Genomic DNA, 144,179 nt, shown 5'->3' with positions numbered 1-144,179 from the left:
ACATATTTACTAGTATAATATCGGTATCTGAAGCGATTTTCACCAAAATTTGAAGTACTTGCTTCTGGCCTGAATTCAATCAGATGTGTCGAAATCCATTCAATTTGGACGAGTATTACACATATAGCGCACAATAAAATTGAAATTAGGACGAGAATATACATGGGAACAATATCTTAATCTGAACCGATATTTACTATCATTACCAAACTGGACTGAACTTTGTCAACTTGGTGCTAAAGCTCATTTGATTCGGACTGATATTACGCATTGGATGCACAATACTTATGAAATCGGACGGCACAGTGTATAGGGGAGCTATATTTAAATCTCAACCGATTATCACCTCTTTCAATAGAGTTCGACCTTGGGCTTAAAAATGATTTGTGGACATTTTCATCTCAATATATATACCTATACCTTGTTTACAAAGGAACAAGTTGCATAAATTGACTCAGAATGTAAGTCTATGAAGATCATAAAAAGGAACTATTGATCTGATTTGCCGAATGATGATTCAAAATGCTAACCGAAAGTGTGGTTCAAGATGGTCATTTGTAGTTTCTATAATTTTGTTAGCTTTAACTGAATAATTTTTAGCCCTATCCGAGGTGAAGGAGTGGGAAGATTTTGTTCATGTTTCTTTCCTTTGTAAATCTTTTCATGTGAAAAATGTCGCTAATATCGTCAAACTAACGAATATCGGAAAATACCATTATGTGGGAATATAGAAAAATATGGACCTTTATACACAATGTTTCTACCAGGGAAGATAGAATCTTTGGTTACCTCTAAATTCCGAATTTAAAACCAATCCCGAATTTGGCTATAATTATCAAAATACCGAATATCGGGAGGTATAGCTATATGGGGATTATCAGAAAACGGAGAACTATCTAGGCAATTATATGCTACAGCATTTGGAATCTTGTGCGAACATGAAAACCTAAATTTGAAACCCCTTCGTTGAAAACTATGCCTAAAATTTAGCAGTTCTCAAACCTGGAGATGCCTTCATATTAAGTCTATACCAAAACCTGTGCAAAATTGTAACCCTTTATCTCAGTTTGTGATTATTTCGAGGAGTTATGAGCGGAAAAGCAAAGTCAATGTACCCTCTGTAACATAAAAGAGGGTTAAAAATTATTTCATTTACTCATGGGCGAATCTTACTCCTTTGTTACCTCTTCTAAAGGTTAACCTCTTTCGCTCTCGATTTTCTATTTCTATTTTATGAAAACTTCGTACGATCTTCTTAAATCAAATCGAAATTTTAAACGTCTCCCATCTCCCATTAACTTTTAACAGCATAAATACTCATAAAAACTTACCGATTTTCAGGCATGGATATAAACTATAGAAAACCCGCTAGAAATACTTCATCATACAGAGAATTGAAAATATTTATTTTGTTGATATGATCATTTATACCAGCTTAAAATGAGCATTCCTAGAAAAACAAACATAAACACAAAGGATATATTTCCACTGGCAATAATCTTCAAGAAATTACCTCATTTGCCGCATGAAATTTATTTTCTTGCGCGACTCGGACAGATTTACAAATTGATCACCCATAAATTTAAATTTAGAGGTTTGTCTCATACCAAACTCGCTTGGGGGTTTGCGATTAAACAATGAATCCGGCATAATCTCCTCATCAGTTTTTGGTTTACAAGGATACGATTGATAGGGCGCCGGATAATCACGGCAATATGATGTGGTTAAAGGTAATGTTTCCGGTTCATGGAATCGCATCAAGTTGAAACGAAAGCTATTAAAGCAAGGGAGAACATGAGAATTTGAGTCCATATTTTACCCATACCTACTCATTCATTGGATATGACTGGAAATTCAATTGTTTTCGTCCGACAATTCTTGGTTTAGTCATATTTCGGCCTTCAGATTCTAACATTTCGTGGGCTGTGGTTTTAAACGATAGAGGCTTAGTCTCGGTATAGTACCAATCCCCATCTTTTCGACATTTGGCCATAATTTATAATATCGAGTTTATTGAATGAAAATGAAATACAAAAATTGATGTTTTTGACTATAAACGCTATTGAAACTTTTTGGAAATTTCAAACTTCGTTTTCTACTTCCCATTGAAGCCAAGGTATATTTACCACAATGTACATGCATAGTAAACTTTTTTCATAAGCCATTACATTACAAAATTAAAAAAAAAGATTAACAAGTAAGCAAAGGCTACAGTCGAGCGGGGCCGACCGTTGAATACCCTACAACACTATAATAAACGATACAGTTTATATAGGCGAGATACTCGAAAGAATTTCACAAGATATTGTGACAAATAATAAAAGAAAACCATCAGGTTTAGTTCTCTAATTTTCGAATAATAGCAACTTAAACTAATTTGCTCATTTCCAATTTATTGGTAGATGTTGCACGTAAATGGTCTTCCTAGATCCGGAACCAATATTTCACAAAGACCATTAATCTCTCAGAAGTGGCAAAAGATTAACATTTATTTTTTGTTTTTAGACTGAAACGCATCTATATGAAATACAGCCATTTGACTATATTCTTCAACTAAATCAGCGTTAACGAAATAGTCAGAAGTGCGTCTTTCCTGTATTTGTGAATTCTCCAAGTATTTTGTCTACAAAAGTTGGCAAACTATTTCGCACATTGAATATTTTTGGATGGCCATCCAAAACTGCTTGGCTTTTGCAATGTCCGGTAACCCCCATTCAAATGTGCCTGAGGATCGGACGATAATTACGACCTGCCGACAATTTTGCAGTTTTTTGGTCCATTTCAACCCCTAAATATATGACGATCATCTCCAAAAAGAGTAGGCTTCTATTCTGACCCTCATCTTATCCCCATGCAAAATTTCGTAAGGATCGGGCCATAAATGCGATCTGCATATGATATCCTGATATCCTAACTACTTAGTTTTCTTAGCTGTAGAAATATTACCAAATGTTTAATTCAAAATGAAAATATGCCAAAAATATGACAATATTGAAAAAATATGAGAAAATATTTTAAAATCAATATTTTCATCTTTAGAGAGATATTTTTATGCGATTTTTTAGACGTATTTTGTTTCTTGCTAAGAGGCCATTTTGAATTAATGAGAACTGTCGAAATCAGTTCAGCCGTTCTCGACATATAAGAGATCTTTCAAGCATATCTTCTTTGATAGACATATATATCGCAGATATTTTGCTATATATCCGATTTATTGAATGTTGACATCAATGTAAACATCAGAAGTAAACCTGTCATGGCTTTGTGATTTCGCCGGGATTTAAAATATTCGCGGTTTAATGAAAAATTTCGAAGTTTTTCAATACAAAAGATATGGTCTATTTTACCCGCTAAATATAATCCGATGACCTCCCAAACTGGTAGGCTTCTTCCCCGCCCTAAACTCTAGCTACATGCGAAATTCCGCGCCGATTGGTCTATAATTGCGACCTGTATAGCTACTGCAAAATCCGACATTTTTTCAGTATTTGGTCCATTTCAACCCCTAAACATTTGGCGATCATCTCCAAAAGAAATAGGGTTCTATTCTGACATTAACCCCACCTACATTTTAAATTTCGTGAAGATCGGCCCATAATTGCGACCTGTAGAGTGATTACAAATTAACATGGACAGACGGACAGACGGACGGACGGACATACATAGCTAGATCGACTCAGCTCGGCGAGCTAGGAAGATCCATATATACTTTCCTATATGGGAAACCAATATTTCGAGGTGTTACATAAATTCTGGCCCAATCAAACTTATAATACCCCCAACACATAGTGTTCTAGGGTATAATAATGTAGCAAATACCATCAAAAATATATGGAGGTGCCGTTATATCGGGGCCATACGAAGATCTGGACCTGCATAGACAATGTTAAGTCTGTCTGAAACAACTCCGGTGAATAATGTCGCTAAAATCATCAAAATACCGAATATTGGGAGGTACCGTTGTATGTGGACTAACGATATCGTGGACCTATATAGACATTTCTCTCCAAGTGGGTAAAGTGCTTACAAAGAACTTCTAGTATGGCTTTTAGACAATTCCATTGAAAAATGTAAAAAAATAATCAAAATACCGAATAAAGGGAGGTACCGTTGTATGGGGATATACGATATCGTGGACGATATCGAACTGGACCTGCCTACAGACAAAAGACTGAAAAGACCTATAAAGATAGGAAGCTAAAATTTTGCACTATGTATGGTGGAGGGTGTAAAAAGATACTAAAATTATTCATTGTTTTCCCACAGTTTTATGGGGTTCATTCCTAAACTTGGACTTACATATGTACAGTTCCCTGCAAGGATGTTTCCTATCACGGAAACACATATTCTCAATCCAAAAACAAAAAATAAAAAACTTAAATCTGTCGGTACAGTTATATGGGTCCATACCAAAATGGGGACCTATATATACCATTTTCAATACCAAAAATTCTGCTGTCCTGCTCATTTGAGTAAAATTTTATCAAACTATTTCATTTTATTCGGGTACTAAAGTGATTTCTACAGACGGACAGACAGACATATGGACTGACATGACTGAATCTGCATAGAATTTTAAGCTGAAAATATTTATGATCTTTGCAGGGTCTAATATTGTTATTTCGGGGTATTACAAATGGAATGATCATCTCATTATACCTTCCATACTATGATTTGGCTTCTACCTTATATTAATTGTACCATGTACTAAAATGTACTAAAAATTTCCAATTATACGAAAACATCGCCTGAAAGTAACATAGGCTATATAAATTTTAGAAATTCAACTTGGAAGTGGAGATATTGCATTAGAATTTATATATATATATATATATATATATATATATATATATATATAATATATATATATATATAATATATATATATATATATATATATATATATATATATATATATATATATATATATATATATATATATATATATATATATATATATATATATATATATATATTCGGCTGATGCCATGTATTTGATGTATCAAACACGCTGTAAATGTCCAATGTCAATGAAATTCAGAACGTGTGATTGAATTTGGTCTAACGATTTATCTGTCAAATTATATTGAAATCGGTTCAGATTTAGATATAGTTCCAATATGAACTTTCATTCAATGAAATTTAGAATGAGTATTTGGCACAAATGAGGGAATTTGGTACAAACATGTATTTATCAAATTACAGGGTTGCCCATATTCGACGGACCCTTGTTTTTTTTTCGGCCATTTCGATGACTCTATGGGCCCATTCCAATCGACGAGGCTTGTACGCAGGGAACAAATGCACATCAATGCGAACAATCCGTTGTAAAGTGGACCGAGCTATGCCCAACTGCTGAGAACGGCGTTTTTGGGATGTTCTTGGGGACCTCTCAACACTGGCTCGTACGGCAGCGATATTCTCGGCCGATCGCCTTGGTCGACTTTTATATGGCCTCTTCGGATTAAAAAGAGCCTTACCAGTCGAAAATTTTTCGTATAAACGCTTAATGGTGTTCTTAAAAGGCACACTTCTCAAATTTTTTAATGTTTTAAAAGCACGTTGAGTTTTCACAACTGACTTCTTCTGTTGAATGTAAATTTCAACTATTTCAGAGCGCTCGCGTGGCGTGTATTGGTTCATGGTAAAAATCTGCTTGGACTGACGCTTCAAACGCGGTATGTCATTAAGCGATGTGACATCTCTGTCAAAAGTTATGGCGTTGCCAGATGGGTCCGTCGAATGTGGGCAACCCTGTATATTTAAATCGGTTCAGATCGACCGATTTTACATATTTGACGATTTCATGTATGTTAGCACCAAATACGACATGTATGTCCTACTCCATAGAAATTCCGAATGTGTGGTGGAATTTCAATGAAATATGGATGGTGTTACGCAAATTTGGTATAAAAGTAAATTTTGTGAAACTATATTTAAATCGGTTCAACTTGGGATATGATCGTATTAAGAAGCATTGACCAACAACGCCTTTGCAACTGTATTAGGCTAACAGAAAAAAAGTACACAACAATTTAACTGAGGATACAATTATTACGGGGAAGTATGTTGCTAGCTCGAATTCACTAATTGCAATAAAAATGCCACTCAACTTCAAAAGATTGCAGTTTCCTGCAAGCTTCAGTACTTTTTATACAATTAAAGTATATATTCCCGAAACCGCCTTCATATACTATGACTTCACATAACAGCGACGCTTATCCCAAATTTCAGATTTCAAGCACTATCTTCTCACCCAATACCAAATTGTGAAGAAATTAGTACGATTTAGTTATTTTCGAACAATTATAGTACGTATTTGCAAAACCATCATCAGATCTCTACATTCGATACCAACTGAGACCTCAAAATCAAATATTGGGATTTCAGCTCCATACATTTACTCAATATAAAATTTAAAAACATTCCGTTCCATGCCTCAATCCTAGACAACAAGAGTTATCGGATTATGAAATTTCGCGGTTTCAGCTCTATTCCTCCACCAAATACCAAACTTAGCTACATTTTGTTTCTTTTTTTCGAACAACTTAGTACGCATTTCAAAACCCACCTCCCAATGTCAACCTCAGATACCAACAGTATTTTCATCAAATATCAGAATTTTATCTCTATTCTTTCACTGCAATACCAATTTTAGTACTATTTTGTACTTTTTGTACAAATATAGTATACATTTCCAAAACAACCTCCATATCTCAAGCCTAGATACGAACGGAGACATGAATATCAAATGTAGAGATTCCAGCTGTATCCCTTCACTTAATATCAAATTTAGTACCACATAGTTCTTTTCGTATAATTTTAGAACTCATTTCCAAACCATCTCCATATCATAACCACGGACACCGACAGTGACATCTATATCAAATTTCAGGACTTCAACTTTATTCCTTTACCCAATACCAAATTTTACTTAGTACTTTTCGTACAATTATGGTACATTATAGTGCTTATGTTCAGGCTACATATGAACTGTTCTCCCAATACCAAATTGTACCATATAGTACTACTAAGTACTTTTCCCGCACTTGTTGTACACATTTCCAAAACCAAAGTGTTTAGCTATATACGTTCACTTAATATCACACGGTACCATTTTAGACATTTTGTACCATTTTAGAACTTTTAGTAACCATAAAGTTTGTACCAAAATCCTTTGGTACATATATCCTGCACTCCATCAGTGATTCTCTTCACAAAATTTCAGAATTCTAGTTCATGCTCTTTGTCAATAAAAAGTATTAAATTTTTAGTATCCTTTTAGTTCAAATACGAAATTAACAAAGGCTTAACCGTATTTGATTAATTATACCCTACACCACAAGGTGGTCAGGGTATTATGTCTTTGTGCATTTGTTTGTAACAGGCAAAAGGAAACTAGATGGACCCATAGTTCCTTTTGATGATCTGCATAGAATCACATTCTGAGTCGATTTATGCATGTCCGTCCGTCCATATCATTTGTTTGGTCCAAGGACGAACCCTATTGAAATTGGAGATAATCGGTCAAAATTTCGATATAGCTCCCATATATATCTTCGTCCGATTTGCCTTTTATTGTGCACCAAACGTGTAATTTCAGCCTGAATTGTATGGAATTTTTCATATGCACCCAAATTAGGCCTGAAAATAAGTATGCCAAATTTGATCGAAATCGGTTCAGATATAGCTATAGCTCCCATATATGTTGTTCATCCGATTTGTAATTTTTGCCCTCCGCAGTCGTAATATGCACTCTGCAACACCAATATTTGGGGAAATTTATCAAATACATCTCAGAAATACATTTGCTAAATTTTATCGAGATCGGTTCAGATTTGGATATAGCTCCCATATATAACTTCGTCCGATTAACCTTGGAGTGTGCACCAAACGTCTAATATTTATAAATGATACGGAATTTGGCACGTACGACCGAATTGAGTGTAGAAGCTAGTATGTCAAATTTGGTGAAGATCGGTTCAGATATAGCTATAGCTTCCATATATAATGTTCATCCGATTTGTTATATTTGTTACCCACAACCATAATATGCACTCTGTAACAACGATATTCAGGGAAATATATCAAATACATCTCAGAAATATCTTTGCTAAACTTTATCGAGATCGGTTCAGATTTGGATATAGCTCCTATATATATCTTTTTCCGATTGCAGCAAATGGGCAATACAATTCCGAATTTAAAAGATACAAATGCATCGGCATATTTAGTCCATTGAACTTTAAATTAAAATTATAATCATAGCATGTGTGATTGAATACTCCCATAAAAACTTTTAATTGTTGTGCGGAGCTCTTCTTAATTAGCAAAGTGGTGAAGGGTATCATAAAGTCGGCCCGCCCTACTTTAAGACTTTATTTACTTGTTTTTATTCACAATGTGTATTGTGTTGCCTCTGGTACATTCGAAAATTATGAAAATATGTCTATGTGTTTACATAAAATACGAAACAGCACTAACTCCTTCTAAATTTTATCACATCCAAATTTTTCTTCTAACACAAGATCTGGTGAAATTTCTCATTAAATGTTAAAAAACGGCAATTCCACCCAAACTTGGTATATCTTAATATTTCACTCAACCAAACATTTTATGGGAATATGGAATTCGTCGGTCCACTCCTTTACGTTCCCTCCCTCACAAATTGTGATTAATAGTTATTTGAAAAAAATTTTTCAATATTACATAAAGTGCACTTTATCTGGTACCTCAAAATTTCAAAAAATGATTACTTAAGTCATATAAAGTGAAGGAAGTAGGCGATATATTACAAATCTGAAATATTTTAATATTTATATCAGGCTTAGGTCAGATACGAAATGTACAATAATGACCCGCTCCTTCAGAACTCCCAAAATTGTTAAAAATATAAATAAATATACGGGCTGATACTTTTTAAATAAATTGATTTAGTTTTGATAAAGAATTCAACAAGAAATCAATCGCTTACTTTGCTATATAACGATATCAAATGAGTTTCGGCATGTTAATTTCAGGGAGAATTGGTCAATATATTTTTATTCCCATAATACGGCACTTCTGATTTAAGTTATTTTGAAAGTCTTTCTTTATATTTTACAGTTTAATAATCTCCAATATTACATTAAAGAGCACCTAACTACATCACCAACCATGGTAAAATAAAAAGATAAAGTAGAACTACTAACTGATAACATTTTATTTCTGAGTTCGCTCGACTTCTGCCTCTTTTGCATATATATTAATTGTTTTGAAATATGAAAACAAAATATTCTCAAAATCAATAATTAGAAGAAAAGTGGCTGCGCAATGTGGCGCGTATTAAAGTTATTAACCAGTTTTGCCATATAATTAAAATATTAAAAATTTTAGATTATACTTTTGACATAAAATACCGGAATTTCATACATGATTCCTTTTTTTCAAATAAATAATAATAACAACAAGTAAAAAAGCAATAATTTCGGCCGGGCCAAACTTTGAATACCCTCCACCATTTGGAACGAATTAGAAAATTTTCAAAAAAAAATAAAATCCATTAAAAATTCTTTTAAAATCTCTAAAATACCTAATATAAGAAAGTGCCGAAATGTGGGGGATATACGATATTCTGGGCATAAAAAGAAAAATGTATGTCTGGGTGTAAAGTACTCACAACGAACTCCTTGTGTGGATTTTCAGATAATTCCATTGGAAAAAGTGGCTAAAATCATCAAAATACCGTATGTCGGGGGGTACCGTTATATGGGGGATATACGATATTGTAGACCTATATAGATAATTCTCTGCCGAGGTATAAATTACCCACAAGGAACTCCTTGTATGGATTTTCAGATAATTTCGTTGAAAAATGTGGCTAAAATTATCAAAATACCGAATATCGCGGAATTACCGTTATATAGGGGTATACGATATCGTGGACCTATAAAGACATTTCTCTCTCGGGGGGTAAAGATATCGTGAACCTATATAGCCCATCTTCGAACTTAACCTGCCTGCAGAAAAAAGAGAGATCTGTGCAAAATATTAGCTTCCTATCTTAATTCGTTTAGACTGTAGCGTGATTACAACAGACGGACAGACGGACGGACAGGGCTAAATCGTCTTAGAATTTTACGCTGATCAAGAATATATATAATTTGTTGGGTCTAAAATGATTATTTCGATGAGTTACAAACGGAATGACGAACTTAATACACACTCCATACTATGTATGGTGGAGGGTAACAAAATTTTTTGCATTTTTATACCCTCCACCATACATAGTATGGAGGGTATATTAAGTTCGTCATTTTGATGATTTTACCCACATTTTTCATCGGAATTGTCTGAAAATCCACACAAGGAGTTCCTTGTGGGTACTTTATACCTTGGCAGAGAATCATCTATATAGATCCACGATATCGTATAGCCCCCATATAACGGTACCCCCGATATTCGGTAGTTTGATGTTTTTAGCCACATTTTTCAACGGAATGGTCACAAGGGGTTCTTTGTACACAAGGGGTTCTTTGTGGGCACTTTACCCCCCGACAGAGAATTCTCTATATAGGTTAACGATAACGTATAGCTCCCATATAACGGTACCCTGCGATATTCGGTGTTTTGATGATTTTAGCCACATTTTCCAATGGAATTATCTGAAAATCCACACAAGGAGTTCCTTGTGAGTACTTTACACCCAGACATAGATTTGTCTTTATAGGTCCACAATATCGTATATCCCCCCATATATCGGCACCTTCCTATATTGGATATTTTAATGATTATACCCTACAACACTATGTGTTGGGGGTATTATAAGTTTGATTGGGCCAGAATTTATGTGACACCTCGAAATATTGATTTCCCATATAGGAAAGTATATATGGATCTTCCTAGCTCGCCGAGCTGAGTCGATCTAGCTATGTATGTCCGTCCGTCCGTCTGTCCGTCTGTCCATGTTAATTTGTAATCACTCTACAGGTCGCAATTATTGTCCGATCTTCACGAAATTAAGAATGTAGGTGGGGCTAGGGTCAGAATAGAACCCTATTGCTTTTGGAGATGATCGCCAAATGTTTAGGGGTTGAAATGGACCAAATACTGAAAAAATGTCGGATTTTGCAGTAGCTATACAGGTCGCAATTATAGACCAATCAACGCGGAATTTCGCATGTAGCTAATGTTTAGCGCGGGGAAGAAGCCTACCAATTTGGGTGGTCATCGGATAATATTTAGCGGGTAAAATAGACCATATCTTTTGTGTGAAAGATCTCTTATATGCCGAGAACGGCTGAACTGATTTCGACAGTTCTCATTAATTCAGAATGGCGTCTTGTCAGGAAAGAAAAAAAGTCTAAAAAAATCGCATAAAAATATCTCTCTAAAGATGAAAATATTGATTTTAAAATATTTTCTCATATTTTTTCAATATTGTCATATTTTTGGCATATTTTCATTTTGAATTAAACATTTGGTAATATTTCTACAGCTAAGAAAACTAAGTAGTTAGGATATCAGGATATCATATACAGATCGCATTTATGGCCCGATCCTTACGAAATTTTGCATGGGGATAAGATGAGGGTCAGAATAGAAGCCTACTCTTTTTGGAGATGATCGCCATATATTTAGGGGTTGAAATGGACCAAAAAACTGCAAAATTGTCGGCAGGTCGTAATTATCGCCCGATCCTCACGCACATTTGAATGGGGGTTACCGCACATTGCAAAAGCCAAGCAGTTTTGGGTGGCCATCCAAAAATATTTAATGTGTGAAATAGTTAGCCAACTTTTGTAGACAAAATACGAAAATGTCTATTCCAGAGACTTTTTGGAGAATTCACAAATACAGGAAAGACGCACTTCTGACTATTTCGTTGAAGAATATAGTCAAATGTCTGTATCTCATATAGATGCGTTTCAGTCAAAAACCAATAATAAATGTTACTCTTTTGCCACTTCTGAGAGATTATAGGTCGTTGGGAAATATTGGTTCCAGATCTAGGAAGACCATTTAAGTGCAACATCTACCAATAAATTGGAAATGAGCAAATCAGTTTAAGTTGTTATTTTTCGAAAATTAGAGAACGAAACCTGATGGTTTTCTTTAATTATTTGTCACAATATCTTGTGGAATTCTGTCGAGTACTTCGCCTATATAAACTGTGTGGTTTATTATAGTGTTGTAGGGTATTCAACGGTCGGCCAAGCTCGACTGTAGCCTTTGCTTACTTGTTTTAAAATAATTTTAATGGATTTTATTTTTTTGAAAATTTTCTAATCCGTTCCAAATGGTGGAGGGTATTCAAAATAAGGGTAATTTTGACAGGAAACGGGCATAGTCTTAAAGCTGTATTGCTGTGGTTTTTCGAAGCTGTCCTCCTTATTGTACGATGTTCACCAACAATCTTCCGACATAGGTTCTCCTGTTCATAAATTCCCACATAACATGCATTCACCTCATTCCATTTCTATGTGCAAATGGACCATCCAATTGCAGAAAATTTCACAGTAAAATCCTAGTTATGGGTCCATGTTCTGCAATATGTCCCGTAAAGTGTTGCTCATAATTTCCAATATTTTGAATCACATTTTCCTATTTCCTAATGGCTCAACAAATGAATAACGCCCGTATTCTAATTTCTAATAGCTAATTCCGGCATGTTTAAGAATTGACAAATTCATTTTCGTTTATCATAACTTACCATTTTCCCATAACAATTAATAAGAACTTCTTTTGTTTTGTACAAGTTGGTTTTTTTATTCAATTTATTCAAAAAAGATTATTTTTTAACATATTTGGAATAAATGTATTTTTTTTAGTTTTGTTTTTTATTTGCATTTTAGGGGTTTTCTTTAGGTTTAGATAAGCATTGAAAACGATGGAGACGTGAAAGTAATGAAGTCAAGACTGACCAATAACTAATCAGAGTTACATTTTACAATAGAAACTAAACAAATTAAATAATAATTAATTAAAACAAATTTATTAATATTTTCTTTGGTATTAGATTTAACTAAAATTTATTTTACAGAAGTTTGAAATCGATTTAAGGTTTGTTTGTAATGTTTAAAGACAATGTTATAGTTTAAACAAAATATCAATTGTTCCTATATATAATTTTTATTTGTTGTTTGGTTGATTTGCTTTTTTTGTTTTTGTTTTCTTTTTCTCTTGTTGTAGTAAAATTGTTGTATTTTGGTTTTATTAAATTTATTTGTTCGTGCCTAAGTTTTGTGTAATATTTATTTATTTATTTATTTTTTTTTTTTTTGTATTATTAAGTAATAATATTAATGTTTTTCTTTTTTGGTTTTCAAATTTGTTTCATAGCAATTTGTTTTTGTCTTCTCAATCATGTTTGGTTTTGCTTGGTTTTCGATCATATTTTGCAATGCTAGAAAATAATTGCATTTTTTTTGTTAAATATATGAAAATAGCATTTGTTTATTTTGTTTTTCTGGACAAAATTAATTGTAAAAAATGTTGTCTGTTGCTTTTTTTTTTTAATATTTTAGCAAAAATGTTATAAGAAATTGTTGTTGTTTTGTTAATTTGTGAAAAGAAAGATTTTCAAGGTTTATTTTATGTTGTTATTTAGCGGCAAAAAATACTTGTAGTATTTTTGCAATTTTGGTTTGTTTGTTATCAAAAAAATATATATGTGGAATATTTTATTATTTTTAATTTATTATAGTTTTATATATATATGTTTATAATTTTTATATTTTTGTTTCTGTATTAACATTATTTACTATATTTGAGGACATGTTTTTTTTTTGGGTTTTATAAGTTCATTTGGTTTTTGTATCAGTGATTTTCTTAAAGTTCTTTTGTTATAAATATTTAAACCTGCATATTTTATATTACGGATTTATGATAAGTGGTTTTTAGTTGTTTTTTTTTTAAGTTGATTTTTATATATTTTTTATTTTTATAATGCAAAATTATTTGTTGTCTAATTTTGTTTTCCTAATTTGTTTATTTTATTTTCAATATTTGTTCAGGTAACGCCAAGAGCAATGAATACACATTAATAATGTTCAAATGTTCCGATTTTGACAATTATTTATGAGGAACTCCTTGAGATGAAGGAAATTGAATATTGCGTATGAAATTCAAAATTTTGACAATTTAAAACCTCCGCGGCTCTTTGGTTCACAGATAAATACACTTCAAATTGAAAGAAATCAAAATATTCGAAGGTTTATAAAATGTATATGTCACTGCCATTGGGCTTACCATTATAAAATATTATTACAATTCATTTATAGTTTTCTATTAACTTAACTTAAAAAATATTTATACAACTTAAACAATAGAGACAATTTTCATGTGAAGCAAATATTTTTTTTTTACATTTTTTTTAAAGTCCTAGGTTGGTCTGATTTTTTTAAGCTGAAGTATACGAAAATTGCACAGGTTATCCCAAATATGTATGCAGATTATCTCATTATATATAGATACCTGTCAAATATTTGATGAAGATTTCATAGATAAAAGTTCTTCCCAAGGTCTAGGGCAAAACATTAAACCTTCGATTCAGGTTATATAAATATCAAGTAAGATTTTGTTTTAAATCCCTTTAGGCATTAATTCTAATGATTAAATGCCAATGTCTCGACAATTTGAATGAAAATTATGGCTTTAATTGCAGAAATTGTTCTCTTGAAAGAATTCTTAGAACAAATGTCAATATTGCAGCTAATCGCACCAGTATGAACATAGTATAATCAGCGATGGTAATATCCGACCATTCCAACCAAGTTCTGTTAGTCTGAGAGTTGGTTTAACTTGGAATGAGAGAGAGGGAGAAATGGCAGTTTTACACTAGGTCTCGTTGGACCAATTTCGTTTCAGGACATTTTTGAGTCGAGCTTAAGTGTCCGCTGGTCTGTCTGACTTGCTGGCAGAATAGAGAATCCGGGGTTACCCCCCCCCCCCCAAAACGGGTCAACATTTTGAATAGTCGTGAAGCTCGATTCCTTTCAAACTCGGTACATCTAAATATTTCTATCAACAAAAGATCTGTCGTGAAGATGGTGGATATCGACCGACTCCTTCTGGCACCTCCCCCACAATGGGTTGCAATTTTAAATAACGAAAATGATCATAAATTGCGGCTTGAATATCCAATTCTCTTCACACTTCACCCATCGTTATAATTACCAAAACGGGAATCTATACAGACAAATTTATACTACAAAGATTATTATGTGTTAAATACCAAATTTGAAACCATTTCGTGGGTAAATGTGACTGGGATTCTAAAAATAATATCGGTGGACGCCCTCGTATGTGCGATATAGTAAAGCGTGGACCTAGGTATGCAATGTTCTGCAACCGTAACTATAACTCATTATGAACTACAAATACAAATTTTTAGAAAAATCTGTGGACAATTTTGGCAAAAACAGTCAAATTGCCGATTATCGGGAGGTACGTGATATGAGGGCTATACGAATACTTAAACCCCTATGTACAATATTCCGCCATCAGAGCTGAAACCCATTACGATCTACAAATGCCAATTTTTGGACAAATCTGCAAAAAACCAGTAAAGAAAGTCTTAAAGTCGGGCGGGGCCGACTTTATGATACCCTACACCACTTTTCTAATTAAGTAGAGCTCCACATAACAATTAAAAGTTTTTATGGGAGAATTCAATCATACACGCTATGATTATAATTATAATTTAAAGTTCAAAAGTTGAATATGCAGAAGCAAGCACAAATAATTTGAAATCGGGTAAAGATATATATGGGAGCTATATCCAAATCTGAACCGATCTCGATAAAATTTGGTAAAGATATTTCTGAGCTGTATTTGATATATTTCCCTGAATATCGTTGTTACGGAGTGCATATTACGGCTGTGGGTAACAAATACAACAAATCGGATGAATAATATATATGGAAGCTATAGCTATATCTGAACCGATCTTCACCAAATTTAACATACTAGCTTCTAGACTCAATTCGGTCGTAAGTGCCAAATTTCATCCAATTTGGACAAATATTAGACGTTTGGTGCACAATAAAAGGTAAATCGGACGAAGTTATATAAGGGAGCTATATCCAAATATGAACCGATCTCGATAAAATTTAGCAAATGTATTTCTGAGCTGTTTTTGATATATTTCCCCAAATATTGTTGTTGCATAGTGCATATTACGGCGGCGGTGGACAAAAATAACAAATCGGATTTACAATATATATGGGAGCTATAGCTATATCTGAACCGATTTCGATCAAATTTGGCATACATATTTTCGGGCCTAATTTGGGTGTATATGCAAAATTCCATACAATTCGTGCTTATATTACACGTTTGGTGCACAATAAAAGGCAAATCGGACGAAGATATATATGGGAGCTATATCTAAATTTTGACCGATTATCTCCAATTTCAATAGGGTTCGTCCTTGAGCCAAACAAAAGATCTTTGCAAAATTTCATCTGGATCGGGCAATAAATGCGACCTGTACTTTGTTTACAAAAATACATGGACAGACGGACGGACGGACATGCATAAATCGACTCAGAATGTGATTCTATGCAGATCATCAAAAGGAACTATGGGTCTATCTCGTTTCCTTCTGCCTGTTACAAACAAATGCACAAAGACATAATACCCTGACCACCTTGTGGTGTAGGGTATAAATATAACAAGTCGGATGAACAATATTTATGGCAGCTATAGCTATATTCGAACCCAAAATTGACATACTTCTTTCTGGGCTTAATTTGGTCGTAAGTGCCTAATTCCATCCCTTTTGGTGTAATATTACACGTTTGGTACACAATAAAAGGCAAATCGGACGAAGATAAATATGGGAGCTATATCTTAATTTTGACCGATTATATTCATTTTCAGTAGGATTCGTCCTTTGTTCAAACAAATGACTTGTGCAAAATTTTATCTGAAACGGGCAATAAATGTACTTTGACCTGTACTTTGTTTGCAAAAAATTATGCACAGATAGACGGATGAACATGCATAAATTGATTTGATGATTTTTGCCTGTTACAAACAAATGCCTGAGCAACTGGTGGTGTAGGATATAAAAAATAAGACCATTTTTCGTACTTTTACAATTATTTAAATTATCTTTTTTTCAGCAGATATTTGTGGAATTTGTCCTTGTAAAATATATTCTCTTAGATGCATAAAGGTAAAGCATTCCCAAATATTTGTGTAAACAATATATTCTCGCAAAAGCATTAAAAACAAGTAAGCAAAGGCTACAGTCGAGCGGGGCCGACCGTTGAATACCCTACAACACTATAATAAACGATACAGTTTATATAGGCGAGATACTCGAAAGAATTCCACAAGATATTGTGACAAATTATAAAAGAAAACCATCAGGTTTCGTTCTCTAATTTTCGAATAATAGCAACTTAAACTAATTTGCTCATTTCCAATTTATTGGTAGATGTTGCACTTAAATGGTCTTCCTAGATCTGGAACCAATATTTCCCAAAGACCTATAATTTCTTAGAAGTGGCAAAAGATTAACATTTATTATTGGTTTTTGACTGAAACGCATCTATATGGGATACAGACATTTGACTATATTCGTTAACGAAATAGTCAGAAGTGCGTCTTTCCTGTATTTGTGAATTCTCCAAAAAGTCACTGGAATCGACATTTTCGTATTTCGTCTACAAAAGTTGGCAAAACTATTTCACACATTGAATATTTTTGGATGGCCATCCAAAACTGCTTGGTTTTTGCAATGTCCGGTAACCCCCTTTCAAATGTGCGTGATGATCGGGCGATAATTACGACCTGCCGACAATTTTGCAGTTTTTTGGTCCATTTCAACCCCTAAATATATGGCGATCATCTCCAAAAAGAGTAGGCTTCAATTCTGACCCTCATCTTATCCCCATGCAAAATTTCGTAAGGATCGGGCCATAAATGCGATCTGTATATGATATTCTGATGTCATAACTACTTAGTTTTGTTAGCTGTAGAAATATTACCAAATGTTTAATTCAAAATGAAAATATGCCAAAAATATGACAAAATTGAAAAAATATGAGAAAATTTTACAAAATCAATGTTTTCCTCTTTAGAGAGATATTTTTATGCGATTTTTTCAGACGTTTTTTCTTTCCTGCAAAGAGGCCATTCTGAATTAATAAGAACTGTCGAAATCAGTTCAGCCGTTCTCGACATATAAGAGATCTTTCAAGCATATCTTCTTTGATGGATATATATATCACACATATTTTGCTATATATCCGATTTGTTGGATGTTAACATCAATTTAAAGATCAGAAGTAACCTTGACATAGCTTTGTGATTTCGCCGGGATTTAAAATATTCGCGGTTTAATGAAAAATTTTGAATTTTTTCAACACAAAAGATATGGTTTATTTTACCCGCTAAATATTATCCGATGACCACCCAAATTGGTAGGCTTCTTCCCCGCCCTAAACTCTAGCTACATGCGGAATTCCGCGTCAATTGGTTTATAATTGCGACCTGTATAGCTACTGCAAAATCCGACATTTTTTCAGTATTTGGTCCATTTCAACCCCTAAACATTTGGCGATCATCTCTAAAAGAAATAGGGTTCTATTCTGACCCTATCCCCACCTGCATTCTAAATTTCGTGAAGATCGGGCCATAATTGCGACCTGTAGAGTGATTACAAATTAACATGGACAGACGGACAGACGGACAGACGGACAGACGGACGGACGGACATACATAGCTAGATCGACTCAGCTCGGCGAGCTAGGATGATCCATATATACTTTCCTATATGGGAAACCAATATTTCGTGGTGTTACATAATTTTTGGCCCAATCAAACTTATAATACCCCCAACACATAGTGTTGTAGGGTATAATAAATAATCATACATTAATCACACGACATTTAAATATAAATTCACATTTTTGGGACACCATGTGCATTAAAATTTTCCAAATTATATATGAATATGCCTTTTATAGTTTTACATATTACTCAACATATTTTTATTTTTAAATAACATTTTGAATTGTAGTAATCGGTGAAAGCAAAACATATCTATATATATAAAAGGAAGTTGTGTTAGTTACTACGCTTATAACTTAAGAACCGCTGGACAGATTTTAACGATTCAAACAAATTCGGAATTGTCTCTTTTCCGAAAAGGATAATATCCAAAAAAAATCGCGTAAAAATGTGATATATTAACATTTTCATTTTGACTTTTGAATTGTACAATAGTAATGTTTTATTTTGCATGATTTTTTTCAATTTTGACTTACTTTTTTCTAATGTACATTTGTAGTGTTTTTTATATTTTATTTTTGAATTCGAATATTAGTACCAATTTATTTAATTGACTTGATTTCTTGAGAGCTAAAATTGATGGCGGGTTACATGGAAGTGTAGTACCGAATTATGCGGTGGCGAAACGGAATAGAGGATATCGAAATAAATAAACGCGGTCACACCAAAGTTAAAAGATAATTACTTTTTCAAAATCGCTAAAAACTCACGAAAAAAAGATATCATTGCACAAATTCTGAAATCGGGGAAAAATCGAAAAAAAAAATTTCAATGAAATCGAATTTTAAAATAATAGTACATTCTATTGACAAACTTTGTAAGGATCTTTAAACATTTGCTGTAAAAAATCAGGTAACAAGTTGAAGATTTTTACAATTTGTTATTCTTCTTTTGTCAATTTTTTTCAATTTGTATTATCATATTGAATTCAGTTGATTTTTTTTGAACAAAATAAAGAATAATTTTTCACTATATACAATTTTTCACCAAAATAAGTGCGAAATAGGATGTAAACTGACATCTACCTTTCAACTCCAGGGCCTATATCGTGGTTCAGCTGGAAGATGCGGACACATTTAAATAATCAAAAATGACCGAAAAAGCCAAATGGGCCTCATCTCAAAGCGTGAACATACCTTTTTTATGTGACAATAATCCGTCCAATGAGAGATCAAAATGCAAAATTCTTTGGGAGTACAATCAGGAAAATACCAAATATAAAAGGTGCAAAATAGTAGAGCGAATGGGACTTTTATTAAGAAAAGGATTTCTATCCTCCCAGAAATTCTTCCCAAACATTCAAGATACCTTAAATCGCTTTTGCAGGTCATGATATAGATCATAACTCACGGATAAGGGTACAACCCGATTTTATATATATATAACCATCGTATGATTCAAGCTATTTTTGGGGTCTTAGTCCCTTTTTATTTTTTGGCCCTTATTAGGCATCTTTGTGTCTAAGGGGGTACAGAACCTCTTCGCATAAAATTTGAAATTTTCAGAGTAGGGCCCATATTGGTCTTGAACACATTCATCAATTGATTTGGCTAAACAAATTTGTTATGCTACCCTGGGGAAGGGAATCATCATACAGATAATTGTCACATAGGAATTATTTAAGTAAATTCTCCACATTGGAGTATCCCCAATTCCACTTTCACACCTAATGTGTGGTCAGAAAGGAAAATTTTGTATTCTATTGAATTTGCAACTCCCAAGAGAATATTGGTTGGGAACGTAGATTTGGAATGTACATCTATATGAAATAAATTGTGGGAACATGAACAAATTACAAATATAAGAAAGTAGTACGGGACCGAATATTTGTTGAATCGACATTGAATACTTTGATACTATGATGAAAAATATGGACTTTATGGGGTCTCCAATTTACAATTTAAATGGAAAATAAAAAAATTCCCATCTTACGGTAATGGGTGTGAAATACCTATAATTTTGAGTTGGCCTCTATTTTCCATATTGGATTATAAGGGGTAGAAGAAAGTTTTCAAATTAGGTCGATGTTTCGGAGTAGTGCCTATATAAATGTACCTCCTGATTTTACCATATTTCAAAGGATTTGGCTAAAAATGTGTATTCGGGGGGTAAAAATCTTACACAAAAATGTCAACATATTCACAAATTTTAGAATTTTCTCCATGCAATAGTATCCCCTCAAGTCCACCTTTTGGCGGACAAACAGACCGACATGGTTAGGGGGAATTATGAGGACTCTAATGCACAATCCAAGGTGCTAATGGGGTTAAAAAAGTAATTTACTTTGCCTATGCTTAAATCATTCAGCCCTCAATTATGAGGTGTACAAAATACAGTAAATTCCAAATTGCTTCTCATTTGACTGTAAAATTTTGCTACGATTTTTACCATACTAAAAATTAATTTGATCCCTTACATGGGGATAAGATTCATATACACTTTTTAATAGATTTGTATAGCACATCCACACATTTGAAGCACACGGTTTAAATATTGAAGTCCACGGCTTATAAATGGGTACAGATATTTTAAAACACTTTTAATCTACCAGTACGTGAACACTTATATCAGTCATATCTGTGAATAATTATGCTTTTAAAAATATGCATAATAAAAAAAAGTACGGGCCGGCAACGCGGACCGGGCCAGCTAGTATTTCATAAATAAATAATTATAAATAAATTATTTTAATTTTTATAATCATATAGGTATTTTGTAATAAACATGAACAGTTGTTTTTTGTTTTTAGAGGTGGAGATAATAGTAAATCCAATTTGAGTGTTTGATCACTTTGAATCCAGCGCACTTTTTTTTAAAAAACATATATCTATGCCGAGAGCCATTTGTGGGTCTAGCAATTGGTTAGTACTGAACGGCGATTGGAATTGTAAAAGACTGCTTGCCAGGATAGAATCAGATCAATTCAAAATCAAGAATTAATTCTTAAGTTTCGGTAATTTTTTGAAGATGTTTTTGGATGTAGGAAGTTTTTTTTTTTTTTTTTTTTTTTTGAGAACATTTCTATGTTGTTAATTCGCAGTAAAATTTGAGTTTAATGAAATGAGCTGGAAGTGTGATGTGTATTTTTTTTTTTTTTGAAATCCACTTTTGGGGAAAAGCAACCAATTCATATGTGTATTTGCAAGTTGTTGTGGGGGTGTTCATTTAAATTTAAATGTAAAATATGAAAAACAAAACACACGATGTTCAGCGAGAGAACAACTGTCAAAGATAAAACAGATCAATCGTGACTTCGGCCAGCGGCATGTGGTAACAGTGTTGAATTTTCGGGATTCGTGCAAACAAAAAATAACAACAGTGTTGTATTTTGAGCCCTTACTCCGAAACCAGCATTTCGAACCATGTTCTAAAAATTATTCACAACAAAATCAGTAAGGAAAGGTCAAAAGTCGAGCGGGGTCGACTATATGATACCCTACACCCCTATGCGTATTTAGTAGAAATCCCGTGATAAAAAAGTTGTATTGGGATGAGATTTGAGATATATATGGTAGTTATAACCTAATATAATCCGATCTCGATTAAATTTGGCAGAGGTATTGTTGAGTTCCATAAGTTATCTGGTTCCAAACATAATTGTTGTGGAGTGCATATTACGAGTGTGAAGGACTTTAACAGCTAATCGGATGAATCATATATATGGGAGCTATAGCTATATCTGAACCGGTTTTCACCAAATTTGAAATACTTGTTTCTGGGCTGAATTCCGTCAGAATTGCCAAAATTCAAACCATATTGGCTGATATAAACTATTTGGCACACAATAAACCTGAAAGATATATATGAGAGCTATATCCAAATTTGAGGCGATATCGATAAAATTTGACAGAGATATTTTTGAGCTCCATAATTTTGCTGGTAAATATTATTCTTAGGAGTGTATATTACGCATGTATGGAACATAAAACCCCAAATCGGATGAAACATACATACAGGAGCTATGTACTTGCTTTTAGACTGAATTCGGTCGGATGTGCTAAAATTCAGGAAATTTGGACAGACATTGGCCAGTTGGTACACAATTAACCCGAAATGGGTTGAAGATATATATGGGAGCTGTATCTTAATTTGAACCGATTGTCAGTATTTTTCATAGGCTTCGTCCTTGAACTAAATCTCAATCGGATAATAAAAGCGACCTGTATTTTGTTCACAAAAATATATGGACGGACTGACATGCATAAATAGAAAGTGATTCTATGCTTCCTTTTCCATGTTATAAACAAATGCACAAAGACATAATACCCTTACCACTATTTAGTGTGGGGTATAAAAAACGCTTAGCCAGGCGTATCAACATTTTAAGATTTTTTTTTTTTTGTATTTTAAAAACTTTAAATGAAATCCACAACAACTTGCAGAGGAAATTTTGGGCTTTAGAACACTAAAGACAAAAAATAAGAAATTTATTAAATCTAAATTCTACTAATGTAAGAATTAAAATTAAACGATTATCTGCTACGAACGAAGTGATAATGAGTTGTACAATAAAGGGAAATATTAAAGAGATTTCATGAAATTAATATAGATATTTTTAATATAATATCATATTTTTAATTTTATATTTATATACAATAAATTATGTTACTAGAAGAGAATTCAAGTGTTGTAGAGTTTCTTTCTGAATTGGCTTAAAATTACAATTTTATTTTTTTATATATATTTTTTTAATAAATTGAAAATTTGTATTAAACAAAATATTTTACTTTAGTTCTATTTTTGTTAGTTGTAGTTATTTTTTGTTTTTTAATTTAATATATATTTTTTTATTATATATGACTATTATTAAATTATTAAAGCTGACACTTATCCAGTACACAATTGTTTGCTATATTTTGAGTTACGTTTATTTTAAGTTTTCTTTTTTAATTTATTTTTTACAAATTTGACATTTAACATAAGAACTGCTAAACTGTCATTGGTTGTTGTTGTTAAATTAAAAAAAGTTGTTGTTACTTCACATTATTTTATACAAAAAATTTAAAGTATAATTTCTGTTCATTAAGTTCATTTGTTCTTTGTTTTTTTATATATATATATATTTAGCTAAAATTTAAGACACATTAGGCTTCTTAGCGTTTTTTTTTTTAAATGTTTGTATTTCCTTTTTCAATTAACGTCGTTCAACGTTATTGGAAAAAAACCAAATATTTGCAGCATTCGTTAAAAACTTCTTTTTTTAAATATTTTATGTATTGTAATAAAATTTTACAAAAAAAAAATTTACCCAAAACAGAAACCGAAATATTTTTGTTGTTGTTGTATTTTTTGTTTAAATTTTATAGTGAGATATTTGTTTTCGGTTATAAGTTTTTATTTGAAAATTTTACTATTTCATATGTGATAGTTTCAAAATCTAGTAACGAAAATCAAAATTAGTAGAAGGCCTAAATAAAATTAAACTTTTTGGCACTTTACAAAAATGCGGTTTGATTTGAGATTGAAAACAAATATATTTTTAAGTATTTTTTTTCTCTCTATATATAGTAGAAACGTAACAAATGTTTATGATTTGTATTAATGATTGTTTTCACAAATTTTTTATGATATTGATGAGACCATTTTTCAAAGTAGCCTTTTTCAGTGTAGCATCGTGAGAGAAACATAGAGAGGCGCAAAGAATAATTGAGAGAAAAATTGGAAGCCAAAAAAATGATTTTGGCGATCTATCGTAAGTTCAATAATGGATTTTGGAACAAAAACTTGTGGTCTGAACAGTCATGACACCAGATTGAAACCAGTATGAAAAGGTCAAAAGTCGGACGGGCCTCTTATATGATACCCCACACTTCTATGCTTATTTAGCAGAGCTCTCGTAACAAATAAAGTTTATTTTGGGAAATTATGTGAAGTAGATCATACCTACTATAAACCTTATTCTAATGCGAATACTTTTTCAACAAATTTTACAAAGGCCTTTTGTACCTCTAATACCAAATAACTTTGACATATAACTTCGATAATGATTAATTTAAAACATTTGTTGCAGCAATAGATTTGATCGGTTGAATATGAAGAAATTCATCCAATTTGGACTGATATTACATAAAAATCGGATATATCGGATTTCGAAGCTATATGAAAATCTAAACCGATCTCTATAAAATTTGACAGAGGTATTTTCGAGATAGGGACATTAATACAAAATCGGGTGAGCATATATATTGGAGCTATAGCTATATCAGAACCGATTTTGGGCTGATATTAGCCATTTGGTGCACAATAAACCTGAAATCGCATAAAGGTATACATGTTTAGGACCTATATCCAAATCTGAATCAATCTTCATAAAATTCGGCAGAGGCATTTCTGGGCTTTATTTAATATCTGGTACCAAATATCATTCTTCTGGAGTGCATATTATACATGTGAGTGACTTTATCACCAAATCGGATGAAACATATATATGGGCGCTATAACTAGTGCCAAAATCTACTCAATGTGGGCTGATATTAACCATTTGGTGCACAATATCGGATAAAGTTTAATATGGGAGCTCTATCCAAATCTGAGCCGATCTTGATAAAAGAGGATATTCTAGGCTGTATCTGATATCTGTTACCAAATATCATTCTTGTGGAGCCCATATTACGATTGTGATGGACTTAAACACCAAATCGAATGAAACAAATATATGGGAGCTATAGTTATATCTGAACCGATTTTCACAAAATTTGATGTGCTTGCTTCTAGACTAAATTCGGTCGGATGTGCAAAAGTTCAGGTCAGTTGAACTGATATCATTTGGTCCACAATTAATTCGAAATCGGTTGAAGATATATATGGAAGCTATTTTAAATTTGAACCGATTCTCACCAATTTCAATGCGGTTCGTCCTTAGGCCAAACAAATGACTTGTGCAAAATGTTCTCTTGATCTGGAAATAAATGCGATCTGTACTTTGTTTTCAAAAATACATGGTCAGACGGGCGGGCTGACATGCATAAATCGACTCAGAATGTGATTCTATGCAGATCATCAAATAGAACTATGGGTCTAACTCGATTCCTTTTCTATGTTACAAAGAAATGCATAAAGACATAATATCCTGACCACAGTGTGGTGTAGGGTATAAAGAGCAAAATATCGAAATTTCGACCAATTCGAAATATTAATTTTTTAGAGTCTAGGATATGTCCGATTAAATAGCAATCATTGGTAACCCTATTCCATACCTATTGATAGTGCCATCGATTGCGTTGACGTTCTTGATTAAGGCTCATAATCAAAAATAATAATACTCATAAATTGAAGGTAATTTATCTACATCACATCTACATCTTCCGCATATGAAATACTCTAGAGAACTTTGTGATATTGTTTTTCAAATAGGAGTACTTTCGCGAGTACCACTTTCTCACACATGGAGAGAGTGAACTTCTTGTAAAACTCGTACTCTTTCAACATTCCCGCTCGCTAGTACTTTTCACGAGCAATTCTGAGCTCTGTAATTCTCGAATTACAAATGATTTAATTCGAATAACAAATGGACTGAATGGCCGGGTTAGTCTTAAGCAGTGACGGAATAGTGTCGCATTTTGTTGTGTTGTTACACTCTTCTTAAATTGTTGTTAATTTAAATGTGAGCGTGGAGAGAGTTACTCATTGAAGGCACAAGTGCATGCTTTTGGCTGGCTCTGGTCTGGAAAATAAGAAACTTCGTCTGGCATTAGCTCATAGCTATGTGGGGAAAAATTATTCATTCCGGAAATATATTTTATTTAAGGAAGAGAGCAAATTTACAGCAATCATAAGTGGAACTATACGAAGTGGCGCCCAACATGGTGGTGGGTATATAATGGTTTTGTGCGGCAACTAGCATTGATGAATTGAATTTTGACAATGCTACTTTCCTCTTGTATAGTTTGCAGCTGTCATTGAGAAAAAATCTCAGAAACAAGCAAAGCATACTCGCTCTCCTTCGAGTGGCATAGAAGTATTGAGAATATTTGATTTCTGTTTTTTACTTGCAGCTGTACACCCACTCTAATTTGAATAGACTACTTTCTTTTGTATCGTTTGCAGCTGTCATTGGGAAAAACTCACCCACTCAAATTCGAGTGGAGTGTGAAATTCTCGATTTCAAGCGAACTATACTCCAACTCTTCGAGCGGCATAGAAAAATAGAGAATGCTTAATTTTTTAAGTCTTACTTGCCGGAGTACTACTCTCGAGTTTCACTCTCTATTCGAATTTGAGCGAGAACTTCGGAGCTCCGAATTATTAACTTTCCCATCTGTTCGATTATTCTCTCTCTCAGTATCTCTCTCTCCCTCTCTCTGTATCTCTCTCACATTTTCCTTTCACAAGAAGTTTTATTTAATTTCTTTCTCTTTCACATTGAAAGCAATCGAAAAGTTCGACAAAAAACAATAAAATTAACTGTATTCTTCTTGTTTTAAAATCACATGAAATCTCTTTAATATAAATAGGTGTTATCACTGCTCAATATGTCCTCTTCGTCTTCTTCGACAATAACCTTGTTGCGTATGGCATTCGTCAGATCATCCATGTTGGTGAAGGAAGATGTGGCATAATCGGTCTTTGTATTCTGAGTATCTGAGTCTTTATGGCGACCTCTGAGCATTTGATAATGTTGTTGTGATGGCTGTTGTTGTTGTTGTTGCTGTGATTTCATATGATGTGCGGACGACGACATATTGGAATTGTGTGGGGCGGAGGAGGAGTTGGAGTTGGAGGAGGAATGTACTTGATCATTGTTGGATGATGAATGATGCAAATGGAATATATCCGTTTTGTCTTGCATAGGCAATAGCGTTACCACATCTGAGGATGCACTGGGTGGCAGGTGTGATTGTGTCGGGGACAATGATGACAGTGTGGCGGGTGGCAGTTGTTGTTGTTGTTGTTGCTGAGATGATGATCTCTGTGATGGCAGGGGTGATTGTGGTGAGGTCGGTGATAGAATGGGATCGATATGAGAGAAACGTGCATGACTTAATTTAATACGTCTACCACTACTCATTTTACCACTACTACTACTGGTACTGCCCTGGTCGCAGGTTGTGGAGGAGGTAGTTATTATTGAGGAGGACAATAATCGTGATTTCGAGGATTGTTGTGATTGTTTCTGTGTCATGTGATGGTGTTCGTGATGCTGCGGATGTTGTTGTTGTTGTTGTAGTTGGTTTTGCTGATATTGGCGATCGATATTACTAGTACTATTTGTAGTTTCCTTGTGCTCTCTAACCCTTGACGCTGCGGCCCCGCTGGCCAGCATCGTCGCGCCTTTACTATCGATCTGATCCCACCCCTATATCCACGATTCCTACATGGCATTCAGCATTCTCCTACTACTCCCACCGCCTCGGTGCGGACTGTATTCATCGCGATCAACAATGGGTGCACCGCGTCTGGCCGTTGGCGCCGACGGTGGCAAATCTCGTGGATCGATAACACGACCCGATGCACCGCTCGCATAGCGGCCACTGCGCAACTCGTCGCGTTCAATGTGCAACAAATCACTGTCATCCATTAGACGGCTGCCGCGCGACAAGTGCGCATGGACACTGCCGCCCACCGCACCCCGATGTGGTGGATAATCGGCTGCATAGCTGCGCTCATCCAACAGCTCCTCATTGTTCAAATCGTAGTGCATAAGATCACGTTCACGTGCATGCAAACGTTCTCGTTCGCGCTCACGTTCATAGCGATCTCGTTCACGTTCTCTTTCCATGCGATCTCGTTCATAGCCACGATCATGATGCCCACCAGAGGCCGGACGACGTGGATGTGGATAGGAAGTACCTCCTGTAAATTATACAACAAAATTCCGATTAATATTCTCGAGAGAAATAGGATATCTATTGCAGGGGATTTTCAATAAAAACGTAACAATAATTTTTGGGGGGTTAATTTCAACTTTTTTTGTTTGCTTTGTTCTCAGGGTTGGGAGGTTTTAATTTAATTTCAAAATAGTAAAACTCAAGCATTCATAAAATGCAGTAGTAGTAGTAGTTGTTGTATTTATTATTATTTTTACGTACGTATTATTATTGGTTTTTCTTTTGTTATTGGAAAAAGAACACAACTCTTGTATTTAAAGAAAAACAAACACTTGTAAGTAAAAACCATTAATTAAACAAACAATTAAATATATAATTAACAAAAACGCAAACTCTAACAAACAAAACTAGATATTAACGGGTATTATTTCAGGTATTTTTTGGGGCGGGGGTAAATCTAACAATGTTTTTGGGGGACAATAACTCTTGTTTTGTTGGAGTGTTTTACAAGTCTATAGCTATGCGGAAAAAATAGATGTAAATTTTCAGCCAGCGATGGAAAATCTAAGAATAGAAGTATTTTTCCATCTCTGATGCCAAGTAGTTATAGCAGATTTGAAAGAGAGATATGAAGGAGGTGGATGTGAAATAAGCATTTGATTTATTTTTGCTCTAATCTTTTTGGTCTTCACAAGCTCGTCTATGAGTACAAATAAAATAATGTTGAATGGGAGAGTCAAAACAAATGGAATTGAGGGATGAGGAAAGTAATGGAAAGGATGAAATGTTTGCATATATATGTTGAATATTTTGAAGATAAATGTTACATAAATGGATAGTGCGTGTTTCTTGAATGTATGAATACGGTAGAGAATTATTATAAATTAAGTATCTTATTACATATTCCTAGCCCCGTTTATATCACATTTTATCGTATGGCAACGGGAAAGTGAACTCGATAGAAAAACCAATCCTGTAATGGGATTCTCGAACTCATTTTTTAGGTTACCGACAAAAATCGGTAACTTTGAAATCCAAAATTTTGATATAAAATAAGGTTGACAACATTGGTATCTATCGGTAGGTCTTAGCGACTACTTTCATTTCGTCGCTGACTTAACTTTTCGTTAATTACCGAAATTATAAGCATTTCAATTTTACCGACTTCTGTCGGTAACTCTAAAAATGAGTTAGAGAATTCCACTGCTGGTTTTTTAAAATTTTGATTTTAATTTTATTTAAAAAAAATCTAAATTTTCTGTTCTTCTTTCGAGTTCACTATCGTATTATCATAAAGAAACAACCCCTACGTTTATAATACCCTCCACCATACATAGTATGGAAGGTATATTGAGTTCGTCGTTTGTAACTCATCGAAATATCCTGATCAGCCTAAAATTCTAAGACAATTTAGCCCTCAAAAAAAGAATTAAGATAGCAAGCTACAATTTTGCACAGATCAGTCTTCTGTCTGCAAGTCAAGTTCGAAGATGGGCTATATCGGTACTCGATATCATATAGCCCCCATACAATGGTACCCCGATATTCCTTATTTTGATGATTGTAGCCAAATTGTTCAATGGAATTGTAGGAAATGTATTGTGTAAATAGGTTCACGATATCGTATGTTCCCCATACCACGGTTCCCCCCGATATTCGGTATTTTAATGATTTTACGAATATTGCAATTGTTTCGTATTTAGAGTTCGTAATAGATACTACACCTCCCGATATTAGGTATTTTGATTATTTTAGCGACATTATTCACCGGAATTGTTTCAAATATGGTATTTGAACTTCGTAATGGATATTACGGCCTATAACAGAAAATTGTCTGTGCATGCCCACGTCTTCGTATAGCACAAATATAACGATACCTCCCGATATTTGGTATTTTGATGATTTTCTGGACATTATTCACCGTAATTATTTTAAATTTGGTATTTGAAGTTCGTAAGAGATACTACAGCCTACGAAAGAAAATGGTCTCTACAGTTTAACGTCTTCGTATAGGCCAAATATAACGACACTTCCCTATAATCGGTATTTTGATGATTTTATAGACAGATTTTATAGACTTCAAATACTTAAACAGAATGACAGAGAAGCTGTATATGAAGGTCCACGTCTTTGTATACCTCACCTATAACGGTACCTCCCTTTTATTTATATTTTGATGATTTTAGCCAGGGTTGTTTCAGGTTTGAAGAATTTAAAGCTCGGAATCGGTACTACAGCCAAAAAATACTTATGTCCGCATATAACGTTTAAATAATATATTTCGACGAGATTTTTTTAAAGTTTTACAAGTTCTTTCCAAATTGTGGAGGGTATTAAAGTTTCTCTTTTTTACATGTTCATACAAGTTTTGGCATTTGAGTTCTTAGTAAGAAGAAACCAATCTTGCAAAAATTCGGCTCGTGTTTTTGGTTAAACCCTCATATTAGGGTGTCCCTTGATTTCAGCTGTTTCCGGGCTCTTGGCCACACTTTTCTGTGCCAGTTTGGCATCTTGGTTTCTAAGGGGGTAGAAAACGTCGAAGTCGCCTATATAAAGGTACTTTCTGATTTTACCTATTTCGCGGGTTTTGACTACATTTTCCAATCGATTTGGCTAAAAATATGTATTCAGTCTACTTTGGGGGTAGAGAAAAATATAACGGTTCCCCCCGGGTCCAAATTTGCTGGGAGTTGGGTAATAATAGCAAATCACTTTAAGTGCTTCGGTTTATCCATGGTAAGGTTTCTAAAAATCATTTCTGAAACTCGTACTAAAATGGTATAAAGAGTGGTAAAAGTTACTAAATTTGTATTGGGCGAACCTATAGCGCTAGTGGTGGATTTGGAAATGCCTAGTATATAGTGTACGAAAAGTACTAAATGGTACTAAATTTTTTTATATAATGTAGGAAAAGAATTAAAATTCCAAATATTTGTGTAGGCATCCCTATGGTACCGTTTAGGTAAGAAGATGGATTTGAAAATTCGTACTTAATAAAATGAAAACAACAAATTGTGCTAAATGTAGTATTTTTGTTGGAAATACTTAATAAAATTTAATAATATAATATTTTTGGAAACACTTAAAATTGTACGAAGCGTACTAAAGAGTTGTGTGATTGATTCATTCACTGACTTATTTATCAACGCCCCGATTGTGAAGCTAATATCTTGAAATTTTGTGCGAGGGTCAGCCTTTGGGCGTATTTGAGAGATAAGTCTGAATTTTTCAAAGTTCGTCTTTAAAGGGTACGAAAAATACAAAAACACTAGTGCTCTGATTTTTTTCGTGGGCTTGTATGTGATAACAAATGGCGTGGAAAGAAATCTTAGAAACTCGTACTTAATGTGTACGAAAAGTGCCGAAAAGAAAAGAAAGAAAAGTGCTTATTCAATGTAGCACCATTTTTTACAGTATACCCCCCCTTGTAATGGTATCTTCGATTTTTGGGTATTTTGGAGATTTTGGCCACAATATCCAAACAAATCAGCTTTGATTTGACATCCTGGTAAGGCAACTTATATTTTGGGTATTTTGAAGATCCTAAATTTCCACCCAATTTAAAATTAATTTGACATTTCAGGTTCTTGGAGGATAGATAATCTTCTATCCAAAAATATGCAATATAGGCGGCATAGGCCCCATATACATTTTAGAGATTTTGTGGATAACCGATTTGAAAATTAAAAAAGTTTTCACATCTTGGGGAGTATCAAAGGTTGATCTATTTACCGACTGTGCCGCAAATTTAGTTTTCCAAATATTAAAATTCTACTTGACCATTGCCCGTATTTTTCGATCCCATCACTTTAGAATTCATTGTTTAGTACCTTCCAGCACCTATTTGATTTTAACCCCGCATCAACCTAAATGAACCTCTGCCAGGCTGTCAACTCCTAAAAAATACATATTTTGAATATTGTGATATTTTTAAATTTAATAAGGAATTTTTTTAAGGAACGTCAAAGTTTAATTGTGGAGTTTAAAAATATAATTTTAGACGACTATCCAAGTTACATTTGGGGGCTTTTAAAGAATACATTTTTAAAGACTTCTGCAATTTTATTAGTTAATTTTTGAGGAAATCAACGTTTTTGAAGGACTACCTAAGCTTTATTCGTTTTATTAAAGCCTTATTCGTAGATTAAAAATTCAAGTTTATTCAAGTTTTATTATTGGAAATAAAAAAAAAAACATATTTTTTAGAGACTGTCCGAACTTCATTCGTAGGTCATTGTATTGAAAAATAATTTTTGAAAGCATAAAAAAATTGTTTAAAAATTACCAAAACTTAATTTTCGTTTATTTTTATGATATGGTGCTGTTTAGTATCGGAGAAGAGGTATTTAGAAGCGGTCTCCGAAGCAAATTTCAAATTTCTTTTTACTTTATATTTTTACAATTAGTAGAAATATCATTTAATACCAGGTTTTAAGAGGAATGACTAAAAAAGTATTGGCCATGCCATTTCACGGCAGGTCTTAGAATAAGCCAAAAATTTGGTCCTACCTTAAGTTTAAAAAAAATTAATTTTTAAAATTATTCATATATAGCTTGTATTTTTATTATTTAACTTTTATGAGAAACACAACACAAAAATATATAATTTATCTTCATTAATATGCAAACATTTTCTACAGCGGATGTTAGGGAAATTCGTTAGGGGATCAGCAAAAATATAAAAAAGAAAAACAAAATATTAAACCAAAAACAATAGTTGTAATTAAAGCCATTAACAAAAAAAAAACAAAAATAAAATAAAAAATAATTAGCAATAGGGAAATATAAAACTTATAAAAAATAAAAAAAAATCAACATCATTTTACCACAATGATATTTTTTGTTGTACTCACTAAAAAACCCAATACGCATACACACACATACAGATATGCATTCACATACATACACATATACAAAAGAGCCATTTTCGTATGTATGTGGTCAGATGATCAGATTATATTTGGCATTGTTTTTGACAACGATTTAGTTCAATGACGGGCGCAACGCAAAACATTTAGGTACGATTATTAAGTGGTAGTGGTAGCGAAGTAGAGAGAAGTTCATGAAGTAGTTGTGGTAGTAGTAGAAGTAGACGAACATAAAAAATTATCACAGGAAATTTGAAGTTTTGATAGTGAACATTTATGTTTTTTTTTTTTTGTAGTTTTCTTTTAAGGAACACATATTATTGATAAAAATTAATTTTTCTATATTTTTTTACATATAATTTCTTTTTAAATATTATTTTTTGTTTTGCTCTTTGACATTTAACATATATAACATAAAAAGAGTACACAACACAAAATTAATAGACAAAAAAAAAATGAAACAACAGATGCCACTTAAGAACGTACGATCCCGGGAGTAACTAAAAATACACAAAAATCAATAGAAAAAATACACAAAATATTAATAAAAAGAATTAGTAAAAATGATCGTTTTTTTTTAATTTTTTTTTTTTAACAGTCGGTATGGGCCGACTAAATATAACTCAACATCAATTTTGTATTCAATTACTATTGAGTATTGCATTTCAGAATGTAAAAAAATAATAAAAATCTCTACTCGCCATTTATCTTAGGGTCAGAAAAAATAGGTGGTTCTGACGGGCATGTCTCCAAAAATTTTATTCGTAGATTTTTTCAAAATATTTACCAATGGATATAATATCTTCATTAGAAAAATAAAAAAATTAAGACTTATCAGAGCTTCTTATATATCAAACTCTTACTCGTGGGCTTAAAAAAACAAATTGAAAGCCTATTTAAACTTTATTCGGCAATGCGAGCTTTATACGTGGTTTCAAAGAATAATTGTCAAGGATCAGAACTTAGAGCTTCATTCATAATTGCTATCCGTTATATTTCCAAGTTTTTATACCCTACACCACATAGTGGTAAGGGTATTATGTCTTTGTGCATTTGTTTGTAACATGGAGAAGGAAACGAGATAGACCCATAGTTACTTTTGAGAACCTTCATAGAATCACTTTCTGAGTCGATTTATGCATGTCCGTCCGTCTGTCCGTCCGTCCGTCCGTCCGTCTGTCCATGTATTCTTGTGAACAAAATGCAGGTCGCATTTATTATCCGATTGAGATGAAATTCTCCAAACAATATTTTTTTGGCCCAAGGACGAACCCTATTGAAATTGGTGAGAATCGGATCAAATTCAGATATAGCTCCCATATATATCTTCATCCGATTTCGGGTTAAATGTGCACCAAATATCCACTATCAGTCCAAATTACCTGAATTTTGGCACACCCAACTGAGTTCGGCCTAGAAGCAAGTATATCAAATTTGGAGAAAATCGGTTCAGATATAGCTATAGCTCCCATATATATCTTTCATCCGATTTGATCTTTAAGTTCCTCACATTCCTACTATGCACTCCACAACCGTGATATTTGGTACCAGGTATTAGATGGAGCACAGAAATAGCTGTTTTAAATTTTATTGAAATCGGTTCAGATTTGGATATAGCTCCCATATATATCTTCATCCGATTTCGGGTTAATTGACCACCAAATGACCAATATCAGCCCAAATGGCCCGAATTTTGGCACATGTGACCGAGATTAGCCTTAAAGCAAATACAACAAATTTGGAGAAAATCGGTTCAGAAACAGCTATAGCTCCCATATATATCTTCATCCGATTTCGGGTTAAATGTGCACCAAATGTCCACTATCAGTCCAAATTACCTGAATTTTGGCACACCCAACCGAGTTCGGCCTAGAAGCAAGTATATCAAATTTGGAGAAAATCGGTTCAGATATAGCTATAGCTCCCATATATATCTTTCATCCGATTTGGTGTTTAAGCCTCTCACATTCGTAATATGCACTCCACAAGAATGATATTTGGTACCAGATATAAGATGCAGCCCAGAAATAGATGTTTGTAATTTTATCGAAATCGGTTCAGATTTGGATATAGCTCCCATATATATCTTCATCCGATTTCGGGTTAATTGTGCACCAAATGGCCGATATAAGTCCAAATGGACTGAATTTTAGTACATCGGACCAAATTCAGACTAGAAGCAAGTATATCAAATTTAGTGAAAATCGGTTCAGATATAAATATAGCAACCATATATATGTTTCATCCGATTTAGAGTTTTAGTCCCATACATTCGTAATATTCACTCCACAACCGTGATATTTGGTACCAGGTATTAGATGGAGCACAGGAATAGCTGTTTTAAATTTTATCGAAATCGGTTCAGATTTGGATATAGCTCTCATATATCTTCATCCGATTTCGGGTTAAATGTGCACTAAATGGTCAATATCAGCCCAAATCACCAGTCTAGAAGAAGAAGAATACGTAAAATTTGGAGAAACCCGGTTCAGAGATAGCTATAGTTCGTAAAATGCACGATGGAATTAGATAGATTTTGATTTTGTACCAAATATCTCACAGAGCTCTGAAATGCCCTGTATAAACCTTTTTACGAGAGCTCTACTAAATATGCATAGTGGTGTAGGGTATCATATAGTCGGCCCCGCCCGACTTTTGAGCTTTCCTTACTGGTTTTATCTTAGATTTAAAATGGGAAATTATATTAACTTTAATTTGGCTATTATTATTCGTGGATATTTAAAGAACAGATTTTTAAAGACACTCCATTTGTAAGTTATTGAATTGAATTGAATAACTAGGGTTGCCCATATTCGACGGACCCATAACTCTTTGGGCCCATTCCAATCGACGAGGCTTGTCCGCAGGCAACATTTTTTGCGTCAATTGAATTTTGTACGGGAACAAATGCAAATCAATGCGAATAATCCGTTGTAAAGTGGACCGAGCCATGCCCAACTGCTGAGAACGGCGTTTTTGGGATGTTCTTGGGGACCTCTCAACACTGGCTCGTACGGCAGCGATATTCTCGGCCGATCGCCTTGGTCGACTTTTATATGGCCTCTTCGGATTAGAAAGAGCCTTACCAGTCGAAAAATGTTCGTATAAACGCTTAATGGTGTTCTTAGAAGGCGCACTTCTCACATTTTGTTAATGTTTTAAAAGCACATTGAGTTTTCACAATAGACTTCTTCTGTTGAATGTAAATTTCAGAGCGCTCGCATGTATTGGTTCATGGTAAAAATCTGCTTGGACTGACGCTTCAAACGAGGTATGTCATTAAGCGATATGACATCTCTGTCAAAAGTTATGGCGTTGCCAGATGGGTGCGTCGAATATGGGCAACCCTGTATTCGAATGCCTATAAAAGCTACGATTGTTCGGGAATTAAAAATACTTTTTGAGGAGCCAATTTAGCTTTATTTTTAATGAATAATTGGTTAAGGTCCATTCAATTATTTAATTGGAGATTACATATTTTTTTAAAAACAGTTTACAAACGACTTCCGAACTATATTAGTAAATTTTAAAAGATTACCTTAGCTTTATATTGTGGAGTTTGAAAGCATATTTTGTGAAGGACTATCTGAGGTTTACTCGTGGATTTTTTTATTTCATGCTTCATCGCTTTGTTGCGGATATTTTTTAAGCTTCATTCTTCGATGATTGATATTGAAAAAATCTTTTCTGAAAGACTTTTACAGTTTTATTGGTGGATTTTTAATAATTGAGAGACCAAACTTTAAGCTTTATTTTTGAATAAGTGACAACAATGGAATTTTATGGGAGCTTTTTGGGCAATACGAACTTTTTCGTCGATATTTAAAGACGATTTTTAAAGACTTCCAAGCCTCGTTCGTTGCTCGTTGTTGAAAGCCTATCCGAGCTTCCTAAGATGATTTTTAAATAATATGTTTGAAAGACTGTCAAGACTGAATTTTAATATAATTATCTGGACTTAATCTGTGGATATTAAAGTATAATTTATTATTTTGAATTTTTTTAAGAAATATTTGATTTTCTCCGTCAGTATTTTAAAGTAATTTTGGAAAGACTTTTTAAATTTTAAAAGTGAACTTTAAAGAAATTATCGTAGGTATTTGCAGAACATTTTGTAAAGAGTGTTCGAGCTTGTTTTGTAGATAATTGGATTCAATATTAATTTTTGGAAACCTTTCTCTCTTTACAAATGAGTAATTTTTAGAAAAATAAGAAAGCTCCTTTTGAAGCGTTATCCGAGTGTCTCTAACTCTAAAGCTCTAAACATTTTTCTTGGTATTTTAAAAATTATTTTTTATTGACTTTGCGAGATATATGAATTGTTTTTTGTAAGAATATATGAGCTTTGTTCATATTTGTGAAGCTTTTTGTATATTAAAGTTTAATTCGCTGACAAAGAAAAAAAGGATTGATAGTCTATTTGACCTTCATTTGGAGCTATAAATAATAAATTTTAAAAGACTTTTAAAAGACTTGGAAAATAAGTTTTTTAATAATTGTCCGTGCTAAATTCCGGAATTAAAGAAAGGGGGGTAGTTGAGTTTTATGATGAATAATTTTTGAAGGGATATTTATTTGCGATTTTCAGAAATGTTAATTTTTCCTGGATTTTTAAGTCAATATTTTAAATGTTTAAGGAAACATTGGGAAAGGACTGTATATACTAGTTATATAAGAAGATTGAAAAAGAATATTTTTGAAGGATTTCTGAGCTGTGGATTTTAAAATAATGTTTTTAATAATTGAGTATTGTTTGAAAGAATGTGTTAATTATTGATAGAAGTATGAAGGACAATCGTAGAATTTTTGCAAGTTATATAAAAGCTTTGTTTCTTAAAAAACCCCACATCCATGCTCGTGGATTAAAAACATTCAAAGCTATATCGAAGCTCTATTCCAAGGAGGCTACAAAATACATAATTGTGCATTTTTAGAAATATCTTTGAACAGTTGTTGAAAGCTCTATTCCTAAGCGACAAAAAAATCTATATTTATGTATTTTAAAACTATTATATTCTAAGAAAGTACCAAATCCATATTCGAAGAGATTTTCGAAAAGTATATCGAAGCTCGTGTTCTTTTCTTAAAGACCATTCTGGATTTGAAAAAAAAAATTAAAGCTATAAAAAGCACTATTCCACAATAATGGATTTTTAAAAATATTTTTTAAAATATATATCGAAGAATATTACAAAATATATTTTAAAAACAAATTTAAGCCTCATTGCTTAGATAACACCAAGTCCAAACTCATAGATTCTTAAATAACTATTTTAAACATATATTTGAATATTACATCTTATTTTTAATGGTTATTTGTATACCGTCTACATAAATTGATGTTGAGTAAAAAAAAGAAAACAAAATTCACACAAATATTGACGACAACTAAAATATACGTTTTTTTTCAAAATTAACAAAGAAAGCACAGATACCAAATGAAAAAAAAAAATCATTACATATACAAATTAAAATAGAAATGATCAGTTAGTTCCTCACACAAAATACGTCTATATGTTAATTTTTTTTTATTCTACGACAACATAATTGTCATCTTCATGATCGTGTTACAACTCTGTATTATAGTACGGTGTTAAGGACAGTCAATGTTAAGCAGGACATATTTTTGTAAGATCAAAAATCAAAAGATTATTTAAAATCAAAAATCATACTCATTTTGGGTAGTTGGGTGGATATGTTCGAAATGTTCTGCATCAAAATTTATACGACTGCATCACTTGGGTTTGTATTTTTGTTGAAAATTCAAATTATAAAAAAATACAGGGTTGTCTTTTGTTGTTTTTATTTTTGCAAATTACATTAATATAATAATATTGTTGATATTTGTTTTTTTTTTAATTTCGTTCGGATTTAGGAATTTTGAAAAAAGTTTTTTTTTGTTATTTAACTAAAAGTCGCAAATGTACCAGGATACGTAAAAGCTATAAAAACAAAGTTAAAAAAATAAATAAATTTAAAAATAATACAACAAAATCTTTAACAAAATTACTTGAAAGAAGAAACAAAAAAAAACTATTTATTTAAAGCATTTTTATTTTTTCATTATTTGGACTTATTAAAACATCTAAAATATGCACATAAATAATGAATATTTTTTTTCGTTTTTTATATTTTTTTGGGGGAAAGAAGGAAAACGGGTTTAACCAAACTTCAAGGGGGAATCTAGTTTAAAACTCTGATACAACAAAAAGCCTTTCTATTAATAATAATATACAATACTTTAGTACTTGATATAACTATATGTATGTATGTTTTTTTATTAATTATAAACACTTTGTTATCGATATATTCTATATAATAAATGTATAAGAAAATTTAATTAACAAAAATTAAAATTTAAATATTTGTCTGGTTTTGCAGTTCGATTGATTGGTTTAAATTACAAAATATATAAAAAATGAAAGCCAGTCTTATGTCAATACCTAAAACCCCCTTATTTAAACAGTTACACTGATGAAGCAGACTTGATGAAAAATATTTTTCATGCAAAGAGAAAAAAGACAACCAACTTACACTGTGAAAATCCAGTAGATTATGAAATTAGCGCTAAAAGTAAAACACACGTTCTTCGGCGTTTTGTAAGTTTTCATAGCAAAGTAATGTCAAAAGTCTAAATCTTGCCTAAACGCCAAGAATTAATACATATTAAAAACATATTTTCATAAGTAAGGTAAAATCGTAGGTTAGGAGAGTTTATCTCCAGAAAGCATCGTTTAAAAGAAAATAATAAAATAAGTATTTGCGTTTTTTGCCACTTATTTAAAACTTTTCCAATCTAACTCAATATCTCCCTTTATACTAAATTTTTTGGAGAAGAATTTTTCTATTTCAAACCTCTTGGTAATACTCTGAAAAAATTACCACCTTTCTCAATTTGCTGCAAATGTTCTTATAATTTCTCTGCCCAATAGCTAGTCAGGATCAAACCCATACATAAGCGTCTTTGTTTATTTTTAAATATATACAGAGGGACGACTATTGTTTAAGATACATTCCGATAAAGATACCACATTTTCTAATCGATTTGACTGAAAATTGATATTTTGGACGGGGAACCTTCCGACAGAAGATGTTCAACCAAAATATAATATAAAGGTCCCCATAAAAACTTATTTTTGAACCAGTAATGTCAAAAGTCGGTCCGGACGACTATATGTTACTCTACACCACTATGCATATATAGTAGAGCTCCCGTAACAAAAGAATTTATTTCAAGTAGATCATACCGCCTATCAAAATTTGGCTTTAGAGCAGTTATAATTTGGGAGGCATATCCAGTTCTGAATCGATTTTCATTTTAATATTCTATACCAAACATTGCTATAGAGTGCATGACATCAGTTCGAGAAGGATTATATTAAAAAATATAAATCGGAGCCGAGTTCCACAAAATTAAAACGAACGTCCAAAAATCACTCCATTTTGCCTAATATTAGCCATTATTTGCACAATAAACCTGAATCGGATTAAGCATTTATATGGGAGCTATATCCAAATCTGTGCCGACGTCATAACATTCGCAAAGGTATATCCCAGCTCTATATGATATCTTGTACCAAATATCATTGTTGTCGAATGCATATTACGAATGTGAGATACTTAAAGACCAAATCGGATGAAACATTTATATGCAGCTATATATGAACCGATTTTCTTTCCAAATTTGATGTACTTAATTCTAGACTGAGTTCGGTCGGATATACCAAAATTCTGGAGTTTTTGACAGATATTGGCCATTTGGTGTACAATTAACCCGAAATCGGTCGAAGATATATATGGGAGTTACATTCAAATCTGATCCGATCTTGATACATTTGGCAAAGGTATTTCCGGGCTTTATCTGGTACCAAATATCATTATTGTGGAACGCATATTAAGAACGTAAGGGCTTTAACTCCATATCGGATGAAATATATATATATGGGAGCTGTAGCTATATCTGAACCGATTTTCACCAAATTTAATGTACTTGCTTCTAGACTGAATTCGGTCGGATATGCCAAAATGCAGGTAATTTGAAGTGATATTGGCTATTTGGTGCGCAATCAACGCGAAATCGGTCGGAGATATTTATGGGAGCTATATCCAAATCTGAACCGACCTTGATTACATTTGATACACTTATATCATAGCTGTATCTGATATCTGGTACCAAATATCATTCTTGTGGAGTGCATATTAAGCACGTGAGGGACTTAGAACCCCAGATCTGAACCAATTTGACGTACTTTCTTCTAGACTGAATTCGGTCAGATATGTCAAAATTCAGGTCATATGGACTGATATTGGCCATTTAGTGCACAGTTATCCCGAAATCGGTTGAAGATATATGGGATCTATATCTAAACCTGATCAGATAATCACCAATATCAATAGGGTTCGTCCTTGGGCCAAACAAATATTGTTTGTAAATTTCATCTCAATCGGATACTAAATGCGACCTTTTTGTCCATTTTGATCACAAGAATTCATAGACGGACGGACTCATAAAGTGATTCTGTAAAGATCCTCAAAAGTAACTATGGGTTTATCTCGCTTCCTTCTCCTGCTACAAGTAAATGCGCAAAGACATAATACCCTTATTACTATGTGGTGTACGGTATAAAAACACTAGGATCGGAGTTATCTTCATCCTTACATGAAGGTTTATGAAAAAGTGGATTGATATGACCAATTTTCTGTTCCAACTTTTTACAGTTTTCACCTACAAATAGGGACTATCAAATCCAATTGGAATTTTCCACAACCCAGATTTGTAGAATATTTCGATGCTGTTTAAAACGAGCTTTTGATCTATTATTTTGAGGGTTAAATTTTCCCTTCAAATAAACGCCGTATTGTCATCGGTAATATTGCTAAAGACAGTATATACATAAAATTCACAGATTCCAATGCTGAATGCGAACATTTCAACAGATTTTGATTTACGTTATTTGCGATGTAAACTTTTAAAACGCCGAAACACATATCATTTTTAAACCCTCAGCCATATGGCTATAGGGGGCATATATCATGTGAGTAGGGCAAAACGTGCCTCATCGAAGTACCGTTATTAGACTCTAGGTCTCTTTGGACCAAATCCGTTTCTGGACATTTGGAGTGGATCTAGCAGCGTTTCTCCGTCCGTCCGTCTACCTGACGCGAACCTCCGCAAAGGTCACCAATCTTTGGAATTGGAATACTTGTGTCTCTAATAACTTGAAAAATAAGTCAGCGATTTTCTTCAAACTTTGTGTATCTTGATATTTCTGTCATTTAATGATTATTTTTGGCCACTCCCTCTAGTACAACAAAATGTCATATTGAGGGACGGGAGTACCCGATGTAGTCCAAACCTGATAATGAATGTATCAGAATTAAATGCGAAAATGAATAATAAGGGTCCACTTCTACGCTACCTTCCCAATATAGAGACAGCATTTAGAATAATCGTAACGAATGTGAAAATATATGCAAATGTGTAAGTGGCGGAAAAACCGGCTGATTCTATTTAACTTGTTTTAGGTTTACTTTAGTAGTCTGCTGTATTTTTCCTGTAATTATGGAAAAATTATTTTATTTATTATTATTATTATTATTTTTTTTTTTTTTTTTTTTTTTTTGAACAAAGTAATCTAAGAGACTGCCTGGACTACCAATACATTCAGAAAATATCACATTTTGGTGTGATTTATTAGCTGGTTCTTCCTCAAAAATTTTGCAAATTTTAACACAACAGTGATAGTAAGGGCTGTATAGAGATTACATCCAATTGTCCCCCAAATTTCGAGAGCTTGACTTGCATAACAAGTGGTTTCAACAAGACAGTGCCACATGCCACACAGCACGGATAACAATAGAGTTATTGTGAGGCGAATTCGGTGAACAATTAATTTCACGTTCGGAACTGGTCAACGGGCCACCTAGATCGTACGAATTATAGCCTTTACACTATTTTTTGTGAGGCTATGTAAAGCTAATGTCTATACATACGAGCCTCCTTCAATTGAGGCACTGAAAGACAACACTGAAGCAATTATTTATGTGATACCGGCTGAAATGCTGATAAGAGCATGTCGAGTTTGGACTATTCTGATAGATCATTTGCAGTGAAGTCGAGGTCAATATTTGTATGAAATATTCTTCAAACGTTAAATTATATGCATCATGTACTCTTTACCAAACCACAATGGCAATATCCAAAAAATAACATATCTTTATGTTTTACAAATGGATATTGGCCAGTAATATTCCGAAGGCACGATGTACATAAAATATAATGAGACTTCCAAATCAGGCTTTCATTTATTGTCATTTTCAATCGAAATACCAAAACAGACTTTTTTCTAATAAATAAAAATATTCACCAATTTTGTTTTAGTTTTGTTTTGCCAATTAAAAGCTTTATACAATCAGTATTTTAATTATTTTCATTTGATATGATTTCGTATTGGAATTTTGTAGGCAAAATTAAAAACTTAAATACTTTTCATTTGAATTTGTTTGAAAATAAAATTATTTATTATATATTTATTTATTTGTGATTAAAAGAAAGTAGAAAATGTAAGAAATTCAGTTATGTTATGTTGTTTACCTTGGTCCCAATCGAATTCTCTATCCCAATCTCTTTCTCGTTCTCTCTCCCATTCGCGGGCCCTTTCACGTTCCCATTCGAGATCGCGTTGTCGTTCGCGCGGTGTTCTACGTCCTTTTGTGAACTCATTATCCCAATAGTCGCGTTCATAATCTTCGTCTCGTTCGCGTTCGCGACTTGTCATATCTCGATCGCGACTACCCTCGCGTTCAATGGAGCCCATGCGGTACTCACGTTCATCTTCGCCCCCATCAACTAACGTAATTGCAGGCAAATAAAGTAACAACAAAAATTCGCAAATATTTCCATTGATTTTCGCATAAATTTTCCACAAACAAAACAAAGAAAAGAGAGAACGAGTAGGATTGTTTCGATTGTATTTGGTTGGTTTTATTTTTTTTTTTTGTTTATAGATATATATTTTTTTAATTAAAAAAATAAACAATAAAAAAGTAGAATAAACATAATTTACAAAAATTCGTTAAAAAGGTGTCAGTATATTTTGTAAATAAATTAGTTGAACTTAAAATTAATGGAAAATGTATTTGGTTTTTTTTCTTCTCATTTCTTGTGTGATTGAGCGAATGTGGGTGGTTTTGTTATCCTATATTTTTTTGGAATATTCAATGTTTTTTTTTTATAATGCCTAAACTTCTATTGTTAACATCTCATTATATAATGACTTTAATGGCATGAAGTCAGAAAAAAAAAATAAATAAAACATGTATGGAATGGGATCTTTTGTCACATAACTTACCTGGTGGCGTTGGACCCAAACGGGCCTGATCTGTGGTAGGTGAGGCTTCCTGAGGTATTGGTCTAGGTATGGATTGAGCCGATGTTATATCTGGATGTGTGGCTCTCCAATAGGTCTATAAAGGGAAATGCAAAATGTTGAGTTATGTTATTGAAATGGGTGATAATCGGATTAGATTAGAGATTATTATAACGCCAATGCACATGTCTTCAATTTTAAGCTCTACATTCATAATTCGCAGGATTTTGTCCTGTTAATCCTTTTTATACCCTCCACCATACATAGTATGGAGGGTATATTAAGTTCGTCATTCCGTTTGTAACTCATCGAAATAATCATTTTAGACCCAACAAAGTATAGATATATTCTTGATCAGCTTAAAATTGTAAGACGATTTAGCCCTGCCCGTCCTTCTGTCCGTCTGTTGTAATCACGCTACAGTCTAAACGAATTAAGATAGGAAGCTAAAATTTTGCACATATTTCTCTTTTGTCTGCAGGCAGGTCAAGTTCGAAGATGGGCTATATCGGTCCACGTCTTCGTATAGTCCCCATATAACGGTACCGCCCGATATTCGGTATTTTGATGATTTTAGCCACATTTTTCAACGGAATTGTATGAAATTCCACAAAAGGAGTCCCTTGTAGGTATTTTACTCCATCAAAAAGAATTGTCTATATAAGTCCACAATATCGTATATCCCCCATATAACGGCACTCCCCTATATTCGGTATTTTGATGTTTTTAGCCACTTTTTCCAATGGAATTATCTGGAAATCCACACAAGGAGTTCCTTGTGAGTACTTTACACCCAGACATAGATTTGTCTTTATAGGTCCACAATATCGTATATCCCCCCATATATCGGCACCTTCCTATATTAGATATTTTAAAAATTTTAAAATAATTGTTAATGGATTTTATTTTTTTTTTTAAATTTTCGAATTCTTTCCAAATGGTGGAGGGTATTCAAAGTTCGGCCCGGCCGAACTTACTGCTTTTTTAATTGTTTTGTGTTGCACTGTGTAATATAATAACAAATTCCAACAATTTTTATACACTTACCTCTAAATATTCAGCAATATGTTCACAGGCATCTTCTAATTGATTTTCATCTAGGATAACATCAAACATTTCCGGTGGACATTGGGCCAATTTCTCAGCGGCTACCATTTGTACGGAAAGATTTTTAGCCTGTGACTTTCCACGTGATTTGATTAAACGCTGTAAAACCTGCTTAGCCGAATGTTGAAGATGATGGTGGCGACGGCGATAACAACACCAACGACCACAACGTCGATGACGATGACGACGACGACCACGACGAGGAAATAAAGTAAAATATAGAAAAGTGAATTTTTAGCACAACTACTTTTCAAGCATACCACAAAGGGGTGGACCGGCTGTAGCGGTGGTGGTGGTGTTGGTGGTTGGTGGTCCAACACCGCCTGTGTAACCCTTACGTACTTACCTTACTACTACTAATTTTAAGATAAACTACGGTTGGTGCTAATGAAGTTTTTGCTAGTTGTGACGGATGATTGATTGTATCACAATCGAGTACTACTAATTGTAACGTCCGGGCCAATTCGAATATTCGTTCTATCTCCTCCTGTACTTTGCTCAAACAATCAGATCGGCTGCTGGATCGTTCCATTATCGCCCGTTTCGATGGATTGTTCATGATTGAACGTTTGGCCAGTGAAATATCGGCCATGACACGGGTGATGATGATCTTACCCTTGAACCGGTGCTTCAGGAAGTCAAATAAAGCTTTTTGCATCATATCGGTTACTTCGTAACCCTTTAAGCTTGGACCCACTAAGACTACGGGACGCATCGATGGCACGACATCGTAGGGCGAGGCGGTCTCCTGTTTCTTGAAGAATGGCTTGCGCTTCTCCTTGTTGGGCGGTGTGGCGAGGTTCCCCTTTTTGCCTGGACCCGAATCTGATTCATCACCTGATTGGTTAGTATCATCGAAATAGGCAAGAGAGAGAGAAAAAAACGGGGGGAGAAGAACGAAAAAAAGACGAAAGATGGTAACGGATGAGCGAGTTTATGGCAGCTACATGAAAACGATATCACGCATCGAATGATTTGACTATTCGATTCGAATAATATTTTGTTTGTTGTTTTTGTTTGCTAATTTGTTATTGTTGTTGGTTTGTTTGATGGATTGTTGGTTTGTTTTTTTTTTTTTTGTTTTTAGGTTAACTATCGTGAAGGGTGTTTTTGTTTTTGTTGCGGTGATTTGTTGAACTTGACTGACTGACTGATTGATTGTTGAATTGATACGAAAAAAAATAATGTTTTGTTTTTTTTTAAGATTTGCATCTAATTGAAATATTTCATTGTTCAATTTCGTTAATCGATATTAAATACGAAACGGAACTATTGTGATGCAAATTTTGGTCTTTTGTTGTTGTGATCAATGTACGTGAAGTGACGTGACGGGTGAGTGAGTGAGTGATATCTAAACGTTATTATGGACATAATTCAGTTAGTTTTGGATTGAAATGCAAAAAACCAAAATATAAACGAACAAAAAATAAAAATGTTTGGCAAACACGAATTGGGCGTACGATGAACATTTTTTGGAAATCTCTTCGAGGTTGCTTAGCCGAATTCAAAGTGAGAGAAAAATAAACCAAACCATTTTCTTGGCATGTATATATTTCGCTCGTACGAATAATTCGTGATCGTCCAAGGATTTCAGGGACTAGTGAATATGTAAACAAATGTGATATACAATTGAACACAGTTATAACGAGGTAATTAGTTGGTGAGTATGTTATCGAACCAATTTTAAATAACATCATTATAAACAGTTATCGTTATAAACATGTTCGAGTGTATTAGTCACGTTTTTTTCCAATTTAAAATAAATGCACTGACTTCTAACATGCAATGTATGTTAGGTGACAATTTCAAGTGGCAAAAGATTTTGATGTATGGCAAGTATAAATTTAATTTAATTGATTTAAATTTGATTTCGACCAATGTTGGTGAATACTCATTAAGTTAGTAAAAATCTAGAAATTAGATTCTATGGAGGGCATATTAACTTTGTCATTCCGTTTGTGACCCCTCTTAATATTCATAATAGACCCTTCAAAGTTTATATATATTTTGCATCAACGTAAAATTCTAAGACTATCTAGCTATGTCTGTCTGTCTGATGTAATTACGATATATTTCGAACGAATAGAAATAGAAAGCTAAAATTTTGCATACATGCATAGTTTACCAGTTGGCAGGTTAAGTTCGTAAATGGGACATGTCGGTGCACGTTTTCGTATAGCCCCATATAACGGTACCTCCCGATAGTCGCTATTTTCATGATTTTAAAAAATTATTTTGTATTTGAAGTTCGTAATGGGTACTACAGCCTATGATAAACATTTTTATATGCAGGTTCACGTCTTCGCATGGCCCCCATATAACAGTACCTCCCGATAGTCGGTATTTTGACGATTTCAGCAACATTATTCAACGAAATTGTTTCAAATTTCGTATTGGAAGATCTTAATGGGTACTACAACTTATGCCAAAAAAAATCGTATGCAGGTCCGCGTCTTCGCATAGCTTTGCTAACCCTAATATTTGTATCAATACAAGGCCATGGACAAAATCGGCCACTCCTTCTGGTACCTCCATTGCAAAAGGTTACAAATTTGAACAAATTAGAGTCCAAATGTTCTCAAATTTCGCTCATCCCAGATTTCTACTCTAGGTCACCATCTTTCTCACATGTAATTCGAAAATGTTAAATTCGTAACATTCCATATGTGTTTCGAGAATTCCATTTTAATTCCTTAAATTGAAATTCCAGAATTCAATTTGTAAATCGAAAAATTTTATGCCGTAACATTTTATTAGTGTTTCGAACATTTCATTTTAATTCGTAAAATTCCAATTGAAATACGAAATAATTAATTTATAGTTCGATTTTTTTTATTTTTTTTCGAATTAATCCATTTGAAATTCAAATTATTTTATTATTTCATTATCATTTTATTTGTAATTCAAAAAATTAAAAATATTTGTTTTTTTTTCAAATTTCAATAGAATAATTTGAATTATAATGAAAATGTTACGAATAACAAATGGAAATATCGAATTACGAATTGAAATACGAAAGGAATTCTCGAATTTCAAATAAAATTTTCCCAATTTCATCTGAAAAATGAGTAGCATGAAGGTTTACATTTTTAAATATCCATTTTTCAATTAACCAATTGAACCAATCATATATATATATATATATATATATATATATATATATATATATATATATATATATATATATATATATATATATATATATATATATATATATATATATATATATATATATATATATATGATTGGTTCAATTGGTTAATTTAAATTGGTTTGGTAAATCGGTCCATAAAAATATGTTTTCCAATAATCATTGGTATATGATCCTTGCAAAATATTCTTGTCCTCGAAGGAATACTCTTTACAATTCCACGATTATTGTAAATAAGTTCACGATTATTGGGTCATTATCCTTGAAAAAATATTAGTCTTTGGTAATATATTCCTAAAAATACACAAATATTGCTCCAATAGGCCCTGAAAAATATTATTTAAGAATCCGCGGTTGACGATCTACGAATACGTGAAAAAATTACTAGTAATTGTCCAATGGCAGCGGAAAAAATATCCATTAGTTCTTAAAAAAATATTCATTAAAAAATCCACTATTATTGATCCATTAATTATTGGAAAAATATTCATTAAAAATATTAAATTCTTGGTTCATTCTTCTTTAAAAAAAAATAATTTGTAAAGACATAAAATTATTGGTATCTTAGTAATTGAAAACATAATCTTTGAAAATTTACGATGATTTCTCTTAAGATCTTGAAAATTATTTCTTAAAAATCCACAATCAAAAAATTCTACGATTATTGGTCGGTTAATCCTTGGACAAATATTCTGTAATAATCTGCCAATCATCGGTCCTTAGAAAAATATTCTTTAAAAATCTGCGATTCAACGGTCTTTGAAAAAATATTCTTTAAAATTCCACGATTATCGATCGATCCTTGAACATAAATTCTTGAACACAAATTCTTTCATTTGTCCTTAAAAAATATTCTCTAAAAATCCACTATTATTGTTAAAATACGCTATTATAGCTATTTCTCTTTGAATAATTACCTTTATAATAAAAAATTCTTTAAACAATTAAGATTCGGCTAAATTTGTCCGTGAAAAATAATCTTTCAAAATCCCCCTTGATCCCTTAAAAATATTCTTTAAAAATCCAAAACGTTCGCTATTATTTGTCCTTGAAAAAAATATTCTTTAAATTTCGTGATTATTTGTTCCTTGTCCCTTGCAAAAATACCTAATGATTCACGGTTATTGGTCCTTTAAATAATATTCCTAAAAACCTACAATTATTTGTCAATTGACCCTTGAAAAATATTCCTTGTCGAATATTGTGGACTTTAATCATTGTTAACATTCACTATTATTATTCTCTTACAACGATTCTCTAAAAATTACGGCTATTGATCCATAGATCCTTGAAAATATAATATTTAAAAGTTTTGTGGTCCTTAAAAACTTATCATTTATAGAACAATAGTTTTTAGAGCATATATGCTCGGAAAATCCATCAGTCCTTGAACATTTTTCTTTATATGTCCATGATAATTGTACCAAAAAATTTTTAAACATTTATGATATTTGAGCCTTTAGATCTTGAAAAATATTCCTTAAAAAATCATAATCATCGGCACTTTGGTTCTTAAAAATTTTATTTTTAAAAATTCTCGAAAATTCTAACTTTTACCAATCCCTGAAGAAATATTTCAATAAAATTCAATTTTATTGGTTCTTAACTGTTTTAAAATTCAAGATAATTTTTCCTTTAGTTCCAATACATGTGTTTGACAAATACATCTATTTCTAAATTTGGGTGAAAATGAATGAAGACAACGACAATGCAAATTGTATCCTAATACGACTCTATAAGACATCTAATAGCCATCGATGTAAGCACTAAAGTGCAAGTCCATGGGTGGGTCCCAACGTTTTCCAATCTTTCCTTGAAGAACGCGAAACTTCAAACGCATTTGAAGTTTAGCCAAGGTGTCCAGTAGCCGATATTTTATTTGCAAGTTATCTACGGGACTCCCCTCTCCGAATGTTTGGCACTTCGTTTGGAATTTCATTTGGATGGTGGCCTTCCATGATCCTGAGTCCATTTGTGTGTGTTTATTTAAATTGGTAGTAGAAGATAGAGTATCACATTTAAGGGCAGAGCATATTATAGCTTATGTTAAGGTTAAGGATTTCTAGTCGCTGGGTCTCAAAAATTCATAAGAAATTCTACAATTATTTTTGGAGGGATTCGTTCGCTTTACTGCAATCAGCTTCCATCTTCTCCTTACTTACCAAGCTGTATATGATAATTTTAAACTTGCAATCAGATTTCGGAAGTCTTCAAGCCACAACAAGTAAGAGCACCTTCCACATCCAAGAAATCAGAGAGTGTCAATTGTTTATACTCCCAAGATCGTGGATGTATGATCGTTATGTCGTAAATAGAATCGTTGTTGATATTATCAATGGGGACCGAGTACGAGTATTTCACCTTGGGTATAAACTGCACTCTAACCTTTCATCAACGTCGAGGAAATCTTGTTCGGTCAATGGTGTAATAGTGTTCTCAGAGCTTTCAAGCTCTTAGACCATTATTACACTGTTATCAGCAATGTGTGTGTGAGCATTGTAATTTTATCAGTCCCGGAGAAGTTTTTATGGATATTGTTATTGATATATAAGACGCTAATACAAGCTGAATAGATACGTGATTCATGATTGCTTTTTAGCTTTCAATTAGATAATTGTTCTTCTCTAGCATTTACCAATAATATTTTCAGGGTTTCATTATATGGCAGATTTCAATTACTTTACTATCTAAGGACATGAGACAAAATATATTAAATCTGGTGAAAATCATAAGACTACATCAGGGAAATTCTGAAAAATGTTCGGTTCAAATAAAAAATAACCTAATCATAAAGAGCTCGTCTTTTAACATCATCTACCATACTAAGTAATCACCTTGGACCCTACAACGTATATGGGTCAGGGTAAATTCGATTCAGTCGATTTAGCGGTCTGTGGGTTATAATCACGCTATGTGTCAAACGAATGCTAAAAATTTATACAGAATTTCTGCTATATAAGTTTATGTTTTGGTATAGCACCCATATTACGATACCGCGCAAAGCCTTTGAGACATCAACAACTTTAGCATTTCCTACTCAAATCCCTTTCGTCTCTACATTATAAAGACTATGCTTGAATGATTTTACAATCCACTCATACATTGTCATGAATATGCTATCTATCTCATACATATACATTTTTGCTCTGTCTCATTTTGGACAACCCTAGCCAACAGGATGTTTGAAGACATACATTCTACAAGTTCCAAGTTAGAACTTTAAAAAAAAGTTATGTTTTTACATTCTCGATTCTTCTTTTCTTTATATTCTCAGCCTTATAGCTAGAGAGGATGTATTTCATTTGATATGCCCAAAAATGGCTGCTCGAAACCCAAGTTCATTTGGACTAAATCCGTTTCAGGGCATTTGAGTCGATCTAGCCACGTACGTTCATCTGTATGACCGGTTTAAAAGACCGTCAAATATATTTATATTTAACTTCATCGGCCTTTGAAAACAAACACTATAAGAATCCATTAACATAGGTCCATTGGTCCTTGAAATCTACTTTTCAAATGACGATGATTTTTGGTCGATTTATCCTTGAAACACATTCTTTAATAACTACCGGTCTTTGAAAAGTAGTCCTTAAAAATCTATGATATATAATTCTTGCTTATTCGGTTTTTTGAAAGTTCTTAAAAATCCGAGATCCCTTGGTCCCTGAAGACATGCGTCCTACACGTTCCAAGTTCTTTTGTTCAGTTTTTAAGTTTCTAAATTGCCTTATACCTATAGAGGATATATTTCATTTGATACGCCCAAAATTGCCTGCTCGGAACCCAAGTTCATTTGGACAAAATCCGTTAAAAGGAAATTTGAGTTGATCCAGCCACGTTCGTTCATCTGTCTTACCGGCTGGCGAGCACTCGAGGAAAGTATACGATTTGGTAAAAACTTAGAATATCGTCATATTTTTACCCAACTTTTATCATATTTGAAGGTGGAAAATATTTGTCCACCTCTACAAATTGACAAAACAAAAATGAAATGTAAGGTTCAGAAATAATCAGCATTGGGTCACTTCCTCAAATCGCTTCTCCCATAGAGGATGGGAATTTTAGCCAATAATATAAAAAATCAATCTACCATATCATATCTGTAAAAAGAAAATCGAAATAGATCCATGTTATACATATAATGAACCCGCCCGTTTTGAAGTTTTAAGCCCAATTTTCCTATGAGGTATTCGTTGGAATTGCCAACTTCGAAAGGGAAGTTGTACTGAGTTCTACCATGTTTAAGGTCGGTTTTTTTCGGAACTCAAAAAGTTTGCGGAAATATTAAAAAAATTTTTTTTTTTTTTTTTTTTTGAAAAAAATTTCCTTGCATAGAAAATAAATACCTAGATCCCTCAGGACTGTTTTTCGTACAGAAAAAAATTACTGAGGACCCTGTGGACTGTTTTTCGTATAGAAAAAAATCCGCAGGGCGGACCCTGATGACCGGTTTTCGTATAGGAAAATATTCCTCAGGGCGGACTCTGATGACCGGTTTTCGTATAGAAAAATATTCCTCTGGTCCCTGAGGACCCGTTTTCGTATAGAAAGATATTCCTCAGGGAGCAACCTGAGGACCGCAGAGAAAAATTTTGCTCAGGGAGGATCCTGAAGTCTGTTTTCGTATGGAAAAAATTTCTCACGGCGGTCCCTGATGACTTTTTTTCGTATAAAAAAATTCCTCAGTACCCTTTTTGCCACATTTTTCCACGAATTTGTCCAAAAATTAGCATTTTTAGTTCGTAATAGGCTCTTGCTCCAGTAGCGGATGATTTTATATATATGTTCACGTTTTCGTATAGTCTCCATATAACACCAGTAGGGTATTTATGATGGCACAGAATAGATTAAATAAATTACCTTTGCCACCTTTCTGACCTTTTAGAGGTTTGTCCTTGATAAAGCCTGGGTTGTCCCAGTTTATTGACCAGCTTCTGTATGTCTAAGCATATGTTTGTGTGTCCATCTAGATTTTATTGGCTTCACGTGTCGGCAATTGTTGGAGAATGTGAGGGTTGGCCTTGTTAGAGTTGAGATTAGGCTAGTTTTTAGTCGAGATTGGCCTATTTTTTAAGCCGAGTTGGTCCAGTTTATTGACCCGCTTCTGTATGTCTAAGCATATGTTTGTGTGTCCATCCAGACTTTATTGCTTACACGCGCCGTCATTTGTTGGTAAGTGTGAAGAAAAAAAAAAAAAAAAAAAAAAAAAAAAAAAAAAAAAAAAAAAAAAAAAAAAAAAAACTTTTTCGTTTTGGTCTGTAATGGTCTCCCTCTCTCTCTTGCCCCCACCCCTTCTCCCTATTCAGCACCGTCTTCCACTATCCCCCTTCTTTCTAATCAGTGCCGAATTCCACTGTCCCCCATCTCCCTATTCAGTGCCGCCTTCCAATGTCCCCCCTCCCCCCCCCCCCCCCTTCTTTGCACCGTCCTCCAACTCCCTATTCAGAATCGTTCTCCACTATCCCCCTCCCCCCACCCCCTCTTCCACATACTTTCCTATCTTCCCATTGCTTTATACCGGCCCCTCTACCATTGCATTGAAACAATCTCCCTGTTCCACAGAGCACTCTTCTTCATTAGACAATGATGCTCTTATCAGTACAAATTATTTTAGAATTGTGTGTCGATCTGTCGAGATGTAAGTCCGACCACTTACATGCTGTGACGAAATTGGTGATAGAAGTAAATTGTAACAGAAACATTGTTTTTATTTTGTTTTTCGTTTTGGTCATATTTCAGATGCATTATTGAATATTGACATGTTTTGTCAGCCTAGAAGTTGAAGGCATGCTTTGAATTTGTATGAATAATTATTTTTCAGATTAAAAAGTGGGCATAGAATTTAAGACAAACTTGTTTTAATTAGTCATCAATTTTTTCTTTCAAGATAACGAAAACTAGGAAAGAAAAAATGTATTTAGTTCTATAGACTATTTGACGCCCTATATGTTTAATAAATAATGTGTGTATGTCTGTGTGCGGGTATTGATTCTTTTGGTTATGTAATATTTTAATATGAGTATAGATTCATAAGATGTGTAGTTTGAAGTGTTGTCATAATTTAGATGCATTTCTAGGCGTATGTGTTTGTAATGGTGATATCGTTGTAAGAGTTGAGAAAGTCATCATGAAGTTTACAAACTTTCCCATAATAACATAATCTATTTTATGTTAGCAGACCCAGAAAATATCATTGATTATATAAGAATGCACTTTCATTATCAATTATATTTGGCTGAATGTTAAATATATAAAAGCAGAAAAAATTTGGAAAATGCATTCAGTTTCTAAAGAACTCTCAAAAATTAAAAAACAAAAATGGAAGGACAAAATTTAAAGTATGAAGGAGTGCATCCCATTCTCATGGAAGATGTGGAGGACGAAGCCGCGTTTTGCGAGCACGTTTCCTACATTCTACAGGACGATATTGCAGCAAGAAGGGAGGAAAATGATGACGTAGAGCTGAATTCTGATGACTGTTCAAGCGAAGACACCGAATCAACGACTTTATCGGACACCGAGGATGAAGTGGAGGCGATACGAAATAATCTTCCCGAGAATCCTGTTATAATTTCTGATGAATATTTAGGAGATGCTTTCGTGCCCCTATGCAATGCAATTGAAGAATGCATAGATAATAATTATTTACAGTTAGTTAAAATGGTAAAGAATTTAGAAAATAGCATAGAAAATAAAGAACTAAAAGATTTTTTTGTTAAATATCATAAAAAATAAAATTAAGCAATATTGAATCAAAAACAAACAAAAAACCTGTCTTCATTTTATATTGGGGTATAAATTAAGGGAGATGAGGGGGAGAGGGTAAACCTCTACTTTCTTGAATATAATTTCGTATAAATAGTGAAAAAATATGTGTTCAACAAATAGTATGAAAACAAACTTAACGTGAATATGTCCAATTCCAATTTAATAAATGTATTCAACTCCTTCAGCTTTAAAAAAATTATGAGGGTGAAGGAAATGAATGAGAACGAGGAGTATATAATCTGTGGAGCATACAGGACGCAAACTAAATATGGAGAAAGGATTGTTCTTAAATTAGATGATGCTATACTTTACTTGCCATCGAGGTTTCTATCGCTGGGAGAAGGAGATGTGAAAGAGTTGGGGAGTGGCATCTATTCCATAGTAAGATTACCATTGCGAGACGAAGATGAAAATACAGGCTACAAATTGGAATTAAGAAAAAATAAACCATTTTTCTATACACCCTACTAAACATTAATAAATGAATATTTAAAAAAGAAAATCAATTTTTGTGTGTGTTTTTTTTTTATGGGAAATTTTAGTCACTAAAAATTACATTTTTGTCTTGTCGGAGTATAAAATAGAGAACCAGTTGTGGAAAATCATTCAATCTAAAAGTTACAGCCGAAAGCAAACAATATGGACACAGAAAGACATACTGGTAACACTTTTGAAAAGGATGCTGAATGGAATGATCAAGAAATTGAAAGATATCTGATGATGAAGGCATCAGAACTGGAGAGATACTATGTTATGAATGTCTTAAAGGACGAGGAATCTCTTATGTATCAACCACCTATGGGAAGTGGAGCTAATGAAAAGGAATATTCGTATTTAACCGAAGGACAATCCTTGCGAGATTTAGATGAGAATGATCCATGGTTTTTGTGACTTAATATAATAAAATATAAATAGAAAACATATATTTTGAAAGAATTGTGGAATAAAGAATGAATATGTATATTCAATAAATATTTTTTTCTGATGTATTGGCTACTGATTGTCATTTTATATTTCGCAGTCTGTGATTAAAGCTATAGAAGGAAAGATGTGGGTTCATCTTAATAGAGAAATAGAACGTTTGAAAACGTTCAAAAGTTGGCCATTAAAATATCCAAATCCCAAAACAATGGCAGCAACAGGGCTTTTTTATACTGGAGTAGAAGACATAACTAGGTGTTATTTTTGCAAAGTGGACATCTATCGGTGGAAACACACTGACTGTCCAATTGAGGAGCATTTTCGTTTGTCATACAATTGTCCCTTGATGAGAAGATCTTTCACAAGAAATATCCCGATTGAGCCAAACATTTTAGATCTATTAATTCCTGAATTAGGTTCAGATGTTTGTGGCAGTACAACAGAAAAACCCCTTTCATCGATTTTCTTTATATTCTCTACATTCATTACATTTTATTCCATTAATAAAATTTTTAAAAAATAAACTTATATTTTTGTTTCATTAAATTTTATTATTTTATTTCGTCATATATTATGTCTAAATTCTTATTCCAATTTTGTTCTATAAATACAAATATTTTAAATACATTATTTATGGCGCATTTAAATCCAAATTCTGAATGTATAGAACAGTTAGTAAAATAATTTCGACATGTTCTTAGTTTAATTTTATCTTCTAAATTTACAATATTTGTATTAATATATTTCTCTAAAAATCTTTTTTTATCTCTTCCAACAACAAAAATATATTTGTATTCGTTTAATGGTGCAAGTACGCTCTCAACGTCGTTGTAGTCAACATCTCCATCCTTCCAATCTAATCCGTTTACATAGTTCTTGCAGTATACATTTGTTCTACATGCCTCGTCCGTAAGTTCTTTTATATTAAAAGGTGGACGAAACACAAAATGATTTGGAACTACAGAAATACCACACATAAACGCAAGCTCCTTCATAAATATACACTTGTGGTTTCCATGACAAAATTGGAAGTCCACAATAGCAATATCCGATCGATCAATTGAATGCATCTTGGTGGAAGTGTTAAATTGAACTAGTGAATTTTGCGGTTTGAATTTCATATTTATTGCTCTAATCCCATCAAGAATTTTAAACAGAGATGACCACAATTATATGTGTTGAACTGTTGATCCCTTTTATAATTATAAGTGATATTCGGCCCCAAGTAGTGTAATACTTCTAGGGGAGGTTGGAGATTTCCGAAACTATCATAATATTCAATTCTATTCTTATTCTTGTAATATGCAACCCAGTGCGTACCAGCCCCCCTCTCACTATCTAAATTTATTATTCCACATTCTTTTTTATATGGTATTTTAGGTAATGTATCACGCATATAAACACCTCTAAAATCTGGTATATATTTTTTTCCAAATGTATATATTTGTTTATCAGTAAGTGGGCCTTTAGGGAGTTGCTTTATTAGTTTTTTGAATTGTCGTTCATAAATATACCATAGCCTTTTTTGTATGGTTTTAAATATAGCCCTTTTCCCATTGCTATAGCTTCTATAGTTCTATTATGTCTGGTTTGTTCTTCCAATTGTTGTTTAGCTTTTTTGGCATTCATAACAGCATTAGCAATTGCTGAGCTACCCGACGCTAAAGCGCCCAAAGCTCCTAAACCTGTTAGAATGGGTATAAGGGGGAGAAATCCGCCTGTTTTTGGAAGCTTAATAACTCGAGGTATAACAACCTTTGATTTTCTTCCACGGAATGTTTTTTGAATCTCTTTTCTTGCTATCTTTATGGCGTCATCAATTTCGGTTGGTTTGCTACTTTTAAGTTTAATTGTTGCATTTTTGAGAGCATTATTAAAAATCTGTTGACCAGTAACATGTTTGGGTTTTTTATTTTTCAAACCCATGCCAAGCTTGGATTTTGCTTTCATTATATTAGTAACGAGATATGCATTAATTTTTTCCCCAATACTGCTATCTTTTGCTTTTACTCGTTCCCACGCTTTTTCAGCTAGTTTACGATCTGCAACGTGTCGTTGCTTAATATTTTCGTTTTGTGAATAAGCGATATCGTGTTCTTTACAAGCTGCATCCAAGGGATTAACACCTTTATCCCCTCTCTCCAATCTTTTTCTAAGCTTAGTTCCAGGGCCACAAAATTGATAGCCAGGTAGATGAAGTTCCACTGGTAAAGAATCGATTAATTTGTTTACAAGTCCTCTTCCTTTAACGTGCTTCTTTCGATTAACATTGATGTTGTTATAAACAATCATTTTATACTCACTGTAAACAAGAGAATAAGATAAATAAGCATTGCCAATAAAATCATTCATTAGTTGTGAAATGAGGTTAGTTGAACAACAAGCTAAACTTCCAGTTGGAAACGTGGATTTCATACAAAAGAAGTCCCCTAGACATAGCATTTTATTACCGAATAGTATACGATGTATAATAGTTGGCCCTTCGAATTGTGGAAAAACTAACGTAATGATAAGTTTGATCGAAAGCCCAAATGGACTTAAATTCGAAAATGTTTATATTTATTCCAAATCTCTGTATCAACCGAAATATGAATATCTCAAGAAACTTATTTCCTCTATCAAAGGTTTGCGGTTGTTTACATTCAGTAATAACGAGGATGTCGTGCAACCAGAAGAAGTAAGACATAACTCTGTAATGATATTCGATGATGTGGCTTGTGATAAACAAAATAATATTAAAATCTACTTCAGTATGGGTCGTCATAAGAATGTTGATTCATTTTATTTATGTCAAACATATACGCGGATTCCAAAACATTTATTGCGTGATAATGCAAATATGATTATATTGTTCAAGCAAGATAATTTAAATTTAAAACATATATACAATGATCACGTTGGAAGTGATATGAGTTTTGAGAAATTTAAAGAAATATGTCATGAATGTTGGAAGGAAAAATATGGATTTCTAACAATCAGCAAAGATGATGATATTAACTCTGGAAGATATAGAAAGGGGTTTCATATATTTATACAACCATAGATATATTTAAGTCACTTCTTTTGTAACTACTTCTATTAGTACAAACACAACCATGGAAGAAGAAATGTTGAAACGTCTTGTAAGATCCAGAAAGGCATTGAAAAGAAAATTACAAAGCATTAAAAGGGGGGAGGAAGATAAAACAAACGAATTGAAAAATACTTTCAAACCCATAACAGAGCCAATTCATAAACTATTAAAATTGTCGAATGAAAATGCCTCCAATTTCCTAGTACCTAAGAAAGGTGGTATTGAGTCATATAAGAATTCTTTTGCTATGAGTACACCGGTTAAGAAATTTAAACATGATATTAAGCCAGAACCGGAGACTGAGGATACACTTGCTAACAATTCAATAGATTATACATTCTATTCTGATGTTGATGATACCGTTAATCTTTCCCTTTTGAATAAAAATAAAAAATTGGATACAGTATATGGACCGCACAAAGATATTCATGGTGAATGGAGATTTGGGGATAAACCATTAAGAGTTGATGATCAGAAAATAATTGTTGGTAATCAACATTGGGCATTTACACCAGGACTATTTGAACTTCTCTTTTATCAAAACCCTAAAAATTATGATGCCTCAGAATTAGAAATATATAAAAAATTTTGCTAGACTCCAATGCTCATAAAGTAAATTATAGACATAATGAACGAATCAAATCCAACAGAGGATATAAATATAAACATATTATTAAACACTTGATGGAGGATACTCACAGTGGTAAAGGTCTAATGAGAGTACATCTAGATAAACCCAACTATATATACTGGGATGATCCCAATGAATTGATAGAACGATTAAAGCTGTTGCTGGCATCACAACAAGCCGGAAACAATAATCATACAAATGAGATTGTTTCTATTATTGAAGAACTAAGAGAGGGAAATATTATATATTAATCACCTGAATTACAAAATCAATGACAGTGGATAAGTTTGGTCATCATTATCATCTAAAATATACTTCAGCCACACTAAAGGGGAATGTTTCGAGAGTGCTGGGAATCAATATTGATGAAGATAAGAATCTGGACATACAAAATAAGAGAATTAAAAACCTGGCGCCCCCGGCGGGAGGATCAGATGCGGTCAACCAAGCATACGTACATACGCAAAACAAGAACCTACAAGAAATATTAAAGAAAAACATATTTCAAGAGTGTTCCGATATAAGAGAAGAAATATCGCGTTTGAAACACTCGCTTAACGACCTCTATGGTATTTTATCGAAAAACACATTTACTCACTCCACTGTAAAATATTACACTGAATAAAATGGAAAAACGGGGATTAGTGAATGAACTCCACACTCAGGCAAGAAAAAAATTTAAGAGGCGGAGGGTTATTATAAAGGGGATTGACGACCTATGGCAAGCTGATTTAGTTGAAATGGGCAACTATTCTAAAGCAAACAAGGGATACAAGTTTATGCTAACAGTTATAGATACCTTTTCAAAATATGCATGGGCTGAAGCGCTTAAAACTAAAAATGCCTTAGAAGTTTGTACAGCATTTGAAAAAATATTGAAAGCCGGACGAATTCCTAAGAATTTACAAACCGATGATGGGAAAGAATTTTTTAATAAAACATTTAAGGAACTCATGCATAAATATAGAATAAATCATTATTCCACATACAGTGTATTGAAAGCATCAATAGTTGAACGTTTCAATAGAACCCTAAAAGGAATGATGTGGAAAGAGTTTAGTTATAATGGAAATTATCATTGGATTAAACTCTATAAAGACTTGTTAAATAAATATAATAGAACACCTCATAGAACTATAAAAATGGCACCAATACAAGTTAATTCCTCAAATGAGAAGTCACTGCTTAAAACTGTTTATAATCATTTAAAAATATTTAGAAAATCGCAGCTGCATGTTGGTGATCATGTTCGCATCAGCAAATATAAACATCAGTTTGAAAAGGGTTACACACCGAACTGGACAACTGAAATATTTAAAATAAAAACCATAAGAATAACAAACCCTACAACATACTTGCTAGAAGATTTAGCAGGAAACCCAATACAAGGCTGTTTCTACAGAGAAGAACTTTTACCTACAAAACATCCGAATATATATTTAGTCGAGAAAATTCTAAAAACAAAGGGCACAAAAGTTTTTGTAAAATGGTTAGGATTTTCAAATCAACATAATTCATGGATAAATAAGAATGACGTATTGTAAAATATTTTCTTTTTTTTTTTTTTTTTTTTATTGGAAATAAAAAGTATAAAAATTCAAGTCCATATTGTTTTTTACTTACTACAAATTAGAATCTTGCAATGTCAAGAACATTTACTTTGACGGGGAGAAATTCAAGTTTATGCTCGAATTATTCACCACCTATATCATTAGGTGATGTTGAATATGAGTGTGCTTTAATTGATTTCCAATCATATAACTCAATTCCTAATGTGGATGATGATAATAATTTATTTCATATCGGGGATGATATTATAAAAATACCAATTGGATCCTATGAATTACAAGATATAGCAGACTTTTTGGAATCAGAGTACAGAGCTATTCATATAAACAAATCTATTGACATTAAAGCTAATAATAATACATTACAAGTAGAAATTACATCTTCTCATGATGCTATTTATTTCAACAAGGAAAAATCTATATCTAAGCTATTTGGTTTCACGGAAACAATTTTAGATCCGGGAAAGAAGCATATCTCAACCCTTCCTGTAAATATTATGAAGGTGAATGCTATACAAATACAATGTAATATTGTAACGGGGTCATTTATGAATAATTCACCTGCACATATTCTGCATGAATTTTCTCTAGATGTTCCACCAGGCTATAAAATAGATGAGAGGCCGTTGAACCTTATTTATTTGCCGGTGAACGTCAAGGAAATTACTCGTCTTGAAATAATAATACTAGATCAAGAAGGGCGATTAATAAACTTTCGAGGAGAAGAAATTACACTTAGAATTCATATAAGACCAAGACAAACATGATTATCTACAATAAATATAATAATAAACAATCCTCTAAAAACATTCAACATCAAGTTGTCAAACCGACAAGACCTTTTCTAACCAAAGAAAATAAAGAATTTTTAAAATTACTTAAATTAAAAGTAAAACCCAATGTCTGAAATACTTAATATAAATGATCGGCCTTTTTCCGATGAGAATATTGTAAAACGCGATTATCATAGCTATGTCCCATATATTCAATCTTTTAAAAATAATGATGAAATACGCATAAGCATACAAAATCAAGATCTTTACATATTACCGTCGGAAAGCTTTTTGTACATTGAAGGTTATTTGAGAAAAGCAAATGGGGAAATTTCCCCAAATTCAAGACTTAGGAATAATTGTGTGGGTTATATGTTTGATGAAATTCGATATGAACTAAATGGTGTTGAGATTGATCGCACACGCTATCTTGGCATGGCAACAAAAATTAAAAATTTGCTTTCCCTGAATGCATCAGAAAGTAATGTTATGAGTAATGCGGGATGGAATGTAGGTGCTGAGTTTACTACTAACTCTTTTAACTTTTGTGTACCATTAAATCGATTGCTTGGATTTGCGGAAAACTTCAACAAAGTAATTTGTAACAGCAAACATGATTTGATTCTCTTGCGGAGTGCTAATGACACAAATGTGTGTTATTCAACTGACTCAAAAGAAGATATTCGTCTAACAATCACAAACATTACGTGGAAAGTTCAACACATTCATTTGTCTGACTATAGAAAAATTAGTTTCTTGAAAACTATTAAAGATGGAAAGATGCTACCTATAGCATTTCGAAGTTGGGATTGCTATTTTAATCCAACATTTGTTGGTGGAAGGAAACATACATGGAATGTCAAATTGTCAACAAATCATGAGAGACCACGATATGTCGCTTTAGTATTCGAAAAGGACAACAAGTTTCTTCATTGTGATCTTCAAAACATTAAAGTTCATTTGAATTCGGAGACTTATCCCTATGATGATTTAAATCTAAAATTCTCTGAGAATCGTTATGCAATACTTTATGATATGTATAGCAAGTTTCAACAGACATATTATATGAGGGAACCACAACCGCTTCTAACCTATTCTAGTTTTAAAGACAATTCAGTTGCTGTTATTGACATAAGCAGTCAAAATGAAACAGTAAAAAATGGTCCAATTGATTTAAAGATCGAATTTGAAACAAATACACAAATTCCACAAAATACTTCATCGTATTGTCTTATTATTCACGATCGTATGGTGGAGTACATACCATTGACAGGCAATGTGCGAAAAGTTATGTAAGCCCATCCCTCCCCTCCAGGAAATAAAACACATTTTATTATATTTTAGTTGTAAGCATACAAAAATAAAAATGTATTGTTCTTTATTTAATAAAGTAAATAAAAAAAAAATACAAACGTATGTTTTAATTTAGCATATTAAAAATAGATTGTTCTTCTATTGGCGAAGGTAATTCTATGTTATGTATATCATTAATATTTAAATTCAAATCTAATAGTGGTATATGTGCTAAGTCTAATGAGTTTAATGCGCCAAAATTTGATAATATATTTTCTACATTCATGGGAGATGTATTCCCATTGTTACTAGCAAAGTCTAAAACCTCATCTATTGTACCTAAGTTTGAATTTTGTAATTCATTGAGGTCCAAATCTACATCCATTGGGATTGTTGAATGTAAATTGCTTAGATCTGTAAAGTCCTCGTTAATCCTGTAGTGTCCCCAAGCATACGTATGTATACCATCTTCCCTAATAAACCGTTTGTCATCTTGAAAACTGAGACAAACTTTGGTTATCCTATCTGTATATACATCATGTTTCCTTGATCTAAATGTGTACATGCTATTAAAATAATTTTGTTTATTATACAGACAATCTCTGTACGTATCAATTGTATATTTCTTTAATACACATTTTTTGACACCCTTAGATTTTTTTACTTCTTCGCTATCACTCACTTTAATGGCATACATTTTTGGTCGAAGACCGACAAACTCAATCATAGTTTTACCTGCGTTCTCATCTTTCATCATACCTATAACCTTTTTATTAAGAAGCGGTAGTTTATAAACGTTAGATGGAGAGAAATCAGATGTATCGAATCGTGCCTTTATGTCGTCTAGTGTTAGTTCTCGATAAAGGTCTCGACCAAAAAATGTTAATATAAACGAATCGGTATCCATATAGTTCAGTATGAAATCATTTCCAAACTTTACTTTTAAAAAGTCGTATAGGAAATCATACATCACCCATTTGGATATCTCTAAAACGCAGAATCCTAAATAAATGGGTTTATCATACTTTACTTTGACCTTATTCATTTCAATCGCCACCATATCTTCCGAAAATTGTGATAAACTATGGAAATTTGGTTTTGAAATAAAATCTCTAGCACCCAATCGTTTTCCATGTGACTCCCAATGAGTTCTAATCTGAACAATTTTCCTTTTGTCAACATTTTCCATTGTTTTTCCGTAAACTGAATTATTGAATAATTTGTATAAATCTTTTTCAAAAGCATTTGTAGCTTTGGCTCGAAGATTATTATTTTTCATAATATATTTTTCCAGCCAATTAGATTGAGTGAATGATAAACATCTATTTACTTTTTTAAGTATTAAGTTATGTTTCAAACACTGCTTTAAAACTCTATAATGAATGGTGTAAGACTTTTTGTCTGAAAAATCTGCAATTAGTTTTTTGGTCTTGGATCCCCCAATACATTTGTTTTCAGGGCAAAAGGGTAAATCATTATGTATATCATGAAGATTGGCTGGATATTCGATTTCTACATCGAAAATGAAACCAGTTGGAGAATCATCCGGAATTGATAATATTTTATTAATGTCATTAAACTTTTCCAGTTCTTCCTCTTCTACCCACTTAAAATCCTTTATTGGGAGATATTGAGTCATAGCCATTCCATACAAATTATTAACATCTAAGTAGTAAATATTAACGTCAGGTTTACTCTGATCATAATTTGACATACTAGGGTTATTGGCGACAGAGTGTCTAGTTGAACATTGAGTTAGCCCTCCTCTAATACCATTTTTACAAAAATTATACATATTAATGTCTGTAAAAAGCTCAAGTTCAACCCCAGTACAAAGCAGCATGGCATCCCAAGACAGTGAAGGAGCTGTTATATATTGGCATGGATCAAGTTTATGAACTCGTATGCATAGATCACGGAAATTTTCGAATATGTCAGCCAAAAGCAAAACATCTGTTTTTAGATACAATTCTAAATAATCTTTAAGAGTCTGACAATTAAAGTGGTTCCAAACACGCAATGCATGTTCATAGTCCTCTAATGAACACTCACTATCTGTCAACTTATTATGAAATTCTTCTCTGGAGGGCAATTGATTTTCTAATAATTTGTTGAAAGAAGATATATATTCATACGGAAAAACACCCTTTCTAGTCATGAGGTTAAAGTCGGCATCATTTGGAAATTGTGTTCTCACTGCCTTAAATTCAGAGGGCGGAAGATTTTTCGCTAAACTATCCAAACTTGCTGACATAAACCTAAAACTGTCTAAGAATCTTAATTCTAGGTTAGGTGCATTTTTCTCTCTTTTTTCAGAATGAATAGAATTGTCATCTAAAGTGCTTGCGAACTCTTTCGTTTTAACAAAATATGACATGGACACGTATTTTTCTTTATTTAGAGGAATAACGCTGATATCACCTCCAAATCTGACTAACTCTTTGATGAAAAGATGACAGTCGTATGATGAGAAATTATGAAAAAGAATTGGGACAAAACGGGCAACACGATATTCTAAATTGCAACTATTGTGTGCAGCCCCTCGATATTTACCTGTTAAATGGCAATGGTCTTTAACTCTATCATTTCCTAACTCTTTTTCACATATGTGACATAGTCTACTGCTATCAAAGTCCTCTAATTCTAAGGGTGTCAAACGATTCATTGGTCTAGTCTTCGTTAAATAATTATTATAAATATATTTAGAATCTTTAATAAGATTTTCTAAGAAGTCATTGGCTGCATTGGGACCACTAAAAGATTTGAACTTATTTAAATTATTATCTAAACTACAATGTATACTATAACTAAATGCACATGGTATATGTTTTTTTACCGTTACCGTTTTTTTTCCCGTTAATGGTACCCCAACTAACGTCCTCCAAAATACTTTCTGCATCAGCATATACAACAAAGGGCACTCTCTCCTTTTTATGAAAATTTTTAAATTTCAATGTGCTGTTGTCCTTTTCGGGTAAAATTGTCACAACACCTCCGCATTCCTTCTTGTGTCCTTCAAGGATTTTATGTGTGGTAAAATGTTGTAGGCATCCATCACAAATATGAGTTGCATTCATATGTTTTGTTAGCTGGTTTCTCAATAACCTTAAATGAAAAATAATAAATAAGTTAACCAAAACATGTTTTGTATTATCGTGCTTTTATATTACCGTGACATATCTAAAATATGTATGTAATGAAATTGTTCTCCATTATGTAATAACAACAAGTTGATATGATGATGCTTATTCTTTTTGGTAAGGTAGTAAGGACCAACAACTTCCCCATTTTCGTAGCCAAACACGTTAACACTGATGTTATTATTATTTTCTTCGAAAATTTTTATGCTTTTAAGTGGCAACGGGAATGTCAATCCTCTAAAATCCACAACTATCCCCGTTTGGAGATACAAGACTTCCTGTCTTATATCAATGTTGTAGGATGATGTATAGATTCGGCTTCCATTTGCTGGTTCACCGAGTGCGGACACCACACACCATTTAAAACAGAATTCATCATTATTTCTAATGTTCAAACAGGCTTTCTTTTTTGCTAATGAAAATGGTGTTTCAATATACTGGGAACCGCGTGTCAAACTGGCTTTATTAATGTTAACATCAATTTTAAGAATTTTCTGTAAAGCCCAGCCAGAATCTCTCTCCTGAAATTCTGACATATTGTTAAGAATATGGTCAGCATGGTTAAGGAAGACTTCATTTACATCATCCGCCAAAGTTAGCAAGGTCATCTTGGACATATGAGTAAACACTTTAGTGCTTACAGCAGCATCCTTTGATGTTGATGGACCATCTTGTTCATTTGTAGGCTTAATGTATTCTCCTTGAAGCTCAATATTGAACTTAATTGTTGTCTTTTTGTGTAAATTCGTATTTATTAGAGTAACAAGGCGTTCTTTCGCATCTATCAAAAGTTCGTTTGGCAGCAAAATGTTTTTAGAGTTTTCATACTCGTATGTAATAATATTATTATTGTATGCACTTTTCACGATTTTTATGTTGTCCTCTAGCAATTGACGAACAACGCGTCGATGTCCTTCGCTACGTGAATGTATAGCGATGTTTTGAACCGCTACATCACACTCCTTGCAGTAACTGCTCTCAATTTTATTTTTATTGTTGATTTGCTGCATTATAGCGTTGGGTAAAGATGTTGGCTGATTACTGAAATCAGGTGACGTAAAATAACTTGTTCTAGACATATGATCACCAGGAACATAACCATGATTTTTTTTGGTGAAATTTTAGCTGGTATGGGTTTTTAAAATATAATTTGCAAACATTACAATGATTTTTTGCGTGTCTCACATATTCACGTTTAATATAAAAAACCAATCCGCAAATATCACATGTATGTGGTGCCATTTTTATATAAAAAATTGTCTTTAAAAAATTGATGTTTTTGAATCAAATAGTTATTTAGAACTGAAATTTATTTTTTGCTTTCAGAGCGATATATTGTAAAAAAAAAAAAAAAATCATTGGTGCTCATGGATCTAAACGCATCACATTGCATGTCTTATGAATCTCTATTCATATTAAAACCTTACATAGCCAAAATCATCGTGTGTTGATATACACACACACACATACATACAATATTTATTAAACATATAGGGCGTCAAATAGTCTATAGAACTAAATACATTTTTTTCTTTCCTAGTTTTCAAAACTTTGAATTCAAAGAAAAAACTTATGACTAATTAAAACAAGTTTGTCCCATACAAATACTGACAAAACATGTCAATATTCAATAATGCGCCCAAACGAATAACAAAATAAAAACAATGTTTCTGTTACAATTTACTTCTATCACCAATTTCGTCACAGCATGTAAGTGGTCGGACTTACATCTCGACAGATCGACACACAATTCTAAAATAATTTGTACTGATAAGAGCATCATTGTCTAATGAAGAAGAGTGCTCTGTGGAACAGGGAGATTGTTTCAATGCTATGGAAGAGGGGCCGGTATAAAGCAATGGGAAGATAGGAAAGTATGTGGAAGAGGGGGTGGGGGGAGGGGGATAGTGGAGAACGATTCTGAATAGGGAGTTGGAGGACGGTGCAAAGAAGGGGGGGGGAGGGGGGACATTGGAAGGCGGCACTGAATAGGGAGATGGGGGACAGTGGAATTCGGCACTGATTAGAAAGAAGGGGGATAGTGGAAGACGGTGCTGAATAGGGAGAAGGGGTGGGGGCAAGAGAGAGAGGGAGACCATTACAGACCAAAACGAAAAAGTTTTTTTTTTTTTTTTTTTTTTTTTTTTTTTTTTTTTTTCTTCACACTTACCAACAAATGACGGCGCGTGTAAGCAATAAAGTCTGGATGGACACACAAACATATGCTTAGACATACAGAAGCGGGTCAATAAACTGGACCAACTCGGCTTAAAAAATAGGCCAATCTCGACTAAAAACTAGCCTAATCTCAACTCTAACAAGGCCAACCCTCACATTCTCCAACAATTGCCGGCACGTGGAGCCAATAAAATCTAGATGGACACACAAACATATGCTTAGACATACAGAAGCTGGTCAATAAACTGGGACAACCCAGGCTTTATCAAGGACAAACCTCTAAAAGGTCAGAAAGGTGGCAAAGGTAATTTATTTAATCTATTCTGTGCCATCATAAATACCCTACTAACACCACCCGATATTCCGTATTTTTGATGATTTTTGCCACATTTTCCACGGATTTGTCTAAATATTGGAAGGATTTGTCTAAAAAATTTGAAGTTCGTAATGGGTTCTAGATTCGATGGCGGAGCATAGTATATATGGGTCAACGTTTTGTTACAGGCCCCGATATTCGGTGTTTTGATGATTTTTGCCACATTTATTCACGGATTTGTCTAAAAATTTGCCTTTGTAGGTCATAATGGGTTCCAGTTTCGGTGGCGAAACATTGTATTGGACCTATACATACAATGTTTGGATTTGTCTAAAGAATGGTATTTGCAGTTCGTGATGAGTTCTAGCTCCGACGGCGGATTTTTGTATATATAGGTTCACGTTTTCGTATAGCTCTTATATAACGGTACCTCCCGATATTTGGTATTTTCATGATGCTAGTTACATTTACCCACGAAATTGTTTAAAATTTGATATTTAAGAAGATTTGGTAGATGACAATCTTTGAAGTATAAAATTGTCTATAGGGGTTTCCATTATGGCATGGGGCCCATATAAAAGCCTCACCCACTTTATGGTTTTTTGAAAAGTTTAACAGCATGGATCACAGATACTTTCATAAAAACGTTTTCTTTTCCCAATGGTGAAGTGTATTAAAAGTTCGGCCCGGCCGATTAAGGGTTAGATATAGTTCCCAAATTGTGACTACTCTAAAGTCATGATACGAATTCAAATAAGGTTCATAGTTAGTTTGATCTATATAACATAAATTCCCAATGTAAGCTTTTTTTGTTACCGGAGCTCTATTAAATACGCATAGCCGTGTGACTCCGACTTTTGATCTTCCCATACTGGTTTTCGTATAGAAAAAAGGTCTCTGAGAAATGTTTCGTAAAGAATGGAGAAAAAATCCCCAAGTCCCTGAGAATTGGTTTTCGCATAGAGAAAAATATTCAGGTCCCTGAATAGCATATTGTCTCTAAAAAAAATTCTCACTTCCCAGATGACTCTTTTACTACAGAAAGAGTCCTTCATATCTCGAAGAGTAATTTTGGTGTAAAAGTAATTTCTTAAGTTTCTGAGCACAAACCGATAACATTTCAGCATGACACTCCTTTTTCGAAATTCAAAACTTGCAACTCTAACAGACCCCACATAATATTCCAATGGAATGGACCAGAGGATATTTATAAGATGACACATTAAGTCCAACTAGTCCCTTCTTTTGCTGTAAAAACTCAACTTTTTAATAAAAAAAAAACAAAAATTATTGTCCATTGTGACATAAGTATTTATAAACAACATTGAAAAGTAAAATTTTAGAAACATATTTTCTATTTGGAAGTGGAAGTTAGAGCAAGCGAAGCCTTTGGCCTGAATCTGCCTACCGTTCCTGCCTACTTCATTAAATAGGACTTGTAATGGACTATAGGTTCATATTTCGAGTCCTTATTAAAAAAACATCGTTGTCTCTTTACGGTTTAGCTAATCCTTGTCTAACATTTTTGCATAGATTTGTGTCATTTTAAACCGACCTTTCATGGGTTTTACGATGAAGGTTTATTTTACGGTATAGTCATCAAAAACCGTACCACTAAATATTCGATATTTCGAGGGCTTTTTAAAAGAGTATTTCTATATAGAATATTTATAAATCACAAAATGTTTGAAATAAAACAAAAAATAAATAAATAAATAAATAAAACAGGTTCACTCGGTCGTATTTTTAATGTTAACATATCCTCATGGCTAACGTAAAAAACTAGATTCGTCCGTGTAAACCTTCCATAATAACGTTTATATTACAAAAGAAAAAAATTACAATTGTATTTTGGATTTTTTACTGTGAATATTGATACTATTTAAATATGATAATGACTCAAAATGCTTACTACGATAAAAAAGGATGTTTTTTTTTCTAATTTTGATTTTTGAAACGATGTTGAATATTTAAATATTTGCTGTAGATAAGTGTCGATATTTGCTAAATGTAATTGGGTTGGTGGGTGACTGAATTGAATATTAAGGTGGGTTCGGCCTATACGCAATTGAATTGAAATGAAAATAAAAAAAATAAAAACGACAAGCATTTCTTGTAAGGCAAAGAAAATGGAAAACATATGGGAAACTAAATGACTAACCATAATCAAAAGAAATGAGAAAAAAAACAAACAGAAGAATCTAGTTGACGACATAGTATAGTGAAAATTCATGACGTATCATGTCTAAGAGGCGAGAGAGATATATGGCTTTGGCGACGGTGAAATAAGGAGGGAGGGGGGCTTTTCAAATAAAAAACTTAAACTAAAATAAGTCTAAAGATAATAAATATTTTGGTAGATATTTCTTGTTTGCGTTGTGGTTGGAAATTGAGTGTTGAAAATTGAATTTAGCGGGATATTTTTAGATAATTTGTGTTTGATGGTTTCTTGTCTTGAGCCAAATTTAGCTAATCTAGATAACTGAGAGTAAATATTTTTTGGTTGGGTTGGTGGGTGGAGGGGAGAGAAGTTGTTTTTTTTAACGAAAACAAGACTTACAATTTTTGTGTGTTTTTATTTTGGTATTGGTTTGTTTTGTTTGTATTGCATATTGTGTTCAAAAGAAAATTTGTTATTAGAAATTAATAAAATTTTATTTGCAATTGGTACCAATATCTACTGAAAAAAACAGAGTTTCTTTTTGTCTTTGTTTTGTGGTGGAGGGGGGGAAATCATGAAATCATCAAAAAAGTAGACAAAAAACGTATATTTTACAAATAGAAAAATATAAGACGAACACAAACCTTTGGTTTTCTTTTTTCTTGGTGTTGTACTATAAGGATCTTTGGATTGTTGTTGTTGGTATTATTGTTGTATACGTTGTGGTTGTGGTGTTGTTATTGTTGTTGAAAATATGGTTTATAGTACAGTGGAGTGCATAAGAACATTTAACGATTTTCGTTTGGATATTTTTTTCATATTACCGTTTACGTAAAAACAACAGTAGAACGGTAAAAACGTGGTTCAAAATTAGTGCAAGAATCAAAGAACACAATTAAATAGAATTCATATTTTAAAGATCAAGAGAATAGTTCATTTCTATCTAAGACCAAAAAAACTAAGACTCTAGACAACTAAACTAAAATCGAAATTAGACGAGACTAAAACAAAAAGAAAATTTAACTAAAAATCAAACCGAAAATAAAATACCAACTAAAAATCGAGAGACTTTTGACTAATTTTTGGTACGGACAATAAATTGAACAGAAAATGTATTTTTAAACTCAGAAAACTAAACATGAAAAGCTCAACACAAAATCATGCACGATTAATAATTTTTGCTAGCCACAATTTCGATTTTTTAAATATTTTTTTTTTATAATTTGTGTATTATTGTTATTTTGTGTGTTGTAATGTTTTTTTTTTTTTCTATTTTTTTTTTTTTTAATTTTTTGTAGCATTTCTAATGTTTTTTTTTCAGTAAAAGGTGCGTGTGGGTGTGTGGTGTGGGACAGCACATAGGAGGACAACTATTTGGTTTCTGGTAAGTAATTTTGATGGCAGATGAATAAAAGAACTTAAAAACAAAATAATAAAAACTCAAAAAAATTTACACAAATATAATAAACCTTATTCCTTTGGAGAGATTTGAAAATTTTCCACAAAATTGATGTCCATTTTAAATGAAAGAAACGAGAAGAAAATGAAAATAGAATCCAATCCATGGTTGTTTGGTTGTCTTTTTTTTCCTCTACTGCGTTGAATAACTTAAAAAATATATAACCAATACTCTCTTTCATTTTGCATAACAAGATGGTTTTGATATTTCCTCCTCGTTTGATGGGTCATTTTTGCAAAAAAAAAAGGGGGCACCCAATGCTTATCAATATTCATTTGTTGTCTAGAAATTTTATATATTCAACATCTTTTTTAATTTTTTTTATAAATTTTTTGTTTATCTTTAAATAAATTCAGTTTACACACGCACTCACGCTCACATTCACTTTCTTGTTTTTTTTTTTTAACACACAAATGTTTCAATATATCTGTCTGTAGTTTTTTCCTATCAATTTTGAGTTTGCAAAATAATATTTAAATTAAAATCGCCAATGAATTGACCTAAACGCTGTGCAACATTTTTTTTTTAATTTATAAAATCTTTGGCAGATGTGAAAACATATAGGGAATGTAATTACAAAATACACAATTTGTTATACCGTTTGTAATACTTTAGACATTTTTGCCAGATACCCCACAAATCACAGATATTTTTTAATCAGACCTCCGGAAACTAGGCTCAAATTCGAGTAAAGAGTGAAACTCGCTCGAATTTGAGTGGGAGCTCTCCTGGCAGTAGACAAACACTCGCAAACTACATTTCTCGGTTTCCCCTGAATAAGGGCGAGTGTGCTTTGCTCATAATAGAGTGGGAGCAATATTCATTCGAAAACGAGCAAATTCTAATCTTGCCGAGCACTTATTTAGTTATACCCTACACCACATAGTGGTAAGGGTATTATGTCTTTGTGCATTTGTTTGTAACATGGAGAAGGAAGCGAGATAGACCCATAGTTACTTTTGAGAATCTCCATAATATCACTTTCTGAGTTGATTTATGCATGTCAGTCCATCTGTCCGTCCGTCTGTCCATGTATTCTTGTGAACAAAATTCGATCGATTGAGATGAAATTTTCCAAACAACATTAGTTTGGCCCAAGGACAAACGCTATTGAAATTGGATATAATCGGTAAAATAAGTATGCCAAATTTGATCGAAATCGGTTCAGATATAGCCATAGCTCCCATATATATTGTTCATCCGATTTTTATTTTTTGTCCTCCACAGGCGTAATATACATTCTGTGACAACAATAATTAGGGAAATATATCAAATGCAGCCCAGAAATACCTTTGCTAAATTTTACCGATATCGGTTAGATTTGGATATAGCTCCCATATATAACGTCGTCCAATTTACTTTGATGATTTAAGCCACATTTTTTCACGGATTTGTCTGAAAATTGGCATTTGTAGGTCATAACGCGTCCCTGTGCGTGTGGCAAAACATTGCATGTATAGGTCCACGTTTTGGTATAGCCCCCATATAAAGCTACCTCCTGATATTTGGTATTTTAATTTTTTTTTTTGCCACATTTTGTCACGGATTTGTCTAACAATTGGTATTGATTGGTCGTAATAGGTTCCAGCTCCGGTGGAGAAACATTGCATGTATAGGTCCACGTTTTGATATAGACCCCATATAACGGTACCTCCCAATATTCAGTATTATGATGATTTTTGACACATTTTTTCAAGAATTTCTCTGAAAATTGGTAGTTGTAGATCATAATGGGTTGCAGTTCGTGTAGCGAGTCATTGTAATTACAGGTCCACGTTTTGGTATAGCCCCCATATAACGGTACCTCCCGATATTCGGTAATCTGATGATTTTTGCCACATTTTTTCACGGATTTGTCTGAAAATTGGTATTTGTAGGTCATAATGGGTTCTAGCTCCTTTGGCGAAACATTGCATGTGTAGGTCCAAGATTTGGTATAGCCCCCATATAACGGTACCTCCCGATATTTGGCATTTTAATGGTTTTCACCACATTTCTTCTAATGTTTCCTTTACCCTAAGGTGGAGGGTATTAAAAGTTTGGCCCGGCCGAACTTAATGTTTTTTTACTTGTTCAAAGTTCCCGATTATACAAAAATCGTTCACCCTGTAATTACCAACCCTGGAATCCCCGATTGCCTCCGAGCCATCGTAAAATTCCTGATCATCAACAGATCAACTTCCTTTCTTCCCAAGGAAGGAAGAAATCTACTCTTCTTATTTTATAAGGTTTAGGAGGTACTTATTGAGACACAGGTTTCAGGATGATGAAAAGCATATAAGACACGGGAATGATAAAAAGAGTAGAATCTGCTCGATTTCGAGCAAATTTTACACCCTTTTTTTCGACCCTGGTTTCAGGTTGAGGAAATGCATATAAGACAGGGTATGATAAAAAGAATATAATCTGCTTTCGTGTGAATTTTATTCCCAGTTTTTCGAAGACATTGACAAATGGAGAATACTCGATGTCCTTTTTTTACTCACTGGAGTACTCACGCTCGCATTCGAGTAGGGGATGACTATTTTCATAGCTATGAAAGCTACATATATTCTAATATTTCTGCTTAAAATTCGGTCCAACTTGAAGATCGTGTATGTTACTTTACTCTCCCTGGTATCTCTCCCAAAAAGAAATAGTCGCCAATTTCCGCAAAACTCTCAACAGATATTTCTATCAATGCTAAAACTAGCATGAAGATGGAACGTTTTGCCACACTCCTTCCGCTACCTCCCCAACCAAACATTAATATTTTGAAAATAATGAGAGTAAAATGGCTGATTTTCTCCGGAAGTCCAGGGTGAATTTTCCTTCACTGTTCACAGGTTCAGTATAAAGTTCCTCCCGAATTTATGTTTATTGAAGACTCTAGACCAAGACCGGGCAAATGCAGGTCCACTTGCTTTCAGCGGGAATAAATTTCTTCACAAACGCGATCATAGAAAATGCTGTGAAACAAGTGTGTAATACATTTGGGAGAACATACACGTGCGACCCTCTGTCCTGCCTAGTTGTAGACATAAAAGGTCCAAGGTAACCCCTCTCCTTATTTTTATACCCACCACTCTAGTTTAGAGGATATATTACTATACCTGGGAGTATGTGTATTCTTTATTGGCGTATAATTTTATATCGTTCATCTGTCTATCGGTTTGTCTATCTGATCCATCTGTGGAAATCAGGTTGAAAACACTTTGGGTAGATCTATTTTAGAACCGTAGAATTTTTGGTTATGAAAATGGGTTCACATGTCCACATTTGATATAGCCCCGATATAACGTCCCGTTCGATTTAAGTTTGATTTATGTGTTCTTTTCATAGTTTTCAACGGAATTTGCTGTAAATTGGCATTTAGTGTTTCTAATATGGTCCCTTGAAAAGATTCCAGGATTCAAGAAAATTGAATTATGAGAGCGATTCAATTTTATTTTCATATTGAATACCAATATTTTAATTCTTCAGCATCTATATTTGGAGCTCTTGGCCTTGGCTCATTGTCTTGCCAAGTTTTAACTGATATTTAGAGCTTCTTCTTCCTTCTGATTTTGATTATTTCCCTTTAGTATTATTAAATCGTCATCCCCTTAGCAGACGGGTTACCATCTCTTATTTCCTTCATATCACTGTTATTACGGTTGGTTTACATAAATTCATTAAAAATTATGGACATTTCTGACATTCTATTCCGGCTAGACTTATTTAAAATTCTCTATTTCGTGATGACAGAAATATATTGAAAATCGATTTAAATTTTGAGAATGGACTCAAAAAGGAGTATTAAATAATTTTAATTACATTGGAAAATAAATAATTTTAAGGCATTAAATTTTGATCATAAAAAAATCCGATTCCTAATTAGACCTTATTTGAACTCTAAATAACACAATTTGTTGCATAAAATTTTATTCCCAAGACTGGCATCCGCCAAAGATTTTATATGATGCCGCACAGTATTTTTCAAAAACAAAAAAAAATGTAAATACTTTTCAAAATTACACCCCATTTTATACACGGTTATGTTGCTTTTTTTGTTGTTGTTACTGTTGTTTGGCAATAAAATTTCAAACATTTATAAGAGATAAAAAATTATAGACAAACTGAAAGATCAAATTTGAAATAACCTTTGTTTTCCTTTTTGATTAGAAAAATATTTAAAGTTAAATAAAACAAAATAAAAAAATAAAAAAAAAAAACCAACTCAAAAAGAAAATAAAAATTGAAAAAAACCAAAAAAAAAATCGAAATAAAAAGAAACCAAAAAGATAATCATCATGAACATGTGTGTCATACCAGGTGTAGGGGGTGTGCTACCTCGAGATGGCTCCGCACCTGCTTGACCGCCTAAGTTCCCACTCGATGAGCCTTTAGGACCACCATACAATCTACCAGTGGGTCGGTTTTGATTCTAAATATATTTTAGAAAAAAGTACAAAATTAATGTATTTCAAGTCAAACAAAGTTAATGGCACAGAGTGTACACCGGCAAATATGTATCTTCGATGAAACCGTTTCTTGTTGTGTAAAAAGTTAAAAAATGTGTGTTTATTTATGTAATTTTTTCCTGCTGAACTGATTGGTTATCTGTTTTCATATTTGAATTTTTGGCATATGTATATATTTCCAAATTTTTTTACTCGAAAAGTTTGCTGATAAATAAGAATATTTTTTGGGATTTGCTAGAACTATTAAAATTTCTATTGTAATAGATTTTTAGTGTTAAGATGAAAAACTATACTGTGTGAATAATTTTTATGTTGCCATCTATCTATCTATATTTATGTATTATATATTTATAGATGGCAACATAAAAATTATTCACACAGTATAGTTTTTCATCTTACCACTAAAAATCTATTACAATTCCAACAATAAATGTAACTTTCACTACTATGACAAATGTAATAAAAGAATTATATTATGCAATAAAACATCCAATTTCCATTACCAAATAATGAGTTTTGTAGTCATAATTTTTTCAAGAGTGTGTCACCTGAAAAGATTTATGTAGTCGCCAAGTCTATACATCGACAAATAATAAAAAAAAAGTATGAGTTTAATTTTTAGAATACACTTTTTGTCGATATTGATATTAAACTCGCAACCTGATAGTTTGAATATAACACAGTACACACTGTGCGTCTGTTGTGAACATCATGGTTAGATTAAATGCTAACATGTACATGAAAAACTCATCTTATTGTATTATTTTTTTTTTCTTCGACGCCAAGTCTTGAGCTCTCAACTTTAGGCTCTAAAGTCAGAATTGGAAGTGTAAACAACCTATCTTCTGAATTCCGAGAAGGTTTCAAATATGAGATGGTTCCTTCAAAAATTACAAGACGAAAGGTCTTCTTCCCTCGTTACTAATGCCTGAGTAACGTCGGCATATAGTATAAGCGTCTGATTACAAAACACAGGGTTGTGAGTTGTAGACTTGAAGAAAAATATTAATAAAACACAACGAGTTTTCAACAAACAATTTTTAAAATACTTGGGTGGAACTTCACCAGATTTATGTTTTTTTTATACTATCCACATACCCAGTATTGAAGATAAATTAAGTTCGTCATTCCGTTTGTAACTCATCGAAATAATAATTTTAGACCCAACAAAGCATATATATTCTCGATCAGCGTAAAATTCTACGACGATTTAGTCCTGTATGTCTTTCCGTCTTTTGTAATCACGCTAGTGTTAAAACTAACCATATATATATATATATATATATATATAATATATATATATATATATATATATATATATATATATATATATATATATATATATATATTTATATATATATATATATATATATATATGTATATATATATATATATAATATTTATTTCCAAATTTCGAAATTTCTTCTAAGTGGTGGAGGGTATTAAAAGTTTTTTTTATACCCTACACCACAAGGTGGTCAGGGTATTATGTCTTTGTGTATTTGTTCGATTTATGCATGTCCGTCTGTCCATGTATTTTTGTAAACAAAGTACAGGTCGCATTTATTGCCCGATCCAGATGAAATTTTGCACAAAGCCGATGGTCGCTCTCCGCTCGTACTAATCGACCGTGGCAGCAGAATAAATCTCGAATATTATCGTGAAAATATTCTGGAGGGTGTTTAAAAGCCTTGGGCGCGCAAACATTTTGGCCGCAGACCTTGGACATTTCAACAGGACTCAGCACCATCGCCCTCAGCACGCGCCACCCAATGCCCACCAAAATCTTCGGATACCAATCTGTTGGACTATTGTGTCTGGAGAATTTTGAAAAGCAATGTTGACACTAAAAAATACCAAAGTGTCGATCACCTCAAGCAAGCGTTTCGCCGGGAATGGGTCAAAATACAGCAGAGAAACATTCGGGCAGCATGTGACAGTTCCAAAGGGCGTTTGAAGGCCATCATTTGTGCCAAAGGTGACCAATTCGAACAAATCTAAACTTATTCTAAAATATGATGCTATTTCCGACATTTTTTGCTTCATTCAATAAAAATTTAAAAAAAAAAATTCAAAATTATGGTGTTTGACTTTGTTGCACCCTGTACATTCAGTAGATCCGCATTGGATAGCAGATAATCGGTAGATCTTCCCTGAATAAAAATCTTTCATTGGGGGTCCCTCGATAGAATATCATAAATTGGTTGTCTGTGGATAAGGCCGCATCAAGTCATAGATTAAAGACCCTTTAACAGGTCTGCTAGATATATAATGCAATAAAACTGTTTCGATTGATTTCTTTCAAAAAACCTTCAAGCTTTTAAAAGAGAAACAAAATTCGCCCAAAAATAGACTGTGTATATACAACATAAACATTTAAAAGGTATTCTCTGGAGAGAAAATAAAAAGTGTTGTCTCATAGAAAAAATATAACAAAAAGTCTTTTCAACAGGACAAAAACAAAACCCTTATGGACAAAGCCCTTAAGATAGAAGACTTCCATTAGTTGTTCTATAGATAGAGGGATAAGATAAGATAGAGAAATAAGATCTGTCTTCTCTAAATGAAATATGTACAAGATTAAAGGTAGAATATAATTGTATATGTAAATACAACATCTATAGACAACATCAAGAAGACCTTCAAGAATTATTCTAATGAAAATTATATTAATTAATGAACGTCATTTCAATAAAGAGACAACTATTAAAACACATTCTCATGATAGAATATATCAACAGATCATCTGTGGACAGAACAAAGACTATCGACAGATCTTTCCTGGGTTTTAAAAATCAAAGTGTCTTCTTTGGGTAGAAAAAACTCCCAAGGACTCTTCTGCATAGCAGACCATCAAAATGTTTTTTATAGAAGACAATTGATAGGTCTTTTTCTTCCTACAGCCCTTCTACGGATTGAAAATATTAAATAGGTAATCTATAAATAGGAGATCATCAGATAATGGTCAGGGATCCTACAGATAGAAAACCTAGAAAGGATCTTATATCAACGGAGGTTCTACTTTTGAAAGACCTTCTAAAAGTTTTCTACGGATAGAAGTGTTTCAATGGGTGGTTTCACAATTAAGTACATTCAACGGGTCTTTTATAAGAAGGCTTTTATTAAGATTATCTTGTATAAAATACCTGTAACAGACATTGTCTAGACTTGGATATAACATGTGCACTTTAAACCCTAACCCTTAAACCGTTATAAGTTTGATTGGGCCAAAAAATTATGAAACACCTCGAAATATTGGTTTCCCATATAGGAAAATATATATGGATCTTCTGACTTATAATATTAAAGTATGCATTTTGTAATATTTTTTCACTTTAGAACACAAGTTGGGGTTATTATATACATATTGCAATTATCGTCCGATCCACACGAAAATCATTAGGGTAGGGTTAGGCTCAGAAGGGCTAGGCCTATTTTTTTAAAGACGCCCACAATATATTTAAATATAGAATGTATCGTAGACCAGCAAATCATATAGATAAGTCTAAATTTGGAAATACAGAAGGAGATGGTCGCAAAATGTTTAGGGGTTTAAATGAACCAGAAACAGAAAAAAAAGCTTGATCACACAATTGAGGCCAATCGACCCGCCTGAGAAGAGAGTTAAGGACAGGGAAGAATTCTAGCATTTTGGATGACAATTGGATTATATTTAGCTGTAAATGCTCAAAATGCTAAGGGTAACATCTGGGCAGTGCTCCGTGACATAATTTCAAAAGCAAAATCTTCCAAAATAGACTTGGATATAAGGGAGCTTCTAACATATTGTAGTGTCGGCATGGTCGGCCGCACGACTATAGCCTTTGTTTACTTGTTTTATATTTGTATTGGGCCTTTACAAGGTCTTCCATGGATTGAGTTAAAATTAAAAAGATCCAAGGGAACGAATATATATATTTTTTTTTGCGCTGATAATTCCAAAATGTCTTCTATTGGTAGGAGACTATTTTCAAAGTTCTCAGTTGGATAGAAGAGCTTCGTGAGGTCTTCTCAGTTTATTATTTGTAATGGATAGACAAACTGTACAGTTTCCTCTTTTTATTGGCGAGCTTCACAAATTGCCCATAAATAGAAACTTTCAACTCATCATCCACGTAGAACAGACCCTCCAAAAGTCTTCAGTGCATAGAAGACCTTCAAATAGTCTGACAACAGGTATTCTATCAATAAATGACCTTCATCACGTCTGCACGGAAGACGTTCAATGGATCTTCTCTGGGTTGTAGAAGTTAATTAGGCTTCCTTTGTATAGAAGAACCTCAATTAGTTTTCTTTTCACAGAAGAGTATTAATGAGATATCTATGCTTAGAAGACCTTAGAAAAGTCTTCACTGAAGAGGAAATCGTTGAAATGTTCTTTGGTTAGGAAACTATCAAGAGTTTTGTTTTTCTTTTTTTGGATGGAGGAATTTCTAGATATAAATAGAAGACACTTCAGAGGTATAATACCAAGTGAAGACTTTAAATATGACTTAGATTTTTTTTGGATCTTCTATGGATCGAAAAATCGATCGACCTTTTAAAAGTCTTATATTGATAAAAGAAATTTTCAAAGGATATTCTTTAGATAAAGACCTCATTAGGTTCTAATAATGGAAGATATTCAATACATCATAATACATGACATTTTTCAGGTCATCTTGATGAAAGTTCCCTATACATTGAGGACCTGCAATTGATCTTCTATGCACAGAAAAAATTTAACATATCATTTGGAAGTAGACTACATCAAAAGGTATTCAGTACATGGATTTACTTTAACATTCCAATACATTTCAAATTTCAAGAGCTCTTTACATATAGAAGACCATAAATATAGTTGCCATAAATAGAAAACCTTCGAAGAAATCTATAAATATAGATCAGGAAAACTTTACTAGGTCTTCCTTGAACAGGACGCTGGACCTTAAACAGTTTTTTTATCCTTTTTGGACATTAGATATTGTTAATGCCCATACCAGAGGAGAAGGAAAAATATTACCATGAAATTAATTAGGTTAATTTTCCGAGTGCGACCAAACCTTCTCCCTCTGAGACCAATTTAGACCCACCCCAATGGATTTCAACGAGGACAACAATGTGGAGTTAAGCGACTTGTAGCTCTAAGGATCGTCTTCGAAAAGAACTCATTTCAATATTAAATATTTCTTATGTAATAAGATCCGCTTGATCACGTTTTTCTTTTTTGCCACATATACGAAACCCCACAAATGATCTTCCAATGGGTCTTTTTTATTGGTTCTAAATAATGTTGTATTTCAGTTTCTGTCATAATAAAACATATGTTTCGTCATTTGCGGAATTCTATACATGGGTTGTCAAGCCGTAACCCACGTTGGGCGCCACTTGTACAGAATCCCATAAATAACTGTGATCTGTTTTATTGGTTATATATTAAATCGTACTAAAACATGTGCTTCTTCATTTGTGGGTTATGTGTCCCCGTTGGGCGCCTCAGCTACTGAATCCTATTACTAATGCTAAATGGTTGGTTTAATTAGTTTTAAATTACGTCGTAATAAAACATATACTTTGTCATTTGCGGGATTGTCGCGTCACTCGTTGGGCTCTACACATACAGAATACCAAAAATTTGTTTGTTTTGATTTGTTTCCACGGGTCTAAATTATGTCGATGTTTCATCATTTGCGTTATTCAAACCATGTCCGACGTTGAGCGCCACTTGTACCATTACCATAAATGATATGGGATCTGTTTTATTGGTTATAAATTAAGACATATTAAAGCAAATGTTCCTTCATTTGTTGGATTCTGAGTTCCACGTTGGGCGCCACATGTACATAATACTAAAAATAACGAAGGATCTCTTTATTTTTGTTTTAAATAACGACGTATTAAAATATATCCTTCGTCATTTGTGCGACTCAGTATGTGGTGCTTCAAGCCGTGCATAACGTTGTGCGTCGAATGTACAGAATACCACAAAAGACATAGGGTTTGTTTTATTAGTTCTGAACTACGTCGTAATAAAGCAGATATTTCGTCATTTGCGGGATTCTGTGTCACACGTTCGACGCCACTTGAACAGAATCCCACTAATGACGATGGATATATTTTTATTGGTTCTTCTTTTGTGGGATTCTGTGTTCCACATTGGGCGCCACATTTACAGAATACCAATAATAACGAAGGGTTTGTTTAATTGATTCTAAATTACGGCGTAGTAAAATGGATTCTTCGTCTTTTGTGGGACTGAGTATGTGATCCTTCAAGCCGTGCCCCACGTTTGGCATCACATGTAGAAAGTCTCACAAATGGCGGAGATCTTTTTTTATAAGTTTTAAAGTACGTCGTAATAAAATAGATATTTCGTCTTTTGTTGGATTTTGTGTCCCACGTTGGGCGCCACATATTCCGGGGTCTGATACTTCATTATTTTTGAAACACAGGGCTTCAAGGGGTACCGCACGTTGGGCACCACTTGTGCAGAGTCCCATAAATGACAAGGGATCTGATTTATTGGTAATAAATTACGAAAAACTACATTCCATAAGAAGTCTTTAACATTGAGATGAGTTTTTGTAGATGACAACTCCTAGAGGTCCAAGTCTATTTACTCCACATCATTCCCCAGGGCGGTATCTATTGGTGTTGATCGCATAGTCTCGAAGCGGGAAGGTTTGATCGAACCTCGACACCAGAGCTTACAAATATGTAGGTACTTACAAATATGTTGTCATTCATTATTTTAGTTTGCATCTGGAACAATTAAAACTCTACATATCTCTGAAACTTAGCTCTAAACGAATATACCATAATCAAGTTCTGGCATGGCTAAAGCCACACACCATTTTAGATTTGTTGAAAAAATTAGAAAATCTTACAATACATATATTGTTTCTAATCAACTACGGGAATATATTTTTGTATATTGGGTATTTTTCAAGCGTAAAGTTAAAGCGTTTTAGGATAACTGAGGTAAGAGCTGGCGCACTAATTAAGTCTTGGTGACTTACTATCAAAAGCGTATTTGAAATCAACGTTCGGGTATTGCGATTATATTAGGGTCCAGTTCGCACGGAAACTTTTTCGAGTATTTATGCGTACAAAAGAAGCCATCATGCCATACAGCTGGTGAAACCATCACTTTCGTTGATCCCAAATGTTCGACGAACGAACTGTATTGCGAATCGGAGGGTTGTAGGTTGTTCCTTTTGTTGTGTGATGCTGTATATTCAATTTAGTATCTTTCCATATATCCAAAATATCCAATATATTATCGATGAAAAAAATATCAGTTCTGTAAATCCAGTGTTTAATCTCCAATAAACTACAGAACAGGTGTGTTAAGGATGACACAATTATTATTTTTTTTTTAAATTTCAATTTTAACCCAAGTAATGGATAGATTGATGTTGATTCTATTCATAAATCGATCAATACAATAAAATAAAAAAAAATATACTTCATATCATTCGTAGCCTTGGAAAACCTAACCTCACCAAAATACCAATTTTTAAAATCGATCGGTTTAAACCCTTACTACCATGAATACCAATACTAAAATTCGATTGGTTCAAAACATCAAGAACCTGACTATTACATGCTAAATTATTTATGATATGTGATTCCTACATTCCCTAATGTATTCTTCTTATATTCATCAGCAAACTTTTCGAGGATGGTGCCAAAAATTATTCAAACTTTCTTTTTTCCGTAGTTTAAAAACTTCGTTCACACCATTCAATTCAACAGGTCGAAATTTTGCAGGTAGGTTAGTTTCACCGAAGATACATCGGTTTATCGAATAAAAAAAATTGAGTGTGCAAGATGCGAATGCATTGCACACACACACACACCCAGTGTCATTAACCTACCTGCAAACGTATATGGTCTAGCTTAACGGGGCTGGGTATGAATCCCACATCACAGCCTTCTTTGACCAGGCGACCAATCCACCAGTTATGATCATATTTTTCTTTGATGTGTAGAAATTCCCTAACGTCAAAGGAAACAGCACCACCCTGTACGGGTGAATCGTCATCGATGCTGGCATCATAGGCAACATTTGTTCGCACAGCGAACGCAACAGGTTTACTCTAGATTTATCAGATACATAATAGTAATGGGATTGAGATAAGGATAAAGAGATTATGGAGAGGTTATCAAGCGTATTACAATGCCATACTAGCGACTAATGTTACAAAACATACTCTAGCTTTATCCAACTGGCTTTTGGCCTGACTTTCCTTAGCTCGCCGAAGCGATTCCTTTTCCTCGTCTAGCGACAGATCGGATGACGGTTGTGAGTAATTGGAGTCGGCAGAACCCTGAAAAGAAAAACACAGAGGGAGAATTTTAATTATGGTACATTTCTATTTTTATGGTGTAAAAATAGGTATACGATACATTAAATGTGATGAGGGGTAAATATCCGATATTTAGCTTCTATCAAAGAGTATTTGTATCATTTTAAAATTATTTGGTCAAAATTTAGGGACTAAGCCACTTAGAATATTATATAATGTTCAACATGTTCACCTATCGTTAGCGATAGTTGGCAGATAAGGTGTGACTTTTGGAAATTCGGTCAAAAAATACTAAAAACCATGGCTTTGGGTTAAATCTTCAAATTTAGGTCGGTCTTAATACGAGGCAGTGGAAAAGAAGACTAGTACTAAATAAATGTTTTTTTTTTTTTTTTGTTTTTAAGTTAAAACAAGTAAGCAAAAGGCTATAGTCGTGCGGGGCCGACCATGTGATACCCTACAACAATACAATAAGTTAGAAACCCCCTTATGTCCATTCCATCCATTTTGGAAGATTCCGCTTTTAGAATTATGTCATAGAGCACTGCCCAGATATTACGCTTTGCATTTTGACCAGGGACATTTGCCCAATATTTACGCACTCCGTCGTGCTGTTGGTTGTAGTGGTCCATTTTACAGCTTAATATAATCCAATGGTCATCCAAGATGCTAGAATTCTTCCCTGTCCTTAACTTTATTCGCAGGCGTGTTGATTGGCTTCAATTGTGTGATCAGGAATTTTTTTGTGTTCTTGGTTCATTTGAACCTCTAAATATTTTGCGATCATCTCCAAAAGCAAGTGGCCCCTCTGTGTTTCCAAATTTAGACTAATATATATGATTTGCTTGGCTATGATATTTGGCTATATTAGTTAACGAAATCAGCATATTTGTGTATTTCGGATATCATCTGTAAGTAATGTTGGTTTTTTTCACACAAAAGTAGTGGTCCATTCTACCCGCTCTCCTAAACTCTAAGTTCATGCGAGACTTCGTGTTCTTTAGTTTCTATTTGTATCTTTATAACGGCCGCAAAATCAGGGACATTTTTATTTGTTGGTCCATTTCAGCCACTAAATATATTGCCGACATCTTTGAAAACAATAGGCCTAGCCCTTCTGAGCTTAACCCTACCCTTGTGAGGATCGGACGATAATTTCAATCTGAATATAATAATCCCAACCTGTGTTGTAAACTGAAAACATATTACAAAATATACCCCTCAATATAATAAGTCGAATTAAAAAAATTGCATGCGATAAAAATATGAAAAAAATAAAAAATGTCATAAAATACTACCAAATCTATATTAACATCACAACTGGCATCTTTCTATGCGATTTTTTTAGAATTTATGCTTTTGTGCCAAGAGGGCATTCTGAATTGACAAAACTTGTCAAAATCGGTCCGGCCATTCTTGAGATATAAACATTCTAGCTAACATCCCCTTCCTTTATATATATTTCGCTATATATATCCGATATATTTACTATTAGCATCGGTACCGGTCAGAATTGACCTTTTCGTCTCTTTGCGATTTCGCCGGGATTCAAAATATTCGCGGTTTAATGGAAAATTTGATTTTTATTTAGCACAAATGTTGTGGCCTATTTCACCCACTAAATATTATCCGATGACCATCAAAATTGGAAGACTTCTGCCCAGCCCTAAACTCTAGCCCTATACTAACTTCCGTTTCGATTGGTCTATAATTGCGACCTGTAGAGCAGCTACAAAATCAAGAAATTTTTCAGTTTTTGGTCCATTTCAACCCCTAAATATTATGCGATCATCTCCAAAAGAAATAGGGTTCATTCTAAATTTCGTGAAGATCGGGCCATAATTGCGACCTGTAGAGTGATTACAAATTAACATGGACAGACGGAAGGATATACATAGATAGATAAACTCAGCTCGGCAAGATAGGAAGATCCATATATACTTTCCTATGTGGGAAACCAATATTTCGAGGTGTTACATAATTTTTGGCCCAATCAAACTTATAATACCCCCAACACATAGTGTGAATAAGGCAGCTAAAATCATCACAATACCGAATATCGGGAGGTACTGTTGTATGGGGGCTATACCAAAACGTGGACCAATACCAAGAGTCCTGCAGACATAATGTATATTTGAGTAAAATTTTATCAATCTACTTCATTTCGTTCGGAAGCTAGAGTGATTTCTACAGACGGGCAGACGGACTTTGCTAAATCGACATAGAATTTTATGCTGGCCAAGAATATATACACATTGTGAGGTCTAAAATGTATATTTCGAGGTGTTACAAACGGAATGACAAACTTCACATACCCATCATACTATGGTGAAGGGTATACAAGTGTAGTCCTTTTAATTGGAAAGTGTGACTAGAATTTAGATTTATCTATTTATCTATTTTGAGAGTTTTTTGCAGAAAGATGCGAATACGCCATTCAAATCACCCAAAATCGGCCAATAATGTTAAATAATGGATATTTATTGAAAATGTTTGCGACAAAAATTTTGGCGGAAACGTCGAAAATGGCGAATGTTATATATACCAAAATGGATATCGATACTTTTATTACCATTCGCCATTTTGAAGGATCTTGAAAATTTCCAAAAAAAAAAATCCATCGAAAAATACCTTTTGAATGAAAGCTGTTATATGAGGGCTATGCAAAGACGTGGACCTGCCCAAGTAATTTATGTCATAAGCTGTAATATCGATCCCGAACTAAAAATACGACATTTAAAACAATTCAGTTCACAAAAAAATGTCGCTAAAATCATCAGAATGCCGAGGGGAAATAATAAGGGTATCCTTGTGTGTATTTTAATTTATAGGGAGCCTATACGATATCGTGGTCCGATAGAGCCTATCTTTGAACTTAACCTGTCTACAGACAAAAGATTGTTACAACCGGCAGACGGGCAGGGCTAAATCGTCTTAGAATTCCACGCTGATCAAGAAAACATATATACTTTGTTAAGTCTAAAATTATTTTTTCCATGAGTTACAAGCGGAATGACGAACTTAATAACGCTCCACACTATGTATAATAGAGAATATAAAAATAGAAGAGGAGAGGTTTAGCCCTCATAATCTACTTTATTTTTGGCTTTTTATTTGCACGGAGTTATTCCAGTTTTTGCAGTCAATTATATACCAATTCGAAAAATTCCATTTTTTTAGAATTACAGCAATGATAAACTATTTTCCAAAAATTCTAATAAAAAATGTTCAATCACTGAAAGCATTTTAGAACATTTCAGTGGTCCTTTGATACATGTTTCATACACCCTATCATTTTCGAATTCTTCACAACATTGATGCACCCTTCGCCACATGTTAGAATTCTAGTTCTATTTCTTCGAATGTAATGCATTTTCTTACATTTTTACCAGAAAAATAAAACTAATAAAAACCCTAAATCCACTGATAATTTCTTTAGTTTTTTAATTGTTTTTTTTTTTTTTAATAGCTTACCAATGTATACCTCTCAACATCCCATTGTGCAGAAAACATTCCATAAACAATCACTCCATATTCTCATTGTAAACAATTTAAACAAAAATTAATAAAATCACTCGAAGTAAGAGCAACACAAAAAAAAAAAAATTGGCAAGTGACCAAATTGATTATTTCATTTGGAAATTAAAGTGAAATACGATTCGTTGAAGAATGCTGGTGGTGAATGGTTCATTACGATTTAAACACTTTTTTGTTTCCATAAACGAAAATTTTAATTGGCAAACAAATTAAATAAATATGTTGCCCCGTGTTGGAATGAGAAGTCTTTGTTTTGGTGAAAAGTACAGCTAAGGGTCAATTCAGAATAATTGCAGTGGATAGCTTGGAAATTCAAAAAAATTGCAGATTAATGAACTCAAAATAAAATGATTTTAGCTCGTACAAAAAGGAACTAAAAGCACTAAAAACCTGTACTACAATGTTCTAAAAGGCGTAGAAATATTTCATAGAATTTTGATATTTTATATATTTCAACAAATAAAGAAAAAAATCGGGCGGACGACTATATGATACCCTACACAACCATGCATATTTGTAGAGCTCTCGTAATGAAATAATTTATTTGAAGTCGATCATACCATCTATCTTTTGCCCTTTGACTTTAGAGCAGTTATAATTTGGTTTCAGAGGGAGGGGGGCATATCCAATGCTAAATCGATTCTCACCAAATTTGACGGAGCCATTTTTATCTTTTATCCCAAATAACATGGCTATACAGGGTGAGATGAAAAAACTGCAATCAACTTCAAACTGCTGCCACTTCTAAGCCACTCGTCCGACAGCTGTTAAAATTATTCCATTGACAGCTCATTATATTGTTTACAAGCGTACAAAAGCATTTTGGTGAGAATTATCCAGAAAACGAGTTATTCGTGATGGAGTTCAAGCGTGATAGTGTGATTTCTTAACATTTGGCTGGAAAACCGCAAGTGGCTATCGTCAGAGGACTCTAGCATTTAAATATCGGCAGAATTGGTTCGAAAAGTAAAGAAGAGACTTGATCGATAAATGGCCGAAAAATGGCTCATGAGCTAAACATATCGCAATATTCTATTCGACAAATATTGAAAAATGAGTTTAGGGTAAAGCCAATGAAATTTCAAAAAGTGCAAGAACTTACACCGCAATTGAAAGAAAATAGACTTAAAAGAGCTAAAGAGTTGCTTCGCTGGGCCGAAAGTGGTGAGCTGCCGAATTTGGTTTTCTTCGATGAAAAAACATTCGTTGTTCAGCAGTTTGTAAACAAACAAAATGATCGTGTTTGCTTGCCAAAGAGATCAACTGAAAATGTGCATCTTCGGTTACCCACCAGAACTCAAGCACCTGTCATGGTGATGGTGTGGGCCGCCATAACAGCCGATGGTCGGTCTTCGCTCGTATTAATCGACCGTGGCATTAGAATAAATGTCGAATAGTGTCGCGAAAAGATTCTGGAGGGTGTATTAAAGTCTGGGGCACGCAAACATTTTGGCCGCAGACCTTGGATATTGCAACAGGACTCAGCACGCGCCACCCAAGAATGGTTACAAAATGAGGGTCCTCGCTTCATTTCCAGCGCACAATGGCAACCAAAATCTCCGGATACGACCCGCTGGACTATTGTGTCTGGAGTATTTTGGAAAGCAAGATTGGCACTAAAAAATAACAAAGTGTCGATCACCTCAAACATTCGGGCAGCGTGTGACGGTTTCATTGACCATTGACCATTGAAGGCCATAATTTGGGCCAAAGGTGACCAGTTCAAACAAATCTAAACTTATTTTAAAATTTAATGATATTTCCTTCATTGAATTTTTGCTTTCATTCAATAAAATTTAAAAAAATGTATAAATTATGGCATTTGACTCTGCTGCATTTTTTTTATCTCACCCTGTATATGGAAGCTATATCTAAATATGAACCGATTCTCTTTCTTACCAATAGGGTTCATCCATTGGGCCAAACAAATATTGTTTGGAAAATTTCATCTCAATCGGATAATAAATGCGACCTGCATTTTCTTCACAAAAATATATAGACAAACAGGCGGACAGACTGACTGACATGCATAAAACGAGTCAGAAAGTGTTCTTATGAAGATCCTTTAAAGTAACTGTGGGTCTATCTCGCTTCTTTCTTCATGTTACAAACAAATGCACAAAGACATAATAACCTTACCACTATGAGGTGTAGGGTATAGAAAGGGTACTTAGCACGAAGTCGTTATTTAAGTACTCATTTAACGACTCTTAGTTGCCCGAAAATAAAAAATAATAAAAATAATAAACATATCTTGCCACATCTCCTTGTTAAAATAATGGGTTGGCAACCCGTTTTATAATTACTATTTTTGTTGGAATATCTACCCTCTTTCTCTCGATGAATGAATGAAGAAACTTGTACTTAATATACAATGCCAACTTATATATAATATGTCCATCCTATTTGCCAATTGTGCATATGAATGGAAACAAGTACAAACTATTTAAGTTGACCCGCTTTTCGAGTCGCTGATGATAATCCTTGCACAGCCGAGTAGACTATCCTTTATTTTAATTTCCCTCCATTTACTTGACATCACTACTTGCCATCTATATATATGTGTGTGTGTTAGGTTTGTCGCATGTTTTCATGAGTTTACTTTAAACGGCTGTTTAGCTTTAAAGAGCGTCTACTTGAGTAAAAACCCTAATAGCCATTACTTACGTATCCTACATTGGGTGCTGTTATATTTTTTCAATAGATTTTGGAGGGTGGTTGTTATGTTGATCTATGAGGGTATTATGGTAGTCGAAGGAATAACCAAACAAGTAAGCAAAGGCTATAGTCGTGTGGGGCCGACCATGTGATACCCTACAACACAACAATATATAAGAAGCTTTATCGCTTTTGAAATTATGTCAAGGAGGACTGCCCAGATATTACCCTTAGCATTTTGACCAGGGATATTTGCCCAATATTTACGCACTCAGTCGTGCTGTTGGTTGTAGTGGTCCATTTTACAGCTTAATATAATCCAATGGTCATCCAAGATGCTAGAATTCTTCCCTGTCCTTAACTTTATTCGCAGGCGTGTTGATTGGCTTCAATTGTGTGATCAGGAAATTTGTTATGTTTTTGGTTCCTTTGAACCTCTAAATATTTTGCGATCATCTCCAAAAGCAAGTGGCCCCTCTGTGTTTCCAAATTTAGACTAATATATATGATTTGCTTGGCTATGATATTTGGCTATAATCGTTAACGAAATCAGCATATTGGTGTATTTCGGATATCATCTGTAAGTTTTTTTCACACAAAAGTAGTGGTCCATTCTAGCCGCTCTCCTAAACTCTAAGTTCATGCGAGACTTCGTGTCCTTTAGTTTCTATTTGTACCTTTATAACGGCTGCAAAATCAGGGAAATTTTTAGTTGTTGGTCCATTTCAACCCCTAAATATATTGCGGACATCTTTGAAAACTATAGGCCTACCCTTCTGAGCTTAACCCTACCCTTGTGAAAATTTTCGTGAGGATCTGACGGTAATTTCAATCTCTATATAATAATCCCAACCTGAGTTGTAAGGTGAAAAAATATTACAAAATGTACACCTCAATATTATAAGTCAAATTGAAAAAATCGCATGCGATAAAAAATGTGAAAAAATAAAAATAAAAAAATGTCACAAAATACTACCAAATCTATATTAGCATCATTACTGGCATCTTTTTATGCGATTTTTTTAGATTTTATGCTTTTATGCCAAGAAGGCATTCTGAATTGACAAAATTTGTCAAAATCGGTCCGATCATTCTTGAGATATAAGCATTCTAGCTAACATCCCCTTCCTTTGTATAAACAAAATGTATATATTTCGCTATATATATCCGATATATTTACTATTAGTATCGGTACCGGTCAGAATTGGCCTTTTCGTCTATTTGAGATTTCGCCGGGATTAAAAATATTCGCGGTTTAATGGAAAATTTGACTTTTATTTAGCACAAATGTTGTGGCCTATTTCAACCACTAAATATTATCCGATGACCATCAAAATTGGAAGACTTCTGCCCAGCCCTAAGCTCTAGCCCTATACTAACTTCCGTTTCGATTGGTCTATAATTGCGACCTGTAGAGCATGTACAAAATCAAGAAATTTTTCAGTTTTTGGTCCATTTCAACCCCTATATATTATGCGATCATCTCCAAAAGAAATAGGGTTCTATTCTGACCCTATCCCCACCTTCATTCTAAATTTCGTGAAGATCGGGCCATAATTGCGACCTGTAGAGTGATTACAAATTAACATGGACAGACGGACGGATGGACATACATAGCTAGATCGACTCAGCTCGGCGAGATAGGAAGATCCATATATACCTTCCTATGTGGGAAATCAATATTTCGAGGTGTTACATAATTTTTGGCCCAATCAAACTTATAATACCCCCAACACATAGTGTTGTAGGGTATAATAAAATTATAAACGGATACAACATGTCGATTTAAAGTGAGCGTCCATCTACCTGTATAGGTTGATAAAAATTTACTCAAAATGGGCCATATAGGTCCACGTTTAGATATAGCCCCCGTATAGCTGTACCACCCGATTATCGGTACGAGAGGTACAATATTCACCTGAATTGTTTCAAATTTAGTATTTGAAGTTCGTAACGGGTACTACAGCCTTCGACATAAAATTATCTATGCAGGTCCAGGCGTTCGTATAGCCCCGATATATCGGTATCTCCCTATTTTCGGTATTATGATAATTTATCTACTTATTCACTGGAATTTTTCAAACTTCGTATTTGAATTGCCTACGCAGGTCCACGTCTTCGAGTAGACCCCATTGTAACGGTAACTTCCTTTATTTTTAAGATTTTAAAAGAGATTTTAACGGATTTTAGTTTTTTGAAAATTTCAAAATTCGTTCCAAATAGTGGAGGGTGTACAAATTTCTGCCCGTCTGAACCTGTTTTTTTTTTTTGAAAATTTGGGTTTTCGGTGGATAAGTTTCCTCTCAGGATAAAATATTCAATGCAGGTCCACTATCTGATATACATAGCTTCCATATACCCGCACCACTTGATTTTCAATATTTCTATATCCTCTACCACAAAATGGAAGTGGCATGTATTACATTTATCATCTCGTTTGCAAAATCCTGAAATATTCATCGAATACCTCATAAAGTATGTATATTTCTCATTTACTCAGACTTAGGATCAATATATAATTTTTTGAAAACAACGAATTTCACAATGTACTAAAAGAGTCTCTAAAATGATCCAATTTCTGGACTTCTTTATCAGAGTAGTAAAATAACTGACTGACTGATCGAGAATCAACGCCCAGGCGAAAGGTAAGAATTAAGAACCTTAAAATTATGCACGAGCGCCAATCTTGGTGCATACGCATATGATAACGGTGGGTTTTGGAAAATTCGTATTAAAAGGGTACGAAAAGTACTAAAATGTACTAGATATTCAATATTGTTATACCCTCCACTATACCCTCCATGTAAATTAAGTTTGTCATTCTGTTTGTAACATCACGAAATATACATTTTAGATCCCATAAAGTATATATATTCTTGATCAGCACAAAATTCTATGTCGATTTATCAATGTCCTTCCGTCTGTTCGTCTGTCCGTCTGTGGAAATCACTCTAGCTTCCGAACGAATTGAAGTAAGTTGATAAAAATTTACCCAAATGTGTATTATGTATGCAGGACTTTTTGTATTGAGAATGGGCTATGTAGGTCCACGTCTTCGCATAGCCCCCATATAACTAAACCCCCCGATATTCGGTATTTTGATGATTTTAGCGACATTATTTACCGGAATTGTTTCAAATTTGGTATTTGAAGTTCGTAATGGATACTACAGCCTCAGACAGAAAAAGAGCCATGTAGGTCCACGTCTTCGTATAGCCCCCATGTAACGGTACCCTCCGATATTAGGTATTTTGATGATTTTAGCCACATTATTTACCGGAATTGTTTCAAAATCGGTATTTGAAGCTCGTAAAGGATTGTCTACAGTCTAATCCAGAAAATGAGCCATGTGGGTTCTCGCCTTCGTATAGCCCAAATATAACGGTACCCCCGATATTCGGTATTTTGATGATTTCAGCCACATTATTTACCGGAATTGTTTCAAAATTGGTATTTGAAGTTCGAAATGGATACTACAGCCTCAGACAGGAAATGGGCCATGCAGATCCACGTCTTCGTATAGCCCACCATATAACGGTACCCCCGATATTCGGTATTTTGATGATTTTAGCGACATTATTTACCGGAATTGTTTCAAATGTGGTATTTGAAGTTCGTAATGGATACTACAGCATATGACAGGAGATTATCTGTGCAGATTCACATTATTAACCGGAATTGTTTCAAATTTGGTATTTGAAGTTCGTAATAGATACTACAGGTACCTCCCTATATACGGCTACATTCGGTATTTTTAAGATTTTAACAGAATTTTTAATGGATTTTATTTTTTTGAAAATTGCCAAATTTGTACCAAATGGTGGAGGGTATTCAAAGTTCGGCCAGGCCAAACTTACAACTTTTTTACTTGTGTACTGAAAAAACGGAATGAGCTACATTTCTGAAAAGAATGATAGTCAACGACGAAGTGCAGGATAGATAAATAAACGAAAAGTTCTAAAATAGCACTAAACTTTTAAACTAGTACCTTTGAGAATTATGTGAGCGGATGTAATGTATTATTTGATATAAGAAAATGATTTTGGAAAAGTGTGCGAAGTGTACTAAGCGGTACTAAATTTCAAACAGTTTGGTTTATGGTGAACGTATGAAGCTAAAATTTTAAAGAGAGACTTTTGAACAATTGTACCAAAAAAGTACTATATTTGGTACAATATAATCTTAAATGGAACTAAATATTGGTATTGAAGTGATGGAGCGAAAACCGTGAAAATTTCTATTGCGACAACTGTTGTTGTCTTAAATTGAAAAATAAACGGTTTTGCTAAAAAGTGCTAAAATTATACGAAAATTAATAAATGTTACTAAATTTGGTATTGACCAAATGGATTGATGTGAAATCTCTAAATTTGATTTATGGAGGTGGAACAGTGTTGGCATTTTTGTACAGATAACCGTAGTTATGTACTTGTTACAAAATAGTTTAGCTTTATCCCGTAACTGTTGATTTTATAAATGTGTACAATATTTTTACGAAAAGTAAGGGTGAAGGAATAGAGCGGAAATCCTAAAATTTGATATGGATTTCACTGTCGATGTCTGTGGTTGAGACAAGAGGTTGGTTTCGGATATGCGATTAATTGTACGTAATAGTTCTAAATGAAGCAATAGGGAAAATTACAAAGTTAAAATCCTGAAAATATTCAGGTCACTCTTGGATTCCAGAGTTTACATATGGAGACGATATGGACGTGGGTCCATTGTAAGCTTCATAATGAAAGATTTTGAAGCCTGTTTGGTGTAATATGTAAGCATCTTCCTTCGGAAAAAGGAAAAAAATAAAAAATGTATTATAAAACCTTGAAAGTCTGAAAAGAAATACATGTAAGTAAGTAGGCTTGATATAGGAGGGTGATTTTGGAAACGTGCACTAAGTATAAGAACTATACTAAAATTGTTTCAATTTTATTGGATAAGTGTATGGAGTTGGAATGGCTGTTACCATGGTACAATGAATTCAAGGTAGGGCAGAACTACCATATGATTTAAATTTTTTTATTTTTCTGGCTTAATATGTCAACTTCATTTGCTTATGTGTGTGTCTTCTTTTCAATAATAAAAAATTGTTCAGAAAATATTCAAATTCGGGTGTTTTCAAAATGCTTATTGCAACGAATGCATCTACAAAATCTACAGTTTTTGTCGCGAAATAAACCATAAGAGATATATAGAACATGATATTGAAAAGAAATTTTGACCATTCATTCAGTTTTCGCGGTTTTAAATTATTTATTCAAAATAAATGCAACAAGTTGTTTGCTTTTTTATTGTTTTGATAGTAATTCTGACATTACAAGCCAAACAGGTAGACCTCTATACTTGCAATTTTTTCAAAGTTGACCTACCTTCTCTTCATTGTACCATGGCTGTTACTGCTGGTCGGTAGAATTAAGATAAAAAGATGGGTTTGGAAATGAGTACGAAAAGTAAAAGAGAAGCACCTAATGGTACTAAATTTGGTATTCTGAAATTTAACATTAGGTCACTGCCTTTGTGTAGCGTTTTTGTTTGGAGGTTTTTTGGAAACACATACTAAAAAAGTGCAAAAAGTACTAAATGGTAGTAAAGTTGGTATTTGGGAAGGAATAAAAAAATGTTGTACAAGAAACAGTTTTTATGGTTTTAGGATGACATATGGAGATTTGGATTTATAAATATGTACTAGAAAGTACAAAATGGTACTGAATATGCATGAATGCATAAAGGTGGAATGTTAAAATTTAGTGGAGAAATATGTCTTTTTGGTACAATAAATGGACGAAAAGTACTAAAATGTAGCATAGAACTTGAATTATGAATTTTGAAAGATGACTGGATGACTGAATTCGATGCATTTAGATAACGAGTCAAACTTAGAAATACCTACATAATGTGTACGAAAAGTGTTAAATTGCACTAAATTTGATATAGTGGGTAGGAAAAGAGGTAGAATTGTTATTATTGATATAGGAATCACTGTGACTCAATGGTAGGGTAAGTGCGCCTAAGTTCGGCATGTCCCAGTAGTCGGCAGTTTTGAAATTCAAACTTATATAACTATTAATAGAATTGACCAAATAATGAAATAATTGCAATAAAACGTCAAAAGTATCCTCTGCTCTCTTTCTGTAAAAAAAAAAACAATGAGCTCCGATCATTCATTACGAGAGAATAATGGTTTTCGTCAGTGAATGTCTTCTAACGCGTGCCATGGTGCTTTTTTCTAAAGAAAAAATAGTGGTGGAGTCAACTTAATAATCCATGTAAGTATATTAAATTTAATACTTTTGGAATCAGAAATATCTTAAAATAGTTAATAACAGTCTAAAGATAATTTTATAACTTAAAAAATACAAATTAAGCATTTTTCTGTTATATTATTTAATGCCGACATTAGGAACAGAAAAAAAGAGATTTGCCAGTAGTCGGCGGGGGGGTGCCGATTAATAGAAAAATATCATTTTTGACCAATTTCACCAAAACTTGAGAAAAATATTAAAAAATAATCCAAAAACTACTGAAAGAAATAAATAGTTTTGAGTCGGTAGTTGCTTTTATTTGTGGTTTTTGGCCAATTTTTTTTTAAATCAGCTATTTGACGTTTTAGATCAGTTCACAAATTCCAAATATAAGAAAGGTACTTTTTTATTTAATCTCATTTTTATTTTAATTGAAAATCCATACGTTACTGAAGGTAACCATACTATTCTTCATTTTCTACCTATATTTGGTTTAGAATGATTATTAAATAAAACACTATTTAAAAATGAAATTAGTTAATTAAACTGTGAATTAGTAATATATCATTGTTTTATACTATTTGAAATAAAAAATATACAAAATAATATTTTTTACTGAAATAGCATATGCCGACTACTGGCAAATAGACATGCCGAGCATTGGAAAATGGTGCCGACTACTGGCAATAACCTACTATTTTAGTAAAATTGCAAATTTTGCCAATTTAATAAAAACAAATTCAAAATTTGGAATCTGAACAACTTTATTATTCTGCAATTGAAAGATTTCACTCAGAATCTTGAAAGATTGAAAAGTCGAAAATCCTAAAAGTGCCGACTACTGGTACACTTACCCTACTAAATTATAATATAAGTGTGGGAATAGAGTTGAACTTATGGGAACAGTGATATTTGGTACCAACTATCTCATACAGACCAGAAATAACTGCAAAATTTTATCGATATCGGTTCAGATTTGGATACAGCCTTCATATATATCTTCAGTCGATTTAACGGTTATTGCGCACCAATTATATAATATCAGCAATAATTTGATTGAATGCCTATGATATATGTCTATAGCTCCGATATATTTTTAATGTAATCTTTTTCGAGTCCTTGCCAAAATTAGCATAAGCGGAAGGACCATTTGAGATGTCAAGGCAAAAATTATATATCTTTTTATACCCTACACCACAAGGTGGTCAGGGTATTATGTCTTTGTGCATTTGTTTGTAACAGGCAAAAGGAAACGAGATAGACCCATAGTTCCTTTTGATGATCTGCATAGAATCACTTTCTGAATTGATTTATGTATGTCAGTCCATCTGTCCGTCCGTCCGTCTGTCCATGTATTCTTGTGAACAAAATGCAGGTCGCATTTATTATCCGATTGAGATGAAATTTTGCAAACAACATTTGTTTGGCCCAAGGACGAACCCTATTGAAATTGGAGATAATCGGTAAAAAGTTAGATATAGCTCCCATATATATCTTCGTCCGATTTGCCTTTTATTGTGCACCAAACGTGTAATATCAGACCGAATAGTATGGAATTTTGCAAATACAACCAATTTAGGCCTGAAAATAAGTATGCCAAATTTTATCGAAATCGGTTCAGATATAGCTGTAGCTCCCATATATATTGTTCATCCGATTTGTTATTTTTGTCCTTCGCAGTAACATGCACTCTGTAACAAAAATATTTGGGGAAATATATCAAATAAAGCTCAGAAATACATTTGCTAAATTTTATCGAGATCGGTTCAGATTTGGATATAGCTCCCACATATAACTCCGTCCGATTTACCTTTGATTGTGCACCAAACGTCTAATATTTGCCCAAATTGTATGAAATTTGACACTTACGACCTAATTGAGTCTAGAAGATAGTGTGTCAAATTTGGTGAAGATTGGTTCGGATATAGCTATAGCTCCCATATATATTGTTTATCCGATTTGTCATATTTGTTGCTCACAGCCGTAATATGCACTCCGTAACAACGATATACATGGAAATATATCAAATACAGCTCAAAAATATCTTTGCCAAATTTTATCGAGATCGGTTCCGTTTTGGATATAGCTCCGATTTACCTTTTATTGTGCACCAAACGTTTAATATCAGCCCGAATAGTATGGAATTTTGCACATACGACCTAATTGAGTCTAAAAGCTAGTATGCCAAATTTGATCGAAATCGGTTCAGATTTGGATAAAGGTCCTCTATATAACTTTGTCCGATTTATTGTGTACCAAACGTCAAATATTTGTCCAAATAGGATGGAATTTGGCACTTATGACCGAATTGAGTCTAGAAGCTAGTATATCAAATTTGGTGAAGATCGGTTCAGATATAGCTATAGGTCCCATATATATATATTTTTCATCCGAGTTGTTATATTTGTTACCTACAGCCGTAATATGCACTCCGTAACAACGATATTACTGGAAATATATAGCTCCCATATATATCTTTATCCGATTTCAAATTAATTGTGCACCAAATGGGCAATACAAGTCCGAATTTGAAAGATACAAATGCTTTAGCATATTTAGTCCTTTGAACTTTAAATTATAATTATAATCATAGCTTGCATGATTTAATTCTCCCATAAAAACTTTATGTTATGTGGAGCTCTACTATATTAGCAAAGTGGTGAAGGGTATCATAAAGTCGGCCGCGCCCGACTTTAAGACTTTCTTTACTGGTTTTAATATACTCCTTTTCGAGTCCTTGCCAAAATTAGAATAAGCGGATGGATCATTTGATATGGGAGGGCAAGTCAGAAATTTTATATATTTTTTACTTCATTAGATTAGAACGTTGGTTGACGAGGACATAGTCTCGAATCCCGCTTTCATTTGAAAATTTCGGCATATTTGGTAATTCTCCTTGGGGTTTGAAAATGCTATTGAAATGAGCTATATTTATGGAATCCATTCTTTTAGATACCTTAAATTAGAAGTCGTCGAAATATCTCAATGCCTTGATTTTTAAAAAAAGTATTATTTTTGTTATTTAATTTCCTATCCTCTTTCAAAAATCTCCACAAAAATTATATTTGCTATTTGCATTTCTCTATGCTAATCAAATCCTTTTAAGCGATTTTTTAATAAGTGAAAACATTGACTTTATATCCTGCAAATACAATTTGGGGGCATTCGCAATGCTTACCCTAATGAACATCATTACATATATTAGGAATGATCTCCTCTCAAGTATTTTGCTACTTTGTTGCAAATACTTGTATTCAGGAGATTGCATTGCAGGAAATTATTCCTTAGTACATATTGAGATTAAAATAAGAGTGTAATTTATTATCACTTTAAAGATGTACTGTATATCCTGGAAACGTAAAGAGCAACAAACAGTAGAGCAATGCCCAACTACCTCCTAGTGAGATACTTAACGTTCCCTTCCCCTATGGGCGTTGAAAGGATTGTCTGCACAGAGGTCGTACTCAGCTCATGTTGCCGTTGCCCATGGTTGGTGGTAGTGGCAACTGTTTGTCACAATAACATACAAACAATTTAAAAAATAAGCAAAAGAAATAAATAATCCAAAGGACGACCTGTTGACTTTTCTCATTTATTGTAAATTGAATACGAATGGAGAACGATAGACACAAACAAGGTCCGGACACTTGTAAATCCATATATGTCATCATCTTGTGTCACAATGGACAATGAACGGCGACGGAGGATACATAATACCCCGCCCCATTTGTCGTTGTGGTGTTGGTGGCAAGTTCTTTGTTCGCATTCATTCGCCTCAATGATTTGTTGTGTCGATTATAATTCATAAATATGTCCTTCTTTTGGGTGATCCTAGAATTGATTGCCTGGCATTGTTCCTATTTTAGAATTGCGTTAAGGATGACTTGACTTTGTGTACATGCCTGCAATGTGAATGTATGTGCAGCCACAAATCCAATAGATTGAGCCAATCATTCGTTTGTTCACATCAGGATGCTGTGCATTGACCTAAATCGCTGCAAGTTTATTTATGCATACATATATATCTCTCACTAAGTGGCATTTTAATGTTTGTCTTGAGAGGAGTCGTGGCGGCTGGGAGATGCACCAACCGCCATCGAAGATAATTGGGTGTTATTGTTATTGCATTAGATCTCGGGGATGACTTCAAATGGACTAAATTAGATTGAAAGCTTTTAAGCGAAATAGAAGATATTGTAGCTTAAATTGCAAAGCAAGACATTTAGTTTTCGTTTTTTAAACTATTACATTGCTACATTTATTGACTCCGGTATACCGATAACGCTGTGCGACACAAAAAAAAATATTGCAAGGAAAATAGAGTAGATTATGAAAGTATAGCCAAATATATGAGACACGTGTATCGGCATTCTGCAAGTTTTCATCGGCGAATAACCAAAATCGAACGGGGACATTTTGACCATTTTTATACCCTACATCACTATGTGTTGGGGGTATTATAAGTTTGATTGGGCCAGAATTTATGTAACACCTCGAAATATTGGTTTCCCATATAGGAAAGAATATATGGATCTTCCTAGCTCGCCGACCTGAGTCGATCTAGCTATGTATGTCCGTCCGTCCGTCTGTCCATGTTAATTTGTAATCACGCTACAGGTCGCAATTATGGCCCGATCCTTACGAAATTTTGCACGAAGGTGGGGTTAGGGTCAGAATAGAAGCCTTTTTTTTTGGAAAAGATCGCCAAATGTTTAGGGGTTGAAATGGACCAAATACTGAAAAAATGTCGGATTTTGCTGTAGCTATACAGGTCGCAATTATAGACCAATTGACGCGGAATTTCGCTTGTAGCTAGAGTTTAGGGCAGGGAAGAAGGCCACCAATTTGGGTCGTCATCGGATAATATTTAGCGGGTAAAATAGACCATATCTTTTGTGTTAAAAAAAATCAAAATTTTTCATTAAACCGCGAATATTTTAAATCCCGGCGAAATCACAAAGCCATGACAAGGTGACTTCTGATCTTTACATTGATGTTAACATCCAACAAATCGGATACATAGCAAAATATGTGCGATATATATGTCTATCAAAGAAGATATGCTTGAAAGATCTCTTATATGTCGAGAACGGCTGAACTGATTTCGACAGGAAAGAAAAAACGCCTAAAAAATCGCATAAAAATATCTATCTAAAGATGAAAATATTGATTTTGTAAAATTTTCTCATATTTTTTCAATTTTGTCATATTTTTGGCATAATTTCATTTTGAATTAAAAATTTGGTAATATTTCTACAGCTAACAAAACTAAGTAGTTTGGATATCAGGATATCATATACAGATCGCATTCATGGCCCGATTCTTACGAAATTTTGCATGGTGATAAGATGAGTGTCAGAATAGAAGCCTACTCTTTTTGGAGATGATCGCCATATATTTAGGGGTTGAAATGGACCAAAAAACTGCAAAATTATCAGCAGGTCGTAATTATCGCCCGATCCTTACGCACATTTGAATGGGGTTTACCGGACATTGCAAAAGCTAAGCAGTTTTGGATGGCCATCCAAAAATATTCCATGTGTGAAACAGTTTTCCAACTTTTGTAGACAAAATACCAAAATGTCCATTCCAGTGACTCTGGAGAATTCACAAATACAGGAAAGACGCACTTCTGACCATTTCGTTAACGCTGATTTCGTTAAGGAATATAGTCAAATGTCTGTATCTCACATAGATGTGTTTCAGTCAAAAACCAATAATAAATGTTAATATTTTGTCAATTCTGAGAGATTATAGGTCTTTGGGAAATATTGATTCCAGATCTAGGAAGACAATTTAATTACCAATAAATTGGAAATGAGCAAATTAGTTCAAGTTGCTATTATTTGAAAATTGGAGAACGAAACCTGATGGTTTTCTTTTATTAATTGTCACAATATCTTTTGGAATTCTTTCGAGTATCTCGCCTATATAAACTGTATCGTTTATTATAGTGTTGTAGGGTATTCAACGGTCGGCCCCGCTCAACTGTAGCCTTTGCTTACTTGTTTATATTATTGAAAATATTTAAGATTTTATATTCCATGGAATTCAGCCATTTTAGGCATTCAAAAATATTATTGGCAAATATGAGAAAGTATCAGATCAAAATATTGGACAAAATCGTTTGTCACAAGTCCCGGACTAGATATAGAGTTAATTTTACTACTAACGTTCGACTTATAAGACGAATAACCCTTGCAAATCAACGACATTTTGCATTACTATTAGCTTTTTACAAAATTAGGTTATTACTTAACCGATGAGGACACGTTCAAAGTTGAGCGGTGCCAACTATATGACACCCTACACCACTATGCGTAGAGAAGTGATCATACCAACTAGGAACCTTATTTGAATGCGTACCAAAGCTTTAGAGCAGTCACAATTTGGGAACTATAACCAACTCTGAATCGATTAACAACAAATTTGATGGAGGCGTTTGATAAGAGTCTTATTTAAAAATATTTATTGGAGTAGTAGATATACCAGAAATGTGAAAAAATGAGTTTGAAATAATTTATCCAATTTGGGCTAATATTACATGTATATATACATCGAAGGTATATAAAAATCTGAACTGATCTCAATAAAATTTGGTAGAGGTTCGATTTCCGGTATCAAATATCATTGTTGTGGAGTGCATATTACGCATGTGAGGCACCTTCACACTAAATCGGATGAAACATTAGGCAATTATTTCCGATCTGTTTATTCATATCTGGTACCAAAGAACATTGTTGTGGAGTGCATATTACGCATGTGCGGGACTCAAAACCACAAATTGATGAAACATATATGGGAGCTATATACAAATTTGATCCGATCTCAATAAAATTTGACAGGGGTATTTCTGGGCTGTATCTGATATCTGGAACCAAGTATACTTCTTGTAGAGTGCCTATTACGCATGTGAGGTGTTAAAGCAGTTCGCATAAAACATATATATGGGAGCTGTTGCTATATCTGAACCGATTTTCAGTAAATTTAATTTGCTTTAATACTGCCAAAATGTGGCACATATAAATTGCGGTATTAGACCCTAGGTATATATCCGCTTCTGGATATTTGAAGTCAATATAAGGGTGTTCGTCTGTCTCTCTGTCTGTCTGGCATACGTCTCGTAGAGAGTATCTAATTTGGTCTAAACTTGGTACATTGTAATACTATTTTCAAACTTAGATCGGGTTCGGAGATGGGCAATATCGTTCACACAGATCATTCGAATTTGCTCCAACTTTACAAATCCGAATATTTGCATCAGCGCTAGGTGAGATTCGAAAATGGACAATATCAGCCCACTTCATCAAGTACCTCCCCAAAAAGGGCCAACATTTTGAATAATTCTAACTCTTATAAAATGTGAAATTAGAGTCCGATCGTCTTCAAATTTCACACATCTCAATGTTTTTATAAACACAAGACCTGTTGTGGAGATCGGCCCACTCCTTCTGCTAGCGACACAATGGGTCAACATTTTGAATATCCATGAAACTCATGAATATCCAAAAAGCTCGGCACATCCAAATATTTTTGATAACACAATATCTAGTGTGAATGTGGGATATATCGAACCAATTCTTCTGGTACCTTCTGCACAAAAGGATCAAAATGTTGAATCCAAATGCAAATAAAATCCAAATGCATATATAATGCGAATTAAACATTTGATTCTATTCAAATTTCAAACATTCCTAATTTTTTCTAGAGCGAGGTTCCTGAGATAGATACTGACCCAGCCCTGTTGCTACCTTCCCTCAAGTTCTTATAACTTGCGAAACCTTTATGTGATTATTTTCATGTTTGATATATAGAGAGATATAAAAAAGGCAAAAAAAAAGTCCAACGCCATAATTTTTACAATTTTGTTTAAATTTTATTGAATGAAAGCAAAAAATTTCGAAAATAGCATCAAATATTAGAATAAGTTTAAGTTTTTTCGAATTGGTCACCTTTGGCTCGAAATATGGCCTTCAAACGGCCAATAAAACCGTCACACGCTGCCCGAATGTTGCTCTGCGGTATTTTGGCCCATTCCCGGCGAAGTGCTTGCTTGAGGTGATCGACACTTCGGTATTTTTTAGTGCCAACCTTGCTTTCCAAAATACTCCAGACACAATAGTCCAGCGGGTGGTATCCGGAGATTTTGGTGGCTATTGTGCGATGGAAATGAAGCGAGGAACCTCATTTTGCAACCATTCTTAGGTGGCGCGTGCTGGGTACGATGCTGCTGGGTCCTGTGGGAATGTCCAAGGTCAGTGGCCAAAATGTATTTTGTCGAAAATATTCAGCATTTATTCTGATGCCAGGGTCGATTAGTACGAACGGAGAGCGACCATCGGCTGTTATGTAAGTAAACACGATCATTTTAATTGTTTACAAACTGCTGGACAACAAATGTTTTCTCATCGGAGAAAACCAAATTCGGCAAAACCAAATTTGGCCACTTTCGGCCAAGCGAAGCTACTCTTTATCTTATTCGAGTCAACATATTTTCTTTCCATAGCGGTGTAAGTTCCTGCACTTTTTGGAATTTCAATGGTTTTACCCCTAGCTCATTTTTTAATATTTGCCGAATGGAATATTGCGATATGTTCAGTTCACGAGCCATTTTTCGGCCACTGCGACGTCGGTTTCCATTAAGCCGCTTCTTTAATTCTCTAACCATTTCTGCTAATGTTGCTGTTTTCTTCCGTCCACTTCCCTGACGTCGGGCTACGCTACCATTTCAACCTGTTATCTGTATGGTTCCTATGGATCCGTCGGTTTGAAGAAATGCTCCAAATGGCTGTGGAAAGAGTTATAAGCCAAAATGTGGAAAATCTGTTTTTTTATACGCTCCACATTGGAAAGGAGGGTATATTAACTTTGTCATTTCATTTTGCAACATCCTTAAATATTCGTCGTAGACCCCATAAAGTATATATATTCACAATCAGCATCAAATTCTAAATCGATTTAACGATGTCCGTCTGTCTGTCTGTCCGTCTGTCTGTCTGTCTGCTGAAATCACGATACAGCCCACATTATTTGACGTAGATCGCCAAAATTTAGCAGAGCAATTTGTATTGTGTCTAGGATGGTTGGTATTGAACATGAGATATATCGGTCCACGTTCTGGTATAGTCCCCATATAACGGTACCTCCCAATATTCGGTATTTTGATGATTTATGCCACATTTTTTCACGGATTTGTCTGAAAATTGGTATTTGTAGGTCATAATGGGTCCTAGTTCGTGTGGCGAAACATTGTATGTATAGGTCCACGTTTTGATATAGTTCCCATATAACGGTACCTTCCAATATTCGGTATTTTGATGATTTTTGACACATTTTTTCAAGAATTTCTCTGAAAATTGGTAGTTGTTGATCATAATGGGTCCTTGTTCGTTTGGCGAATCATTGCAATTATAGGTCTACATTTTGGTATAGCCCCCATATAACAGTACCTCCCAATATTCGGTAATTTGATGATTTTTGCCACATTTTGGTAAAAATGTGTATTTGTAGGTCATAATGGATCCTAGCTCCTTTAGCAAAACATTGCATGTGTAGGTCTACGATTTGGTATAGCCCCCATATAACGGTACCTCCCGATATTTGGCATTTTAATGGTTTTTTCTTCTAATGTTTTCTTTACCCTAAGGTGGAGGGTATTAAAAGTTTGGCCCGGCCGAACTTAATGTTTTTATTTACTTGGTATGGCAAAGTTAAAATCATCTCAATTTTATGGATGAGGTTATAAGGTTAATATACTTAAAAATCTGAAATTACGGTTTTGTCACTAGAACTATTCGTTACAAATTTTCAATTTTATAGATACAATTAACAAATACTCTCTACACGGCTCAGTACGCATTATATGGGTACCAGGGCATGAGGGAGTTAGAGGTAAACAGGCAGGGAATTAGCAACAATAAACTTCGACAATCCAGTGCCGCTTAATGCGTCTCGACTAATGTTGAAGTCATGGGCAAAAACAATGAGGGCATAGGGAAAACTACCAAAATCCTATGGAGCGACCCCAATTAAAGCAAAGAACCTATTATTACTAGGTAAGAAGGAGATTAGTGTGGTAACAGGCATCCTGGGCAGCTGGGCACCTGGGCACCTGGGCACCTGGGCCTTCACGCTCATCTTTACAAGTTAACAGCTGATAACAGCATATGAAGGGCATGCGGGATAGATGACGAATATTTTATCTGCCAATACCCAGCGTTTGCAAATATCAGATCCCAATTCATAGGGAACGACTCCATACCTGACCTTAATCAGATCATGGTAATTGATGTAAAACAGTTAAGGAAATTCATTAAGGCAACTGAATTTCAATCCCAGAGTAAATTCTAATAAAGTTTAAAAATGTTATCACCTAAGATTGTTGGGTTAACCATTACCCTTCCCTCTCTTTGTAACCATATCAAAACGGAATTATCAATGTCTAAAGTTGTTTTATATGAAACATCTTTAGACTTAACCCCACACGTAGTATACATTCGAAACTAAACACAATTTTATAGTTATTTTATTTATGTTCGATAATACATTTGTTTATGTTCAGCATATGTTAAATGTTCTGCTATTTTATATTTTTGTTTTGTTTGTTTATATCTTGTTGTACCAACCTGTGTAAATAGTTTATTGTATCCACTTTGATATGATGAATAACCAAGGCCAAATCGAGATTCTCGATGGCCGCCCGATACGGAAGGTACATCTGAAGATGATGCACGTTGCACCATGGGCCGATCAGCCCGATAATCTTCTTCGAATGAAGATATTTTGAAAGAATTTTCGTAGACAGTTTCAAAAAAGAAAAGAGCTGTGCGGGACCGGGCCGGGATCAATGTCACCACACAGAAACGGGAGTGCAACTTTGTTTGGTAATTTTGTTATGAGAGCGCCAAGTTGTTATTTTTTTTTAAGGAGAGAGGTGTGAGAGTGTTTCTGTTATTTAATAACTATTGTCAAATAGAACGAAAGTAGGAAATTTTGTTAGCTATTGCACTTTTCCTTAGGGAAACACAGGATTTACAAGCTTACACACAAACGCTTTGCACTCACACACACTCACACACATACAATGATTGAATCACGCAAAATATTCGGGACACACTCTTTTGCTTTCTGTTTTCTTTTTTGTTACAACACTACACAACATTAAGAGACCCACACACACACACTCATACACTCTCACACATGGAGGTATATTTTTAGGACTTATGTTGTTCTCACACTCAAAGGATATGCTTTGGAAAGGAACTTGAACACAGTAACAAAACAGAGAGTAAGAGATTTTTTACTTTTTTTTCAAAATGCCTTTGGAGTTGCGGATAAAACAGACACTTTTTGAAAAGCTATTAAAATTAAATAGATCCTTTGTTTATTTTCACTAAACTTTCAACTTTAAAGAAGGGTTATTTGGTTGTTGGTTTTTTAAATTTACACTGGTCCACACAATATTTGGCAGCTGTAGATATGAGCTTGTTTTTTTTTTTCGTTTTCTACAAAATTTTCTTGTAGGTGGTGATTTTATCTGCTACTTGTTATATTTATAACTAGGTTTTTTTTTCTATGAAATACTTTTTTTTTCTTTTTTATTTAAAACTTATATTAGCCTGCAGAATTGTATTTGCAGGACGTTTTGTGCGTGATTTTTTCCTTGTTCAGTTTTTTTTTTTGTTTCTTCTACTCGTTCTTTTTGCTGATTTTTTGTTGTATTTTCTTTGTACTTGGAACTTTATTTTTCATGGGAACTTTCTTTAACAATCTACTGCAAAACACTTGAACTATAGAACAAAAACAATTTTCACAAGTTTGAATTTTTTGCCTTTTTTCTAGTTTTTAATATAATTTTTTACTTTTGTTCATTATGCACTTGACTTGCCAAGGGTTACTCTGACAAGGACCTCAGTGTGAATGTAATTGAATGAAACACACACGTACGCACATACACACACACATATTAAAATATGTTCTAACACAGTGTTGCCGTTTTGCAGAAATGTTGGGTAAAGTGGACAATTCTTTCAACGCAATGTAATTTGGTCGTATGATTGTTGTGAAGGGTAATCAATACAGGAGAAAGTCAGAATTACTTCTTCATTTGTCGTTAAGTTTGAGAATTCAAAGTATTTCCGGCTAAAGTAATAGTAAAGATACTGGCATAAAAATATTGGGCTCCCACAAATATTGCAAACCACATTCAGTAACAGTTGGCAAAAATTGGCTGGTCCTAAAGAAATAAGTTTGGCGCACAGCAAATAGGATTAGATAAAACCAGTGAAGAAAGTCTTAAAGTCGGGCGGGGCCGACTTTATGATACCCTACACCACTTTGCTAATTTAGTAGAGCTGCGCATAACAATTAAAAGCTTTTATGGGAGAATTCAATCATACACGCTATGATTATAATTATAATTTAAAATTCAAAGGACTAAATATGCCGAAGCATTTGTATCTTTTAAATTCGGACTTGTATTTCCCCATTTTGTGCACAATTAACTTGAAATCGGATAAAAATATAAATGGGAGCTATATCCAAATCGGAACCGATCTCGATAAAATTTGGCAAAGATATTTCTGAGCTGTATTTGATATATTTCCCTGAATATCGTTGTTACGGAGGGCATATTACGGCTGTGGGTAACAAATATTAAAAATCGGATGAACAGTATATATGGGAGCTAGAACTATATCTGAACTGATCTTCACCAAATTTGACATACTAGCTTCTAGACTCAATTCGGTCGTAAGTGCCAAATTTCATCCCATTTGGGTAAATATTAGACGTTTGGCGCACAATCAAAGTTAAATCGGACGAAGTTATATATGGGAGCTATATCCAAATCTGAACCGATCTCGATAAAATTTAGCAAAAGTAATTCTGTATTTCTGAGCTGTATTTGATATATTTCCCCAAATATTGTTGTTACAGAGTGTATATTACGGCTGCGGAGGACAAAAATAACAAATCGGATAAACAATAAATATGGGAGCTATTGGTATATCTGAACCGATTTCGATCAAGCTTGGCATACTTATATTCAGGTCCAATCTGATCGTACATGCAAAATTCCATACTATTCGGGCTGATATTACACGTTTGGTGCACAATACAAGGCAAATCGGACGAAGATATATATGGGAGCTATATCTTAATTGTTACCAATTTCAATAGGGTTCGTCCTTGGGCCAAACAAATGATTTGTGCAAAATTTCATCTGGATAGGGCAATAAATGCGAACTGTACTTTGTTTACAAAAATACATGGACAGACGGACGGACGGTCATGCATAAATCGACTCAGCATGTGATTCTATGCAGATCATCAAAAGGAACTATGGGTCTATCTCGTTTCCTTTTGCCTGTTACAAGCAAATGCACAAAGACATAATACCCTGACCACGGTGTGGTGTAGGGTATAAAAACAGACATCGTGGGGGAGGTACGAGAAGAAGTGAACCGATAAATTCCATATTCACCTCAGATCTCAAGTTGAGAAAAATATGTAGATTTACAAAATTTGAAAATAATCACCGACTTGGCTCTCAATTTTTAAGCGATGAATACATTGAAAATGTTTTCCCCTTTGTGGGAGAGGTGCAAGAAGGGGTAGGCCGACATTTATCGTCTTCACACTAGGTTTTGCGTTGGTAAAAATATTGGGATTTGTAAAATTTGAAGAGAATCGGATGGCTATTTCGCATTTTATGCGAGATATTATTATTTAAATCTTTGACCCCTTGTGGGAGAGGTCCTAGAAGGAGTCGTCCGGCACACTCCTCTTCACACCAGATCTTTCGTTGATAGAAATATTGGAATGTTCTGAGTTGGAGAAGAATCGAATGCTCCTTTCACGTTTTATGAGCTTCAGGGGGATACCATAAGGAGTAGATCGACATATAACATATTCACACCAGATTAATAATATTGGGGACTGTGAAATTCGAGGAGAATCGGATGTTTATTTCGGATTCTGTGACAGTTACTATTACTCAAAATTTTGACCCTTTGTGGGGAGATACATGATAGATTGGACCGATATTGCCTATTTCCGTACCTGAGTTGGCAATGACACAAATATTGGGATTTGCAGAGTTTGCACAAAACTGAATGATACTTCCTGTTTCTATAAGTTAAATTATTTTCTTTGAACTTTTTGACCTTTTTGACCTGGGGGAGATAGCAGCAGGAGTAAATCGATATTGACCATCTCCGAACTCGATCCAGGCTTGACAATAATATCACAATGTGCTAAGTTTGAATCAAATCGGATACTCCCTTCAAGAGTTATTGTGCATAACAGCTAGCCGGACAAGCACTCGGACGGACGGACATCCTTAGATCGACTCCAGATGTCCAAAACAGTTTGGGTGAAAGGTCTAAAACCGTTATTTCGATGAGGCACTCTTTGGCCGCATCAATTGATATGTATGCTCTACAGCCATATGGCTGAGGGAACATACATGTGATCCTCCCCTACCAAGTCCTGTAACTATCTGTAGAGGCTACAAAAAACCTATATTAGAAACAAGTAAGCAAAGGCTACAGTCTAGCGGGGCCGACCGTTGAATACCCTACAACACTATAATAAACAATACAGTTTATATAGGCGAAATACTCGAAAGAGTTCCACAAGATATTGTGACAAATAATAAAAGAAAACCATTAGGTTTCGTTCTCTAATTTTCGAATAATAGCAACTTAAACTAATTTGCTCATTTCCAATTTATTGGTAGATGTTGTACTTAAATGGTCTTCCTAGATCTGGAACCAATATTTCCCAAAGACCTATAATCTCTCATAAGTGGCAAAAGATTAACATTTTTGACTGTAACGCATCTATATGAGATACAGACATTTGACTATATTCTTCAACGAAATCAGCGTTAACGACATAGTCAGAAGCGTGTCTTTCCTGTATTTGTAAATTCTCCAAAAAGTCACTGGAATGGACATTTTCGTATTTTGTCTACAAAAGTTGGCAAACTATTTCACACATTGAATATTTTTGGCTTTTTGCAATGTCCGGTAACCCCCATTCAAATGTGCGTGAGTATTGGGCGATAATTACGACTTGCTGACAATTTTGCAGTTTTTTGGTCCATTTCAACCCCTAAATAAATGGCGATCATCTCCAAAAAGAGTAGGCTTCTATTCTGACCCTCATCTTATCCCCATGCAAAATTTCGTAAGGATCGGGCCATAAATGCGATCTGTATATGATATCCTGATATCCAAACTACTTAGTTTTGTTAGCTGTAGAAATATTACCAAATGTTTAATTCAAAATGAAATTATGCCAAAAATATGACAAAATGGAAAAAATATGAGAAAATATTACAAAATCAATATTTTCATCTTTAGAGAGATATTTGTATGCGCTTTTCAGACGTTTTTCCTTTCCTGCCAAGAGGCCATTCTGAATTAATGAGAACTGTCGAAATCAGTTCAGCCGTTCTCGACATATATGAGATCTTTCAAGCATATCTTCTTTTATAGACATATATATCGCATATATTTGCTATATATTCGATTTTTTTGGATCTTAACATCAATGTAAAGATCAGAAGTAACCTTGTCATGGCTTTGTGATTTCGCCGGGATTTAAAATATTCGCGGTTTAATGAATAATTTTGAATTTTTTCAACAAAAAAGATATGGCCTATTTTACCCGCTAAATATTATCCGATGACCACCCAAATTGGTGGGCTTCTTCCCCGCCCAAAACTCTAGCTACATGCCAAATTCCGCGTCGATTGGTCTATAATTGCGACCTGTATAGCTACTGCAAAATCCGATATTTTTTCAGTATTTGGTCCATTTCAAACCCTAAACATTTGGCGATCATCTCCAAAAGAAATAGGGTTCTATTCTGACCCTAGCCCCACCTCCATTCTAAATTTCGTGAAGATCGGGCCATAATTGCGACCTATAGACTGATTACAAATTAACATGGACAGTCGGACAGACGGACGGACGGACATACATAGCTAGATCGACTCAGCTCGGCGAGATAGGAAGATCCATATATACTTTCCTATGTGGGAAATCAATATTTCGTGGTGTTACATAATTTTTGGCCCAATCAAACTTATAATACCCCCAACACATAGTGTTGTAGGGTATAAATAGGCGGAAATGGCACATTTTGAGCTTTGAAAGAAAAATCTTATCGGAGTGGGCGTGATATATGAATTAAAAAGGACCAGGCCCAGTTGATTGTATCCGGGATAGCTTTGCATACCATTTAATATTTTATATCGATTTGAGGTACTCAAAAACATACATATTTTTAATTATTTATGTAAAATACCACTAGACACAGTTAATCTTAAGATTATATTCGTTTTAAAATTGTATTTACGTTTGAAAAGTACCGTTTCATGATGCAAACCCCTAAACGAGCTTGGGTCGATGTCAAGCAAAATATTGCTAAAAAATGTAAAATCTAGAAAGGGCAACACTGGTTCTTATGCGAAAAACTTAACCTCAAAACCTTCATAACACATAAAAAAGGGAACACACGGACTATGAAGAAGAGGAAAAATTAAGGAATAAAATACGGAAGAGAATAGCAAAACGGAAGAAAAATTAACAAAAAGAAAATCCGACTGACAGCCATACAAATCTGGAACAAATTAGAGCATGTGATATACAATAGTCGTGACCCTTAATGTGTTATTAATTTGGATTCAACATTTTAACTTCTAATATTAACGCAATTTGTAATCGAAAAAAAAACATATTTTTATTTGGGGAACCAGCTCTCTCCCATCCCAACTTTTCCACCCAAAATTACGTTGTTTTCTCTCTCTCTCGTTTTTGGATTTCCTAATCATCTACCATGAACTCCCTATCACAAAACCTTACAAGGTTGCCATAAGGAAATCCAAATTGAATAAAAATATGATGGAGGTCCTTAGATTCACAGGCACACACACGCACACACATCCATCACTGAATTCCTTGGCAAATCAAATTCATATTTGGGTAACTAAAATATGTTTTAAGTTTTTCACACACACTTTTTGCACTTTTGATTTTCGATTATTTCACTCCTTTTTTTCTGTAATATTTTCTTTGTATAAAAAAACGATTTTGTTTTACACATTCACTACTTCATTCGTTTCGATTTCAACTTTTCTTTCTTATCTCTGTACTCGAACTGAAAAACTTTTTCATTCTTTTCTGTATTTGGGAAAAGTTCTATTAAAATATGTTGGTTGTTTCTTTCGTCCTCTCGTTAATACGCGCTCTCACTATTCCACTCACTCTCTCGTTCTCTTTGTTTCTACGCTCATTTATTTGTTCGGTTTTTCTTTTTCAACCGCCTCCAGAACTTCTCCGTTCGTTGGTTGTTCCAAAACGTTTGGATGTTGTTATCATTTCTCAGTACGAAAAATGTTTTGTTTAGTTTAATGGCGGGGAAAGCAGAGCATAGCCGACTGACACCATCAACATCACCACCATCTCCACCCAGCCAAACCCACCCACATTTTGTTTATGTGTAGCATTGCCACCCTATTTTGTTTTGAATGGTGATTGCCATGTGAAATGTTGTGTGGAGAGTTTTTGCTTGCGTCAGTGTGTGTGTGTGCCTACGCGCGAATGAGTGTTATTCCAATGCGTGATGACAGATGTTGCCATTACCAGTGTTTTGGGGTGACCAGATTCTATATGCTCTCATTGGTGGTTATCACTATTAATAGACAATCATTATCGACTACTAACTAATTTTTGATTTGACAAAAATTTTAAAATCAATCTTAATATAACAAATCATATTCAGCGTACTATTTAGACTCTACACCACAAGGTGGTCAGGGTATTATGTATGTGTGCATTTGTTTGTAACATGGAGAAGGAAGCGAGATAGACCCATAGTTACTTTTGAGGATCTCCATAGACTCACTTTCTGAGTTGATTTATGCATGTCAATCCGTCTGCCCGTCCGTCCGTCTGTCCATGTATTCTTGTGAACAAAATACAGGTAGCATTTATTATCCGAATAAGATGAAATTTTGCACAAATAGTTTTGTTTGGCCCAAAGACGAACCCTATTGAAATTGGAGATAATCGGTGAAAAATTTAGATATAGCTCCCATATATATCTTCGTCCGATTTGTCTTTTACTGTGCACCAAACTTGTAATATCAGTCCGAATAGTATGGAATTTTGCACATACAACCAAACTAGGCCTGAAAATAAGTATACCAAATCGGTTCAGATATAGCTATAGCTCCAATATATATTGTTCATCCGATTTGTTATTTTTGTCCACCGCAGCCGAAATATGCACTCTGTAACAACAATATTTGGGGAAATATATCAAATACAGCTCAGAAATACCTTCGCTAAATTTCGGATTTGTTCGGATATAACTTCGTCCGATTACATTTTATTTTGCACCAAACGTCTAATATTTGTCCAAATGGGATGAAATTTGGCACTTACGACCAAATTGAGTCTATAAACTAGTTTGTCAAATTTGGTGAAGATCGGTTCAGATATAACTATAGCTCCCATACATATTGTTCATCCGATTTGTTATATTTGTTACCCACAGCCGTAATATGCACTCCGTAACAACGATATTCAGGGAAATATATGAAATGCAGCTCAGAAATATCTTTGCCAAATTTTATCAGGATCGGTTCAGATTTGGATATAGCTCCCATATATATCAAATGGTCAATACAAGTTCGAATTTAAAAGATACAAATGCTTCGGCATATTTAGTCTTTTGAACTTTAAATTATAATTATAATCATAGCTTGTATGATAGAATTCTCCCATAAAAACTTTTAATTGTTATGCGGAGCTCTACTAAGTTAGCAAAGTGGTGTAGAGTATCATAAAGTCGGCCCAGCCCGACATTAAGACTTTCTTTACTGGTTTTAGTTTTTCATTGCTTTTGTATACCACACAAAGTATATGTATTCTTGGAAAATATAGGTACACGTTTTGGTATAGCCCACACATAACAATAGCAGTGCATTTAAGGTGTTTTGGTAGTAACTACTATTTTAAACCGAATTTTCTGTAAATTTACACTTTGTGTTCCCAGCATGTAAGCAACATTATTACATAGAACTGCATGTTTAGAACTCAGTTTTGGTATAGGACCCTTAAAATTATATTCCCAGATATTAGGCATTTTGATGATTCTAATGCAAATCTCGTATTTGGAGACAAAATTGACAAAAAAATGGAATATCTTCGGCTCTTACACCACATAATGGAAGGGTGTATTTAATTTTTTGTAACTCATCAGCGAAAATTTTTAGAGGTTTTGAAATTTTTTATACCCTCCACCATAGTATGGAGGGTATATTAAGTTTGTCATTCAATTTGTAACACGCCAAAATGTACATTTTAGACCCCACAAAGTATATATATTCTTCATCAGCATAAAATTGTATGTCGATTAAGCGATGTCCGTCCGTCTGTGGAAATCAATCTAGAAATGAAGTAGGCTGATAAAATTTTACTCAAATGTATATAATATCTGCAGGACTTTTGGTAGGTTGGGCTATGTAGGTCCACGTTTTGACCCACGATAGACCCCATACAATGGTACCTCCCTATTTTCGGTATTTTGGTGATTTAAGCGACATTATTTACCGGAAATGTTTCAAATTTGACAGTTGAAGTTCGTAATGGATGCTACAGCCTATGACAGAAAATTGTCCGTGCAGGTCCACGCCTTCGTGTAGCCCCCATATATCGACACCTCCCGATATTCGGTATTTTGACGATTGCAGCGACATTATTTACCGGAAATGTTTCAAATTTGACAGTTGAAATTCGTAATGGATGCTACAGCCTATGACAGAAATTTGTTCGTGCAGGTCACGCCTTCGTATAGCCTCCATATAACGGCTCCTCTCGATATTCGGTATTTTGGTAATTATATTTATTCAACGGAAATGTTTCAAATTTGGTATTTGGAGATCGTAATGGGTGCTACAGCCTATGATTGAAAATTGTCTGTGCAGGTCCACGTCTTTGTATAGCCCTCATACAATTGTACCTCCCTATTTTCAGTATTTTGGTAATTCAAGCGGCTTTATTCAAGGGAAATGTTTCAAATTTGGTATTTGAAGATCGTAATAGGTGCTACAGCCTATGACAGGAAATTGTCCGTGCAGGTTCCCGCCTTCGTACAGCCCCCATATAACGGCACCTCCCCATATTCGGTATTTTGATGATTTTAGCTACATTATTCACCGATGTTTTTTCAAGTTTCGCATTTGAATATTGTAATAGCTTATGACAAAAGTTACCTATGTAGGTCCAAGTCGTCGTATAGATCCTAATATAACAGCTACATTCGGCATTTTTAAGATTTTAACAGAAATTCGTTCCAAATGATGGAGGGTATTCAAAGTTCTCACAGCTTATTTACTTATTGTTTTTTAGAGAATCATACTTGGAAGATTTTATGTGAGGTGGCCAGACATTTATATGTGGCCATTTTCAATGATCCCTCTTGAAACTCTGAGCATTTGACATTTTATTAAAAAAAAAAAAAACTATATTTTTACATTGCCAAAAATAAGATGCCCTCTACCATAGCTAAAAAAATATAAATTTTAATTAATATTTTCAAATCTTTCTTTTTGAAGTTTACCGAGGAACTACAACAGACCCTCATCGAATTTTTCTGTTCAAAACTATTTCAACGCCTCCATAAGCAAACCATAAAAACTAACAGTGACCCCAATATCAAATTTCAGCTCAGTTCTTTCACCCGATGTCAAATTTAGCAATATTTAGTGCGCATATCCCAAAAACTTTCTATCTCTCTCACTCTCTAAGACACCAAAAGTGATCCTACACCCCCTTCCAAAATCTAGTTCAACAACAATTATAGTACGCATTTCTAAGCCCACCTCCAAACATCCGATACACACAGTTATCTAAATATCACACATAAATAAAGACCACATTTGGTACCACTTAGTAATTTTCATACAACCTCAGATGACAACAGTGTCTTTAATATCAAAATTCAGGATTTCTGCATTTTTACTTTTCCCAATTACCAAATTATGTACAATTTAGTACTTATCGTATATTATAGTACACATTTCCAAAACCAACTTGATATCCATATCAAATTTTATGACTTCAGCTCTATTCCTTCACCCAATACCAAATTTAGTACTTTTGTACAATAAAGGAACACATTTCCAAAAATACCTCCATACCTCAATTCCAGTTACCAACAGAGACCTCGAAATCAAAATTTTCAAAATCAAAATATTTTCGTACAATTATAGTACACTTTTTCGATGTCCAAACTACACATGTACAGCGACCCTAATACCAAATTTCAGGTACTATCTGTTTACCCAAATATAGTTTTATTGTATCAAATATAGTACTATTTTGTACCGAATTTATTGTTATACCCTCAGCCATATGGCTACAGAAGGTATATATCAGTTCATACGACTAAAACGTGCCTCATCGAAATAATAGTTTTAGACCATTGGTATCTTTGGACTAAATCTGTTTCAGGACATTTGGAGTAGATCTATCTGTCTGTCTGGTGCGCACGATTAACCTAGAAGGGTGAATTATTGTCGAACTTAGATTGAGTTCGAAAATGGGCAACATCGGTCCACTCCTTTTGGTAAACCACACGAAACCTACCCCCCCCCCCCCAAAATAGGTAAGAGTTTTTCAAATAAAAACCTTTACCTCGCAGAAAGCGAAAAGATCATTCGATTTTGTGCAAACTTTGCCCGCTCCATCAAATGTCTTTTCCACAAAGGGTCAAAATTTTGAATAATTATGTTTCTCATTAAATAAGAAATTAGCATCCGATTCTCATAAAATTTCGCATATCACAATATTTTAATTAACACAAGACCTAATGTGGAGATTGGATATTTTTGTGCACTCCTTTCGGTACCTTCCCAAAAAGGGTCAACATTTTGAATGATCGAAACGCTGATAAAATGCGATGTAAGCATCCGATTCCTTTCAAACTCAGCATATATCAATATTTCTATCAACACAAGTTTTCTTGGGAAGATGGCAGATATCGGCAAACTCATTCTGGTACCTCCCCCACAAAGGGTCCAAATTTGGAATAATTATAGCCCTTACAAAATGAGAAATAAGAGTCCAATTGCCTTCAAATTCACACATTCTAATATTTTTACCAACACAAGGTCTGTTATGAAAATTGGATATATCGATCCACTCCTTCTGGTACCTCTCACATAATGGGTTTAAATTTTGAATAGATCGTAAAACGCGAAATGAGCATCCGATTCCTTTCACCCCAATATTTTCCCAAACACAAGAACAGGAGCGAAGATGGAATATATCGGTTCACTCCTTCTAGCACCTTTCCCACTAGCAATTATTTCTATGGAATTGTAAATAAGTATTCGATTTTCTTCAAATTTTGCACATCTCAAAATTTTTATTATTATTTGATGAAGCGGAATATTTCGGTCCACTATATCTGGTACATGGCGCACATTTGAATATTTTCCAAAAATTATCTCATATCTCATATAAATTACAGGATATAGTCGATATAGGCTAAATCTGTCACTTTGCTATGGAAGTATTGGCATTAGCTATTTAATAACGTTTTGGTAAGGGCATGTTTTTAAACTCTTCGCATTCTCTCGTTTTGGAGAACATCACAAGTTCAACCATTCTCCACTGTTTTTGGGCTGTTTGTTTTCATTATAGTTATTTACTTCTAGAAAAATCTTTAGTTAAATAAAACAATTTATATTAACATAGGGCCACCTTAATAGAGAGTGAGAGAAAGAAAAACATATTGGTTAACTCTCAGGAGATGACAGCATTTCAGTTCCAATTCCAATCTCCACTCGCGCCATTAAAAAAATGTAAACAAAATGTTAAACAACACAATTCTTTGTACAAATGTTGTTGGGGGCAATAACAGCAACCCAAAGAGAAATTTGTACAAAAAACATAAATACAAAATGCCCAAACAAATTTAAAAGATTAACAGGAAAAAAGGTGAATAATGATTGCAAAGCACATAAATGAAATAAACAAAACGAATGAAGGAAAGGCCCAAGTTCTCGAAACAAAACAAATGCTATAATAAAGCAACGCCAAGAAAACATATGGTAACACACATACAGGCCCAGATATTTGCTTCCATGCAAATCAGCGAAAGTGTGTGTGAGTGTGTTTGTTTGCATGTTCCACTACGGAGTGTATTTCTCTTCTGTCCATTTTCTTCTGTTTTCTGTTGAATTTCCCATTCATAGTTGAACGAACACACAATACTGCTGTTGTCTGACAGCACTGACATTGCATAGGGCGCAGGCGCCGACAAAAATCAAGTCAAAATATAACGTCTACTTTTCCCCGCATGCATTTTCCTAATTTGTTATGATGGTCTTTCCTTTTGTGCTGTTGTTTCGTTGTGCTTGTCAAACACACTTGTTTCGTTTATTTTTATGTGTTTTGGTATTTTTTTTTTCATTTAATTTGTTCCCATCTTAAGTGAGTGAGGAGCCTTCTTTTTAGAAAATTCGCATGCTACACATGTTTTGTAAAAGTTCTAAAAGAACTATGTGCGGCGGTACATACGTAGGCAAAACTTAATGTGTTTCATAGACTAGTAAGTGGCTGGTATGAAAAACATGTTTGGGGGGAAAATGATCTAAATTTTTTAATATTTTTGTAGTTTCACGAAATGAAAATAGTGAGCTTTATATTGTTGTTGAAAATTCGCTTGCTGATCTGTGAGATAAATATATAATTTATTTCAAATGATCAGTCTTAAATCAACATCAGAAATTTCGGGAACATGTAGTAAATAGTTTTTAAATTCGACAGCAGTGAACTCTAAGTAATGAAGAACTCGCAGCCCTGTTTACCCAGCATCATAGAGTTATATGTAAAGTAACTTTTTATACCCTCCACCATGCAAAGTATGGAGGGTATATTAAGTTCGCCATTACGTTTGTAACTCATCGAAATAATCATTTTAGACCCAACAAAGTATATATATTCTTGATCAGCGTAAAATTCTAAGACGATTTAGCCACATTTTTCAAAGGAAATTGTACACAAAGGGTTTTTTATGGGCACTTTACCCCCCGACAGAGAATTCTTTATATAGGTTAATAATATCGTATAGCACCCATATAACGGTACTCCCGATATTCGGTATTTTTATGATTTTAGCCACATTTTCAAATCGTATTGTCTGAAAATCCACACAAGAGGTTCTTTGTGAACCCCCTGACAGAGAATTCTCTATATATGTTAACGATATCGTATATCCCCCCTATAACGGCACCCCCGATATTCCGCATTTTGATGATTTTAGCCATATTTTCCTATGATATTTTCTGAAAATCCACACAAGGAGTTCTTTGTAAGCACTTTAACCCTGAAAGGTAATTGTCTATATAGGTCCACAATATCGTATATCCCCCATATATCGGCACCTTCCGATATTAGATATTTTAAAGATTTTAACAGAATTTTTAATGGATTTTATTTTTTGACAATTTTCTAATTCGTTCCAAATGGTGGAGGGTATTCAAAGTTCGTCCCAGCCGAACTTAATGCTTTTTTACTTGTTCACATTTAAATTTAGCTGTGTATTAAAGTTTGATTGAGGCAACAATTTTGTAAAACCTCGAAATATTGGTTTTAGACACACCAGGTGGTATATCGATATACCCATCTCGCCAAGCTGAGGCAACGGAAACACGTTTGTCGACCTTGCGTCCGTTTTTCTACGTTAATTTGTAAGCACTCTCACGTCGCAATTATGGCCTAATCCTCACGATATTTGCTTTTAGTTGGAGTTGGGGTCAGAACAGAAGCCTATTGTTTTTTGGAAATTAACAAAAAAAAAATGATTTTTTTCTTTAATTTAAAGTCGCTCCATAGGTCAATTACACCATGCAACACAAAATACAATTACCGGAAAAAAACCCAGCACGTGATGAAAGAAGAGCTAAAACAAGTAAAAAAGCTGTAAGTTCGGCCGGACTGATCTTTGAATACCCTCCACCATTTGGAATGAATTTGGCAATTTTCCAAAAAATAAAATCCGTTAAAAATTCTGCTAAAATCTTAAAAATACCGAAGGTAGCTTTTATATTTGGGTCTAACGACGACGTGGACCTGCCTAGGTAACTTTTGTCATAAGCCATTGCAACATTCAAATGCGAAACTTGAAAAATAAATAAATAAAGTAGGTGGGGCCACGCCAAATCGGAAACCTATAGAGACAATTTTATTCTTCAAGGATTGTTATCTATTGCGAGTCTTAAATACAAAATTTGAAACAATTTTGTGGGTAAATGTGTCTAGGATTACCAAAATACCGAATATCGAGAGATACATTTATGTGAGGGCTATACGAAAATGTGGACGTTATCCGCCACCGGAGCAAGAACCCAATACGAACTACAAATGCCAATTTTTGGACAATTTTTTGGAAAATGTGGCAAAATTCATCGAATGATAATGATCCGGCACCGAAGCAAGAATCTATTACAAATATCATTTTATAGACAAATCCGTGGAAAATGTGGCAAAAATCATCAAAATATAGAATGTCGGGAGGAACCGGTATATGGTACCAACCATCCAAGACTGAATACAAATTCTTGTGCAAAATTTTGAAGCTCTACGTCAAATAATGTGGGCTGATTCCAACCGACAGACAGGCAGACAGACGGACACCGTTAAATCGACTTAAAATTTTATGCTGATGATTTTAATATATTATTAATATATTTATTTTACTTAACTAAATAAAAACTTGAATTTTGGAAAAGTGCACAAATGGTGCGAACTGTACCAAATAATGCTAAATTTAGTGCAATTTGGTTAAGTGTGGACGGATGAAGCTAAAATTTTGAAATGTTGTATTGAGGTACCGGTTGGCGGTAGAATTGTATAAAGGAGTAGTTATTGAAATGGGAACTTCAAGTGCACGAAAAGTACCAAATAGTACAATATTTGGTACAATTTAGTATTGGGTGCATATATAGTGCTTGAAATCTGGGGTCACTGTTCATATGTAGCCTGGACACATGGAGGTGGTTTTCGTAATGTGTACTACAAATTCGTGAAAAGTACTTACTAGTACTATATTTGGTACAATTTGGTACTAAGTAAAAAATTAGTCGTTGAAATGATGATGAGATTTAGCCTTTTTCACCGTTTTAAGGGTGTTTTCATTTTTTGAATAAATTTGGAAAAAATAATTACACACTTGTGTGACAACTCAACCTGTAATACGTCGGCTACGGGTATGAACAGCTGACGTTGAAATCATTTTAACGCACACATATTTATGCACTTTTCTTTTACCTATACCATATCTGTGTTTGAATATGACTAAGTACTTGGAAAATATCATTCACAAAATCCAACAGAAACTACATAAATGAAAACCAAACACATTTGTCAATAGAATAGCATCATCTCAATCGTACGGCAAGAATGCTGCGGATCGCACAGCTACATTATTTAAAAATATCTTTTTATACAGACCTGACAAATCTTTTATCTGATGCTGGCGACGACGCGAACACACAACAACCCGATCGTGTATAGTATCTGGGGCAAAACAAACTAAACGTGCGCCATATAGCACAGTGGGAACTGAGAAGGAAAATCTATTTCAAAAAATGTGCTTACTTTTTGGTATAATTATCCAACCGAATTAATTAGGTGATGAGTGACAGACTGATTCATCAACGCCCAGACGAAACTGCTGAAGCTAGAATCTTGAAATTTTGCATGTCAATGCCGATGTTTAGGGGTGAGATAAGGCTTGGTATTTGAAAATTCTCAAAGATACTCACAATGGAATCCATTGTATCAGTCATATGGTTAGAGCTAAAATTCTGAAATTTGGCATGAGGGTCGCAAATATATATGCCTCTGTTTTTTTTTTTTTTTTTTTTTTTTTTGGGAAATGCGTACTATAAGTTTACTAAATGATCTAAAAAATCACTAAATTCCGTCCCATTGATTTTAGGGAAAGAGAAACAAGAAATTTTTATATTCGGAATAAGAAATAAGTGAAGGAAGGACGGTTGATATACGGAGTTGATTTTCGAATTGTGTGTCAAATATAACAACTCTAATAAATTGTACCACTTAGTTTTGGGTAAACGGATGGAGCTGGCAAATTTTGAAATGTTCGAAATGTACGAAAATTGCAAAGCGGTACTTAATTTGGTATGAGGTAACCGGATAGTTTTTAAAATCTGAAATTGGGCATTGGGGTCACTGTTTGTGTGTAAGATTGGGACTGGAGGAGGTTTTGAAAATGCGTACTAAGAAAATACTAAAAAGTACTAAATATAATATTTGAAGAAGGAACAGAGTTGGAAATCTGAAAATTGAAATGATGATATAAGTTGTAAAGCTTTTGGAAATTCGAACAATGTGTGTTCCAAAATTACTAAAATGCACTCAATTTGAAACCATTTGGAATTATATAAAGGAATAGAGATAGAATCTTGAAACTTTTTATGAGAATTAAGTGCAAGAACTTTACTATATGTTACTAAATTCGGCGCAATGTGGTTTTGGGTGAATGGATTAGGTGGATTGCTGAATTTTAGTATAGAAAGAGGCTGATCTGGAAAGCGTACAATATGTGAATGAAGATTACTAAATGATGCTAAATTTGGCATATAGTGTGAGAGATGAGCCGGAGTTATCAATTTGTTTATTAAGAGCGGATAAATTTACAAAAAATAAAGAAAGGACAAAATTCGAGCGGACCGCTGAGCGTACTATGCATTGCTACATGTAAGAAAAAACGTTTATATTGGGAATTTATGTGAATTAAACCATGCCAACTGTGATCTTAAATATAAAATATAATTTATGGAAGCTATATCTTTATGGGTGGACGGACATCTGATTCTATAGGCGTGGACATTTGAGATTTGGAGAAGACCGATGGGCTAAACAAGAAACAAGGACTACCGAACTGAGAAATGTCAATTTTTTAGTTCTCCTCTGGATGATAGAAGTCACCAGATGGAGTAAGCAGATTATGTTATGCAAATGTTAGCGAAGTTTTTCCAATATTTCGGCTGATATTCCACGAATAAAAGCTTCAATATTGCCTCATCAATTGAAGGTTTCTCGTCTGGACCGTAGACGGCCAACTGACTATAGATAATTTTGGCAAAAATTATCAAAATACCGAATATCGGGTAATACCGTTATAGGGGGGCTATACAAAAACGTAGACCCATACATACAATGTTTCACCACCGGAGCTAAAACCCATTATGACCTGCAAATACCAATTGTTAGACAAATCCATGAAAAAATGTGGTGAAAATCATCAAAATACCGAATATGTGGAAATACCGTTAAATGGGAGCTATACCAAAACGTGGACCTATATATACTATGTTCCGCTACCGAAGCTAGAACCCATTGTAAACTACAAATTTTAACACAAATCCGTTGAAAGTATGCGGAAAAAATCTTCAAAATACCGAATATCGGGAGATACCGTTATATGGGGGTTATACAAAAACGTGGACCTATACATACAATGTATCGCAACAGAAGCTAGAACCCATTATCACCTACAAATACCAATTTTTAGACAAATGCGTAAATCATCAAAATACCGAATATCGGGAGGTACCGTTATATGGCGGCTATACCCACGTATATCTCATTTTCAATACCAACCATACTAGACACTATACCAATGGTTCTACCAAATTTTGGAGGTCTACGTCAAATAATGTGGGCTGTATCGTGATTTCAATTGACTGACGGACATCGTTAAATCGACTTAGAATTTAATGATGATTATGAATATATATATACTTTTTATATACCTAATTCTACCTCCATGCAAAATTTTGTGAAAATCGGACGTTAATTGCGACCTGAATATAATACTCTTAACACATATCATTGTAAGGTGAAACAAGTAAAAAAGCTGTAATTTCGGCCAGGCCGAACTTTGAATACCCTCCACCGATTGGAATGAATTTGGCAACTTAAAATAAATAAATAAATAAATAATAAAATCCGTTAAAAATTCTGATTCACGAAGTGGGCCTGCATACACAACTTTTGTCATAAGCCATTACAACATTCAAATGCGAAACTTGAAAAATAATGTTTCGAATGAATAATGTAGCTAAAATCATCAAAGTACCGAATATTAGGAGGTACCATTATAAGGGGGCTATACCAAAATCTGGACCTGCACAGACAATTTTCTGTCATAGGCTGTAGTATCGATTATGCACTTCAAATACCAAATTAAAAAAAAAAAAACATTTCCGGTGGATAATGTCGCTTAAATCACCAAAATATCGAAAATAGGAATCTTCACACACAACAAGGACTTACATGGCCCATTTTTAATATCAAAAGTTCTGCAAACATAATATACATTTGAGTAAAATTTTACCAACCTACTTCATTTCGTTCGGAAGCTAGAGTGATTTCCTCGGACAGACGGACGGACATTGATTAATCGATATAGAATTTTATGCTGATCAATATATATTATATTCGTTCCTGCCAAACATGCCAAATCTGGCACGAGTACTTCCTTCACTCTATATGAGATATGTTATAATTTTAGGAAAATATTGAAATTGGTATTCCATTTCACCTAATACTGATAAAACAAGTAAAAAAATTAAGTTCGGCCAGGCCGAACATTTAATACCCCTTCACCTTAGGGTAATAGAAAAATTAGAACCAATTGTGATCCACTAATACCAATTTTTAGATATATTCGTGGAAAAATACCGAATATCGGGAGGTACCGCTATATAGGGCTACACAAAAACGTGTACCTATACATACAATCTTTCGCCAAGGGATCTAGAACCTATTATGACCAACTAATTCCAATTTTTAGATAAATCCGTGAAAAAAATGTGACAAAAACCATCAAAATACCGAATATCGGGAGATACCGTTATATGGGGGCTATACCAAAGCGTGAACCTATGCATACAATTTTTTTGCCACACAAACTAGGACCCATTATAACCTACAAATACCAATTCTCAGACAATTCCGTGAAAAAAATGTGGCAAAAATCTTCAAAGTACCGAATATCGGGAGGTACCGTTATATGGGGGCTATACCAAAACGTTGACCTATACATACAATTTTTCAATACCCGAACTAGAACCCATTATGATCTACAAATACCAATTTTCAGAGAAATCCGTGAAAAAAATGTGGCAAAAATAATCAAAACACCGAATATCGGGAGGTACCGTTATATGGGGACTATACCAAAACGGGGACCGATATATCTAATTTTCAATACCAAACATCCTAGGCACAATACAAATTATCCTGCTAAATTTTGTTATATATATATATATATATATATATATATATATATATATATATATATATATATATATATATTTCGGGGTCTACGACGAATGTTACAAACGGAATGACAAAGTTAATATACCCTCCTTTCCAAGGTGGAGGGTGTAAAAATAATGGGATCTGCAATATTTAAAGAAGATCAAATTTTTATTCATTTTATTCAAATAATTGTTAATCAAAATTTCTGCCTTAGATCAGGGCAGAAGCCTACCCTTATTGGATTGTCATCAGATAATAGTTAGGGGTTTTGAAATGGACCACAGCTTTTGTGTGAAAGATACCAAAATTTCCGTTCTACCAGAGGTATTGTAAATGTTAAGAGATCACAAAATCTGATTCCGTTTTCGTATATGGTAAAATATCAAGAATAGAATGGTCCAAAACATATATAAATACCTGAAATGTTCTATATTCCTAGAAAAAATTCGATTTGAAATTGCGATTCTTTTCGTGGGAACAAATTGAGTTTTACAAAAGTAAGTCTTGATTTACCTTTGTAAGCTTTTGGAGATCGGAAAATTTTGGTCCAGATCATATTGGAAAGCAAATAAGGTCCATCATCAGGTTTGAAATTTGAAATAAACACATTACTTTTCGAAAATTAGAGGTCGAACTTTAATATTTCCAATGAATTTTTAATAAATAAACTTGAATAAATTTGATATCTCGAGGAATTCATTAATTCTTCGGTCGACTACGTCCCATTGAATCCTTTGCTTATACCTTATTTAATAAAAATGTTATTTGTTTGTGTGAATAATCTCCACAAAACTCCATTAAGTGCCTCAACGTTAACTATATATATTGGTAAAATGTTTTTTATACCATATGGTATATGTTTTTATACCATATGGTAGCCATATGGCTACAGAGGGTATATATCATTTGATACGGTCAAAATGGCCTAGTCGAAATAACGGTTTTAGACCCTAGGTCTCTTTGGACCAAATCCGTTTCAGAACATTTGGAGTCGATCTAGCGATGTCCGTCCGTCTGTCTGTCTGGCTGGCTGGCTGGTGCGCACGATAACTCTCGAAGGGAATATCCGATTTGGTCCAAACTTGGTACATCGCAATATTTTTGTCAAACTTAGATCGAGTTCGGTGATGGGCGATATTTAATTTTCAAAGAAAATAATTTATTGCACAGAAAGAGAAATAATAATCCGATTTTCCTCGAACTTTGTGAATCCAAATATTTTCATCAGTTCTAGTTCAGGTGCGAAAATGGACAATATCGGTCCACTCCATCAGGGACCTCCCCCACAAAGGGTCAAAATTTTGAATAATTACAACTCTTATAAAATGTGATGTTAGAGCCCGATAGTCTTCAAATTTCACACATCGCAATAATGTTATTAGCACAAGGTTTGGTGCGCAAATGGAATGTATCGTTCTACTCCTTCTGGTACCTCCACCACAAAAGGTCGAAATTTCAAAAAATATTTTTTGCACACAAAGAGAAACGATAATCCGATTTTGCTCGAACTTTGCAAATGCTAGTATTTTCATCAGTTCTAGTTCAGGTGCGGAAATGGACAATATCGGTCCACTCCATCAGGGACCTCCCCCACAAAGGGTCAACAATTTGAATAATTATAACTTTTATAAAATGTGATGTAAGAGTCCGATAGTCTTCAAATTTCACATATCTCAATATTTTTATATACACAAGATCTGGTGTTAACATGGAATGTATCGGTCCACTCCTTCTGGTACCTCCCCCACAAAGTGTCGAAATTTTAAATACCCATTAAGCTCATAAAACGCCAAATTAAGATCCGATTCCATTTAGACTTGGCACATCTCAATATTTCTATCAACACAATATCTGTTATAAAGGTGGTATAGATCGAACCATTTCTTCTGGTACCTCCCCTATACATAGGGTTCAAGATTTTGAAAAACAAAATGCACAAATAAAGCTAAATAAGCATCCAACTCTTTTCAAATTTCACACACATAAATATTTTTGCTAACACAAAATCTGTTGTGAAGTTTATACAAAGGGTCACAATTTTCAATAATTTTATCTGTCATAACTTTCGAAAAAATTTAGCAATTCTCTACTATTTGCTACGCTCAAATATTTCTCTCAATAAGAAGCCTGATATGATTATGAAATTTATTGGAATTTATGATTTCGCATAAAATTTGTAATTTTGCGCCATATTTCGCGAAATATGAGATGAAGTATAAAAATGGAATATTTCGGTAAACTCTATATGGTACATCACGCACTTTTTAACATTTTCTAAAAATTATTACATATCTCATATAAAGTAAGGGGTGAGTCGATATAATCCATACCAGGAACGTTGGAATATTTATATCATATTTATGAGTCTGATACGAGATGGACAATATTGGCCCATTCCTTCGAAACCAGCTCCATAGAAGGTCAAACGTTTGAATAATTGTAACACTAGTCAAATATATTTCGATTATTTAATCGAACATAGGCTGAGGGTATATATCTGTCGGCAATGCCGACTGATACTTTTTAACTTGTTTTTTTTTTAAGATGGCATAGAAATTATGTCTATTATTAATTGTTTTAATGTTTTTTTTTTTTTTTTTTAATTTTAAATGTTTCAAAGCCAATTCAAAATATCCCAAATATAGGATAGTGTCAAAATAAAAAATATGGCAAATCAATTTTTTTTCTTTGCAGAATCTGTAGTGTGTATTTGAAATATATAAGAAATCCATATTGGAGATAATTATAATATCACCAAATAATGGACCTGTATTGGACAACGAAAGGAGGGAACGTGAATTTGTTTATTCGGTTTAAAACTACATTTGAAATCTTCAAGCTACTTCGTAAAATTGTGATTCGAGGATATGAAAATAATGGACACCATTAATTGAGTAGTGCACTGAACTATTTAATTCACTAAAGATTGATTGTACTTTAAATGAATTACAAATTCCCATTTACAACAAATATATATATCCCCCACTGTGTTAGCCTAGACAAGGCAGCGCATATTGTTTTTCTTTTCACTTGAACGCTATGAAACTAAAAAACAAACCCCCCACCTCCAACGAAAAGAACATGTTGAACAGACAACAACTAAAATTACATGAAAAAAAGAAAAAAGTTTATAATGCGAATTTGAAAAAAATGCTTACCCTGCGTTTGTTTTTAAAAGGTTTGTAGGATTTGCTTTTGTGTTTGCCACCGCCAATGTGAAGCTTCTTCATTTTGACAAGGTTTTAGGTTTCGTCGAAAGACACCAATGAATTATTAAATATTTTCTTTTGGTATTATACCTAATGATATTTCTGTCAATATTAAGATTTATTGAATATGACAATGAACTTGTTTGATTTTATTTCCGATGATAAACTTATGCAATTCGCAAAAGAAAACACTTTACTTAAATTTTCTTTTTATAATAATAATGGCATTTTAGCCTTATCAAACATTTTCACAAAATATGGTAAAAGCAACAAAAACATTTTCACTTTATTTGATAAAATTGAACATTTTATTTCTGGGCAATTTTTAAGGCCTTACAAGATCTTTGAACTTATTATACTTTTTTAAATAATTTTCATCAAATTCTTTCCAAATTTGAAATATTTTTTCTTTTTAATATTTCCCCTTTTTTTGAAATATTTTTTCTTTTAAATATTTCCACTTTTCTTTTTGGATATTCCAGATTCACAATTCAAATTCTTAAAACCATTTTTATTTCCCCGTTTTTTTTTTTTTTTTTATTTTGCCTTCAAGAAAAATATAGAACTATCGATCGCTCGCTTATTTTCTGTTAATAAAAAGCGCACACACAGAGAGAGAATATCCGCTGATCCGAAATCCGAAAGATAAAATTTTCAACTAATTTGATCTTCAGTCAAAACGATGGGACAGAGACAAAAATGTTGTTGTTTTTCGCGAGCATCGAAAAATCCAAAAACAAAAATACAGAAAATGAAAAACGAAGAAAGACGACCAACAAAAAAAAAAACATTAGCAAAACCACAATAGATGAACGAACGGACGTACGCACGAACACATGGCCGTGTCTGTAAAAGAAAATTCGAATCGTGTTCGAAAACTTTCAGACACCCTATGGATGGAAGTTTTATTTGGCCCCCAAGTCAGATCAGCCTATGTGGTGCCTATATCATAATGCAGACATCAAAATATATGTATAAGTGCTGAGTTTTGGTAATCGAGCGGTACATATTAATTATTTTTGTTAGGAACTAGTAAGTGAAGATTCCACCGTAAAATTTTGGATTCGTTCCACCAGTTTATTTTAGTACCCAAAACGCATCATTTCTTGTCCCAGAAATATGAACCTGCATAGGTACATTTTTTGTCATAGAAAGGTGATACCCTACTTTAAAATAATTCAGTTACACAATGTCGCTAAAGTCATCAAAATGCTGAATATAGGGAGGTATCGTTATGAGGGGTATATAAGAAGATGTAGACTTGTATAGGCAATTTTCTGTCTTGGGCGATAGTAGCCATTACGGAACCCAAATACAAAATCTAAAAAAAATATTTTGGAGAAAAAATATATTGAAAAGTGTGGCAGAAAGCATTAAAATATCGAATATCCGAAGGTACAGTTGTATGGGCCTATGCCAAAATTATCTGCAAGTGTGTTACATGTACAAATATAGTCAGCCTGCAAAGACATTTTTCTGGCTTGTATGACTGTTCTCATTGTGGACGCCACATACTAACTTGTAAACAAATTTGGCTAAGATTATTGAAATACCGATTGTCTGGAGTCACTTTTATTACGGGGTGGAATGAAAAAACTGCAAACAACTTCAGACTGCTGTCATTTCTAAGCCACTCGTCCAAAAGCTGCTAAAACAAGTTAAAAAGTATCAGTCGGTATTGCCGACAGATATATACCCTCAGCATATGTTCGATTAAATAATCAAAAGATATTTGACTAGTGTTACAATTATTCAATCGCTTGGCCCTCTATGGAGCAGGTTCCGAAGGAATGGACCAATATTGTCCATTTCGTATCGTATATATAAATATTCCGACGTTCCTGGTATGGATTATATCGACTAACTCCTTCACTTTATATGAGGGGTTCGCAGATATATATCAACTTCACAACAGATCATGTGTTGGCAAAAATATTTGAATGTGTGAAATTTGAAGAGAGTTGGATGCTTATTTCGCTTTATTTGAGTGTTTTGTTTTTCAAAATCTTGATCCCTATGTAAGGAGGAGGTACCAGAAGGAATGGTTCGATCTATACCACCTTTATAACAGATCTTGTGTTGATGGAAATATTGAGATGTGCCAAGTCTAAATGGAATCGGATGTTAATTTGGCGTTTTATGAGCTTCATGGATATTCAAAATTTCGACACTTTGTGGGGGTGGTACCAGAAGGAGTGGACCGATACATTCCATGTCAACACCAGACCTTAGGTTAATAAAAATATTGGGATATGTGAAATTTGAAGACAATCGGACTCTTACATGACATTTTATAAGAATTGTAATTATTCAAAATTTTGACCTTTTGTGGGGGAGGTACTTGATTGAGTGGACCAATATTGTCCATTTTCGCACTTGACCTAGAACTGACGCAAATATTAGGATTTGCAAAGTTCGAACAAAATCGGATTATTGCTTCTCTTTATGTGCAGAATATATATATATTTTTTTGAAAATTTCGACATTTTGGGGGGAGGTACCAGAGGGAGTGGACCGATACATTCCATTTTCACCCCAGACCTTGGTCTAATAAAATTATTGGGATGTGTGAAATTTAATGACTATCGGACTCTTACATCACATTTTATAAGAGTTTTAATTATTCAAAATGTTGACCCTTTGTGGGGGAGGTACTTGATGGAGTGGACCGATATTGTCCATTTTCGCACCTGACATAGCACTGATGAAAATATTAGGATTTTCAAAGTTCGAGCAAAATCAGATTATCGTTTCTCTTTCTGTGCAAAAAATATTTTTTGAAAATTTCTACCTTTTGGGGGGAGGTACCAGAGGGAGTGGACCGATACATTCCATTTTCACCCCAGACCTTGGTCTAATAAAATTAATGGGATGTGTGAAATTTAAAGACTATCGGACTCTTAAATCACATTTTATAAGAGTTGTAATTATTCAAAATTTTGACCATTTGTGGGGGAGGTACTTGATGGAGTGGACCGATATTGTCCATTTTCACACCTGGTCTAGCACTGATGAAAATATTGGGATATGCAAATTTGGAGCAAAATCGGATTATCCTTTCTCTTTCTGTGCAAAAAATTAGTTTCTTTGAAAATTTTGACATTTTTGTCCGAACTTGATCTAAGTTTGACAAAAATATTACGATGTTCCAAGTTTGGATCAAATCGGATACTACTTTCGAGAGTTATCGTGCGCACCAGCCAGCCAGACGGACAGATAGACGGACGGACATCGCTAGATCGACTCCAAATGTTCTGAAACGGATTTGGTCCAAAGAGACCTAGGGTCTTAAACCATTATTTAGACTAGGCACGTTTTGGCCGTATCAAATAATATATACCCTCTGTAGCCATATGGCTATAAAACAACGGTAATAAAAAAGACTAGAAGAATACTTGGCAAAAATGCAATAACTTCATAACAAAACGGGCAAAATCTACTCGCTCCTATTCGATTGGAATAGAAAATAGAGTATGTGTATTCTTAGCTGTTGTTTAGTTATTTAAATATATTTTGGGTTGCGTTATGGTTTATTTAAATATATTTTGGGTAGCTTGAGGTACCAGATATAGTGGACAAAAGTATTTCAACACTGGCAAAATTTAAAGAAATACTTATACATTATAAGGGCTTAGAATTCAATTTTGTAAGTGAAAAAAATGTAAGAAATGAATCCAATATTTGGTAATACGATTTTTTTGGGAAAAAAAGGTTGTATTTGATCAAAATCATTTAGTTGAGCTTCACTTAATAATTAAATGTTTTTATGGGAGAATTCAACCATACACGCTATGATTATAATTATAACTTAAAATTCAAAGGACTAAATATGCCAAAGCATTTGTATTTTTTAAATTCGGACTTGTACTGCCCATTTGGTGCAAAATTAATTTGAAATCAGATAAAGATATATATGGGAACTATATCCAAATCTGAACCGATCTCGATAAAATTTGGAAAAGATATTTTTGAGCTGTATTATATATATTTCCCTGAATATCGTTGTTACGGAGTGCATATTACGGCTGTAGGTAACAAATACAACAAATCGGATGAACAATATATATGGGAGCTATAGCTATATCTGAACCGATCTTCACAAAATTTGGCATACTAGCTTCTAGACTAAATTCGGTCGTATGTGCCAAATTCCATCCCATTTGGGCAAATATTAGACGTTTGGTGTACAATAAAAGGTAAATCGGACGAAGTTATATATGGGAGCTATATCCAAATCTGAACCGATCTTGATAAAATTTAGCAAAGGTATTTCTGAGCTGCATTTGATATATTTCCCCAAATATTGTTGTTACAGAGTGCATATTACGGCTGCGGAGGACAAAAATAACAAATCGGATGAACAATATATATGGGAGCTATAGCTATATCTGAACCGATTTTTTATTTATTTTTTATTTTCAGACCTAATTTGGTTGTATGTGCAAAATTTCATACAATTCGGGCTGATATTACACGTTTGGTGCACAATAAAAGGCAAATCGGGCGAAGATATATATGGGAACTATATCTAAATTTTGACCGATTATCTCCAATTTCAATAGGGTTCTTGGTCCTTGGGCCAAACAAATGTTTCATCTCAATCGGATAATAAATGCGACCTGCATTTTGTTCACAAGAATACATGGACAGACGGACGGACGGACAGACGGACTGACATGCATAAATCAACTCAGAAAGTGATTCTATGCAGATCATCAAAAGGAACTATGGGTCTATCTCGTTTCCTTTTGCCTGTTACAAACAAATGCACAAAGACATAATACCCTGACCACCTTGTGGTGTAGGGTATAAATATTCATCGTCATCAGCATCATCGGCGGTAAACACAAAACAACATATCGTTTTATTTGTTTTCGAATACCTTATATTTCAAGAATTGTAATATTTTTCAAATACTCAAATTCGGACATAGCAAACATACATACGAACACATGTACAGAGACATACATACGTATGTCTGAATATTTTTATTAACGAAGCATTTTATTTACACATTTCTTACGTGGCAGTACTCGTATGTAGGTAATTTCATTGTTTCTAGTCCAGCTGATGTTAAGTTTTTTTTCTCGTGCCGCTGTCTGGCGATGACGTTGAACCCCTCGATTTGTTTATGCTGAGAAATTTTTGAGAACAAAAAAAAACAAAAGAAAGAAAATCGCAACGAAAGCTTTCGTTAACGTAGAAAAAAACCTGCCTGTTTTTAACATTCATGCACTCGTTCGAGGAAATGACACATTCATTGGAATGTGATTTGATTGAAATTTTGCAAAGAGCCAATGAAAATTCTTGCTGTTAGAAATTCTGAAATATAGGCAATTGTTGGAGTATATATTTGGCCGAAAAAAGGAAAATAAAAGCGTTTTGTTTATTTAGAAAATAATTTCCATTTTATATGAAGTGAGTGAAAACATGCATAATGATTGGTTTATATTGCGTCTTTATAGGGTAAGTGTACCAGTAGTCGGCACTTTTAGGATTTTCGCGTTTTTAATCGCTCACCATTCTGAGTGGACCTTTTCAATTATTACAAAGTTAATTTATTCAGATTCGAAATTTTGTATAGTTTTTGCAATAATAAATAAAGTTTTAATAACTTTTTATTAAATTTCATAAATTTGTAGTTTTATTAAAACAATGCCTTTTTGCCAGTAGTCGGCACCACTTGCCAATTGGCGGTATGGCATGTTCCAAGAGTCGGCAAACCAAATTTTTTGTAAGAATAATTAATAATAATAATAAATTGATTCATTAAAATATAATATTTTTGTATAGATAAACTGATTCGACGTCTTTATTGTACTTTTCTTAAGAATATGGATTGTTGAGGACCTTCACAGACAAAAATTTAATTTTTATTAGAATAAATCATCTTTTCTTAGCGAAATTGTACACAAAGATAGCTGACAATATACTTGAAGTAAACAAAATACATTTAGTTATAATAGTTTCATTTATTTGGGCTTAAACATAAAAAGTGCCGACTACTGGGACATGCCGAACTTAGGCACACTTACCCTACGTATGCATATCAAAAAAAGTTTTGGAAATGCTTGGAAAATTGTAAGGAATTATTTATGAGTCATGATGATCCATTGACCACATCTAAAACATTCGAATTCCACTAAGGGGAAATAAGTCGTTTACTGAGGTATTTCAAAGAAAATACCTGGCTACGCTAAGGTGTTTGAGAATTTAGAAAGTACTACTTTCTCCCCAATCTTGAATCGTTATGTGTGGGCGCCAGTCGTGTACAGAAATCTACAACAAGTCAAATATTACATATCAGCTTGAAGGGGGCCGTACGATATTACGAATTTTAAAGTTTTAATTTATTTTACCTTAATAGGTAGCTGTTGGTTAGCGGAGGTTTTTCAAAATTCGTTAAAATTTACTAAAAACTGTGTTTTTGGATTAAAACTGCACACTTTTAGCATCTAGCTTCGGCATATAGATCACTATTAATATAAGATATTAAAAGAAGTAAAAATTCTGAAATTCACAATAGAAAAGGAGGAGTAACCGGATGCTCATTTCAGATTCTATGAGCGTTTTATTATTCAAAATTTTGATTCCATTCACGTCCATCTTCGCACCTGACATAGCACTAATAGAAATATTTAGATTTGCAAAGTTTGCACCAACGAATAAAAGGAAAATGTTTACCTTTTACGCCAAAAGTCTTCAAAATCTTTCATTTTAAAGTTTACACTCAACACATGTGGCACTTTCCGTACGTTCATATTGCGTATTTCCAAAACCACCTCTTTCTCTCAACAACAGACACCAAACGTGACATCCACATCTGGCTTCCTGATTTCTGCTCTATCCCATCACCAATAATCAATAGGGTAAGTGCGCCTAAGTTCGGCATGTCCCAGGAGTCGGCAGTTTTGACATTTAAACTTAAATAACTAGAAATGGAATTGACCAAATAATGAAATAATTGCAAAAAAAAAAAACGTCAACAGTGTTCTCTGCTCTCTTTCTGTAAAAAAAACAATGACCTCCGATCATTTATTACGAGAGAATAACGGTTTTTGTCAGTGAGTGTCTTCCAACGCGTGCGAGAGTGCTTGTTTGTAAAGAAAAAATTAGTGATGGCGTCAACTTAATAATCGATTTAAGTAAATTAAATTTAATACTTTTGGAATCAGAAATATTTTATAATAGTAAATAACAGTCTAAAGATCATTTTATAACTTAAAAAACATACATAATCAAGCATTTTTCTCTTATATTATTTAATGCCGACATTAGGAACAGAAAGAAAGTGATTTGCCAGTAGTCGGCACCCCTGCCCCCTTTACTAGAAAAATATCATTTTTGACCTAATCCACCAAAACTTGAGAAAATTATTAAAAAAATTCAAAAAATTACTCAAATAAAAAAAAATAGTTTTGAGTCGACAGTTGCTTTTATTTGTGCTTTTTGACCAACTTTTCTAAATTAAGTAAGTTTTTTAAATCAGCTATTTGACGTTTTAGATAGCGGTGGCATTTAAAAAAAAATGTTGGTTATCTAAAGGAAAAGTATTCACAAATTCCAAACATAAGAAAGGTACTTTTTTTATTTAATCTCATTTTTATTTTAATTCAAAATCCATACTATTCTTGATTTTCTACCTATATTTGGTTTAGAATGATAATTAAATAAAACACTTTTTAAAAACGAAATTAGTTAATTAAACTGTGAATTAGTATTACAGCATTGTTTTATACTTTTTGAAATAAAAAATATACAAAATAATATTTTTTTTCAATGAAATAGCATATGCAGACTACTGGCATTAGAAAATGGTGCCGACTACTGGCAAAAAACTACTATATTGGTAAAATTGAAAATTTCGCCAATTTAATAAAAACAAATTCAATTGTTGTAAATTATTTCAAAAACTAAACAAAATATGGAATCTGAAAAAAAATTACTTTTCGGGAATTGAAAAATTTCACTCAGAATGTCGAAAGATTGAAATATTGAAAAGCCTAAAAGTGCCGACTACTGGTACACTTACCCTACCAAATTTAGTTGCATTAAGTTCTTTTCGAACAGTTAATGTACGCAATTTTTAAACAATCCCCATATCTCACCTTCAGATATCAACAGTGACCTCAATATCAAATTTCAGTTCTTTAATTTTCTCCATTACAAAATACAGTTCCAAAGAGTACAGCTATCGTACTCATTTCCAAATCCAGCTCCTTTTCTTAACCACTTACGACAACAGCGAAATCTACATCAAATTTTAGAGTTTCAGCTCTATTCCTTCACATAATACTAAATTTAGTACATTTCGTCAACGTTTATAAAAACACCTCCATATCTTAACCACATACGACAACAGAGAAATCCATATCAAATTTCAGGACTTCAGCTCTTAAATTTGCCCACTACCAAATTCCAAAGGTAGCTCCTTCTCTCAAACACATACATCAACAGTAACATCCGTATCAAATTTCATGATCTCAGCTCTATTCCTTCATCCAATACCAAAATTAGTGCTATTTAGTACTTTTGTACAATTATATCTCAATCTCAACTCTATTCCATCTTACTTACCCAGTACCAAATTTAGTACCATTTACTACTTTTCGTACAATTATAGTACACATTTTCAAAACCACCTCCATATCTCAATTCCAGATACCAACAGAGGCCTTAATATCACATTTAAGGATTCCTGCCCTATCCCTTCACCCAATATCAAAATTTAGTACCATTTAGTATTTTACGTGCAATTTAGTACGCATATCCGAAACCACCTCCATATGTCTAGACACTTTACCTTCCCCCAATACCAAATTTTACAACATATTGCACTATTTAGTATATTTTATACACTTGTAGATCACATTTCCAAAACAACCTTCGTATCATAAACCAACCATCAACAGGGACCCCAATAAAAATTTCAAAATTCCAGCTCCATTCTTTCACCCTAAACCAAACTCTTCCAAAATTAGTACCATTTCGTATAGTTCGTACACTTAGTACACATTTCCAAAACCAACTTCATATATCAAACATGCTTTCGCACCTTGATTCTCATGCCGAATTTCAAGTTTTTCACATAATACCAAATGGTACCATTTTAGATGTTAAGTACCATTTTCCTTCGCATTTCCAAGAACCCTATCTATCCTGCGTTCCGCCGGTGACTTTTATTTCAAATTTTAGAATTCTGGATTATTTCGTTTGTACAATACAAAGTATAGAGCCCCCATATAATTGTACCTCCATATTTTCGGTATTTTGGTTATTTTAGCAGCATTATTCACCGGAATTGTTTCAAATTTGGTATTTGAAGTTCGTAATGAATACTACAGCCTAAGACAGAAAATTGCCTGTGTGGGTCCACGTCTTCGTATAGCCCCCATACATTCGGTATTTTTAGGATTTTAACAGAATTTTTAACGGATTTAATTTTTTTTGGAAAATTGTCTAATTCTTTCTAAATGGTGAAGGGTATTCAAATTTAGGCCTGTCCGAACTTACAGCTTTTTTACTTGTTTCTATTTAAATTTTGGACCTTTTATGGGGAAAGTAGAATAAAGTGGGGCGAATGCTGTAAATTTTCGTACCTAATCTAACGATAAGCCAAATTTAAGTTATATTAAGATTTTTATAGTTTTATGCATAATTTCAAACTTTCAAACTGGTATGTACCCTAAACCAGAACGAGTGTGTCGATAATGCCCATCCCGAACTTCAGTTTGAAAAAAAAGATTGTGGAATACCAAGATTGGCCGCAATGGGTATTTCCTGCGACAGCTATCGTGTGTAGCAACAAGACAGATGGACGAAGGGATTAATACTTCCAGATCGACTACAAGTATCCTGAAACGGATTTCGTCTAAAGAGACCTAGGGTGTAAGTCAATTTAACGATTGGGTACATTTTTATCGTATCAAATTATATTACCTTTTTCCCATAAGACTGAGGGTAAAAGTTTGAAAGAGAACACTATAAAATTAAACTATGAAATTCTTCCATTTAAGCCTAGAAAATTTTACCGCCCAATTAAATATTTTGATATCCTAAAGTTAATTTTGTAAAATGTTTCTTTTTATTTCAAAAATATTCAATATCACGAAAATCCAGTATTCTATAATTACAATTCCAATTAATTTAGATCCCATTTCCATAGAAATTATGGTATGGCAAGTATGCTGGAACAGCGGCAGGATAGGCGGCATAGGGGGCACTTACAACGGTTGGATAATTTTCAGAATAGGCACCAGCAGATCCGTAGCCACCTCCAGCTCCATAAGCACCGCTTGAAGAACAGGGAGCGGGTGCGAGATTTGGTTGACAACTGAAGAGGTAATTTTTGGGACAGGGTGGAGCAGGTAAGGTAAGACCACCACCGCCGCCGCCACCGAGAGCACCGGCACCGCCGCCACCACCACCACCGCCATAGGCACTAACTTTTGCAGTGGCACAGAGGACAACAGCAAATACCAAAAGAGCAAGGGAAGACTTCATAATGTCCAATTAGATGATGAGGGTGAATTGATGGTGGTTTGGAATATTTAACGTTGCCAATAATACTGAGTACATTGCCATTTCGATTAAAAGTTTTTATAGATGTAAATTGCAAGTGCTTGCACAAAAACAACACAAAGAAATTGTTGTCTTCGGTGTGTGTGTGTGTGTGTGTGTGTGCGCGAAAGTTTGTGAGGGACAACCAATGGATTTAGTTCAGCTATTGTTTCTAGCTTGCATTTTTAGCTCGGTCTCCTTTCTTTTGTTCTATTTTCTTCAGTATTTTTGTATTACAACAAACATGGCTTCCTGTATTAAAGCCTCCATCAATTGCTGTTGGATAAGCGTTATTATCTAGACTATTGAGGTTAAAATGACTGAATTGTTTAGTTAGTCGTTGGCGGCTTCCGTATTGGGTTCAGTGCTTGAACTTTAAGTAGGTTCCACCAATGTCATCGCTTTTTTCAACAAATTTCCTGCAAATTTGGCAAAACTGCGAATTAGGTCAACATTCTGACGCGTTTTTATTGTAATTTCCTCATGTCGGAGGAATTTGGGAATACAAAACACTGGTGGTCTGTTTAATGTCGCATGCGAATGTGTGTGTTTGTGTACGCTGTAATATTGGCAAATGTGGCAAATGCTGAAAAAAATATTTCAACACTTTCACCAAGAACAACAGTAAAGTTCGTATTTGTGGAGGAAATGCAAATTTAACGAAATACAGTTTTCCACACATCATCGACATCAAAAGCTACTACACTTGAAAATAGTACATCTTTATTTAAGATATATTAAAAGTTTTGACCAAATTTGGAATAATTTGCTATTTAAGGATTTAATTGATTATTTATATTAACTTAAGCAAATGTTAGATATTTGAAGTTAAATATTTGAATACATTTGGCAATGTATAACCATGTTTGGAAAGGAGATTTGTTATGGATCCCATTGATTAGTTCGGGTCGATTTGAGTAGTTTTTAATATTTTGCATATATTTTAAAACGGAATTGGCTAGAATATCTTATTGGAATTTCTTCTTGAGTGCGCCAAATCTGTAGAAAACAAATAAGATATTCCGACATATATATAACTTCATAATCTGACCATTTATTTAGGTATCCCCTTTTAAAAAGCGCTCCACATACATAGGCGTTGGACCTATATATTCCATCTTCACACTAGAATTAACGTTAGCATAAATATCGCAATTTGGGAATTATTTCGCATTTTTCTGAGAGTAATGCTTTTATAAACTATGTTTGTTTTTATACCCTCCACCAAAAATAGTATGGAGGGTATATTAAGTTCGTCATTCCGTTTGTCATCGAAATAATCATTTTAGACCCAACAAAGTATATATATTCTTGATCAGCGTAAAATTCTAAGACCCTGTCCGTACGTCTGTCCGTCTGTTGTAATCACGCTACAGTCTAAACGAATTAAGATAGAAAGCTAAAATTTTGCACAGATCTCTCTTTTGTCTGCAGGCAGATCAAGTTCGAAGATGGGCTATATCGGTCCACGATATCGTATAGCCCCCATATAACGGTACCCCCGATATTCGGTATTTTGATGATTTTAGCCACATTTT

General features: G+C 33.7%; 4 protein-coding genes across 11 annotated transcripts; all 4 read right to left on the bottom strand.

The window, feature by feature from the left end:
• Positions 1-1,375: 1,375 nt before the first annotated feature.
• LOC101887905 (uncharacterized) lies at positions 1,376-2,040 on the bottom strand. The gene is made up of 3 exons (XM_005184490.4): positions 1,830-2,040; positions 1,514-1,774; positions 1,376-1,450 (listed from the first exon to the last, which is right to left on the bottom strand). The coding sequence occupies exons 1-3, from the start codon at positions 1,991-1,993 to the stop codon at positions 1,426-1,428; spliced, it is 450 nt and encodes a 149-aa protein (XP_005184547.3). The 5' UTR covers positions 1,994-2,040; the 3' UTR covers positions 1,376-1,425.
• Positions 2,041-27,222: 25,182 nt separating this feature from the next.
• LOC109612753 (putative uncharacterized protein DDB_G0277255) lies at positions 27,223-28,044 on the bottom strand. Its single transcript, XM_020037079.2, has one exon. It carries the CDS (start codon positions 28,042-28,044, stop codon positions 27,223-27,225), a length of 822 nt encoding a protein of 273 aa, XP_019892638.2.
• A 48-nt stretch (positions 28,045-28,092) lies between these two features.
• On the bottom strand, positions 28,093-132,834 carry LOC101887742 (voltage-dependent L-type calcium channel subunit beta-4). Of its 8 annotated transcripts, none has more exons than XM_059124762.1 (10): positions 115,522-115,919; positions 109,118-110,281; positions 85,963-86,079; positions 85,627-85,848; positions 77,637-77,730; positions 46,240-46,730; positions 45,834-46,001; positions 44,769-44,883; positions 44,012-44,266; positions 28,093-28,574 (listed from the first exon to the last, which is right to left on the bottom strand). In XM_059124762.1, exons 2-10 carry the CDS (start codon positions 109,232-109,234, stop codon positions 28,093-28,095), a joined length of 2,061 nt encoding a protein of 686 aa, XP_058980745.1. In that variant the 5' UTR covers positions 109,235-110,281; positions 115,522-115,919. The 8 variants fall into 8 exon arrangements, 6 of the variants coding, with proteins under 6 accessions (XP_058980745.1, XP_058980746.1, XP_058980748.1 ...); XM_059124763.1 differs by having other exon boundaries at positions 77,655-77,730; XM_059124765.1 differs by having other exon boundaries at positions 46,240-46,718; positions 77,655-77,730; positions 115,522-115,918.
• A 9,332-nt stretch (positions 132,835-142,166) lies between these two features.
• LOC101899993 (vitelline membrane protein Vm26Aa-like) lies at positions 142,167-142,637 on the bottom strand. The gene has a single exon (XM_005189172.4). It carries the CDS (start codon positions 142,582-142,584, stop codon positions 142,228-142,230), a length of 357 nt encoding a protein of 118 aa, XP_005189229.2. The 5' UTR covers positions 142,585-142,637; the 3' UTR covers positions 142,167-142,227.
• Between the last annotated feature and the right edge of the window lie 1,542 nt (positions 142,638-144,179).

This window comes from Musca domestica, unplaced genomic scaffold (assembly GCF_030504385.1).
Source record: "Musca domestica strain aabys unplaced genomic scaffold, Musca_domestica.polishedcontigs.V.1.1 3, whole genome shotgun sequence".
Lineage (NCBI taxonomy): Eukaryota > Metazoa > Arthropoda > Insecta > Diptera > Muscidae > Musca > Musca domestica.
The sequence above is the reverse complement of the archived record's forward strand: the minus strand, read 5'-3'. Positions and strand labels throughout refer to the sequence as shown.

Excerpts from the sequence above, each read along its gene's own strand:
- LOC101887905 (XM_005184490.4), bottom strand. The coding sequence starts at position 1,993 with ATGGCCAAATGTCGAAAAGATGGGGATTGGTACTATACCGAGACTAAG. Across the intron at positions 1,775-1,829 it reads CAGTCATATCCAATGAATGA|CTTTCGTTTCAACTTGATGC; the intron begins GTAGGTATGGGT and ends TTGCTTTAATAG. Across the intron at positions 1,451-1,513 it reads AATTTCATGCGGCAAATGAG|GAATGCTCATTTTAAGCTGG; the intron begins GTAATTTCTTGA and ends TTGTTTTTCTAG.
- LOC109612753 (XM_020037079.2), bottom strand. The coding sequence starts at position 28,044 with ATGCTGGCCAGCGGGGCCGCAGCGTCAAGGGTTAGAGAGCACAAGGAA.
- LOC101887742 (XM_059124762.1), bottom strand. The coding sequence starts at position 109,234 with ATGGTGCAACGTGCATCATCTTCAGATGTACCTTCCGTATCGGGCGGC. Across the intron at positions 86,080-109,117 it reads ACAATAAACTATTTACACAG|GGTTCTGCCGACTCCAATTA; the intron begins GTTGGTACAACA and ends TTTTCTTTTCAG. Across the intron at positions 44,884-45,833 it reads ATATTGCTGAATATTTAGAG|ACCTATTGGAGAGCCACACA; the intron begins GTAAGTGTATAA and ends TTCCCTTTATAG.
- LOC101899993 (XM_005189172.4), bottom strand. The coding sequence starts at position 142,584 with ATGAAGTCTTCCCTTGCTCTTTTGGTATTTGCTGTTGTCCTCTGTGCC.